General features: G+C 37.6%; 4 protein-coding genes across 7 annotated transcripts in view; 2 read left to right on the top strand and 2 right to left on the bottom strand.

Moving 5' to 3' along the window:
- Positions 1-6,188: 6,188 nt before the first annotated feature.
- mmp16b (matrix metallopeptidase 16b (membrane-inserted)) lies at positions 6,189-30,328 on the bottom strand. 2 transcript variants are annotated; one of them, XM_028021267.1, is made up of 11 exons: positions 29,844-30,326; positions 25,162-25,310; positions 24,822-24,836; positions 24,447-24,563; positions 23,065-23,369; positions 19,466-19,627; positions 18,830-19,047; positions 18,601-18,739; positions 17,019-17,169; positions 14,114-14,229; positions 6,189-11,453 (listed from the first exon to the last, which is right to left on the bottom strand). In XM_028021267.1, exons 1-11 carry the CDS (start codon positions 29,970-29,972, stop codon positions 11,095-11,097), a joined length of 1,860 nt encoding a protein of 619 aa, XP_027877068.1. In that variant the 5' UTR covers positions 29,973-30,326; the 3' UTR covers positions 6,189-11,094. The 2 variants fall into 2 exon arrangements, with proteins under 2 accessions (XP_027877068.1, XP_027877069.1); XM_028021268.1 differs by lacking the exon at positions 24,822-24,836 and having other exon boundaries at positions 29,844-30,328.
- Positions 30,329-41,489: 11,161 nt separating this feature from the next.
- Positions 41,490-84,505, top strand: egfra (epidermal growth factor receptor a (erythroblastic leukemia viral (v-erb-b) oncogene homolog, avian)). 2 transcript variants are annotated; one of them, XM_028020828.1, is made up of 29 exons: positions 41,490-41,623; positions 41,693-41,787; positions 60,240-60,391; positions 62,640-62,826; positions 62,928-63,059; positions 63,165-63,233; positions 63,485-63,603; positions 63,929-64,070; positions 65,764-65,880; positions 66,439-66,565; positions 66,649-66,722; positions 66,810-66,897; positions 67,169-67,368; positions 67,477-67,609; positions 68,041-68,131; positions 70,005-70,162; positions 70,884-70,922; positions 72,626-72,770; positions 72,862-72,984; positions 74,092-74,190; positions 75,341-75,526; positions 75,650-75,805; positions 77,019-77,094; positions 77,852-77,998; positions 78,428-78,525; positions 78,617-78,784; positions 81,942-81,989; positions 82,112-82,205; positions 82,978-84,505. In XM_028020828.1, exons 2-29 carry the CDS (start codon positions 41,709-41,711, stop codon positions 83,319-83,321), a joined length of 3,591 nt encoding a protein of 1,196 aa, XP_027876629.1. In that variant the 5' UTR covers positions 41,490-41,623; positions 41,693-41,708; the 3' UTR covers positions 83,322-84,505. The 2 variants fall into 2 exon arrangements, with proteins under 2 accessions (XP_027876629.1, XP_027876628.1); XM_028020827.1 differs by having other exon boundaries at positions 41,499-41,787.
- A 2,855-nt stretch (positions 84,506-87,360) lies between these two features.
- Positions 87,361-107,619, top strand: npc1 (Niemann-Pick disease, type C1). Its single transcript, XM_028020964.1, has 25 exons — positions 87,361-87,520; positions 89,760-89,888; positions 90,662-90,768; positions 91,611-91,756; positions 91,957-92,124; positions 92,219-92,468; positions 92,552-92,634; positions 92,934-93,304; positions 94,090-94,316; positions 95,759-95,859; positions 97,833-97,935; positions 98,070-98,259; positions 98,478-98,660; positions 98,794-98,908; positions 99,935-100,062; positions 100,681-100,815; positions 100,928-101,017; positions 101,588-101,778; positions 101,920-102,035; positions 102,417-102,546; positions 102,643-102,828; positions 103,378-103,609; positions 104,710-104,823; positions 104,950-105,112; positions 105,946-107,619. The coding sequence occupies exons 1-25, from the start codon at positions 87,428-87,430 to the stop codon at positions 106,026-106,028; spliced, it is 3,834 nt and encodes a 1,277-aa protein (XP_027876765.1). The 5' UTR covers positions 87,361-87,427; the 3' UTR covers positions 106,029-107,619.
- A 6,774-nt stretch (positions 107,620-114,393) lies between these two features.
- The window catches only part of cables1 (Cdk5 and Abl enzyme substrate 1), a 21,978-nt gene continuing 9,500 nt past the window's right edge, over positions 114,394-126,871 (bottom strand). Inside the window, exons 2-10 of one of the 2 annotated variants that reach the window (XM_028020887.1) lie at positions 125,799-125,870; positions 125,617-125,709; positions 123,736-123,813; positions 120,201-120,303; positions 118,367-118,523; positions 118,170-118,273; positions 116,696-116,802; positions 116,333-116,540; positions 114,394-114,789 (exon numbers count right to left, since the gene is read on the bottom strand). In XM_028020887.1, coding sequence (XP_027876688.1) covers positions 114,649-114,789; positions 116,333-116,540; positions 116,696-116,802; positions 118,170-118,273; positions 118,367-118,523; positions 120,201-120,303; positions 123,736-123,813; positions 125,617-125,709; positions 125,799-125,870 — 1,063 coding nt within the window. In that variant the 3' untranslated portion in view covers positions 114,394-114,648. The remainder of the gene's footprint in view (positions 114,790-116,332; positions 116,541-116,695; positions 116,803-118,169; positions 118,274-118,366; positions 118,524-120,200; positions 120,304-123,735; positions 123,814-125,616; positions 125,710-125,798; positions 125,871-126,871) is intronic. The other variant, XM_028020888.1, reaches the window with a different exon arrangement.

Here is a 126,871-nt window from a genome sequence, read left to right as displayed (position 1 = left end):
GGCTCTTTGCAACACCTTGTGCAAAAATCAGCACCACAATTGCACAGCAAATCCAAGCCTTCAGCCCTGAGTATATGGTAACAGAGCACAAGTTTTTTATTCTTCTTAAATAAATGAAAGGATCTGGTGTAATGTTCTGGGCTGCCTTGTTTTACAGCTCTCTTTGGCAACTCCTTTGAAAATCAAAGCAAACCACACTTCCCCTGATGGCATCACTGCTCAGAACATCACCTTCTCCTTCAGTCCCACCATCTTAACTGGAGGCTGCCGTGTTTCTGTGAGTAAAAGATTTGTGTTGGAGATGATTTATAGAAATGTTTGACATTTGTTTTGCAGTTTGATTTCAGTAGATTTTTGTTATACAATTATCTTCTTTTTTTATCTAAAAGAAGAACATCGAAATCTAATGATACATATATCTTAAATCAGCAAGCACAGAAACTCTTAAAACAGTTGTTCATTACCATTATTTTTAATTGACTACCTAATCTGGTCTGTAGGCTCAGTCCATCTCTCTTGGATTCACCAGTCTTCTTGATGATGGTCTTAATTACTGCAATTTGTACAAGCTGCTGTCAGGTAAGCAAACATACTGGAAGAAACCCTTATTCTGGACAGTATTACTTCAAAACATGTGCTTGTTATAACAGAGCTGCTTGTTTCCTCAATGTTCTACTTCTAGCGAGCGGACTCACCTCAGCTCCAGGCTTCATGGAGATGACAAATGAATGGGCCTGTCTGGGATACGGGATGGCCAAATGCAAAGCTTAAAGAAAGGCTTTAGAATACCAGTCACATAAAAAAATTCATTCAAATCGCCTTTTGAACCATAAAGAATAAAATTGATCTTTCTTTTACGTGGTGGAATTTACTTCTATGCGTATACTTAAAAAATAAATAATAAAAGCTGGAATTTAAATCTGCCCCTGTCTTTTTGCTGTCTTTTTATTCTTCACACTGTTGTATTTATATTATCAGGTAGGATCTCGGACATATGCTCAGAAATAAAATAAAAGGACATTAAATTTGTGTTGTTAAAAATTATTCTCAAATAATTTTTTTTTTTAGTATCTATACCAGTTTAATGATTCCTGTCTAGAGCAGTCACTGAGAGAGAGAGAGGGCTGTAGAACTTAGACAGGTTGTCAGTCCTTCACAGGACAAAACAGAGACCAGATCAGGGTAGTAATTAATTACAGTTACTTGGGTGATTTTAAAAAAAGTATTTCTCAAAGTAGTTTTAGTCTATAAATTACCTGAGTAATATTATTTTGAAGAAGGATACTCTTATTTGAGTAAAATATTTGTCAACTTAACACACCGCTGACAGTGAGGCCTGGGGTAGGCATCTGTGCATACATAAACTCATTCCTAGGGGCAATTAGAGTAACCAATTGACATGTTTTAGGCTGTTGGAGGAAACCACAATACTAGCAGTGACCCCATGCATACACAGATAATATGCAAACTTCATGCAGAAAGATTCCAGGCCAGAATTTGACCCTTCCTGTACAAAAAGGGTCAAATTCTGTAATATACTGTACTATACAGTGAATCGCAAAAAAGCCCCACTAGTCATGTTTTAAACATATAATTTTATAAATCTGTGCTGCCGAATCTATGTTGTTTGTTTTATAGTTTCAGTTCAATCTCTGAAGCCTCATGTCTCATTTGATATAATTTCCCTTCAGATTTTATGTTCAGGCTACAGAATGCATAAAGACACCACTGTGTTAAACTAATAGCATCATTCTTACGCCATGTTGTTGTTAATGCAGACAAGATAGTCACGTCCTGAATCATCTGACAGCCACAAGTTAGCCATCACATTGAACTTTATTGCTTCAATATACATTTTACATGATCAAAAACAAATGCAAAATAATATGTCTGTCCTGGTCATGCGTTAGAAAATTTCTAATTGTTTACTTTGGCTTTAAACAAGTAAAAAGAAAACAATGTTATTGCCAAAATCAATTGTTAAACTCAAACAATAAAGATGAAAGCATATAAGTACACAAAATGCAAAACAAACCCAAAACATATTTCTGCTGAATTTGTCACATCAAGAAATAATTTGTTCTAGAGCTAAGAATCATTTCTCTGAATTCTTTCAAACAATTCTTCTATTGACTTTTCTGCCCAACTCCTGAAATATATTTATGTGGTCTAAGCCATTGTAACACATAAAATAATAACCATGCAATTATTCTCCAGGCTGTAGAACAGTCAGCAGGCTGTGGGTGCTGCAAATGCAACAATTTTCTTTAGTAATGGAAAACAATCTCAAATCCACATGCATAATTGTTTGAGAACACAACAATCTTGTGGTGAGCATGACTGTAGTGCAGGATTTTGTTGTCATTCTTTGGAAAATAAAAAGAATACAAGAAAATAATCTTGTAGATTTTTCAGACAAAGACAACAGTATTTTCATCAAGTAAATATTTATTCACACTTTTTAATCATTAATCTTAGTTCATATGGAGAGATTTGAGTTTTAACAATGACAGCTTTGTCATGGTCGCTCCAACAAATGTGCATTTAGTCATGCACAAGACAAGACAATCCTCCAGCAAAACAAAGCTTTTGCAAAAGAATAAACATGTTTTCTTCTTTTTGCTTCGTTGTTTTTAATAGGACACAATCACACATTTTTTTTGTTTTCCTTCTCATTTGCAGACAGAAGCGCCAAAGCCAAGACAGAGCCACTCATTGGTGAATTCAACGAAGCCTGGGGTTTTGTTGAGTCCACTTCCTGAACAAAGAAAAGACAAAACAAGTAAAAATGACAAGTGAGCAAATGTTGAAAAATTTTGTGACTGGAATGATTCTTTAACTGAAAATTTGTCATGCTGATTATTATTTATCCAAGTGCAAAACCCAACCTTTTATAATTGTGTTGAGGTTGCAGTAATTTGTTCCATTATCAAATGGGCTGAACCAAAATGGAGACACTGAGGAACCCTGAACAGATATGAACCCATACATAAAGGAAAAACATTTAGCTTAGACTTTTTTTTGCTCTTGTTTTAACAAGAGTTTAAAAGTATATAATCGAGTTAAAAATGGCTTGAACTCAAGAGACATTTGCCTCACCTGTACATGACAGCCCATGCTCAGGGTTGTAGAGCCTATCGTGAAATTAAGGTTTGCAATTTCACCATCTTTGGCAGTGTGATTGGCTAGAATTTGATCTGGTGTTACCGGGCCAAGCTGGGGTAGAAGACAGAAATGTTTTTAGCCTCTATGAATCCATACAACTCTGAAAGCAGTACTGTACATTTTTTTATACCTTGTATGACTTCTTGTCGTCTTTTATGCCAGTCACAATGGCCATGTTAACCTGATCACATGGAACTCCAAATAACCTGGATCAGATCACAGTTAGAAGACTGACTCCATGCACAACACTTTGCTAAACACTATACACACAGACAAACACTCCCTTACCAGATAATTCTGCAGAAAGCGTTTGAAGATGGAGCTGGTCTTCCGCTTGTAATGATGATGCACATTCCTAAAAAGAGAAGGAATGACACAAAAACAGTCCTCACAGCCATGATGAGGGACTTTCTTCTGGCTCCGAAGGCAGGACTGACTAATTATTTCTTCCTTTGGGGTTTATATGGAGCATTGCCCTCAACGGCAGCACCTGACAGGCGCTTGAATTGTCATGTGGAGGCATGGAAATGCAATTTGGATGATGGTGAGCATGACCCAGGCAGCATGTTTGTCATCTTTCAAGGCTAATTAAGATATTTTAGTGAATCAAAAGGCTGGGAGGACAGCCATTATGACTTCTGTCTTAAAATAATCTGCGCTATCCCAACTGACCTAAGCGTGAAAGCTTAGACTAATGTCAAAGTGAGAAAAACATTAGCATATATTTTAAATTTGCATCCCTTTATATAGGGGTGTTAATATTTGGTCTAAACTGTAAGACAGAAAATAAAATTCTGTTATAATTGTATTGTTATATAACGTGTTGTTTCATACATTTAGTTACATTATATTTCTTTGACCTTTTAGTAGAAATATAAGAAAAAAACTTAAATTGACACACAGTTCAGTTGTAAGATAATTTAAAAATATTAAGCAGCCACATTTATTCCGGAGCTGTAGTGCAAATACATGTTTCTTTTATTTCATTTTTAGATTAAGAGGGAGATTGTTTTCCTTCATTGAGACAAATGGTTATGTTTTTCTGACAAACTTTGACATATACAAGGAAACTATCAAGATATATTTTGATGTGCAGGTCAGATTTTATGTGCTCTTCCTGGTTGTATACATGTGCATGTCTTAAGAGTGATTTAAAATGTATTTGTAAGAAAATTGAGCATCTGTGTAAATAATCAGTTTTCCAGAAGATGAAAAATAAAAGTCACCAAAAAGTCACCATCCATCATAAGGACATTTGCTTTATTGCTTGGCTTGTTTTGCTTTGTGTCTGTCTCATTAACGTTACATGTATTAGAGGCATATTATGTCATCACAGAAGATATAAATGACTCCTCACACTGTGAATTTCTTTTCACAACACAGCTCTCCAGCTGCTGCCACCATGACTCTCAGATCTCTGTTGGTCTTTGCTTTATTCCTGCAGTTTGTTTACCTGTCTCATCAGCTATAGATTCATCTAAATGCATAGCAATATGATAGGAAATGAAAATATTCACAATTGTTGAGATGTCTCTTTTTTTTGTACTGGTTGTTACTTTCATTGTCTGTCTGACTGTGTGTCCTTCTGTCTGCCTGTCTGTTCTAAGAAATGAGAGGAATCTTTCTTGCAGGACTTTTAGGCTGGCCTGCTCTGAACCTGTGAGTGATCTGGTGAACCAGCTGAAGGCTTGGAGCACAAAGAAGTGTGGAGACGGTCCGGAGAAGTGCATGTATAAGGTGATGAAATACTGAGCAAAAACTGAGCAATGCAATCCTTGCACTGTAATATATATATATATATATTATTTTTTTTTATTTTCAGATTTATTTATTGATATTAAACTATAGTATGTTTGTTCTTGTTTTTGTTCCTTAGATAATGAGCGCGTTCCCAGAAGAGCTTGAAGTAGAGCACACCTCCCCTAAGTCAGGCAAAATTACAGAAATTAACTTTGTTTTTGGCCCACTCGCTGCAAAATCCTTCTGCAAAATTAAAGTTAGTTTGCGATACCACATTGCAAATTAAAAAAAATAAAAAATTACAGGATGTTTATTTTAAAACATATACGGTGTTCAACCACAGGCTATTTCTACCACAAAATCAAAGAACGGAACCGATCCCAATGACTATTGCCTCCTCTACAATCTAATTGATGGTAAACTATTTACTCATATTTACTTAGTAAATATTTCCGGCTTCATAAATAACTGATTTCATTTGTTTTTGTTGTTGCTGTTTTTACCTAAAAAAGCAGGCAGGCTGACCCAGGCAGAAGGCTACAAAGAAATCTGCAATAAGGAGAAGCGTCCCTCGATGTCAACAGCAGACTGTGACAAAGATAAAGACTTTTATGTGTGAATGATTTCCCTAAAGGCTAATTTTTTTACTTGCTTATAAAATTTTGTGCCTCTATTGCATCAAGGTTCACAATCAGTTCACAATTAGTCTTTCTGTACTGTTTCGCTCTTCTTGTTGAAAAATTATTGTAGAGATTTAATTTTATGGTGATTACTGTTAATTTGTTTTTCCTTTTTCTTCATCTCAGTTTGTGCAAATAAACTATGCATTAAAGAATAGTTCAACATTTTTGAAACGGGGCTCGATCAGTCGAACTTCATTCGTAGAGAGTTTTCAAACAGATTAAATGAAAAGTTGAATAAGATTATTTTATAAGATTAAGGTAGGAAAAAGTTCTAAACACAAAAGGAGAAAATATAAGATCCAAATATTTGATATTTGATCAAATCTAAAGTAAACACACAAAAGTTGTTTAGATCCAGTTTGAGAACGAAATGTCCAATTGAACTTAAATTTGAAGTTATCTGGAGACCTATGTGGCAGTAATTTTGTTTTTAATCTTATAGCAAGTTTTCTTTTCAATTCACCATGTGTGCACAAAACTCAGAGATGTTTCTCTGCTTTATAAATAAAATGCTTTGTTACATTTTAATTTACTCCACACTGTGGAGAGGGTTTGTTCAGCCCAACTAAAAACGAGTGTTGAACCTCACATCCAGTCAGATTTATTTTGCACCTCTTTTATTTACAACACAAATAATCTTCTTTATCCATGGAGTTGATCATAAAAAGAAAGAAAATGTCCAAAACAGACAGCAAATAGCCTGGCTTGTACACTATATACATATAATGCAATAATGTTAACATCTTATACAGTTTGTCTGTGAGAATAAACTTCACATATCTGCATAAAGCATCTAGAGTGCAGAGATTGCTCCTTGTCTTTTCTTCTTTACCCTCTGTGGTGTACTGACTGCTGTCCGATCAGTCCCCTCTGCTTCCTTTAATGTCACTCCAAATTAGCCCTAATGCTTAGCAGCAAGTGTCAAGACAGACTTGAAAAAAAGAAAGAGCACTAAAGAGTCAGCCAAGATTGATACATCAAGACAGGAATTAGTCAGACTTCAAAATAAAGCAAGAAAACTGTGTCTAACCTCTAAGTGAGTTAGAGCTACAAAGAAATAAAAAGAATCGTAGACTATGGTATAACTTTATGGACAATTACTTAGAGTCTGTCGAACTAAAATAAAATGTTTTAAACTGAATTCTATTGTCAGCTTCTTGCCCTTAATGCAATGCAAGACTTGAGGAATGATAATGGCAAAGATATACAGTACAAAGTCTCCTTATTGGTCATGTGTAACTCACACGCTCATGAGCCCTCACCATTAGTAAACAAACTCACACGACATCAAGCACAACACCTAGTAAAGGCTTTGCCCCATCTCCAAGTTACACTGGTCAATGTGGGTAGATCTAAACTGTAGATCTAAAACACTGTTTCTACTGGTTTCACGTATTGTTTATAGATTTAATGATGAAAACTGGAATAGCAATGAAAAGAACTTTCACAAAAGTCAAATAATGACTATTTCAAATCCTTTCAAACACCCAAGAGAAACCTACTAATACAGTGCTGTCATTTAACCCCTCAGATAAAGACAGGTAGAAGAGCAATTCAAGGTTGACAAATGTTATCTCAATTCAAATCTGCATGCATTAGCTTTTGCTGTATGTAAATTGTATCTGTTACAAATGATAAATGTCAAAGTCGTCAGCCACAGTTCACCCAGAGCTCCTCTAGATAACTGATATAGGAGGACATCTTCAGTTTTTGATCTGCTTCAATACATCTTCGCCTTAACATCAGTGAAAGATGTAATCTTTCACTGAATACTTTGCAGCTCAAGGCTGTTTTAATAGAACAAAAATCAATGAACACAAATATTGAAGAAATCACAAATCATTTACCAAAAACATCATACAACTGTAATAAATGGAGAACCTCAGGGCTTCAAACAAAAACAAAGAAAGCACTAAGAAATTCTAAGAAATTCTCTCCAAGGATTTGCAATCAATGTCCTTACTGTAGTAAATTCTGTGCATGTTGAAAAGGAGATTTTGTAGAACGTGAATTCCTGTTACATCCATTTTGAATGGTGCAGATGTCTTCGAGTCGAGTATTCTGCTGCATCAGGAAACGGTACATCACTACTTCACTACAGTGTTCCCTTTATATTGCACAAGACATCTTAATACATTTTTTAGTCCATTCCTGCTTCAAACACATGAATGAACACACATGTTTGTGAATCCAGTTTTTTTAAACCGAGGGAGCAAATTTCTAACACTTCTATTTTTGCTTTGCCAAGTGGCTCTTTGCAACCTCCACAATACTTTTGGATTTATGGCATTCCAAAGACAATTCCAAAATAAGACATTAAACTAGCATTCATGAGTGCTATCATTTGCACCTGTACATATAATACGTAAAAAAATGGTTTAAAAACTCTCATTCCTGATCATTTTAACTCCATTTTACAACAGAGAGTTTATCTTTCATTACAGCGATTAGTTTGACTGATTAAGTTAGCTGAAACAATATAAGATTTACATATACAGTAGAGTTGTATATACGTGTGTACAGAATATATGAAATGTCATGGTTCATAGTATATATTTAGAATTGCGTTCATCAGATTTAACTTCACTTGTTTTGACTTTCCAATACGCAATTGGTATCCAACAATATTTAAATAGTTCTAAACATTCATTAGTAATGTGTTAATTTGTTAATCTAACCAACCATATGTATTTGTTTGTATAATGTCTAATTGAGGTTACAGTGTAGAAAACAGAAGACATAGGCAATATTGGTTTAAAATTTTCCCTAACACAAAAATTCAGCAAACTGTAAGTTTAAAACAACAAATTATGTCCTGGTAAAACTTGAAAAGGCTTTCTTCTCAAAAGCAGTTGAATTCAGCCAAAAAATAAAAAAATAAACAAATGTTTCAAAGTTTTATAAGAAGATAGATATCTAACAAAGTTTAAGTGCTTCTGGTATTAATAGAAGCAGATTTTTGTTCCCTTCTCTTGTTCCATCTTGCTCGTTATTTCCTCTGTTGAGCATGGGCCGGGATGAGACTCTGGCTGTATTGCACTCTGTAAAACACCACGTTTTCACCATAGTGACACATATACTTATAACAAATATGGCAAATCTGATCCAATTTATTTCATTTTGAACAAAAAGCAAACTTGTTTCTACGGATGTGACAATAATATAAAGCTCTATTACATTTATGACATTGTTTTCTGTATTTATGTCTATATCTTTACATCTATAAACAACTCTAGAGGAAAACGAGATCATTCCAAAATTTACATTGCTTAATTTTGAGTAAAATTGTTCAATGACAAAATAAAATGTATTATCTTGAATACATGTATTTGCATAAAAAATGGCAAATGAGATGGAATGGCTGCCTTACATAGAGATGCTAATTTAAAACTTTGCACTGGTCTCTTAAATGTTTTGCCGAGCTGCTTTTATCACATTGTTTTTATTTTAATACATAGAATTTAAAAAATATAAAATTAACATCTCCTAAATTTAATCAAAGTTTTTATTAGACATACTTTTGTGCAAAAGATTATACCTTTTTTTTCCCCATTCTGCCCTTTATAGAGTAGCACTGGAAGTGTAACAATACGAACAAACCAAATTTACGAACTGACTTTCCAGAGAAACAACGGAAACTGAGTTCCACAGATGCACAGAGATTTCTCATCGACGTTTTACTCCACTAAGTGAGATGGCGAGCAGGTGCAAGGGCAGGAGCGAAGCAGAGAACATGTGCAGTGTTTATTTGTTCTGCAGACCTCCCATGATGTCATCTTACTTGTCTTAAGTTATGTTGCCATCAACGCCAATGTAAAAATGGCACAAATTTAACACCACAGATGGACACTAGGCGGTGGGACTTCAGTTCTATTGTTGAGCAGTTAAATATAAGAAAGAAAATACTAAATTATTTTTAGTGTTTAATTAAAAACTAACTTTATACTTGACCATTTTGTCCAATGGGGTAAAAAGGTTTAGATACCAGTAATCTAAGTAGAATACGGGACATGTTTCAGTTGAAGCAAGTGGCTTAAAAAGACAAGGTAGGCTCTACAGGTGATTGCTTGCCATGCATGTTGCTCCAAGTTTTCCATTTGGATTTTCAGAATAGCATCAAACTGATAATAGTGAAGAGTGGCGCTATTTTAGTTTCCATGCCCTGGGTGCCAATGTTTGTTTTTTTGCAACTAGAAATATTTCAGAGCAGCCAAATTAATATATTTTCTAAGTGAGAAAATAATGTAGACTAAGTTAAAAAGTGAGTCTGGTCACTCGGGCATATTCTCAGGCGTCTCATTAAAAGGACTTTTAAAAGTAGAACTTGTTTGATGGAAAGTTTTAGGAGATTAAAACCTCAGTACACTTTGGAACCGGCCCATGCCTTCTTCTGACACATAAGCACCTGGCACACTTAAAAGGTTGCTAAACTTGTTTAAAGTATTTGAATCAACATAGATAATGATAAATTATAGCAGAGCTCAGTACTTACATAACAAGGGTGACTATTCATTCTTTCACACGTACACACAGACAAATTCACAACAAATCTTCTCTCTCTCTTGTGAGGCTGCAAACGAAAGCTGATCTTTGGCAGCTGACATTTTCAAGATCTCCTCTGTGGACCAAATGTCCTAAACTACTGGTTTAGCGTTGCATTTTGAGCAGTAGTAATGACTTCACACACATTTTCTGTCTTCCCGCTGTGTCACTCAGTATCCATCCTCCACACCAGTGGAACAGAAGGAGAAAGGATTGAAGCAATCTGTGATTAAGGCAGTCTCATTAGTATTGCAGAGTGTTTTTTTTTTGTTTTTTTATTATTTTGGCCCCTGTTGTGCAGACAGACTGCCACAACAGTCATGAGTTTCTTTTGCTCCTTCTTTTTTGTCCTTACAGAGAAGATGAGTAGGTGTGAACAGTAGCGGTGAAAGAAAATCAGAGTGTGATCCAAAACGTCAGATCCATGGAGGAAGAATATCCGATCGAAAACAACATCAAGCTGTAATCCTCTTTGGAAGAAAACGTCATATTTGGTTTATGTATGATATTCGTATATCCTCACGGTGAATTATGTTTTACAGGGGTCCTAGACTAAAAAAAAGCACAACCCAGGGCGATTGAATTAAGTGAAGTAGAAGCCTAGATCTAATTTGTCCTCTGAAGTTAGTGCTAGGGGCTTTTTCAGCGGCGTGCAGAGATGGGGATAGACAAAGATCCCGCTTACAGTAGATTATTTCTGTCTCACTTAACTGAGTTCATTTCGAGATCCAAAGACAAATCAAAGCAGATACATACACATTAGTAGGACAAAGAAGATGAAGCTCTGCCACTGTCATCTACTGAGGTCAGCTGATAGTTTCCCTTCCTTGTAGCGCACATGTTCCAGCTGTCCTGAGATCTGCTCAAATGGCAAACCTCATGTACTGTACTTCTTTACAGTCCTTGAAGTTATAGGGCTTTAAGTAACAACTTTCTCAGAGCTCTCTATACTGTAACAATCCCTTTAGACCCACTCCTGCATGGAGCGCTTGCAGTACAGTATGTGCCGCTGCGTGCTCTTCCTCCTGAACTGGAAAACGGTGTAGAGGAGGACCATCATGCACAGCGCCAGGACGCAAGGAATGGCAATGGCCACAGCCTTCTCCGTACCCCCAACGCTGTCCAGTTTGATGACGACATCCACATCGTTGTTGTCACAGTGCCTTTCGTCTGCCGGGGGATTCCAGCCCCAGTCAGGGTCAGCGGGGAGGCCGTCGCAGCCCATGAAGTCCCTTAGAATAGACCTGGGGTAGCTGGGCTCCACGCGAAGCAGCTGGTTGTTAAACTTCCAGTACTCTTTTCCCTTGTAGAAGTAGGTAAAACCTGCAACAGAGATATGAAAATAAAGGGGGAAAAATTGTTTGTTTGTTAGGATTAAATATTAGTCTTGTTATGGTAGACTTAATAGTGCCCTGTTCAGTTATTTTGCTGTCAAGAAAAGCACTGCAAGTGGGATGTCATTATATTAAACTACAAAATTTTATCTGGCTTAATGACTGTCTTTTGTCTGATAATATGCTTTCATGCTGAGATTTTATGCATAAAATCATTCTGAAGATGGAAAACATACCTATTAAACTATTACTATAAAATCCATCATTGAAAAACGAACCGCAAATTTCCAAGCATAAAATTATCATATAAAATTAACTACAACAATCCAAATGTCATCTAAAAAAAGTCAGAAACAAATTAAACTTTTCAAATAAAAAGTTTGAAAAAATGAAAAAAAAATTACATTTCAGGGTCTAAAGTTTAGTTCTGTCATCACAGATTGAAATGACAGTGAAAACAATGAAAACAACTATATTAGTATATGACACAATTGTTTTTGGAGTAAAGGACAATACAGTGAGATTGAAAAACACATTTTTCAGTACAATGTGCTAATATATATTTAAGCCCCACTTAACTAAATCTCTTAAAAGATCAAAACATGTAAAAGGAGTATCAATTCAAATAAAAATAATGAATGAAATTTAATCTGAAATGGCATGTTAAAAACTATTTATATCCTTAATTAATACTTAATGTTGCTGTCCAACCTTTTCAATATTTCCTCTGATAGATAATTTTTGATTATCTATCTTTAGTTTGGAGCTCCAACTCTTATTGCTTCCAGAGAGAAGAAACACAAAGATAAAATGTTATTAAAATCAAGAGACTACTTAATGTCTACATTTATTTACACATCAAATGTGCAAGTATAAAATGACTATTATGATCGGTTGATGATAATCTGATGATAATGATCTGTGTGCTCAGCCCAGCTCTCTTCACCCTGTTTACACACGACTGCGTGGCCATCCACCCCACCAACACAGTCGTGAAGTACGCGGACGACACAACAGTAGTGGGTCTCATTTCAGACAACAACGAGACCCACTACAGAGAGGAGATTCTGCAGCTCACTCAGTGGTGTTCAGCCAACAACTTGGTGCTGAACACAGGGAAGACCAAGGAGGTCATTGTGGACTACAGAAGGTCCAGGAAGACGGATCACACTCCCCTTCTCATAGATGGAGAAGTGGTGGAACATGTGGACAACATCAAGTTCCTGGGCCTCCACATCACTTCTGACCTCTCCTGGAACACAAACACCTCCCACCTGGTGAAGAAAGCACAACAAAGGCTCTTCTTCCTCAGGAAACTGAGACGGGCTGGACTTTCCTCACGGCTGCTCGTGAACTTTTACAGGGCGATGATCGAGAGCATCCTCTGCCTCAACATGACTGTGTGGTATGGTAGCTGCACAGCATTGGAGAGGAAACAACTGACACGGGTGGTGAGAACAGCACAAGGCATTGTGGGATGCCCCCTCCCAGACCTGGACTCCATTTACACAGGCCGGGTCAAGAAGAGAGCTGGATCCATAGCCATGGATTCCAGCCACCCGGGCCACAGACTGTTTGTGCCGCTGCCATCAGGCAAGCGGTTCAGGAATATACGGACTACAACAAATAGACTGAGAAACAGTTTCTTCCCCACAGCCGTCAGAGCCATTACTCCCTGCCGCCCCCCCCTCCCACACATATCATAACCTCGCAGTCACACATACATATCCCCCACCCCCACACAGCCATATTGTTCTGCACTTTGCACTGTCACATCATCTGTACTTTGCCATAATTGGACCTGCTGCTACTTCTTTGGTGTGGTTGAGTGCCTTTAGTTAATTTAGTTGTATATATTGTTATTATTATTATTGTGTGTTTGCTTATTTATACTGTATATATTTGACCTTTTGCATGGGAGCTGCAATGGAAATTTCGTTGAATTCTGTTCAATGACAATAAATGCTATCTATCTATAATTTTAAAAAGGTTTAAGCTTTAATTTGAGTTTTCTTATTCATTTGTGAAAAAAATCCTACATGAGAAAACAATAACATCAACAAAGTCACTATTGACCCCCTACTGCCACCACTACTGTTTATACTTTGTCTATACAACCCTCTTTTGCATGTAGGACAGTATTTTGTCTTATAAGAGCCTACAGATAAGAAAACTCTACAGGATAAATGTCTGGGAACTGTGATGGCCCTGGAAGAAGGATGCTTTCATATCTGATCAACCAATGCTGTGTAGACTTTCTGCTCTTTTTGGAGTCGGTGATGGTAAATTTTCATTTTTCTGACAGAAACCACCAGATTTTAAAACAACATTTTCTGGCATTTTCAAAAAGGTACTCAAAGGTTAGCAAACACCACAAGCTTATACATGTGACATGAAGATAGAAAAGACATTTTTCCTCAATTTTCTCCCCCCAACAACCAGTTTGGATGTAGATTGGGTCTAATGGTTTTTATGGAGAATTTTCAAGACAACTTTGATGCAGTTCTTCAACAGTGAGCTCTGGAAGTTATTTAACATCCCTTAAAAACCTCCTCACCATCTGTGATGGAAAGATAAATATTGATTCCACTCCAGAATTTATTTTATGGGGATCTTTACATATTCCTATAATTTTTGCAATCCATATACCATTTGCCTTGTCCACAAAAGCGCCCTGTGGAGAGTCAGGGATGCCCTTCCAGATAGTGATGGGTTTAGGGTAACCTGGGTCCATCGTCCTCATGTCCTCGTTATACCTCCAGTATCTAAAAAAAAGAGAGACAGTGATAAATACCAACAGTTAAACAGAGGATTTGGAGTTTGCTACTTCATAATTGATCCAATATGGACAAAGACAGAGAACAGCTTTCTCTGCTACTATTTAAAACATATACTGTATAATTAGAACAAAAGAATAAAGTGTGTAGGAATTGCACTTTCTCTGTTCCTAAGATGCACACAAAGCAGAATATCCCCAAAAAAGAACAAGGTAAATTTGCTGAATCGTTTCTTTGTAGCCAGATAAAAATATGTAAGGCATTTATCTGCAGTCATAACCTTTTGCTTGCATTTTCATATTTTGTAGTTCATGTTGCTGTTTTTGGGGATTCTTTAGGGTTGCAGTGTATGTGAATGTGCAGAGCTAAACAAATAAAATTAAATTCAAGCATCTCTCCAGCTCTATGCCTACTAACTTATTAGATTTTCCAACACAACTTACTTTTATCAACCATATCCCCCTGTGTTTTAGTTTGCAAAGGCAATAAACTGAATGCTACAATTCCATAAGATGCGTTTTTAAAGGTTCGATTTGAATGCTTTGGCATGTTTTATTAAAGCTTCCTTTTATATTTCTAATGCACTCATGTTCAACTCTTGCTTAGTGAAGAGATGAGAGCTAATTTAAGCTCTAAGTTTGCAAAGTAAACATGAAAATTTGTGCTTATTTTAGTTATTAATGAGAGCTGAGTGGATGTTACTTCCTGTAAAATTTTAAATGTGTAAATATACAGGATTTAAGCAACCTGACTGTCAGTTTTCCTTATATAAACATTTAAACGGGTGGAGTCATTCTTTTTATCCCTCCCCCCCCCCAAAATAGTTTACTTTTTTTCTATTTGTAGTTAGACAGAATTATTCCAACTGTTATGATGGTACTTTTCAGAAAAAAAGACCATTAGCTGACTCATTTCACATGACAGGGAAATCCAATCAGTCAGACATCCATGGCGTGTCTATCTGCATTGCAGATTAGTCTCAGAAGCTTTTGTGAGTGACGAGCTTCTCACATGGTGCTGCGCAAACCCGTAAAACTATAGATAAAAAAGCCATTTGAATTAGAGCACCATCAGCCCCCCGTCACACATCCCCACTGAGAGATAAAATCAACTTTAAAATTATCTGCACAACGTCCCCCTTTTATTAAATGGAAGAATCTGTGGATGGAGATGACAAAGTGTTTTGTCAGCTCCATCCACAGGGTCCTGTGACCTTTCAGGATATGATTTATCTCAACAGCTGAACATGTGAGTCAGACGGGCATATTCTCATACTTACAACGGCTCTGACGCACGTAAATAAACAACAGATTTTCTGCTTTAGGCATTCTGGAGAGACAACAAAAATAATTTTGAAGTTCTTTTGAACTAAGCTAACACCTAGCCCCATAAAAAAAAAAAAAAAAACTTAATCAAAGTTGTTAAAGTTAAAGTTGAGTATCACTTTTGTGGCTACAAAAAAATGCACTCAAGTTTTGAGAAAGTGTCCCTCTTGGGTAGCGGAAATGTAAAAAAGCGAAGTAGTTTTTATGAAAAGATACCACACAATATTAAATATAAAATTAAATAACTCTTGAATTATTTGACTCTTTGATTTGATTTAGATAAAAATTTACAATTTATATTTAACTAATGGATATAAGAGGGCTGCACAGTGGCGCAGTTGGTAGCACTGTTGCCTTGCAGCAAGAAGGTCCTGGGTTCGATTCCCGGCCGGGGTCTTTCTGCATGGAGTTTGCATGTTCTCCCTGTGCATGCGTGGGTTCTCTCCGGGTACTCCGGCTTCCTCCCACAGTCCAAAAACATGACTGTCAGGTCAATTGGTTTCTCTAAATTCTCCCTAGGTGTGAGTGTGTGTGTGCATGGTTGTTTGTCCTGTATGTCTCTGTGTTGCCCTGCGACAGACTGGCGACCTGTCCGGGGTGTACCCCGCCTCTCGCCCGGAACGTAGCTGGAGATAGGCACCAGCAACCCTCCCGACCCCATTAGGGACAAGGGTGAACAGAAAATGGATGGATGGATGGATAATGGATATAAGTTAAATATAACTTATAAGACCCTTAAAAATTTTGCTTTTAAGGGACTTAACTTCAAGCCACCTTCCAGTGTGCATACAACACACATATTCAAAACTACAATAATGATTATGGATCTGTACATTTTGCCGTTCTAATTAGAATGATACTCAACTGAGCACCAAAAAAACAACAACAACAAGAAAACAGAATTTGCCCTACAGACTGGTGAAATCAGGAATAAAATATTCCACATAGAGATTATTTAAAACACAGTTTGGGCTTTATTTGCTTGTCTTGTCTTCAAAGTAAGTAAGTATAAGTCTCCTCATGTTCGTAATTCAGAAGTTGAATTACAAATATTTAAAGAAAGGTTTTTCTTTTACTTTTTTTATTAATTTATTTTGATATTATATTATATTGGCTAAAGCTGTTACAATTGGTTTTCAACAGCACCCCTATCGGATGACTGAAATATACAAGTTGTTAAAAAGACCAAAACCATCCTAGCCAGCAGAGACCACCCACGTTTAAAGGATTGTTTCCCTTCCCTTAAGTCAAAAGCAGACCAACCATAAGGTGCAATCAGTAGAAATACTTTTTGTCCCAAGCACAATAAAATATTTTACAACGTTTTATGATGTGTGGATTATGCCTCGACTGTCTTTGACTGCCGCTGTGCACCAAATTTTCCCTTGAGGGGACAAAGATGAACTGAAGTGAAGTGAAAAACTGGCACTGGAACTAATGATCCAAACAAACCTGTCTCCTTTGAAGAAGTAGGTCTTAGCGACATCTTCCCACCAGACGGCCGTCTCGATACTCTGTGTGGGCATGCCGCTACCGAACAGAGAAATGTCCTGAGGGTAGGAAGGCTGAAGATGCCTATCCTTGAACACCCAGAAACGGTTTCCTGAAACACAGAATCAAGGTTAGTATGTGCAACAACCTGGAATCACACCAAATAAAAAAAACTGCAATATTCCTGCTTGTTCATGCCCCTCTTTGTGGGTTATTTTTCTTCACGGGATTTCACAGACCAGATGTTTCATAAGCTCGTTTAAAGATTATCTTCGCAGCACAGAATGTAAGCTTGATGGTGCTCTGAAGGCAACTCTGCTGAGTCTTGTTGTTTTGAGTCTTATTGAAGTTATTGTTGCGTTTAATTCAATTTGATCATAAGTGCCTCGGGCAGAGGGAAGAAAGCTGTTGTGGTGCAGTGTTTGTGTGTGCTTGTGTGAGTGCTAGGTGGCTAGACGCTCACGTGCACACACCCATGAGTACGCACATGGTTAAGTCCTTCAGAGTGAATAAATAAAGCATGAGGCCCTCTGATCCCGCTGGGTGACAGATGTCATGTTAATCTGTCTGATGGACGGATGTCTCTCTGAGACCTACACCCATTCTCCAACCAGGCAGACGTCTACGAAAGCCCACAGTAAACCACTCTGGTTTCAAGTAGCAAAGAAGATATTGTGTGTTTAAGAGCTTTCAGTTCAAGTTATATCAGTCATGATGTTTTCAGATTGATATTTTATTAATGCACCAATACCACAACTGTCACATTACAACTACACACTTTAATGTTTCTTTTTTAAATGTATTTCTCTGGGATTTCATGTGATGCACAATTGGGAAAAGAATTATACATGGTGCTCAATTAAAAAAAAAAATCTGCAAAGTATTTAGTATATATTTGCAAACCAGAATTTTCAAACTTTGTAGAACCAATTTTTGCTGAAAGTACGGCTACAAATCATTTGGGTTGTCTGTAGCAGCTGAAAAGCTGGAATATTCTGACCTCTGTATCTCTGCAGCTGGAGTTTGCTGTGACCGCTACATATATTGTGACAGACGAGACGTCTTGTGGGCTTCATCTGAAAAGTTGGTAAGGACTGATGGAGGTTATAACTATTAATGTCCTGTCAAAAAATTCTCCCATCTGACTTTTGCATCTCTACAGCTCCTCCAGAGTAACCATGGGCCACTTGGCTGCTTCTCTGATCAATTCTCGATACTCCTTGCTTAGCCTGTTAGTTTAGGTGAACAGTAATATCTAGAAGGGTTCCAGACTATTTACACTTTATTTTGTGGATTGAGCAGTGTTCTGTGAGAAGTGCATAGCTTATAGTAAGCCTGAGGCCTTTACAGAACAGCTCCATATATGCTGAGATTAAACTATGCTGTTGTGGATTTTATGAATTAGTTGACATTGACATTTGAATTGAAGGGCTTATTACAAATCCACAGCAAAGTGTTTAGACTTTTGTTTGCAACAAAAAAAAGTCAATAATCTTGCTTCAATTCCCTGCAATTCAATTTACAAATATATACTTTATATTACCTTTAAAAAAGACAAATTTCCCTTCACTGTTTTCATACACTGCATCAATTTTGGGAGGCAAGCCTTGCCAGAAGTGGTTGATCGGCATGGGGTAGCCCGGGACCACTGAATTGTCCCGTACCCTCCAGAACCATTGGTCCTGCAGAAACAGACCATGCCAAATTGTTATTACCTGACATGGCTGAAACATCAGCAGGAATGCTTTCCTCATGGTGATAATTCGCTTTACCTTGAAGACAAACAGCTCCTGGCGTAGGATGGCCAGAGTGTTGAAGCCTCCGTCGCAAATGTTTGGTTTGGAGTTGGGGTTAGACGGCTTTGACCCCTGCGGAGGGCGATGGGGTCTTGCATGGCGGTCGTGTTTCCGGGGATCTGAGGGTGGATGGAAACGAGGAGGTGGAACTGTAGGCGGCGGACTGGTGGGCTGTGGAGCTTTATCTGGTGGTCCTATAAATACAAACTGCAGTTTTACAATCTGTTCTTGTGAATCAGAACTTCACTGCTGTGCTTTTATGATATTTAGCAATTTCAAAGACTGTCCCCACTGACAGATATTTTAACCAATGCAACCACTTCTTTTGGCACTGATTATTTCTTCTCTTTTGCAATCTGTTAGTTGACTCATGTTGCTTTGAAAAACACAGATTGGCTGACCTCTTTAGCAGCTGACAAATGCTGTTTACTGGCATTCAACCCAGCATGACTGACGCAGCAGCATTTGAAATGTTGACGAAGTTTCAGAGCTTTGCAATTTGATGTTTAGTGATGTGGTGCATCTTTAATAAGGTGTTGGAACAGTTTAACTCATACAAACTGTTACTTAATGATTTATCATTTAAAAGGAGATTGTATTGTGGTACATTACCATAGATTTTCTGGATTCCCTGCAAGTCATCTTGAGGTAGTTTGAAATTCTCTGTGTCCATGTACTGGTAGAAAGGAGCCATGATAGCAGTGGGGTCATTTGAGTGCTCAAGGCCGAGGGCATGCCCCAGCTCATGAACTGCAACCAAGAACAGATCATTTCCTAGAAAAGGGAAGAGAAGATCTGCAGTGAGAATCTAAATCCTTGATTATATCCAGGACAACATAAACAGATTTTACAAAAGTCTAAATGTTAGAAATTGACTCTTGTGCATTCCCCACATCAAATAATTGAAATATATAGCAAGAGGCTGTCTAAGTAGATTTTAGAACATACCAAATGTAAAAAACATGGCCCTCCATCTAAGAGAAAAAAAATGATGCAATATCCATAAATAATGATTAAGCTCAAAAAATTAGATAAAAACAATTTTCAACATTCAAAAGGTTGATTCTTGTCTCCAAAACCATTTCCCGATTGCACGTGTTGTTTACTTTACCCACCATATGTTCCTAGAGTGAGTCCAAAAGTTTTTATTTTCTTCCAGGATTGCACTTTATGCAGCTCCATGATTTTTCTCATCAAGTCTGACCAGTTTCCCTGTCCTGTGTGTTTATGTTCCTTCATACGAAGCTACCATGTATCTTGATTTCTTCTCTAATTATTGAACTCCTTTTTCTTTTTAGCATAGATAAATGGCCAGGTCTTAAATGTCTGTATGATGTAAAAAGGAAAAGGGTTTAACTGAATATTATTTAGGGGTATCAGTATAAAGGAGGTGGAAGAAAGTACAAGTTACATTTTTCTGATTGTATATGTTAAAATATTTTAAAACAGTGGTTCACTTTCTTTCCAATTCCACACTTATATGATCATTTGCAATGGTGCATCAAAAATAGCTCTCATAAAATGCAAAGAAGTTTGTTGCTGTAAGGTCATGTATTCAGGAAAAGCTCAAGGGACATGAATAGTTTTATAAGGCACTATATCTCTTAGCTTCAGGCAATGAGACACTGCGTTTGCATTTGGATTTATTTTTATACTTTGTATTTTTTATTACTGATGTCTGCCAGAGCTGGTTACTTCTACATCTAATTTTTAATATTAATTTTAACAATTAATATTGCATTCATATTATAAAATTCATATTATTTTGCACATATGCTGTGAAGAGTATTTCCATTTGGGAACTAAGTATTCACCGACAGACAACAAATCAACCATTTTAATGCAAATGCATGACTCAATCAATATTTGTTATCAATGCTTTTAACTTTTTTTGAAAATGTTGTAGATTTTACCTGCTTGTTTAAACTGAGCGTTTTAGCAATCCTGCACAGATGTGTGCATTTAATTTTGCTGTATTTTTATGGTTTTTCACACAAATAATTAAAATACATAAGCCACAAAATGAAAATAATTACTTGCTTTCCCTCCTCCACAGTTATAATAAAAATTGCACAGAACATTATGAGTTAAGAATACTGGAAGTGAATCATGAAGCAGCAAGACTTTCTCCTCAGCTCGAATAAAGCAGAAGGACACACATTCACGTTTTTGCCAAGGACATGTACATAATGCACCTGAGCATTAAAAAATGTCGACCAAGAACCGCTGTGTGTTACCAAAACACACACACGAAGACAGATGCAAAAGTAAAAATGTCACAACCAGTGGATGTAGTCAGCTCAGAGTGTCAGTCTGACTTAGGAGGAATTACAACTCTTATGTACAAACAGTGACTGAACCTGTCCCGAAGAGATGGTTGCCCTTTGCAAGGATGATATGCACTCATGCCAGGAGCGCTGCATAAAACCACCACTGACCCTCAGCCAGCAGCAAAAAGCTTACACTTTCCCCTCTCCCACTTTCACCTCATCCAACCAACCTCTGCCACCGATATGCGAAAATGCCCCACAAGGATTCCCTGGAGACAGACTGGAGCTACCATTAGCACACATGTCAACATGCAGCATTTACAGATCCACTGCTGTGAAAACCCATTTAAAATGGTGCAGCTTCCTTGGCACACATGCTGAGAGAGGAGCTTTTTTTCCCCTCCTTTAGCATCCAAATGGATGACATTGGCATGCCTCTCAGGGGCGAGCATGCATCTGACTTGGGAGTCTAAGACTATTATCATTAGAGAACAAAAAGAGAGCGAGGGAGAGGAACTGATGGGTGGCAAGCAGTATCCCTGCACAAACACAATGCAAGCCACAGCCCTCCGCCCTCTCTAATGGAAGGGGAGAAAGTTTGTGCACAGCAGTTGGATAATAGCGAAACCGCCTTGTGGTGCTTTCACAAGCCTTCTACCCCGTAGGTAGAGTAATTAGGGAGTGCTTGGTTGAATGCCTCAAAAAGATATCCTATTCTCCTCTCTGAGCTGTGCCACTGCAACCACTCAGCTACATCAAATTCAATAAATGTGGATAACCATAATCATGTGCCAGCAAAAGCAAAAGTCCTAAAATAGCAGCGCTTTCTATCCTGTCATCTGAAGAGCTTATTATACAGACAGAAACCAAAGTCCTGACAGATGGGGGGATGCATCTTTATAGAGCGGCGCTGCATCAAACACATCTTAGGGCTCTTTGTTTTTGGCTGAGCGTCCCTCACACTCTGCCCTGCGATACCGTCGTTCTCATAACACCCTCCAGCCAGGCCATCTGTACTTCCCTGATCTGGCATCCATCACTTCTTATCCATCTCTCCACAAGACTGCACTTTTTACTGTTTGCTTTCCTCACCTCTTCCTCTCAGAGTTATTTATTTCTCCATCATCTTTGTCATCTGTCTCTCTGCTGTTGCTTCTTCTCTCCTTTTCTATTATATCTAGTATTGATGCATATACTTTTTTTGCTAATTTAGTCATGTTGCAACCACAAACCTTATTATAGTTTATTATGCTTTTATGTCATAGATACATTCAACATATTTTTACAAACAAAATCTGAAAAGTGTGCCATGCATTGGTATTCAGCCCTCCCCGAGCCAAATCAATTATATAACCACCTGCAAGTCCTTTGGTCTGTGTCTATATCGGATTTTCACAGATAGATATTTTTCCTCATTCTTCTTTATGCACTAGCTCAATCAAATTTGATATAGATAAAAGTGTCAGATTCTCAATTAGATTTGGACCATTACTTTAACTTGGCCATTCTGACCCAGGAACACCTTGGGGTTCTTTTAAAGCTTCTAACAAATGTTCTTTCAGGATTTTTCTATATTTAGCTCCATCCAGCTACCTTGCTGCGGGGACACATCCCATCAGCTTGTTCCACTATAGAGATGGTGCTTTTATTATGCAGTTAGTTTTGTGCAACATATCATTTTACAGATTATTCATTCAATTTCCAGATGATGCACTGAACAGTGATCCGTGAGGCAATTATCTCCATGATGCAACATTTGTTTTGATTAAATTAACATTTAACAATATGCTGACTTCTGAAGGGTATTGCACTGGGTTTTATTTAGGTGTATCAAAGTAAAGAGTGCTGGGAACATATACCACAGTTTTCAGATTTTTGTTTGCAAATTACTTTAATAATTTACAAACAAAATAATAATTTTGGTTTACATTCCCTTCTCACCATCATGGTTGGGGTTTCCAAGGGTCCAGGGCTCATCTGAATCAAAGTGAGTGTCCCCTCCTATGCCAGGCCCTGGGAAATAGGCATGGGCGAGAAATCCACCCTCCCCATCGAAGGGCGAGCTGTCACCGTGAAAGCCAGAAGCGAAGATGATGGTGATGTCCACGTCACGCCTGCCAGTCTCCAGGGCACTGTATGGAACGGCCTCGAAGCGCAGGGGAGTCACACCCTGCCACACATCAAACGCCCTCCGGATGGCATCATGAGTCTCCCGGGCACCCACCTTTGGTGTGATATTTTTTATGCTGCAGGAAGATAAACAAGAAACTGCTTGAGAGGCTTCAGAGGGGTGGAGGCTGGCAAAATATGGAAGTAAAATCCTCCACACTTCTCCCCCTTGAGTTTTTAGCTCATTAATTTGGAGTGAATTTTTTCAGTTTTTAGAATGAAGCAACACTGGGTAAAAACGTAACACTTGACACAACTATTTAAAGACCAACAGCTTTCACTAGCTTTCACTGAACTTTTAACACAGCAGTCGTTATCAGTCCCTGGCAGGCAGAGAGGAAGGGGGAAATCATCTTCTCCTCTCTCTCTCTATCCACTCATTTTCGTGAATAAAGCTCGGGCAGCGGCGGCGGTAGCACCAGCTCAGCACTGATTGACATTCCATTAGACGAGGTGGCTCATCAATTCAAATTCAGTGAGCAAGCAAGGAAGGATTTAAATAAATTGGCAGTGTTATCATCTATTACTGCTGTAACCTGTCAATTTGCGGTTGTGCTGCAGACCCGTTTATCAGTCCTCCTCAGGCCCATTAAAACCCAAAGCTTAATTATAGCAGATAAGATGAGTTTCACTATTTCTGCTGAGATTGTGGATAGTTTATTCTCCCAGTTTCATATATCAGGGTGAGGGCAGTTTGTTTAGCTTAATGAACGGGAAAGAGATTGTGTAATGGTTCAAAACACATCCTAATTCGTTTTTAACTGTGCTACATACTATTTATACAATGAACAGCACACACGCAATACACAATTTAGGTGTTAATCTGTTGGTATGTGCATGTGTGAATACCCCCCACACAAGCAACATATTTGTTCAGTCTCTATGACAACATGTAGCATACAACCCCAGGTGGTTAAAGGCAGTAAAAATATAAGAAGTAATGATGCAAAAGTAAATAAAATGAAAAGAACAAACTTTTGAAAATGTATTAAAATAAAATAAGAAATATGTATTTTTAAATACACAAGTTAATAAAAATAAAATAAATTACAAAATAAACAACAAAAAAATTATGCTAGATTGAAACACTATTGAAATAAAATGTTATATAGGGAAAGTAATAGATCTGAAGAAACTTGTCGGCCATCTCTCACCTGTAGGTTATGTGCGTACGCTGCCACTTCTGCCCTGTCAACGCGTATCTCCTCCTTCTTGACCTTGTGGCACTTTTAATTTTATCTGGAACTCCACAGCGTGGCCTCTGCATCCATCTAAAAAGTAAGGAAAAAAATAAAAGCTAATGTTTCATTCAGCATTTTTGCATCGCAGTTTACACTCTATGATGACACAAAGCGCAGAAGTGAACTCGTCAGTTCTCTTCTCGGGCACTGAACCACAACGGCTAAAGAAAAAAATGGATGCAAAAACACTGCTAAACTACTTCTAAGACTACAGTTCTCATTCGTACAACATAATTTATCACAACTACTGAACAAACACAATATAATGGCAAAAACATTAGTTCTCACCTTAGAGTGATATCACTGCATGATCATGCAAAACGAGAAGAGGGAAAAGTGTTAAAACCTTCACCCGGTGTTGTTTCAGGTGAGGTGAAGGGGGGCAGGAGGAGGAAAAAAAATCTGTATCTGTCCTTCAGCAGCCCATTAAGATAAACATAGTTCCTACTGGTATTTCTAAAAAAAAAAAAAAGTTTTTTCAGACTCAAATTTTCAGAGTTCTCAATAAAATTTTGACCTACTGTTCAAGTATACATGGATGACAAGCGGCATCATATGTCTTATTAAAGTGTTTGTGTTGCACGGGTTGTGTTTGTGCATCTGCAACACATGTCATGTGTCCACTTACTCCTTGGTTGTCTCATCCAGCGTCCCTGTGACATTGAGACCGTAGATGCGCTGCATAGCAGCAATGGCTGACTGCATGGTTTTGGCTGAGCGCAGGACAGACATTCCCGGTTCTGTGTGGGGAAGGTATCCATACCTCTGTAGCCATCCCTGCAAGGGGTAAGATAAAAAAAAAAACAAAAAAAAACATAATCCTAACCCATCCCATCCCAGAACATTGCAATTTACACAGGTTTAATCAGACATGAAATTAAAAAAGGCAGAGATAAAAAGCTACTTTAAATATAAAAGTGAAATAAATCTTTGTTAGAGGAATGCATATTTCAGACACTCTATTCATGTTGTCTATGCAGCATGAATACAGACCTCAAATATTCCTCCACTGCAATATTGCTTTGCTTAAAGCTTCAAATACCACTGCAATCAAATGAGAAAAAATTAACTTTGTTGAAATAACTTTAAGTAAATAAATGTCCATTCTAATGCCCTATAAGGTCGTTCCCAAAGGATTTTTTAAAAATGATGTCCCATGGAAGCCTATATGGGTATAATACAATAAGGTGGGTCTTGTTACCTTGCGGTATTAGGACAGATTTGCATAACAAAAGGTATTATTTCTGATTTTGCAGGGTTGACTTTAATGATTTAAGCCACAAAACACTGCATCTGGTTTAGGCAACAAAGTGGAGAGGCTGCAGCCTCAGCTGAAACAAGACAACCATTTCCCAAACTTGGGTCACAAACCGACAGAGGACTTAGGCTTCACTTTAGAAAACGATTACTAACCGTTTTTAAATCCGCTATTTAAAAAGCAGATTTTGCTATAATTCCCTTCGAGAAATAAAGACATTATTTGCAAACAGATTAATTTAATATTTGGATTTATGATGGTTTTTCTTTTACCGGCAAGTAAATTCTTGTAATCTGGGTCATAAGTCTCTTCCAGTGATATGTTGGTGATAAGCTGAGGAGTTTTGGAAACAATGCCCTAATGCAAAAGTTGCCTCATACAAAAGTGTTAACTTTTCTGAAAAATTCAACTTTACTTTGAAAAAAATTTAAGTAAACTTATATACTTTAAGTTCCACTCTAATCTTCCTGTCTCTTGGAAGATTAGTAGAGCACTTAGAGATGGAGCGAGAGAAGTCCAATGACAAAGTCTTACAAGTGTAAGTGATCTGGATCTGCTCCAAAGTATGATGGATACATTCTTTGTCTGCACTTCAGCTCTCTACCAATACTGATTAAATCCATGTTGACAGAATTGCCATAAACCTGCTAACAGACAAACATTAATAAAGATAGATCTCTGCCAAGGTGGCGATCAAAACACTATATATGAAAATGTGTGTCTTGAAGCAGTGACCACCTTCTTCCAAAGGTCGATGGGTTGATTTTTATATGTGTTTCAGACTGGGGAGTCTTCATTATTTAACCCAGAAAAACACTCTAAAATTAGACAGTTTAGCCCATATGTTTATCCAAATGCATGAACCCCATACATAGTTTTTCTTTCTTAGTGAGTACAAGGTTGGAATCACAATGAGCTTCTTAGAACCCACTTTGGTTCACCAAATGAAACTCATATTAGTAAGAAAAGTTGTGCAAGTTTTATGCAGGTCTTAAATGGATTTTAGAGAAAATCTATTAAATTGAGTAACGTAATCAGACTCCATCTTTTTAAAAGACTTCTCTTGCATCAACTGTATACAGGCAAGTTACATGGGGACATTATGTAACCCATGAACAATCTCTTATGTGGTCCAGTTTCCCACCCACATCCAGCCCATCTGAGTACCACGTGTAAATGTTGACTGAGTTCCCAAGCTGATTTCCTACCATTGTTTGTACCTGTTTATCTGTTTGGAGTTGCAAGGGGGAGAGCACATACTTCCAGCTATCATTAAGCAAGAGGCAGAGTTCAACCTGGACAGGTTCCCAAGACACCACAGAAACAAACAACCATGCACACACTTCTACGGGTAATTTAATAAGACCAATCAACATAACGTGCATATTTTGAACCATGGATGCTGCAGTACTTAAGAGAGTTTATGCATGCATTAGAATGACATGCAAACTCCATGCAGAGAGACTGCAGGCATGAAATGAAACCCAGGACCTTCTTGTTGCAAGGCAACAGCACTAACAACCACTAAACCATGCAGCCCCCAACCAGGTAGCCCAACCAGGTGAAATCAGCTTGTTTATATAGTTGACTGACACTATTTTTTGCCCTAAGCTCTACAGTAACTAACATCTTAGGGGATACTTTCTCTCATTCTTCTCAGCATATCTACTCATTCATGTCCATCCAAGTCCATTTTATTTCTCCCCAAACATGTTGAACTAGTCTCCCAAACATTTATAAACTGCCCCTGAAGCCACTCCTTTGTTTCCCTGAGTGTGTGCTTCAGTCTATTGACATGTTGGAAGATAATCTGTCACATTAATCTGAGGTCCAGAGAATTCTGGTATTCTTGAAAGATTTTAGTACAGGGCTTAGTCATCTAACCATATTTGCAGAATTGTTGCACATCTTCTGCTGCAACATCACCAGATCATAATGCTGCCACCATTATGCTTCAATGGCCAGTGAGATATTTTTGTCATGGTTTGACAGCCTCTAAGGGGCTTTTAGGGCAGAACTTAAATAACTGTCATGAGCCTTTCAGTGAGTGTTGGCTTCCGTCAGGTTACTCTACCACAAAGTCTGATAAATGGAGCGTGTTAGCAGTAATTGAACTTCTAGATGGTTCTTCCATTTCCACAAAGAAACACTGAATCTTCACTTTAGTGACTTTTGAGTTCTTTGTACCCTCTGGAAAAGGGTCTTGTTCCTTAATAACTCAGTTTAATCTAGAGGGGGTGCTGGAGGTTTTGCATTTCTTGTAAATAATAGACTACGCTGTTATTTTCAGAATGTTCTGATCTTGGAGGCCTAGAAAAAAATTCCCTTGAAACTTCATTGCTTGGTTTGCACTGTAATATGCACCATTAAGTGTAAGACTTTATATTGTCCACTGTTTTCCATTCCAATTCAAGTTCAGTCAACTAAGCATATTGGATCAGGTTACAGAAGCATGTCAATGGAAATCAGGGGCACTTGAGCTTAATTTAAGCCCTATATACCAAAGTCAGCATATTTACCTTGGTTAAATGCATTTTTTATATAAACTTACAAATCAGAATCTCAGAACACAGTTTTACATTATATGGACTACCGTACAAAATAAACAAAATTTTAACTGAATTGTATTATAACTGGGATTGAATTGGAATGTAAGAATTATAATCTGTTTATGTTTGGGATTTTCATAAAACATTTCTGAATGTAAACACAGTGTACCCTTTTACAAGTGTATGTCTTGTAAAAGGGTCTTCAGATGACAGTTGTCATGAATTAATGGAATAAATATAAACTGTGATTAAAATAATTTGAAATTCACTCAAACTGGTTTTAGAATAAGACTGTGGAGTAAGAAAAAAAGTGCAAAAACTGACAGGGAGTGAATACTTTTGGCACTTTGTGTTATTTGAACAGCAAAAGGAATGCTTTTTGCTCTTTTTGGGATATGTTAGATATTCTTAATTTTACATTTTTGTACAAATATTTTTATTCAGGGTTATTATGCAGTGACAATCTCATACCACCCAATGCCCTGCACTGACTGTTATTTATCATCTTACTCTTTTATGGTCAAGCCTCTACAGTGAGTCTGGAATGCTTATAGGAGCTAGTCAGCAGAACTGAAAATGTGCATCGTTAGAAACGGTCCACTCGGCAGGACTTTAGATTTAAATGTATTCACGAGAAGCTGAGAAAGCACTGATGGCGACAGCAGTCAAGTGTTTGTGTCTTTGCAGCTTCCGGTTGGTGTGTGTGCATGTGAAAGACTGCGGCCCAGTCCTCTTTTTTATTCTCTACTAAACCAGACTGGGAATTAATGCATACAAAAAGCATCACCAGACTCAGACCTAAAGACATCAGATCCAGGTGTGTCCACAACATCTGCAGCTGATCTGCTTCCTCTGTTCATCCCTCCCCATTGCTCCCCAATCTCTCCTTCTCTACTCATCTAAATCTCTTGTTTATCCTCGTCTTGTCTCTGTGGCTTGTGTTTTGTCTATAGACAGTGAATTTTAGACAGATCCCGGACGGACTGAAGCGAGCCATTAAATTGAATAATGGTGCGTGTGTGTTACTGTCAGTTTCAGCGTTTAATTTCTCCAGAGTGGAAAGAGGAGGGAGCTGAGGGTGGAAGGGGGGTGGGAGGGTTGCAGCCTGTGGTGAGGATGGAAATGACATCAATTAATCAGGTACAAACTAGCAAATCTTATTATGCAACTTGTAAATGTTTAATCTTCTTTAACACTATGTGATGCTGTCAAAACATCTCCCAGCCTCACCTCATGATGACCTGCCATGAATGGGAAAACAAGCATCATATCTAGTTCAAGCACTGCAATGTAACATCCTCATATGAGCTGTTTCACTATAAATGAAGGATCCAAGGAGGAAAATATTTTTATTTGCATCTCATAATGTCTCCATCATGATCATACAGAGCCACAGCGCGCAGATTCAGCCTGCATATATGTTGTTTTTCACGCAGAGGCAGATGATGTGGAGGAGAGGAGGAGGGAAGGCCGTGCAATGAGAGGGGAAAAAAAAAATCTTACCTCAACGCTGAACTGATGCTGCTCCTCTCCGGACACGGATCGCGAAATCCAAAGCAAGAGATGCAAGCAGAGCGCTGCCGCGTAAAAGCAATCCGGTGGTTTTCTTTTACTGACGGATACTAAGGTCATAATGACCCGCTTTTCTTCCTGACTGTTTATTAGGAGAAGCCGCCTGTCTGCTTTGTGTCAAATGAAAACCATCGGTGCGGGCTGTCAAGGCGAGATTCGGCTGAATTCAAGAAGCGTCTTTTAATTTAAAAATAAAAATAAAAGACCCGATGATGGTTGAAGAAACGTGCTCTGGTGTCAAGCAGAGATAACTCGGCGCGTTATATTTGCTGTCCTCGCCATTCTGATTTACAACAGCAGCTACATCCATCCACAGCGGTATCAATGGCCATGTACAGTAAAGCTACCCAGTCTGCGCAAGATAGGCTCGACGCCTGCGCTTTGATTCCTCACACAGCGCAGCATCACAAGAGCTGCCCTATAGGCTGCAGACTGCATGAGAGAAAACCCTTCAGGACGCTCTGTACAGCTGCAGCTCAATCGGACATCACAATATCATCGACAAGTTCTTTTATCCAACACCGTCACTGTGTGAAACTTGTGTAAATAGAGTCAGACTCTGAGCAAATTTGACCATTTCTGACTTTTCTGTGCTGGGAAGACTTTTTATTCATCATTTATGTGGAGTGATGACAAAGGACAAAATGTCATTTAAAAAGAAGCTGAAAGTTCACAATGTTGTGTGTTGATGGAAAATTAAGTGGAAGGAAAAAGTAGCTGAAATAAGTACATGATCAACAAGGATACTTGCAGTTTTGAGAGGATTGTGAGACAAAGCCAATTCAAGATATTGGAGGAAATTCACAAGTTGTGGACTGTAGCTAAAGTAAAACCTTAACCCTTTCCAGGACATGGACTAAAGCTGTCGCATTCGATGTACTGATCCTAAAAAATCATAATAAAATTGGAATACAACATAATAGGAACAAAGAACATATTTCTAAAACAAGAATGCTATTTTATAGCCTACACAATCATAGAAGACAGTTGACTGGTCCAGCAGACCATCAATGCAGACCATTTGCACCTTACACTTCACAAGAAGTGTAAAGTGCAAACGTCATTGGTAAAAAATTTGGGAGATCAGACTGCTGCATATAAATGGAAATTTCAGTGAAAGGGAAAAGGGAAAAGTGAAAGGGAAAAGAAGGTGGTTAAAAATGGTCCACAAGCAACAGGCACTCTTAAGAAGTCTGAAAGCAAGCAATTATAACAAAGAATTTGAAAGAAATTTTCAAGAATTATCACTAACAGGTGAACCCAGGAGATGGGCTACAACAGTCACATTCTTTGTATTATGATGTGAAATTAAAGGAATATGAGTTGTTTAAGGCTAACAGACTTATATGTTAATGCAGACATTTGGAGAAATGCAGAAGTTAAAAAAGGACTGTCGTGTTTCTACCTCTTTGAAACAGATAATTCTTTATAGATGTTAAACGGCCTGCTCTAAGCAACAGTAACCTCTAGGTGGCGGCGTTTCATCGTGGAATTTAAAAAACAGCTATTCTGTTTCTGTGGTGTCACATTTCAATGAAAAACACTACATAGATAGCATTACATACAATATATAGGAACATAATACACATGTAAATGAAAAAAAATTTTTTGTCAGTATGTTGATTCTTAGCCAATAAAACAATAATAATAATAATAATAATAAAACAACAAGGAGGAAATACATAAAATCTACATCAAATATGTAACTCAACAAACTTGTCTTGATTTAGCCAACAAATTAACAATTAATAAATATATTTAATAATTAGTTCATGGTCAAATGCTGCAGTTTTTTGTGACCTGTCGGATTCAGCCCTCACTGTATGGAGCTCTGAAGGTGACTTACTGTGGAAATTAACCAGTCAGATTTCCTTCGAAGCGTCACATTGACAGTATTTCACAGAGCACAACAGTTGTTCTGCATTGTGAACAACTGAACAGAACAGAATAATTCAAAATTTTATTTAAAATATATGCAAAAAAAAGATTGTCACATATGACTTTAAACTTTAAACTTTAACTACCAATGTAACATTCAGTTATATTGTATTTTAAATGAATCATTGAGATTTTTACAATAATTTACAAAAACAGTGATTTTTTGTTATATTTGCATTTTCAATTTTGTCACAAATAAATAAGTATTTAATTTAAAAAAAATAGATTTTACTTTTTAACCTTTTTGTTACTAGGTTACAGGAATAAATCACAGCCACAGTCCACCCCATGAACAAATAAGCTGAGAAAGTAGGACTATAACTTGATATGACAGCCATGGAGTAAAGTGAAAAGGAGGGAAGTTTGCTTTTTTAATCATTGCTAAAATGTAGTGAAACAAGTAAAGAAGTTAGTATGCTTGTGTGCGGCAAAAATCATGAACCATCATGAATGATCAATCTGAAAAACCTATCTGCATATCTTGAGCATATTCCTCAGTCATTCCTGCTGATGTGGAAAGCTTTTCAAAAACAGAAAGTAACTCAATTTGGGGTTTTTTATTTGTTTTTCTTTGTTTGTTTGTTTGTTGGATTGTCCATAACGAACACCATGTTCAAGCATAAGGGTGTCCATATGTGCACTTGGCACCAGGACACCCTAGGCCGCAGTTCGATGATCGACTTTGTCATCGTTTCATCGGATCTGCGGCCGTATGTCTTGGACACTCGGGTGAAGAGAGGTGCGGAGCTGTCCACTGACCACTACCTGGTGGTGAGTTGGCTCCGGTGGTGGGGGCGAAAGCCGGTCAGACCTGGCAGGCCCAAACGTGTTGTGAGGGTCTGCTGGGAACGTCTGGCGGAATCCCCTGTGAGACGGAGCTTTAACTCCCATCTCCGGCAAAACTTCGAACACGTCCCGGGGGAGGTGGGGGACATGGAGTCTGAGTGGACCGTGTTCCGTGCCTCCATTGTCGAGGCGGCCGATCGGAGCTGTGGCCGCAAGGTTGTCGGTGCCTGTCGCGGCGGCAACCCTCGAACCCGTTGGTGGACACCTTCGGTGAGGGATGCCGTCAGGCTGAAGAAGGAGTCCTATCGAGCCTTTTTGGCCTGTGGGACTCCGGAAGCAGCTGATGGGTACCGGCGGGCGAAGCGGCATGCGGCTCGGGCGGTTTGCGAGGCAAAAACTCGGGCGTGGGAGGAGTTTGGAGAGGCCATGGAGAAAGACTTCCGCACGGCTTCGAGGCGATTCTGGTCCGCCATCCGGCGTCTCAGGGGGGGGAAGCGGTGCAGCACCAACACTGTTTATAGTGGGGATGGTGTGCTGCTGACCTCTACTCGGGACGTTGTGGGCCGGTGGGCAGAGTACTTCGAAGACCTCCTCAATCCCACCAACATGCCTTCCACTGAGGAAGCAGAGCCTGGGGACTCTGGGTTGGGCTCTCCAATCTCTGGGGGCGAGGTCGCCGAGGTGGTTAAAAAGCTCCTCGGTGGCAAGGCCCCGGGGGTGGATGAGATCCGCCCGGAGTTCCTTAAGGCTCTGGATGTTGTAGGGTTGTGTTGGTTGACGCGACTCTGCAATATCGCATGGACATCGGGGGCAGTTCCCCTGGACTGGCAGACTGGGGTGGTGGTCCCCCTGTTCAAAAAGGGGGACCGGAGGGTGTGCTCCAATTATAGAGGGGTCACACTCTTAAGCCTCCCTGGCAAGGTCTATTCAGGGGTCCTGGAGAGGAGGGTCCGTCGGATAGTCGAACCTCGGATTCAGGAAGAGCAGTGTGGTTTTCGTCCTGGTCGTGGAACACTGGACCAGCTCTACACCCTCAGCAGGGTCCTGGAGGGTGCATGGGAGTTCGCCCAACCAGTCTACATGTGTTTTGTGGACTTGGAGAAGGCGTTCGACCGTGTCCCTCGGGGAGCCCTGTGGGGGGTTCTCCGGGAGTATGGGGTACCGGGCCCTTTGATACGGGCTGTCAGGTCCCTGTATGACCAGTGTCAGAGTCTGGTCCGCATTGCCGGCAGTAAGTCGGACTCGTTTCCGGTGAGAGTTGGACTCCGCCAGGGCTGCCCTTTGTCACCGATTCTGTTCATCACTTTCATGGACAGAATTTCTAGGCGCAGCCAAGGTGTTGAGAGGATCCGATTTGGTGGCCTTAGGATCTCATCTCTACTTTTTGCAGACGATGTGGTCCTTTTGGCTTCATCAGATCGTGATCTGCAGCTCTCGCTGGATCGGTTCGCAGCCGAGTGTGAAGCGGCCGGGATGGGGATCAGTGCCTCCAAATCCGAGGCCATGGTCTTGAGCCGGAAAAGGGTAGAGTGCCTTCTCCGGGTCAGGGGGGGTGTCCTGCCCCAAGTGGAGGAGTTTAAGTATCTCGGGATCTTGTTCACGAATGGGGGAAGAAGGGAGCGGGAGATCGACAGGCGGATTGGCGCAGCGTCTGCTGTCAAGCGGGCGCTGTACCGGTCCGTCGTGGTGAAGAGAGAGCTGAGCCAAAAAGCGAAGCTCTCGATTTACCGGTCGATCTACGTTCCCACCCTCATCTATGGTCATGAGCTTTGGGTCATGACCGAAAGAACGAGATCGCGGATACAAGCGGCCGAAATGGGTTTTCTCCGTAGGGTGGCTGGGCTCTCCCTTAGAGATAGGGTGAGAAGCTCAGTCATCCGGGAGGGACTCAGAGTAGAGCCGCTGCTCCTTCACATCGAGAGGAGCCAGTTGAGGTGGCTTGGGCATCTGGTCAGGATGCCTCCTGGACGCCTCCCTGGTGAGGTGTTCCGGGCACGTCCCACCGGGAGGAGGCCCCGGGGAAGACCCAGGACACGCTGGAGGGACTATGTCTCTCGGCTGGCCTGGGAACGCCTCGGGATTCCCCCGGAGGAGCTAGAAGAAGTGGCTGGGGAGAGGGAAGTCTGGGCCTCCCTTCTGAAGCTGCTACCCCCGCGACCCGACCTCGGATAAGCGGAAGAAGATGGATGGATGGATGGATGTTTGTTTGTTTTTATCTGGCAAACTGTTATATTCTTTGTCTTTCAGAGTCATGTGGGAAATATGAGCTTCTCCAGCCAGTTTAATCAATCTTTTGATTGCCTTCTTTCAACCATGTGAATGACTCAGATCTTCCAGTAGTGGCACCCACATCATCCAACAAAAACTTGAATGGATGTGGAAGAGAGAGAGGGCAGCTGCTTACTGAAAAAGAAAACAGTCTTCTCCAACAATCTTCAAATTCAAAACCCTCTACACTTACTTACACCTCTGGTTAAAATTAATAAAAAGCTTAAAAATAAATCTGTACTTCTTTTGCTGTACCACAATGCCATAGTAAAAACAAAATACAAACAAAACAATTTTTTTTACATTTTCGCTATTATTCAGTAAGAAAACAATCCTATTTTTACCAAAGAAACAACCAATCAAAGTCAGGAGGAGGTCAATCACTCTCATGCTCGCCCACTCCCGCTTGCTCTTTGCTAAGCTACAGCTGGTTCACCACAACATAGCCTGCCTCCAATCCTAAGGCTAATTAGCATGGTCACGATAATTGATAATGTTTTTCTGAAATGGTAAGTTGTTTCTCAACCATTAGCACATTAAACAGCATACAGGATCTGATTGGCTCCTCCTGGCTCTGATTGGTTGTTTCTGGGAGCGGTGTATTTTTGCAGGCAGCAATAGTAGCACTGGGAGGAAGTTAAGGAGCTCAATTTTTTCACAAATTACCTGTCTCATGCCAATGACATGATGGCAGTTTTAATAAATGTTGCAAAAACATATTTTTGTAAAAGTTACATTCTGCAGCTTTAATGAGGATTAGGCACTCTGCTGTGTTGTGGAAAGCATGAGCATGGTCCAAAAACATGCCAGTGTGCTATAACTTATCATGCAGCCTTTTATTGAATTTACAGCTATAGATTCATTGTTAAATTAGGAGGCAATCAATTTTCTATATCAAGAGTTTGCAAAGGGACCCATTCACTCAAGAACCACCAACTGGGATAAGATTGGTGTGCTTTTAGCTTCTTTTTTTCCCCCCCAAGGGCCTTAAGAACTTTGTTAAAGAGCTTGGCATAATTGTGTCTTTGAAATACCAGGACCTTTTAAATATGTATCTTCAGACTGAAAAACTAAAAGAAAAAATATAATCTTTGGATCTTTTAGCAGAATAATAATCCAAACATGCCAATATGTAAGCGTGGCCTTTATGTAACATATTATCATTGAAACAATATATTATAATCATTTTGTAATATAAACAATTCTACTGTAAATAAAGACTGGATAATCTTCAGTATGACTGCAATAAAGCAATTTATTTTAAGTTGTTTTATACATCTTCCCTATGAATGCGTAAAAGCATAGGGAGCATTGTGTGTATTGTGATTACATTCCCATCATGCCACTCTCAACCTGTAAATCCTGAACACACTGATCTGTTAGGATACCATTCACCTTGCTCAAACCTGAGAACAAGGTGTTCGGTTGTGAAACAGGATGTGACAGGTTGAGAAGTTGAGAAAGGGTTGCCGATTGGATTAAAGCGAGTTCATTCATTTACTTTTTAGGTGTTTACTGTGTAACCCATCGGGATGCCATGGAAACTGCATGCTTTGGCAAGTGGAGATGGCTCGGAGCCAAAGAGCAGAGGCCCTGGATGGTAAAGCTAAAAAAGAAAGAAAAAAGCAGAATGATCAAACCTGAGCACAAGTTATATTGTTCCTCATAAGAGATCAAAAACAATGGACATGTGTGGGATGGTGTAATCAGGGTCACTAATTAAAGGTTTACAGTTAAGATTTTGTTTAGGTTTAGCAGTTTTAGGTTTGCCTCTGGGCAGCCAGATGGTGAAGCGCAAGATAACGTCACTGACATCCGTAATTAAAACTAATTAATGGGTGCCAGACAGTTTCCAACAAATGCTTGAGGCTTTTCAACCATAGTGTTGGAAACAAGACCCAGAATGTTTTTATTAGACATGTGGTGGATTTTCTTAAATCTAATAGAAATATTCTCTGATTACCATGACAGTATAATTTCACTGTGTTTCCAATTCTGCCATCATAAGAGGTCAAAAACAATGGACGTGTGTGGGATGGTGTAGCTAATTTAATCTAATTTAGCTTTTTTATAATTATTTTTGGCTTGTTGAGAAAAAACATACATCCATTCATTTAGTTTTCTTCAGGTATTTTTTGACATTTACAGTCAAAAAAGTAGATATTTTATTACTCTCAGATTGGAAGAATGAAGAAGTAACATATACAGAACCTCTCTGACAGTGTGAAGTAGGCTAAAATATCTAAAATAAAAAACAGGGTTAAGAAATTAAGGAACAGGATGACATCTATTACTCTGGAAAGGTGTCACAGCCATTTATAAAGTTTTCTTAGGCTCCTGCAAACCACAGTGAGGGCTATCATTCACAAAACATGGAACAGTGTTGAACCTCCCCAGAGCTGCTGGCCTACCACAGTTATTCGAAGAGTACTCCAAAGAAGGTCACAAAAGAACCAAAGACAAAATCTAAGGATCTGCAGGCCTCAGTCACCTCATGTTTTTTCATTTTTATTTTAATTGCTTGGTGTGTAATATTTTGGTTGTTGTTTAAAACACATCTCGAGAGATGTTTATGAGCGGACATGAAGCAGCAATCAGAAATGAGCGGGGACAGTTACTACCTTATATGATCCTAGATTATTATTTTGTTGCTTCCCCAGCGTATTCTCATCCCGACCATCTACTGTATGTGAAAGAGCGTAAGAAAATACAAATGACTGTGTCATAGATGATGGCTGTTGCTAAATTTCTAAGTGTTTTCATATATTCCGGGATGTTGTCAGGTCTCTTTGGTTTTATCATAACCTTCTGACAGGATACCTTCAGGATAACCAGCCATCATCCCATATCCTTCAGCTGCACAGCTATTCTGTCATACTCAAGCATTTAATAGAAGTCCTTGTCTAAATATTATCCATCGAAGTGTTAACAGGGACGGGCACCATTTACAACTTGGCTCTAATGGTTATTCTTAGGAGAACATCATATATAATATGAGCTATTAACCTCATGCAGCTAATTTATAATGTTCCAGGATCATCCACATGGCACTTATAAAACATAAAAAGATGAGAAATATGTGAGTATTATGAGATGGGATATGTGTTTATTTTTGCAAAAGATGATATTTCTTATATTGGTTCCCAACATTTTCATCCTTCTTTAAATGTTTTCACTGTATTGTGTTTCTTGAAAAGTCTGGCCATTACTCTGGTTGTTTGATGTTTTTGCTCATGTCAGTAGTGCAGAAATCTCAGTTTCTTGCAGCAGGAACTGAAAAAACATTGAAATAATGGCAACTTCTTTCTTAATTGGTGTAAACCATTTCATAAGGAGGCCTTTGCCAGAGGTTTGGAAATTTTCCACTAGTGAGATGCCCATGTCATTCAATGTGTCCTTTCCTTCCTCATCCCCTTGCTGCTCTAATGAGTCTTCTCTGTGCCTTGAACATTTCTTACATTTTACCACACTACACACTTACATTTTACTACCACTGCATACTTCTACTTTAATTTTGATATATTATGCTAAAGTTCAAGAAAACTTCTAGTTTATTCACTCACACAATTTTAATACATTCCATGATGAGCTTACAACACACTGTTTTACAAAATAATGCAAATCACAGATCGTGCATAGCTCTAAGTTAGAGGAACATTTCACTGTTTTTAAGTCTTTTGACAAATAAAAAATGGAGAAGTGTGGCATGGTTTTGTATTCTATTCTAAATGAAATCTTCTACAATAAACTGTCTCCAGAAGCCACCCAATTTATAACTACAGTCCATCTGTGCGTAATATGATCTCAGTATGCTCCATAAAGTCCTCATACATTTGAATTAATAAACAAACAGCAACATGAAGATCAAGGAACACAGCAGACAGTTCAGGAACAGAGTTTTCATCAGAGAAACAGTGAAGGAGCTGCAGAGATCTACAGCACAGGTGAGCAAATCTGTGTGCATGGTGTTCTGACTATCTGTGCTACTTCATCAGATTTTCCTACCGTAGCATGGATAGATATTTATGTCAATACTGTATGTCAGTGCTCCCAGTCTAAAACTTCTACTGTCATGCTTACAAACCGAAAACTATAGCGGGTTATGTTAATGCTAAACATTATCATTGGATAACATTCTTTGAGTGACAAGACCGAAGCTTAGGGGTTGTGCTCTAGATCAAAGAATATTCATGTTAGAATGTCCCAGTCAAAATCTAGACATACATCCAATGGAAAATGAAAAATATATATTTTTAAATTATGTTCACTGTTCCCATCTTTCTAGCTTAACTGGTCTTCAGCTATTTTTGCAGATGGACAATATTCTAATTGTCCAAAAACATAAAAAATTGTGATGTATAGTTTTGCTTCTGCTTCACGATTATTACTTAATATTAAACTGCATCATATAGCCCACCAGAATTTGCACAAAACTTTGTATTGTGTATCTGTGTGAGATCATCATTTTGAATATTAAATCAGATATGCTAAAGTAGTGCTAGTCTTAATTGAGTACCTTTATTCCCAAAATACTTATACATTATGACTTTTAAATGACTAACAATAACAGCTGAAAGTGTTCTTATGGTATGAACACACGAGGCAGAGTATGTTACAAACTTTTTTCCCCAAGGTGTCTGAAAAACCAAAGAATGTGTTCAGAAAATCCTTTCTACAGATAGATACAACAACCTGATGTAGATTTCTGTGGAAAGTAATTCTAGTTGGTTCCCTCAGTAAATACTTCACTTCTCAGTTTCACTAATCACATCAGCATTTGTCTGTTTAGCAGTTAAGCCTTCAAACTGATGGTTGCATCACATCCAGTGTAGACACAAATCTTACGGTGCTGCCACATGTGAAACGTTAGCCTCACATTAGGCAATTTCGTCTGGAGCAGAATGGCCATAATTTCACTCAACACTATAACCTCTTCCTCCAGCAGCACAACCAAGGACAGTTTGCAGAAGCATTAGGCTTCAATAATGAAATAAACACCACAGTGAAAAATGATTTCCATCCCTGCTGTCCCCACAGAGCCCAATATGGTTATGACAAACAAACACATTTTAGGAGCTTGATGTCCAATTAGATTCAGATCCGGTAAGATTGAAGATTTGTCAGCAATTTAGACATTTTGTGTTCCACCCCTGTTCGCTGCTGCTATTTATGACTTTCATTCAGCTTACACACATGTTTAATATAGATATAAATACCAATAAAATTATGTTAGAACCTAAACATTGTCTCCTTTATTAGGTCCAACTTTCATAAAACCTTCAATGTGAAGTATGACATCCTGAGTGAATCATCACCATGGACACTTTTCATAGATGTACATTGAAAAAAAAGCTGCAGGGATGTCAGGGTTTATTTACTTAAAATGACTCAATACAACTGTAGTGACCATGCAGCCATAATAATGCCAATTTTTTAAACAAAAACGTACTATGATATTTATACTGAAATCAGCTCTAAATTGCATCTGTCAAATAAAATTAAATGTAAAATTACCAAGACACTGAAGAACATCAGTGAACTTTTTCAGATGTTATAAAATTACAACCACAAACGTCGGGTTATATTTTATTTGGATTTCAGTGATATAACAACACAATGCGAACAATAGATTGGATGGAAAACATTTTTGAACATTATTGAATCTTGATAAAGGGGCATGTTAAAGAAAATAATTTACCATTAAGTAAGTTACATCTTATGTTCTTACAGAAAAAATATTCTTTTTGAAGATTTACACAGATTACTACCTGAGTCCTGTTTTGCTTAGAAGCATGATGTATTATCCTCCTGAAAGAGGTCACAGCAATCATGAACATCTATATGGGGAATGAATGCTTATATATTTAGCAGATCAGGTCAGTTTTTACCAGCATTTCAAAGTGCTTTACGTCATAAAAACACAAAAATATAAAATCATAGTTGGACTGTCAACCCATGTGGAAGATAGTCTGACTTATCTTCTTTTAGTGTTTGAGCACAAAATTTTGCTATGCTCAACCAAAATAATAACATTTTTAACTGATAAATAAGTTACATTTTTATGTTTCAGACCAATATGTATGCAAACATAGTACGCTGCACAAAGACGTTAAAGCAATAGTTAATGCTGTTTTAACCCCTAAAGATACAGATACAAATTAACATTTATATTTTCCAAGATAAAACATGTTTTTTTAAGTTCTGTAGTAAAAAGGTTTTTTGTCTTTGCATCTGCTTTTAACAGCATTAGCTAAAATGAAGATTATAAAATTTGTTGAAAGACTGTTAAATGGGTTTGCTTCTCTTTGCTATGGCTTTTCCTTCATCCACCAGAGGAAATCGGTCATAAAAACGTACTGAGTGCAACTGCTAGGGTTTTATTGCAAGAAGTTGATTGAAATTGAAAAACCTTAAAGTTTTCACCTTAAATATGCATGTGCATCCGATCATCTGCGTCTTTGCGGTGTGCAATGCGTGCAGCGCCAGTGCAGTGAACAGATTTTTGTCCTGGATTTCTCCTCTGTGTGCGTGTATACCTGAGAGGCGCATCTGTCCTTCCTCCTGCTGCTGACGTCGCAGCAGTCGGAGGTTTTCCCTCGTAGGCTGAAGTCAGACTGCTGGAGATATCTGAAGAGGAGGAGGAGGAGCTGTCAAAGTTGGACTTTCTCGGAGAAGGAAAACTATTAGACACATCGACACGGGAATTAGATTAAATTAAGGTGTTTGTTTATATCCAGTCGGGATATCGTGTCCTGTTGACATGGAATGACACCGCACTTTCCATACAGGAGCTTCGAAAACACCATGGCAGCCCGTTTTCTGCGGTGGATCAGCCTCACCTCTCTGCTCTGCTTTGGCTCCTGTGTTCTGGCGGAAAAGAAAGGTATGCTTGGGCAGTGGGTCTCAAAAGGCAAAACGCCAGCGGGGCTTTCGTTTCCCTGTTTGCCTGTCCTGCTTTTTTCTTAAACGTGAGAGAGACGGAGACGGAGCTGCGCGGAAACTTGATCCTGCATGGGAGAAAAGTTTCTCACAGTCCCGCTGTTCGCCCTGTGACCTGTTGTAAAGCTAGATTTGAGCCTTCAGTGAAAGTACAACACAGTAACTGCCACGACAATTGAAAGTCTGATTAGCAGAGGTTATGATTAATTGGTTAATTGAATGATTGTGGAAGTGAACATCTGTCAGGATCCAAGTGTGAAATTTTGAACTAGACTGATGACGATGATGATGGGAAATGATGTTGGTTGAGCAATAGTTTGTTTTCTTTCCACTCTGTATGACACTGTTTTAAGGAAAATCATATTTTCTAGATACAAAGTTACAAATCTGAACAATTAGTTGCATAGAAAATAATTGTGAATAATTTTTTAAGTTCTGTAGTAAAAATAAATGTATATGTGTATAAATTTTAAAAATTGACTGCATTATATATATATACACTTATTCTTAAATACTTCATCCAGTTTTGAAACAAATAACAAAGCCATATCTCTTAAAGAGTGATATTCTCTTCTGCTACAGTACAAACCTCAACTAACTTACCTGGTGAAATAGAGGTTTCAAGGGAAACTTTGCAAATGTTAAAGTCAAACTTTTCATCCCGTTTAGTTTCTTTACTCTAACGCCTTCAGTTGAAGAGAACTACACAGGCTAGCTTTAGTTATTGGTTATGGTTTACATGACAACTTGCTTAGAATATATATATTTTTTATGTTTAGCTTCTCCTTCTTTTATGCCTTAATCACAAATGGCTTATAACTTTTTGTTTCTTCTTAACATTTAGGTCAAACCAGATGAGAAAAATCATTATAACTGTTAAACTTACATGACTTCTCTTCAGAAACATTCATTAGATAAAATGTATGCAAATAGCTACCTTTAGTTTTTTGCTTAAGTTAAATTTACATGTTTACTTAAAGTTCTGTTCTCTGGTGGCCCTGAAGCAGCAGGGCTTTGTCTATTACTTAGCTATTTCTTATGTTTTCTCTTTAAATATGTTTTATATAATTTTAGTTGGTCTAAGTGAATCAGACTTCATGAAGGCCAGATGTGAGGGGAGAAAGTGACCAGTAGTATCACTTTACTCCCTAATGACTGTAACTTCCTATTCTCATGAATCATAATGGTCCAACACTCATATCTTGTCTGTGCTGTTTGTCCCAATGAGTAGATGACCACATGTTTCAGTTCCAGCAGCCCACATGAGCATCTTTGTTCCAATCAATGTATGTTTTATATATTGATTTATGTACTTGTTAACCATAACCATTGTAAGCATATTTGTGAGCCAAAAAGACAGTCCTCTCTTACTTACTTGTGGGAAGTCAGCTTATATCTCAAGCAGCAACATGTCTCCCACCATAAATAATAAATTAGGAATTTTATTAAGACCAGATGAGGTGAATAATGAGCAGCTGTACTGACAGACATGTTGTACTATTTGGTTTATTGCTGTTCTGGGGCAGGACAGATGTTTCCATGTGGCAAATATCCTCAGTGTCCAGTTTGATTGTAAACCTCCTCCATGTTGCATGTTGTAAGTCTTGGTATGGTTACATAGCAGACAACCGAAGAAATATTGGTGTGCATTAAAAAATTGTAGCAGTTGAAATTAGCTCAGTGTATTTTTGGATTTGCACTTGACGGCAAACTGCCTATCTATAATTTACATTTTACCATAGATGAGAACTGAATTCTAATTGCATTGTATAACATATTTATATTTTGACTAAGTGAGTTCTGCTTTGCAAATAGGGTAGAGCTTGATTTTGAGTCTATTTCTTAATCTCAGATGGATTTTACAACTTGTGGCTTGCAGTCACGGCCAGTTTGAGTCTGCTTCTAGGAAAATCCAACATACTTTAACAGAAGTTCCCAAGCATTTAAAACAGAAGGACTCAAATTCAAAACATAATCATACACTTCTACTTGTTCTTGTCAAATCATATCTTCTTGTATATGTTTGCATTTATCTTGTGTGTTTAATAAACGGGGCAGTTTTTCAGCTCATTACAAGAAAATAAATATGGTAGGGTGTTTGAAGAAACAACACAATGGCTGGTGTGGCCCCCTTTTTGTCGTCTGCCACAACAGACAGAACCATGGTGAAGATTACACCTTTAAAATCTGGTGTAACTCATTCCACCCACCTTCAGTTAATGTGAGTTTGTTGTATATTTGCTCTTCATCTGTTAATTGGAGTAGGCGTTTTTCAATCAATATCATTTGAAGAGTTTGAAGCAGATTTCTTAGTTAGTAAAATACAAGCATCTAAGAAATTATTTTGATCCCTGGCAGCAAATTGTCAAAACATTTAACACTCCACAATACTTTCTTTCGTATTGCTGGTATTTTAGAGCTATTTGTTCCAACTCTGCTGTTGTAGTGATAATTTTCATGTGAACAAAACATCATTTTTCTATTTTGTCATGACTACAAACTTCTGTGCATTTCATTGGGGCTTTATTTAGTAGATTGACATAAAGTACTGCATATTGTGAAGTGGAAGGGAAATTGTATCTGCTAACAGAATCCTTTCACAAATGAAATCAGAAAAGTGAGATATGTACTTATGTCCCCATTTGCTCCATTTGTTGCTGTCAATCTTTACCACTTTTAACATCTATAGATGAAAATATTTACTTTTCTTTATGTCCTCCAAACTACATTTAGCTTTCTATGTTTTAGCACAGACAGTTTGATTTAGGTCTGAACTTTAACTAGGTCAATCTTGTAAGGTTGGAATGGGCCATTGGGTACATTCTGCTGTTTTGCTGAATGTGCATCCCTATCGTAAGTATTTTGCGGCCTCTAACTGTTTTTCTTCCTGGATTGCCCTGTATATCTCTCCATCCATCTTCTTCACCAGTGTTCCACTGTACATAAAAGTAAGTAAATCATAACGTTTAGTTTTGGTCACATAAATTTAGAGCCTCTACTGCCACATGCTTGCTGTGTCTCTTACATGGTGTGGACAGGAAACTGTGAACAGGGTCTTTTTATTTCTTTCTTTCAGCAATGGACTTCTTCTTGCCCCTTTTCCATACAGGCTAAATTTGAGGAAAACAATTAATTGTTCTGTAACACTCTTCAGTTCGCCTCATCTTAATTTTATTTTGTAAGCGACACATCAAGCCTTTACGTAAATTAGATCGACATTACATCTGAGCCCGACCAGACGTTTTCCCCAGTGAAGTCCCTCTTGTCATGTGTGTGTTGAGGGACAGCATTCCCCTGTTAGTGTCTTCAATTGAGTGTAAAAGCTCCTTTATGTAGAAACAATCCTTACCTTGGGTTCTGGTATATTAAATTTATAAAATGTGGAGAGGTCCATGGGGTTATTTGTCTATTTGTGACTGGAGTGGAACTGGAAGTGGTTGCTGCATTTTGTTCCTATGAGAAGTGTTTCACCAGTAGAAAGCTGCTAAAGTGGTGATTATCCTGCCTCTGCCAAAAAGTTTACCTGTGAAAGATCAGACTAATCATATGATCTTATCTAAAATAAATCAGTAATCCCTAATGCTTGAAGCATGATTTGGGTAAGAATAGCCTGCTGAAGCCAGTATGTTTTGTCTACATTAGTTAGTTCATTCCCGATTCTTGACACAATGAAATTAAAAGATGGTACAAGTTTTATTAAACTTTATGTATTCTCTTTTGTTAAATGTTGAGCTGATTCATGGCAACATTTTTCAGCTTGAAGCACAATTCAACATTTCAGCTAAGTGATTTTCCTGGTGTGTTCAGTTAGAGTCTTAAAAAACCCGCTTCTTTCATCGGTCCATCTGTTTTTTCCCAGCTTCCCTATAAACCATGCCTTTTTCCATTCATTAAAACCAATCTCCTAAGAGCGATAGTGAAGTGCAGCTTGTGATCCAGTGTAATCTTAGACCCACAAGAGGTCCTGCTGCTGCTGATGCTACTGCAACTTCAGCTTCCTGTCCCTCTGACGAACAAACCAGACTTACATCTGCTGCAGCCATTGTTGGGGAAGAAAGGATTTTTTTGTTAAAACTGTGGGGGATGGAGTGTAATTTCTGGTCATCCTCAGTGTAGCTTTGAGAACCTGCATCAAGTCTGAGAGGTAGTAATTTTATAGAACTGCTGGCAAGGTGCAGGATTTCAAGACAATAGTGGCTTTGTAGAGAGTAGGTCATCAGGCATCAGTGATACTTTGCAGAGCAGCACAGATCCGCAACCTGATGCAGACACACCTGAAAGCAGGTATGCAGGTCATCTGCATCAACAGTTTTATTATTTCGCTTCCTTTTCACTGTTAGGAGATTTTGAAAAACTGTGAATCTAGTGTAAATCACGTGACACTGCACTTATACACGTGGTAATTATGTGTCTGGTTACACTTCAGTAGTTTGTATACCTCCAGCATGGAATAAGTGAGTGAATATGTAGTTACTCATTGAACAGATTTGCTCCCTTTGTTTGTTCATGGTAACAAAGTCATCCGCAGCATTTATGGCCTTTCCATGATCGTCTGGTTGTGTCAAGTGGAAAGAGACCCAGCCGTCTAGGCTGGAAAAAGGCCCTGTGCTATCTTCTCATCAGCTTTAGTGTTGTGTTAACAGGAAAAACGTCCTACATCTAATTAAATTAATAACCCTCTGTGTGGGGGGATGTTTTTGCTTTAGAGAATGAGATTCTTTTACCCGTGAGCATATTTTAGTGCATGCCATTGTACTGTTAAGATAATTATATTTTTAAAACATAAGTTTCCTTTTTACTGTAGGAATAACTCCTGATGAAAAGCTCTGATACAAAATCTACTGCTTTTGATTTTAAGCAATGCATTACTAAATGCGGTAATTATATGATTGTTTATTTGCCACAGATTGAAAGATTAAAGAAGAAATATTTAGTATCAGGAAGAGATGAATGAAATCAAAAAGCTTGTCTAAAGCCTTTATCTATAAAATAACAATAGCAACAACAATATTTCATTGTCATATTAAATTGTCAGTATATCTTCTACACATTTTACTAATCATAGCTGTAAAATATCATTACTATTATAGTCATGACTGATGGCTATCTTTTTGTATCTACATCATTGCTCTCTGTCTGTTCCCAAAGTAACATTGTGTTCTTACATGAATGTTTAAAAGTGAAAGCTAAAAAGATTTCTGCATGCTTGTCATAGTTATGCAAATGTTTCTTATGTAGGTTACTTTGGTTGCTGATTTTTGTTTCCCACAAGTTAAAGCTTTCTTTCTGACAGCACAAACAGCACAAATAAAATGTTACAATCTAAAACTATACTTTTCACAGACACGTCTGAATGAAGCTCTGCAGTAACCATTGTAAAGTGAATAGGTAAATGGCGAACCCATTAATATCACAGAATTTAGAGGCTTAAAAAAGTGCCATTTTCACTTATTTAACTGTGGGATAAAAAGAGTAACACTTACAGCAGTGAAATAACCATTAAAAAAGCTCCACTAACCTACAAATGTGTCTTTTACTACTAAATGGAAATGCAAGCACATGATTTTCTCAAACTTGCACGAGAAATGGAAAAGTGTAGTACACCCCTTTGAGCCAGCTGACAAACAGTGAGTAGCAGTGGGTGGAGGAAGGGAGGGACTGCATTATTCTATACTTTATGGACTTGGTCACTCTGAACTTCACTTTCCTCTGTAGGAACGTTGTCATAGAAGCTGTAACTTTTAAAATTTCAGTATACTTTCTTACCAATAACTATCCCAGGCTGTTTTGTGGTATTCTGATTTCAAACTATGTTTTAAATATTATTAACTATGCAATTAACTACTACTTTGAGATTAATTCATAAAAAATGAAATGGCTTGTAGTTCTAAACAGAAAATAAAGACAAGTCTTGATTTTTAGAGCTGCACTGCTATAAATGTTGGAATATTTTAATTTAGAACAAAGCTTTGCAGTCGATTCATGCTAGTTCTTATGGGTTCTAATGTTTAATGTTAATCTGCAATCACTACACACATTTTTTATTATTTGTGGTAATTAGAGAATCATATTTCTTTCCCATGAATGAATATGTTTTATTTGCATTAAACCATAAACTATATGGATGGACAGTGATGGTGAGCTAATTAAAGTGAAGAAAACCCGGAAAATTGGGGCAAGGATGCAAAAACAAAACATCAGACAGAATGTTTCAGTTTTTTCATATTTGTGATTGTTTAAATGTCCATCAAAGAGAGCCTATATCCTGCTGCTTTTAGCTACCGCTGCTTCAATGGAAGCATCCAAACTGCAGGTGAGAGACGCTCCCCATTATCTCGCGGACCTCCTGTTGGTCTGTCATCTCCTCTCGTGACCCACAGGTCGCTCTGAGGAGCAGAGCTACAATGTGCACTCACCCGCAGAAGAAATCCCCTACAGAGAGGAGAACAATGGCTTCACAAACAAACCTCCATCCTAGAGTATTTAAGAAGAAACCATTGTTTAAAGGGTGGTGTCTGATTATTGAAAACGGCTTGCCTAGTGCGGATTAGCATGTTTTCTGATTACTTCTTATTAACAGCTTAATTTTTTTCCATGGATATTTTAAACTTAATTTTCTCAGTTGACTTTAAAAAAATGGGATTTGCATGCTCTTCTCGTTAGCCTGGAGGACTTTCCTACTTCAGATAAAGAAGCCCCGTTTAGCAGTTTTAGGAGGTTTTGACTCATGAGGGTGACAAAATTATAGACTGTTGTAAAGAAGTTTCAACACTTCTTCTCTTACGCCTAAGATCAAAGACAGACATGGAGATTTAACTGTTATTGCCACTGAGGTAAAATGGCTTGACTCAACTTGAAATTTCTTCAGGCAGTGCAGGATTTTGTAAACCTGAGTGCAGAGATCTGTTTGATTTAAAACAAAACAAAACAAAAAAAACCCTCAACTTTGTGTACCTTTTAAATGAATCCTGATCAGACTTGTCCACCTACCGCATTTAACACCCAGATGCCCATTAAAATAATGTTTTCTCCTCAACTGTTATTAAGGCATTACATGCTTCACTACAAAGGTGTGGTCAAATATCAATCAAGATCCTCTCTTTTTCAGTAATCACGGAAACTGAGGTTGTTCAGAGAGTTAATGAGCCCAAAAAAGAGAAATGTCTTGTTTCATTAGGTCTTGGAGGTTTTTGTTATCTACCAGGAGAACAGATTAAACAAGACTGCATTTTGTAATGAGCTTTTACAAATATGACAATTTTCAAATCCTGTACAAAAACCCAGATGTTAATCGGAAGCCTGTAGTACCTCACTGGATTTTAGATCAGACACCCTGTTCCATCTTTAAATGGTCCTAGTCAGAGTCCAAAACAAGTTCTCAGCTTACACTGCCTATTGTGTTGAGCTTCTACAATAGAAGTGTCTCTTTCATAAAACTCTAAGACTGAAAATTAATCAGCATAAATGCAGGCTTTCAAACTCACTTCCAGATTTGATAATGACATGCTAGCCTAAGATCAATATGTCAAAGAGAAAGAAAAGTAAAATTAAAACAACTTGTTTCACACATGACTGCAGAAGCCCAACTCTTTGGACAAAAGACTTTTTATTTAGGTCTTTGTTGTCTCCTTTGACACTGGCTTATCTGTCTTCCTTGACCTTAACTTGCCTTGTAGACATGACTTTACAGCCCTGTGCCAACAGAGAGAAGAAAGAAAATCCTGTTAGCTGAAAGTTACAATGGTTAGAAGGCAAAAAGACATTTAGATGGCATTAAGTGTGTATTTAAGTTGATTTATCACCAAAGAAACAAGACCAAGAATGGTTGACAAAACCCAGTGACAACTACTATATATACCTGCATGTAACAAAGAAATTAGTTTGGCTAATGAGCATAAATGCTTGGGTTTATATGGTTGCTGGATTAAACCAACCATATAATTTTCACCTGTTCGTGGGAATTTTTCTCAAATATTTAAAATCACACTCAGTTTGTGTGGAGATTTTGGTATTCCCCTATTTATTTTGTTCATGGCTGATATTAAAGTCAAGATCTTAAACTTTGTCGCATGTAATATAACTTTTGGAGTTGTAGCCATACTAAATTGTGTTTAGTCAACATTTATACCACAATTTCTGCCATTTTCAAAATTCAAGTTTAAAGTTCTTGGAACATCCCGGATTTATTAAAGTCATTAGGGTTCCTTTTGTAGACGTGTCAAGTTGGCATCAAAAAACTTTATCCAGTCTGTCTAGTAAATCCTAATGTGTAAACTGAATTTGCAACGGTCAGAGTTTTGTAGCCAATTTACCACGATGAAGCTTTAACCTGCCAAAACAAATTGTGTTACTGTATTTAGTTAAACTCACATAGTTTGCATATAAAAAGCTCCAGATCCCCATGGCTGAACATTTTTGAAATTGCTCTGTGAATTTCAACTACTCCACTGAGCTCTGAATTCATTTCCTAGTGGGACTTTGAGCAGAACATCTTTATTACACTATGTTTTTTCATAAGTGAAGCCAGACACACATAAAATAAACAAATAAAACTTTAATCATGATCAAAATAATAACACTAAAGAGAACTGTACTCTCCTTCTCTCATTTGCAGGGTCATAACCAATAAACCTGTTATTGCAACAGCCTGAGTTGTTAGTTGAGACCACACATTTTAAGTGTGTAACCAAGTACTTCATCGTATTACAGCTCTGTGCCACTTAAAGCATCATTAGATGGCCATTGTCTGCAACTGTACTTTAATTTCATAACAAATCACTTGAAGCTTAATGACTGTGTGACTAGTGGGAAAACTGGAAGGGTTGAAATGCTCTAGAGTGCATTCTTGGAGTTGAGCCAGGAAGTAAGGATTAGCCCTTTGGACCCACAATATATCCACTACATCAACAACCTCCCCCTGAGCTGATTAACTGGCAACCTGATGTTTTATTTTTTAATATGTATCCACTGGATTTATTTATATCTGAACATTATTGCAATGATCAGGTGCCAAGAAGATTTGCAAAAGATTAAAAACTCTGAAAACCGTATTGGATTTTCAGGTCAATGGAGACATCAACAGCTAAGTGAATTGGATTTATTTAACCGTTGAGGCTGGGCTTTTTAAGTTCAGGTACAGGTGGGACACAAATTAAATGAGAAAAAGTTGTAGGGGTTTTTTGTTTTGCCTAATGCCCCTTTTCAGGGTGAAAGGTCACTAGAAAGTAATTTACTCTGAAGTAAAGGCCCCAGTTGTTCTTAACGGTCAACCTAATCCTATGATTAAAAAAAAGGAAGCAATTTTACAATGACGAAGGTGGCCTCCTCTAGGGTGATGTTTAAGAAGATTATTAGTTATGTGGAATGACTGAAGGTCTCTACATCCTTTGGACCTCAATGACTTTCATTCCTCCTACATTGTACTCAGAAAAATAAATTTTTAGTGAAGAGGTGATACTGAACTGGTTTATAGCTCTGGCCAACTGTTTACTTAGAGGAGAATAAATAAATAAAAGGATTGAAGTGACCATCATATCAATGACGGTTTTATGTCCTTATTGTACTATAAAGATGAATTATAAGGGAAGCCACTTATCTCCCCACACAGTTGTCTTTCATGGGATATTTCTTACCAGACCTGAGAACATTTTAAAACTGCTTTCACTAAAAAATGATCTGCTATAAAGCAGGGTAACATTTACCTCAGTGATCTGCTATAAAAAGTGAGCTTCTCACCGGCAGAGCAAAGAGGCTGCTTGTATCCAAGATCTTGTTTATGGATAAGCCTGTAAATCAAGAGCTTTGCCTTTTGGCTTGCTCTTCATCTCAACAACAGACAGACACATTCCTGCAGACAATGCCAGGATTCATCAGGTTGAGGATTTAAATCCAACTTCAATAACCACATTACAGTGCCATTTGGCAAGGCTCTTGATGCAAAGTAGCTTACTGAGGTGCTAATCAATGTGTGAGCATTTTCACTGAAGGGAGCAGTCCACCTTTTTTTTTCTGGTGGAGTGATCTAATGATATAATATACGACTGGTTTTATCACACCATCATACATTATAGGTAAAGATTACCTGAAAATGATGAATGGGATCTGTTTACCCTGACATCTCCTTCCTCTTGATACAAAAGTAAGGGTAGTCTCACATAAGGGCTCCAGTTATATAAAAAACATCTTCTTTGGAAGCAGGCTTTGCATTTGAGACATTTTTTTTCTATTTTTAAATACTTTTGATGTGTTTTGCCTGAGGAACTGAATATGTAATTATACTCCTGACAATGGAAATAGTATTTGATGTGCCAGTCACACTGATAATCTAATCATTTTAATTTTGACAGTATTGTAACTGATGAGGGATTCAATCTCTTCACATTAAAATGGCAAAAGGCTGAAAGTTTTTCCTCAACAAAGACAGACTGGTGCAGTTGAACCTTTAACCGAAATTTAGTGTTGTAGAGGTTATGAATCCTTGCTTGTACTTTGACTGTCAAGGATTCACTGTGTATTTCATAGACACTTCATCCAAGCCAGGGTCCTTGTGTTCAGCAGTGTAGCTGATAGTGAGAAAAGGGTTTTGTCTGTCAAGTCTCTTGCCTTTGATGACTGACGGAAAGCAGCCCAGCCTTTGCCTGAGCTAAATGCCTGAGTGTGTTTCTAGTTAAGAGGGTGGCCTTGAAACAACAACCCTCCTCAGTCATAATTATCTTAAACAAGCATTAGACATCATTGTGAGGATGTGCTAAACATGCGTGATGTGCCCTTTTGTTTTCTGCTTTTGGTCAACAGCATATCAACTCGCACATTGACAATGGATGCAATTTGAGTCGTCGGGATGAGGTGCTAGCTGCAAAGCCAGTATAACCTTATGTCCTTCTGTTCTATTCACACTGCAGCCGAATGTGTGCATGTGGGTGTTTTTTTTTTGTTTTGTTTTAGAGGTACTTGTGAATTTTACTAGAACTCCACAGGGGCAGGCATGCTGGGCAGCGGTCCTATGTAGCATTTGAGACATTTTCGTTGTATTTGTCATCATTCTGTTTCCAAGCTTTTCCTGTTCATATTAAATTGGTCATGTTTTAGATGAGAACAACAGCACATCTAACACAAAACAGTTCTAAGACATTAGAAATTAAGTAATGTTCCCCTCTCCATATAATCCTTTCCCTTGAACTCTATCAGTTTCTGACTCTTGGCCTCTGCCAGGATCAAGGAGGAAGAATTTACTCCTTTTAAATACTTTTGATGTGTTTTGCCTGAGAAACTGAATATTTAATTATACTCCTGATAATGGAAATAATATTTGATGTGAAAGTCACACTGATAATCTAATCATTCTAATTTAACCATCATTGGGTGGATTTGCCACCGATGATGTGCAAAGTTTTTTATTTAAGTGGTGAGTAACGTCTGACCAACAGTGAGGTTTAATAGCCCAAACACCAGGGCGTTTGTGCTATATTCCTTTTATGGGATCACTCTGGGTTGCTTTAAACATGACGAAGGTATAAATTAACAGTTTGGTTCACAGGCAGCAATCTGAAACATTGGCTAGATCTACACAGAAAGGGACCAGTCACTTATCGGGCTAAAAATAAGAAGCTCTTGAGTAGAAAGGCTGCCTCAGAGAGTGTCTATCTCATAGTTGAAGTGAGAGTTATCTTTCCTTCTTGTTCGAGTGCTCCAACTTCACCTCATTGGTTCACGCTGGGAATGCTTGAACCAATAGGGAATTCCCAAATTACAGCTACATTCTCCTTCTAGAATAATGTGTGAAATGTGTGGGTCTGTGCACTTTTGTGGTTAGTGGGATTTTTTTTTCTGTTTCTTTCCTCTGCTCTTCTTTTCCAGGCATGGCTCACTGGTGGTTGCTGGAATGAAAGTTTTAAGGAGGGGGTGTATAGACTTAGTGTTGAGTTAGAGGCAGCACGCCCACTACATTTCTAGCCTTCCCTTCAGTCTTCCTGTGGGAGTAAAGAGGAGTAAAGTTTTAACAGAGGAAGGAGTAAAAGAAAAAAAATACAAGTGTTTGGTGAAGGGGCGTGGCATCTTGGCTAGGATGGACTTGAAATAGAAGAATGCTTGGATGTTGAAGAGGAAATGGTTGAATGTTGGTGGCTGCTTTATTGTACTTTCAATGTAAGTTAAGAGAACAGCAGGCAGATTGTATGGTGATTTTTATACAACAATAATGAACTTTCCAGCAAAGAATGAAGGAGAGTTGTTCGATTAAAAATCGATTATTTAGGCCAGGTATATGTTCACGTCACACTGAAAGATTATGTGTAACCCCCAAGCACAATTCAAGAATAATACAAATTTGGCACAGGCAAATCATGTAGAAGGACTCTCTGGACCCATGTCTTAAAATCTAAACTAAATCCTTCTGAAAACACTGTTTAATATATCATTTTCCAAAGTCTCTTTGGGTTTTAGTCATTCTTTCCTTAACTTTCTCAGAATGGTGTTGTTGAACATGTAAATTCCACATTAAGGTCAACCCCAGTGGTTGATCTTTGATCTGTGACACTTCTTACAACTGACCCCACATAAAAACCTTGTTGTGAAACTTAGTGTAGAAAACCATTTGCTATTGGTCCGTGTATTCCTTACTCCATTTGTAAAAAGTGGGATCAGTTGTGTTTTAACAATGTGTCACTTGTGGATTATTCTGAGAGCAAGTTAAACTTTGAAAAGTAGGTCCAGTCCACTTTTTTTCCTTGGGAAGAAAGTCTGTTCTGTTGTGTAAATCCCTTATAAATTCACTTCATATGGATGTCATAGAAACTGCTTAGACAATTAAAGGTCACTATTTTCCTTCGCTGACTTTCTAAGAAAATAGTAGCCCAAGAAAATGAGTATTCAGCACTTTGCGTTTCTCTCAAATCTGTGGCGACCCTGGATGCTGTCAGTGAAGTTACCCAATATTAACTTTTTCTTGTGTGTGCATTCTAAATGGCTCTGTTATTCATACACACAGTTTCCTGTGTTGGGTTTGTTTTATTCTCTCACTTTCATTTCATGAGTTTTACTTTACAAATCATTCTCTGAGCTTCATTTAGAACATCCTTTTGTCTTCCCCTTACAGAGAAAACGATCAACTATGGTACTGCTGCTCAAGTGTTGCAGGGTAACTTTCTCAACTGACCCCTGTGCAAAGACGAACTTGTCTTCTTGCAACTAAAAACTTCAATGTGCAGGTAGTTGTGAATGAACAACCTCATGAAGACCAAGAAAAAACACAAGACAATTAAACTTGTGAAGAAGTTTGGATCAGGATTAAAACATTATCTAAAGCTTTTGAAGATCTCATTGTTCAGTTCAGGATTAAAAAATTGAAGGGCATTGCAGAAACAATCAACCAGATCTACAATGGAATGTTTAACTCAGTGCTTGGCTGTGTAACTTAATCTTCCAGTCATAGTCCAAACCTAATTCCAATTTCTGTTCATAGGTAAAAATCTAAGGGGTATGAATCCACTTGAAAGCCACTCTAGTTACTGACTACTAACCAGCTCTATAACTATTGAAAAGAGTATCTCACCAGGTGTTTAAAAACTGCAGCAGGGAATATGGAGTTTGAGTGAGTATACATTCTGTTTTTTCCTGTGTTTGTGCTGAACCTAAATCCATGGTTTCCTCACTCTGAGGCTGAGAGTAAACATCATAAGGGCTGCAACTCCAGGTATCTGGAGTGTCTCACTGACTGTAAAGAGCACTGCTCGCAAGCGGAAAGTAAACACAAGCCTTTTTGGTCTTTATTTGGTCACTTTGCTGAGCTTTCCACAGACTAAACTTCACTGAACTCAAGCTGAGGCAGAGCCTGTAAATGTGATCTCAGAGGTTTTAAATGTTTAGAAGACACGTGACGTAATGACGCTTCATTTGCATCACTGCTGGCCTTAAAGGAAGGGTCATCCACGTCCATGCACCAAGTGTGATGCTTTACATCTCTTTCTCCACTGTTTGAACCCACAGCCACTGTCTGTTTCCCACATCTACAACTCTTAACCGAACCACATACCACAGTAGACTATTTTTTAAAATACCCTTTGAGGGGTTTTTTTTCTCTCGTTTCCTTTCCGTAAGTTTTGCTTCACGAGTCATCCTCTGAGCATGATTTAGATCATGCCTTTGCCTTGCCCCCACAGAGAAAACAATCAGCTACCTCTCCTCTAGTGTTGTAGGGTGACTTTCTCAATGGACCCCTGTGCAAAGACCAACTTCCCGAGATGCCAGAATGGCTAGTTTTGTTGCGTTCAGAGAATGGGGCGGAGAGGAGGTATCCTCAAGCCTTCAGGAAGGGATCTGTCTTTCTTTTCAAAGGCCACAGGACATTTTTCTCTAAGGGAATATTTCATCTCCCACACAAAGGAAGTCTGCAATTCCACTGGTCAGAGAGCAGGACATCAGGACATTTAAACTTCAAAACTTAGTGGGTTTTTTTTCCAGCTGGTTTTAGCTTTCTGTGACATAAGATCTCTCATGTCCTCTTTAATATATAAAAACATTTGAGCAGGAAGTTTGAGCTGAATGCACTGAGAATCAAGGAAATTGGCTTTGGAAGATTTACATGTCCATAAAGTCTGGAGATTTGGAAACAGGAGACAACCCACAGGAGCTGAAACTTTAAATCAATAAAAGCAGATTGCTCTTCTTATTTTCTCTGCTCATCTCCACGTCAGCCTACGCTTCCAAGATAGAGAAGGGAGTTACCCATAATTTAACATTAACACTGGAATTCATCTTGGCATCGATCTCTTAACAGCAGAAGATCGCTGCAGAGTGGGTTATGTAAGATTCTTTGGTGTAATGCTGTTGACTTGGGGAGAAAAATAAACAAGTCCTGTCAGCTAGCATAGTTACCTCTCTTTCTTCCTGTGTGAGCTTTCATGTAATGCAATCACCTGGTTCTGGAGATGGCCTAATTGAATTGGACTTGGTGAATCAGAGGAAGTGAACGTGGCAGGACGATTTCTCCTGTCTCTGGAATAGATTCCCAGTTGCCCAGGACAAGCCAATCCTAAGTTCTGGATATTGGCTCTCTCTTCTTGTTGGAAATGCTAGAGCTCATTTGAATTTGTTGGGTACCCACCACATATATGATTTTAAAGCATATGGACTTTAAATTCTTATAAAAGAGATCTTGCCCTTTTTGTGAGCTAGTATAGAGTACTTTGTTATTTAATAATTTTTATCATTCCCGCAGATGTGTCTATGTAAAACTTCTGAATGGTACATTACAAATCGTGATCAGGACTTGAGGTAGCATTTTAAATTACTCTTGGCTCTCTTATCTATCCCATGCACCAGAAGAGAACCACAACATATCCCCCCCCCAAAAAAACTGCAAAGTAACAAAATAGTTCCAACTCAAATATCTAAATTATTTTCAACTGTTTTCCGACATGTTTTCCTACACTACTGTGATTTTCCTGGATAATGTGCAACTTTAATTTACCCCAGAACTGCCCACTCACATTGTAAACTGTTTATAGATCCAGATACCTCTAGGTTGTTGCAAGTATTTCACAACCATTAGACAGTAGGGTAGAGTGGGAAAACAAAACACCTTTCTTTAATCACGATTTACTTCAAAACCGTGAGTCAGAAAATGCATTTCTTCACATGAATTCTTTATTTTGATCTGAACTACACATCTGACTGTTTTCATGACTTGATCTTTCCACGTTTTTAATTATGTCACCCTGAGCCAGAGGCCTTGCTCATACCTTGAACTTGAATATATGTTTGGCTAAAAGCACATGTGTGGGATCAGACTGACTTAAAAAGTAACTAATTATTCTAAGTGATAATCACAAGCAGTTTCTGTTTCTATAGCTGTCCAGACTTTATAGCCTCAAGAAACAAATATCTACCCACATCCTTGACTTCCAGCATTAGTCCCCAAGTAAACATCAAAAGCGTGATGTGCAGCCACACATTTCAGCAAGCTTAGATGACTAATGACAGGGTTTATTCAGTCTATTGTTGAGCTCTGACTGAGGGCTGATCAGTGTAGCTCAGTCCAGGAAGCGTTTTGTGTTGCACACGTTGCTGCACACACACCCCTGCACGCCAACACACCCTTGCACACACTCATGTATGAGGCACTGAGGTAGAGATACACCAGACCTGCCACTCCTTGCTTCGGTTTTTACCTTCTGGACATTTAGTGACGACAGTACAGCTGGAAGTGAGTGAAGCAATCTGTAATTAGTCGCTGTCACAGTATCTGTTGCGTCACTGAAAAAGCCCCCCTTCCCTGGATCGTACACCTTTTAGCTCACAAAATTGTATTACGGATGAGTCAGGTTATGTGACAAAATAGTTCTAAGAGAGTAAACATTGTTTTATTCATTCATCTTGGCTTTTATAAGGGTAGTTTGCATATTGTGCAAGCATTTGTTATCCATTCATCTCATAAAAATCAGAGTCATTTCCCTCTAGAGAAAAGTACAGGTTGTGTTGCTCAAGATGAAATTTCACAAAATATAAAAAAAATATCCTACTTCTTTCTAATGTGCTGTAGTCGAACAAGGAAGCGTGTTAATGGTTGTGGTACATCAGGTTATTCACCACCTGCAACTCGGTTATGAAATGAACAACTGGGCAAGCTGCATGTTTACTGTGGATATACGCCTGCAAGCTTAAGCAATAAACAGTTTTTCATTTTTCCTTCCTGGATTTGGGCTCAAAGTGTGAGCTTCAGTAAGAGGAAGTTTGCTGCACCTTAAGTCACCTGTTTCAGCTGGCCGTTAAAACTCATTGTAGCTGATACAAAGGCATCTATAGCTCTTGAAATAACTAGACCTGTCAGGTCATCAGAGACCTGCTTAGTCAGTGTCCCAAGACCAGAACTAAACAACGTGAGGCAGCGTTTAGTTTCTTTATGCTCCTCACTTCTGGAATAAACTCGCTGAAAACATGAGGCACAGAAAATCTGTTGGCTCCTTTAAGTCAACAATTAAAACCTAGAGATACAGTATGTTATGAAAAAATTCGGTCACAATAAAAGAAAACCATTGTTTAAGGAAGAAAGCCTATGAGTTTGTTAAACTGGTCCATTTTTTATGTGGCAATGTGAATACGTTTACAAGTAATTGTGATGAGCTGTATTTGCAAATTTGCATTTTGGGTGCTCAGATATTCACAGCTGAATAATCAGAAAAACCATGCGCTTATTAGTGTTTCTAGTTTGACTAATAATTATGGGGATAATTACATCTCACATGACTACCCTAATTAAAGCAGTCAGCTTGCCTTGGCACATCTGCTTTTGTTGCTAGGGTCTGAACTTCATGCCACCAAGATCCCTGGGGGATGAACTAATGAGGATTAAGAAAAGGGAGGGCAGTAGACAGATGTTTCAGCCTAATTCTTACTGATCTGGTCAGAACTGTTGTTTTTTTATTTGTGTGGGAAAAGAAAGGATATGATGATACAATGTACTATGAAATAATTTAACTGGAAGAAAGTGTATCTCTCTGTTTGTGGCTTGATCTCAGTACAATTGCTTGAGCTCCATGTTTGTATGTGAAGTGAGGTGTGTCCCAGTATTCAGATTGCATGCTTAGACTTTCTTAACTCTCAAGAGCAGACATGTTGAGGAATGTGTCTGGGACACTACAGTGGCCCCTGCATTTTTAATAAACAAGACATAGTCGTCTGTTTTTCTTTTTTAACCCATTTCTCTTTTCATCCTCCTTAGAACATGAACCCAAAAATGAGCTGCTTAGACACAACTTAAGCACAAGGAAGAATATTTGTTATGCTTATGGCTGTGCATGTTTTGCATGTCAGTATTTAGGATAGATAACTCCAACATCACAGACAGTCAGGACCTGTCTGTTCATGACTGATAAGATGACTGGATACAAGTTTCAGAAAATGATGTTGTTTGGAAGCTTTATTCAGAACAAAACTATTGTGCTTATCAATATTATTGCCTTCTTTTTAATATTGTAATGTTTATCAGCAAACAAGCCTACATTATCTGCCCATAGTTGTAATACTGCAATACTGTTAGTGATACTTAAGAAAGTGAAAGTTGATCAAAATGCCTGGAAACACTTGTTCTGTTTTTTCCCCAACTATTCTCGGGAAATATTCAGATCTGTGCCAGAGTGCACAAAGCCAGAGCTAGAACCTGCTGCATCACTGAGATTTGAGATCTGTTGTAGATTAACCCCCAATTAGCAGTTTCGAGTCAAATTCACCACAGTTGTGTCTGTGCAGACAGAATTTTACCAATAATGATATTGGGTCATAACTGAGCCAGATTGCTACATGATAAGAAGATGTTTGTAATTATGAAAACCACAGTGCTTTTGGGGTGTTCACAGAATCAAATAATTTTCTTTTTTAAAATTTTTTTTAATTTCTTTCCAGTTTGCCAGGGCTTCAGCAATCGCGTCAATCTTATGGACAATAAAGAGGACCACTACCTGAACATGGTGAAGACCTACAGCAATTGTACTATTGTCCTGGAAAACCTGGAGATTACTCACGTAGATGAGAACCGTGACCTGTCCTTCCTCAAGGTAAAAGCCTACACTATGTTACTATTACATTTGAAACAAGATGTAATCGTTTCTATATTTTATAAAATGGATAACTTAAATTTGAATAAAGGTTTCCAGCTTTAGGTCAGGTATTATTAATTTTGCAAACTGCCAAAATAATAACAAAGAATTTCTCCTCTGTTTTTGGTTATTCTTTCCCTTAAATACATGATAATTGTCCCCCGACCCTTAGGCAAAAAGTGTTTCCACCCTCAACATCGGCGTTTTCCTCGACAGGATGACATATTCCAGATAAAATGCACTTTTTTCTTCAAGAATATCATTTCAGCAGCATTAGAAAGTGATCAGCTATAAGTGGTTGCCAGTACAGATACAACTTCATAATCCATATATGTCAGTGTTTCCCCAGTTCAGTGGTTATGAACAATAGCTCTTTATGTTTAACAAAAGTACATTTTAAATTAACCTGTCCACTTTGGAAAGTAATACTCAGAGAGTGTCTATCTCTCTGAGTACTGCTCATTATTATATACGTTAAATGTATATAATAATGTCATATACAAATATTATTTAGATTATGTAACATTTTGTTTATGTGAGTAGTTAAATTCACTCAGTAAAACACATGATTGATCAAATATGGACTGATGTTTTCAAATCTTTATTTCTTAATTATGCCAATTTTTTCTTTGTTTTACACCTAATAAAAACACAACATATAACACTAAAATATTACTTCAGACCAATACAAAAGACATTTTGAAAACCAAAATGGGAGGTTAATGAAATTTGTTTATTACCTGATTTAGGGTTGCTTTCAAAAAGTACTTTGATTCTGTCAAATTACCTTCATCCAAACACATTTTCTCATTTATTGAATGTGAGTGCATATTTTACACTTTTTAGACTGATATCTGTAGACTCTTCACAATTGTAATTGGCTGAAGTCTGTTCAGAACAAGTGCTTATAATGATTTATTGTGTTTGTACAGCTCTGGTTAAAACTTCATTCATAGATCAGCTGTAACTGCAAGATTTTGAGCACTGGGGAGATGTGTTATAGGACCACACACGCTCCTGGGCTTCACGCTAGCCCACACAAGCACAGAGTAGTCAGCAGATACAATACAGCAGTTTTAAGGGGAATCTTTTTAATGTCCCATTTGTACCTTGTTCACCTTTCTCTGTGCAGATGTCAAAAACCAAATGTGTGCGAATCTGAGTTAAATGTATGAGTTAATGGATATCTCTCTTAGCGGTATTTTAACCCTGGATTAATATACTTGTTGGACTAACAATACTAACATTTAACTTTGTACCGACAGTGAGAAAGATCTGCCAATCATAACAGAGCCACAAAACAAATCATGTCTTTGAAAGGAATAGTTATTGGAACATATTATGTTAATTGGAATTTATTTTTAAAATGTTAAACAAAAGAAATGCTTTCCTTCTTTCCAAACAATATAAAACTTTGAACTCATATTTAACAGACTTCCTGTGTTTCTTTGCTTTGTTCTGGGAGCATGACAAAGGATGTGCATTTATGAGATGCTTAAATGGGACAAACAAAACATTTTCCTACTGAAATTTTTCTTGAAATGTTAAAATTGGCAAACAAAAAAAATACATTGACCCTTATATGTTGCTGTGAAAACCCCTTTCTTCTTCTTTTGCTCTTTTGTTATTCTTGAAAGGTTGAGGCCATCAAACAAACTGTCTTGCCAAGTAAAACCCCTTGATGGTTTTCTGGAAAACATTTAATGTGACAAAAAAATCAAAAACTGAAGAAATTTAAGTGAGGCAAATTCTGCTCAAAGGTCATAGTCTTGATGAATCATTTCTTGAAGTAATCGTCAACTAATTTAGCAATCGATTAATCAATAAAGGGTGTGTACAAATTCAAAAAATGCCATTTGCTGAAAGAACACTCAGAGCACAAAGGATTGTGCAAAAAATATATATACAACTTCTATTTACCATTAAAAAAACAAATATACCACTTGAGACAAAACTCAAATGGCATAATCTTAGTTTCACCAGGTTCAAATTCTGTAAAAAATTATTTTCTTATTTTCTTACTTTCTTACTTAATTATTTATTTATTTTCAGTTTTTCATATATTTCGAATATTGTATAAAATTGCAATTATATTATTACTCACCATGTCTTCAGTTTTATTGGCATAGCTGAAAAAAACCCTGAATTGTCAGATCCTGTATGAGGCTAACAACTAGGAGTATTTTTTTCTTTCCCCTCTCCACAGTCAATTGAAGAAGTGAGTGGCTACGTTCTGATTGCCCTCAACACAGTTTCTAGGATTCCCCTGGAGAATCTGCGCATCATTCGGGGTCACTCCCTCTATGAGGAAAAGTTTGCACTTTCTGTGCTTGCCAATATTGATAAAAATACAGGTCAGGGAACCACCGAGCTTCTTCTGACCAGCCTAACAGGTAGATGGAACCCTAAAAGGATCATGTATTTCATGACGTTATGTTTGACGCTGAACAGTTAAGCATCATAGTTTGGAACTGCCTTTCGTGTTTGTTTGCAGAAATTCTCAGAGGAGGTGTAAAGTTTTTGAACAACAAGCTTTGTAATGTAGAAACAATTCAGTGGTTTGATATTGTCAATGCTGATACTAAACCCAGCATGGAACTTCAAGTGGCCGGAAACAACCCATTCTGTAAGTGCTTCCATTCACAGCACAAGGAAAAACAAGCAAAACCTTTTTTCTGTTAATATGTGACATTTTTTTAAGGTGAGATGTGACTTACTTTTCTTCTTACAGGTAACAAATGCCACTCAAGTTGTTACAATGGTTCATGTTGGGCACCTGGTGCAGAAAACTGTCAGACCCGTAAGCTCTTGTTGATTTAAAAAAAAAATTATTGTCATGTCAGAATCCAAACTATTCTATCCACTAAATAGTAAAATTGTCTATTTATAGTTTTATTATACATGTTTACACACACTCCAACATAATTTTAGTATTTTAAATATCTTAAGCATTGTAGGATTTGGTATTTTAAAATTATTTCTTTATCAGAATAAGAAAAGGACCTCTTGTAAAGCATAAACCCACTGTGTTTTTACCTGTGTCATCTCCAGTGACCAAGCTGAACTGTGCACAGCAGTGCTCAAAGAGGTGCAAAGGACCTTCACCAAGCGACTGTTGCAATGAGCATTGTGCAGCAGGATGCACAGGACCCACAGCCGCTGACTGCCTGGTGAGATAAAGAACACAACTAATGAATACACTCAATATTTCATAATGTTCTATTCAATCTGGCTGAGAACTCTATTTAAAACTTAGTCCTGTCTTAGTAACCTCTGCTTTTATGATTGGAAATGTTTTTGTTTTAATACCAGAGAGACTCATAACTGCTGATTAAATCTTTTATTTGGCAGGACCTTGGGTACCAGTGTCTGCACACTCGCTCTGTACAGCTTTGAGAATTAAGCCAAGGCTATGATAGAGGAATGCAGTGTTATCATTAGGAAGGGGCTCTGTTTTGGTCCCGCTGCACTAGATGACTGTTGTTTGTGCTGCAGGCCTGTCGGGACTTCCAGGATGACGGGGTTTGTAAGGACTCCTGCCCTGGCCTTATGCGCTATGATCCCAACCTACACCAGCTGGTCCCTAACCCCCAAGGAAAGTACAACTTTGGTGCCACCTGCGTGAAAAACTGCCCACGTAAGAATATAGTTTTCATTTTGTTTTCTTGTTGTAAATCCATCCATCAATACATCCATCCATGTCTATAAAGTATAATTAAAATGTTTAATGGGGATAATTATCACTTAGCAACCCCAAATTAACTTTTTCAGAAAATGTGTATATTACTAGCCTGGCCACTGGCTTCCAGTGAAATTCTGCTCAATTCCCATCTACCTTCACTGCTCTGTCTGGGATTTCTCCCATTGAGCTTGATTCTCTGGTGGAATTTCAACTGTGCCAAAAGAAGGAGAAGTTGTGAACGATGACTGTGCTGTTTTAGAGTTGTAGTCTGTTCGCAATGGCAGCGGAGGAAGTGAACGAAGTCCATGTTGGCCATGTTTCCAAATATTGAATTAATATTAAGCGTTGCCTCGTTCAGCTCGGGATATCTCTCTTCGCAGTGGGGAATGGTTGTTTAGAGTGCACCCAATTTCCCGTAAACATTATAGTTGGTGCAGATGCAGATGCAGCACATCTCTTATGTCATGGCCAAGCATTAGCATTTGGTTACAATTTAAAAACTTCAACAGACTATCTGTATGAAGCAAATCATAGAACAAGGGCATGACTTTTACCAGGCTACTAAATTACACAAGTCCAACAAAAGTTATTGATTCCAGGACCAGTTCACGCTTGCTGTGGCTATCCCTGTTGCATTTTATTTTACCACACTGTTTCCTTCATCTTCACTTTACATACATTTTCTTAGACAAAACACTATGTAATCAAGCATCTTCTTTAACATCAACCTTTTCTGGCTTACTGTCCTTGTGGAGGGTGTCAGATACTGTCTGCTGGACAACTGGTGAAATCAGCAGTAAATCCCTATTATTGTGCAGGCCGTAACAAGGTCACAACATAGCATCTCTGTATTAAAATCAATTTCTGACGCCACTCCATTTTTGCTTACATTTTGTGAAGAATTAAGTTTATGTGTCTTTTCCTTCAGTAGTTTTCTGTGAAACGCCACCACAGGTGAGGGTGGCAACAGGTTTTTCAACTAAGTTGAGTCATTTGACACAGCGCAATGTGAAAGTGAACCACAGCAGCTGAAAATGTAACATGTTAGAATTTTGGTCCCTAATCGAACCGAATATACTGGACTATCAGATGTGAAAACAACCTATAACACAGAGGGTGATGCACCTTCAGGACCAGAGTTGGAAAACACTGTTGCAAACCACAGTCTTAAGAAATAACAGAAATAAAGTCTTGCACTCTGTTTACCCTAACAAAAAAGTTTGCATCTGCGCTGACATGGATACATACTGCAAATAGAATTAGCGGGTTACATGTGTAATACACATTATATATGATAAGAAATATTTTGCATGTTGTGCAATACTAAACATTTGCTCAGGTTGTCCTTGAGGTTTGTTAGACATTAAAAGGAGAGCTTGTTCAAGTTTAATAATAAACTATAGAAACAAGAAAGAAAACTATTGTGCTTCAGAGTGTGTTAATGCAACATCCCATCTTTTAGAAGTTTAACTTAATGCATGATTCAGTCCATGTGACCTACTAGATGTACTTCCAGCTATGTGGTTGCTGCTCCTGAAAATCATCTACAGAATATTTATGTTTTCTGTCTTTTTTTTCTAATAGTCTGACTGTGTTTGATAAATGTGATAGTGTTGGCCTGAATAGCTCTATTTTTCAATTGTTCCAGATAATTATGTTGTGACCGATCATGGTGCGTGTGTGCGGACATGCAGCGGTAACACATATGAAGTGGAAGAAGGAGGTATCAGGAAGTGTGCCAAGTGTAACGGACTGTGCCCAAAAGGTTCGAGGTTAAGCTTTTACTATCCAAATGAAGAAATGTTTCTGACAAAAATGCAGCAATGACTGTGGTATAGTGACTAATGCTTCTAAAAAACATGTATTTGCATGTATTACTAAACATTTTATAGTTTTAGTGATTTCATTTTTTCAGCTAAAGCTGACTTGTATAATAATGTAATTAGAAATAATTTATGACTAAATATAACTAAGTTTTATACTCTTATATTAGATATATGGCCAATATACTTTGAGTGTCCTTCAAAGCACTTCATACATTTAATCAATTATTATTGTTATTATTAAAACAGAAAATAATAACAAAAGTGACATGTTTAAATTTTTATATGTCTGGAGCATACATCAATGTTGTCGTTCTGACTGGATCTCCATCAACTGACATCTCAGTCTACCAGATTCATATCCAGTTATTATAACAAATGTTGGAAAATAATGTCTTATGTGATTTGTGTTTTAGGGCTTTTAAATATCTCTGCTAGTTTTTCTTTATGGAAATAATGGTAATTTCAACACATTATTTGCTTTTTTAATTGTTCCACAGTGTGTAATGGACTTGGGTATGGAGACCTGACTTACATACTATCTGTCAATGCCACCAACATCGGCTCCTTTAAAAACTGCACTAAAATCACTGGTGACATTACTATCCTTAGAACATCAATTCATGGGTAAGATCTGACCCTGCTCTGACATTTGACCTCAACATTTGTTATCCTGACCATTTTAATGTGTTATTGTTGTTGTTTTTAAGTGATCCCTATACCAAAACGCCAAAGATGGAGCCAGCTCAGCTGGATGTGTTTAAAACGGTTAAGGAAATTACAGGTAAGATTATATAAGATGTGGCTAATGCATGACATACTTGATGAACCTTGGACGCCTTCGTAATTAACAAATCATCTGTCCCTTCAGGACACCTGTGGATTCAAGATTGGCCGAAGAGCATGAACTCGCTCTCACCTTTTGAAAATCTAGAAATCATTCGAGGAAGAACAAAGCGGTATGTTTGTTGTAAAGACTACCCTCCTACTTTATCACGATGGTGAAATTTGTTTATTACAGCTGTTGTTTTAGATTATCAGTCCTTCAGAGAATTATGAGACCTTGCCTCCTTTCCTATGTGCTAAACCTGTTAAATTTCTTATCCCAGTGGACTCTTCATCTCTACAAAAACCTTAAAGGACTAGCACTTGGAATTTCATGTACTATAAGAAATTATCAGAGGATGTCATTTTTATTTCATCCTTTTTTTGCACTTATATTTTGGGTAGTGGTAGCCGCAGCTTGGTTGTGACACTGCTCGATATCGACTACCTTGGCTTTCGGTCACTAAAGGAGATCAGCGACGGAGACGTGGTCATTATCAAAAATCACAACCTTTGCTACATGGATGACAGCTACTGGAAAAGGTTCTTCAAATCAGGAGGCCAAACTGCAACAGTCAATGAAAATGCAAATGCTACCATTTGTGGTGAGATTTCCGTTGCTTTTCAGGCATTTAATTTTGCAATGACCCAACAAATTTCAAAACTGGGGCAATTATCAAGAACTCTGTTTAAAATTTTACATCTGGTTTTAGTCCTGAGGAATAAGACCTGTGACAGGAAGTGTACAGCAGACGGCTGCTGGGGCCTAGGCCCGGACATGTGTTTCGCCTGCCGTGACTACAGCCGCGGCGGGAGTTGTGTTGACTTCTGCAACATCCTGGAGGGGTAAGGGAAGAATCTGGGCTTGATTCCTTTTTAAGCATTGAAATCTGCTGTCCTCTATTTCAGACAAACAAACAGTCTGAAACATCAGATCTCAGTGTAAGATAGTTAATTTCTTCAAAGTCTGTTGTCATACCATGAGTATTTCCAGACTATGTCATTAGATAAATTAGAGGATTATTGAAAGAAAGCTGAAGATCCAGGGTATTTCTGAAGTTAAATCTCTAGAAGATGTAAGACAAACATTGTTGGAAAAATGGCACATAGCACTCACATCTGTTTATCTTTGGAGATATTTGTCAAACATTGAATCTTGACATGCTTACAGTTTAACTTGGCCCTGCAAAAAGCAGATCAAATGAAGCTGTTTAAATTGAAGCTGCCCTGCAGCAGCAGTCTGTCAGCTTTGTTAATTTTGTTAAATTGTTTTGCAGCGAGCCACGGGAGGCGGTCATGAATAAAACTTGCATGGAGTGTGACCCTGAGTGTCTACGCATGAACGGGACAGCAACTTGTCAGGCGCCGGTACGTATATTTTGTGCAGTTAAAGAAAAGACACTCACGCTTAGCACATTTGTGAACATAATTGATGAACATCTTAACATTAATGCTGCATGAAATCCCTTCCAGAAGTGTCAGCGATTTCTCCATCAGCGGCAGCTTTAGCAGATCATCCTGCAGGGCAGCCGCAAGACATGTTGTGTTTGAAGGAGGGGTGTGACTGTGAGATGAAGTTGGCTAACTGTTTGCTTTTTTATGCGCATAATCCTGTATTTTGATTAAAACAAGTTTAGGCCTCTACTTTTTTAAAAATATAACAGGGGAAATGTATGCCATCATTGTCAACAACAGAAATGCTGACTGAGTAAAGATGCTCACCTGTGGTATTAAAATGTTAAGATACTGCAATCCTGTGCAGAAGATAAACACAGCGCCTTGGAAAATTATCCACACCTCTGGAAGTTTTTCACGTTTTCTCATATTACAGCCACAGTCTTCAGTATGTTTTACTTGGATTTTATTTGACACGGCAAAGTAGCTTATAATTGTGAAGTGGAAGAAAAATTATACGTGGCACTGGCATCCATTTGAGGCGGTAGCTTGTGGAACGAAATTTTGCTGCAATTACAGCTGCAAGTCTTTTGGAGTACTGTAAGTCTCTAGCTTTGAACATCTAGAAACTTGATCTTTTGGCCAATTCTTTTTTCTTAAGTTCATTTCTTCTCTCAGACTCTCTGTCTGTATTGAGAGCATCAGTGAACATTGATTTTATTTTTTTGGTTTTGTTGGAGGGTGTTTCTCTACACCCTCCATTGTAGTACATTGACATCGAACTACAAAGAAAATAGTTGAATCAACTGAATTTTTTCAATTGGTAACAATTAATTAAATTAAGTTTATCCAACTTAATTGATTAAATTTGTTTAACTTGACAAATTTAAGTCAGTCATACTCAAATCATTTAGTATACATCAAATAAATAAGTAAACTAATCAAGGATCTTTTTTAAGGTATTTTGGCTTAGGTTGCCTTTATTTGGCAATAGTTAGACAGGAAAGTGGGTAATGACAGAGGGGGAAGACATGCAGCAAAGACCATCAGTACGGGAATCGAACCTGTGACACGTGTCGAGGATTAAGGTCTCCTTATGTGGGTTGTGCTCTGTTCTGCACCACCACAGCACTCTGGTACAGAATCTGTCCCTGGTGAAGCTTGCGTCATGATGTCAGACGTAGGATACAAACATGACATTGAACTTAATTGTTTCAAATAAAATCTAAGTAAAAACTTCCTTGAAGTTAAAAATCTGTAACTTCTAAGTTAATTCAACACAAAAAAAGCAATTTATCATCACCACTTAATACCAAAAGTATTAAGTGGGATTAATGTAAATAAATCCATTACATGAACTACAGCCCAAATGTATTTTTATTTGGCCATGCACTGCATTACTGGGCCATTCTAACATATGAATCTGTTTTGATCTAATCTATTCCTTTATAGCACTGCCTCGTCTGGTGTCTGCTTGCTACACCTGCAAGATTTTCCTCCAGGACTGCTCTGTGTTTAACTCGATCCTTCTTTGTATGAACTCAGGCCAATATACTGTATGCTAAAAAGCCTCCCTGCATCATGATCCTGCCAACACCATGTTGCTTGCTTAATTTTTTAGGGTTATCAGATATAAAAAAAAAAGTTTTTCTAAAAAAACTCTAAACCATTTTTTATTTTGTTTCAAGGGGAGTGGATTTTGCAAACATTTTCCACATTTATTAGGATGATAAATGCAGTTTCCTTTGAAGAATTATCATTGTAATATTTGACAGTATAATATTTGCAGCAATTGTCAATAGAGTTGTAAACATGAAAAGTGTGTTGTTGTATTTTTTTCTTCCAGGGTCCTGGAAACTGTACAAAGTGTGCCAACTTTCAGGATGGACTGTACTGCGTGCCCCGTTGTCCCCAAGGCGTGCCTGGAGAGGGTGACACCTTGGTGTGGAAATACGTAGATGAGAAACGAGTGTGCCAGCTGTGCCACAAGAACTGCACCAAGGGGTAAACACGGTTGATACCCGAGAGCTGAACATTACGTTTCTGAGTTGAAAATGTTTGTTTGGTGGAACAATGGCATGAATCTGAAAGGCTAGGTCAGCTAAGTTTACAGAAGTCAGGAGATTTTATTGGAGACAAAATGAAAAAAACAGACGAGTATGTTGGTATGTTTTTCCAGATATTGTTGCCCTCTTCATTTGAAGTCTCCATTGGTTTCCCTTTTTTATTGTATTTATTTATTCTCTAGCTGCAGTGTTTAATTTTAGTGGTCTGTAGTCCTTTGTGGAACAAAACCATACCGATACAAATCTGAAATGAAAGCGAGCCAAATGTTCCCTGTGATATACAATCAACACTGAGCCTTGGTGGTATATGGATGAGTGAGAAGGAAAATGGGTCTGACATACCTTCAGACCACTGAGAGCAGTCATGTTACTGGGTCTTTTGTGTGTGTCTTGTAAAGAAAGGAGAAACTGATATATTTCTAAAACATTTCAATAGCTTGGAAATGTGGAAATAAATAGTTCCCAGCTGAACTGAGTGATTTATGAATCCATTCAGAATATTTAGTCTATGTTAAATATTTTTGCTGGCAGAAGTAAAGAACACTAGGACGTGTAGCAACAGTCATATGTTTTTGATGGTTACCGCCTGCAAAGCCTGGTTTTACTTCATGTTGTTGTGTTTATGGACCATATTTTCATTAGACTTGTTGTGTCTTCAGGTGTGTGGGACCAGGTCCCGAAGGTTGCCAAGGTGAAAGGTGAGCTTACATTTGACTGAATGTGTTTGAGTCATTCACAGTTTGAATGTTACTGTGCAAGTGTGGCGTAGGACAAATGGAAACGCAATGAACTCATTTAAAAAAAAAACTAACTTGATTAATTTGAACTCTTTTAGTAAGAATTAGTTAGGTGTTTTCAATCAATAGGAAAGGTTCTTGAACAAAGTATGGAGAACTATGCAATCTGAATACTTTTTTTTTTCCAGTAGCAAAATGTTGTCCTTTATTCCATTTACCTTCCACATATATTTCTATACTTCCTCAACCCCTTTTTTTCTTCTTTGTTTTCATTTTCCCTCATGTTTCTTTGTTCCATTCTCATGTTTTTTCCTTATTTTCTTCCTTTCATCCTTATTTCCTTTTTTCTTTCATGTGTTCCTTTGTACCTTTCCTTCTTTCTGCCCTTTGTTTCTTCTTTCCTTTCCTCCTCCTTTCATTCCTTCCTTCCTATCTGCAATAATTAAGGAAACTTAAATATTTTATAATCTGAAATTAACTTAAAGGAGGTTAAACTCCAAAGAACTGAGTTTGTAAAGTGTATTGATTTTTTATATAACATTTGTTCAGGAACCTTGATAGAATGACAAAGATTTTTTTTATCCACCACATTTAATTTATCAAAGTTTTGACTTTCAAAAAGAAGTTGATTGATTTTGTACTATGACTCAAACAAAGCAGATCTCTGAAGACCACCAAAAAAGAAGTAGTCAATCCTCATCAGGCTGGAAAATGTTACTAATTTATCTCTGGGATCTGTTTGGACTCTAACAATCCGCAGTCAGACAGGTTGTGTACAAATGTGGGGAAACTCGAGATCATTGTTACTCTGACCAGAACTGGTTGACCAACGACTATCGGTCACGTCATAAAAAAACCCAGTATAACTTCTAAGAAACTGAGCAGTCCTTTCCCACATTGGCTAAGATTTAAGGGCGTCATCTTGTGAACACTGAGCAACAATGGTGTTCATGGAAAAGCTGCATGGAAAAAGCTGTTGTCTGCCAAAAATACAAGCCTTGCTACCTGTGTGCAGATTGTCACAGGAACTGTGCTCAAGGTGCTGGACACTAAACTGAACTACTTTGAGAAGCAGCAGGAAAACCATAAGCACACAATTCGTGCAATGCAAGACAAACTAAGCTTTTGTGGTGACTGAGTCAATGCTATAATTTCAAGCCAAAAGAAATACTGTAAAGAGACAAGAACAGACCAATTTTTGTAAGTACACGCAAACCCAATCCGGAGTCAAAAGAATAGGCATTGGAATGGTCTTCTCAGCTCACCACAAAGGTTTTCAATTAGACTCAGGCCTCTGGACTGAGATGGTCGTGGAAGAAGGGTGACTTTGTGTCTGGTGAATATTTTAATGTTGATTTAGTGTTTTCTTTTGGAGCATAAATCTGCTGAAGATAACGCATTTTCAGCTTAGCTTTAGTAATTATACGCCTGGAAAAAATTTTCAAACAAAGTCAATATGAAATTATTGTACTGTAATAAAAGAATAGTTAATTTTGATGTTGTTTTTTCAGCAGGCCAATAAATTCATTCCCATCTGTATAACACATATTTGTATCGGTTTTTCTGGTTCCGTTTATCTACTTTTTCTTCTCACTTGTGTCTTCAGGTATGTTAGTGTTCTTTATGTTTATATACTTACATATTTTTCTATATATTTCTGGAAGGCCTTCAGGTCTCTCCATAATTGCAGCTGGGGTTGTTGGTGGACTGCTGGCAGTTCTGATCGCAGGCCTCTCTGTCTTTGTGCTCCTACGCCGCCGCCACATCAAGAGAAAGAGGACAATGCGCAGACTGCTCCAGGAGAGAGCGGTAAGGAGAGACAGCTTAAGCTCAAAGCACAAATTCACAGCGTTTTTTTTTTTCTGGTCATGTTTTTATGAGTCCCTCTCCTTCCATGCAGCTAGTTGAACCTCTCACTCCAAGTGGACAGGCACCAAACCAAGCTCTGCTGCGGATACTGAAGGAGCCAGAGTTTAAGAAAATTAAAGTGCTGGGATCAGGAGCCTTCGGTACAGTTTACAAGGTAATTACAGGTTTGGCTTGCATAATGGCTTATTGTAAAATATAAACTCAAGTGCTGAGCAGTTTTGAAACTCTGTTGCTCCGTCATGCTGACTTTTCACAGATCTACATGTGTTTTCAATTTTTCAATTACAACACATTTTTAACTTGCTACATCATGCATGACTGGCTTCATTGCTTCTGTCAAAGCCGTTGCTCTAATCACATTTGGGGATTTGTATTTAGGACACAAAAATCTGCACTTTGGACTGTCTGTTTATTTCCATCCTTAATTAAGAGGTAAATCTTCTAATAGAGGACAGATAAGTCAAATACAGTGTGCAAGTGTGTATTTCGGTGTTTGTAGGACTGATTAGAACGTCAATGAAGAGTTAATTTATTTCAGTAATGCCTTTGTAAATGGGAAAATGGGAAAGAGTCTGGGTTTTATATCTACAAAGGGATATTTCAAGCTTTTATTTCAGATTGTTTTGATGATTATGGCTTACAGCTACTGAAGGTTCAAAATTCTAAATTTTAGAATATTTCTGAAGAGACCAATGAAGATATTTTAATAAAGAGAGTTGAGGAAAGCTTCAGGTGATGGCTGTGCTGTTTAATAAAACACATTGGATCTCCAACAGCAAGTGGCTCAGTTCCCCAAAACATCACAAAATGAGCACCTTCTTCCTGCCACACTTTATTTTTCCAGTCAACTTTCTAAATTCAACCCTATGTGTATAGTCTGATTCTTTGTCAATGAGCTTTTGTGGCCTCCTCTCCTAATAGTTGGTCAGTGAAGGTCTGCTGGACAACTATCAAAAGAGTCTACCCATAATTGTGTGGGGAATGACAAAATATTTCTGTTGGTTGTATATATCAGTTTGCGTGTTATGACTATAATATGAGCTTTGCTAAACAGTTTGAGGGTTGTTATGATTAAAAAGTAAATAAGTAAGTTAAAATTTCCAAAATATTGCAAACAAAACTGAAAACTGTTGATGAGGAAGCTATTAAATGTGCATGTACGCAAATCTTTATAATCACTTTGTACATTGTATAATATTCCTGTGTCTCTTGACATTTCAAGCATAGAAAATGATGCAACAGAAACTCTGTGTTCTTGCAGGGTCTTTGGGTCCCAGAAGGAGAGGATGTGAAGATCCCAGTGGCTATCAAGGTTCTGAGAGAGGCCACATCACCAAAAGCCAATCAAGAGATCTTGGATGTAGGTTCTCTCATTTTTTCTGCGGGGTTGGGGGACTGTGGTCTTCAAGTTGAAGGAGGTGCTTGGGATAAGAGACATTCATTAAATGTGGTATTTTCCTCATCTACTTTTCTACTTTGGTTGTGCCTGAGTTTTTAATTGAAAATGAAAGTGAAAGGAAATATCAAAATGTTTTTGTGTCATGTAAAAAAAAAAGGATAAGGTTAGGCTTTGATTTATTGCTGTGAGCCGCTGTCAGCTGATTGCCAGAAGAACTTCAATTTATCTGGGAGTTAATAGCAAACCCAGACGATCTTTTTAAGCTAACGAGGGCTTGTTTTCTTTGCAATAAAGTGTGTCAGATTACACACAGAGTCTCTTGTGGAGTTTTGCGAAATAGGATTCATTCATTGGAGGGCAACATATAGGCGTTGGTGTGTAATTAAGAAGATGAGGTGCTCGGAAATGAAATGCAGCTTCGAAGCCGCAGGCTGTTCTAGTTCACCTTTACAAACAGAAAAATCAGTGTCTCAAATCTTGTGTTATGTGGTCATGCTGCTGGGTTTTCCTTGTGCATAAATCCTGCCATGTACATGAATTCACATCAAAGCCTAACTCTGGGGCATGGAGAAAAAAAACGATTAAGATCTTTGAAGCCTCCTTTTATATCTTGCTGTCAAAATAACAAAGCTCCATGCAAGGGGTTTATTTACTGAACAGCACTGACACGCAGTAATAAGCATGAAGAAAATATTTGGCCTGCAATTATTTCAGCAGTGACAGGGAGCATACCAAGTAAAGCTTAGTTTAAAGTACTGTTTGCTCACGTCTCCATGCGAGAAGCAGAAGCCACTTTTTTTTTTTTTGTGCTGGCTATCCTTTTTTTTTTTTTCTAAAGCAGCTTTTCTGGTATGATGACTGAGAGTTTCCACTCTCAGGCAATAAAATAGAGCAGGCTGTGTGTGACCGCTGCTAAGAGACTTATCCCCCAACACTCTGTATCCCACAGATGTTTCTCAAGCTATCAGTTGCTTGGATAAACATGTACATTTCTACCAGGGGTTCTGCGAATTGGCCTTCAAGACACATAATTCTTTTTGCTGTGTTTTTACAGTGTTGTTTCAATCCTAAAAAACAGCTACAACATGCAATATGTTCATGTGCATTATAGGAAGCCTATGTGATGGCCAGTGTGGAACACCCCCATGTGTGCCGTCTGCTGGGTATCTGCCTCACCTCGACGGTTCAACTCATAACCCAGCTGATGCCGTACGGCTGCCTGCTGGACTACGTCAAAGAAAAAAAGGACAATATTGGCTCCCAGCACCTGCTCAACTGGTGTGTTCAGATAGCAAAGGTGAGCGAATCACTTTTTATTTTACTTTTTGCTACTTATATAAAACAATGCTTCACCCACCACATTGAACTTTTGTTAAAAGAGCTGCTCTCATGCCTTAGTTCACTCCTTGTTTGATTAAAGGGAATGAACTACCTAGAGGAGCGCCACCTAGTGCACCGTGACTTAGCAGCCAGAAACGTCCTGGTCAAGACTCCTCATCATGTCAAGATCACTGACTTTGGGCTGGCCAAACTCCTCAACGCAGATGAGAAAGAATACCATGCAGATGGAGGAAAGGTCGGTTAGGTCTTAAAGGCGCAGTCTGTTATTTTTGTTGTTGTTTTTTATTATGATGGGATTGGGCCATCGATGGCACCATGTTAATCATTTTAATTTTATCAAAGTTATTAAACCTTTTCATGTTCATGCTTTTGAGAAAATTTAAATGATAATGTAAAAAAAAAAGATATCTACACAATATCAGGAATGCAAGAATGCAAAGTACTTTCAAATACTCATACACTACAGACTAAAAGTTTTGAAACATGATTATATTTAATACAAAATTAGGATTGATTCATTGGTATATTTTGCAACAAGATAAACGTGATTATTCTATCAATCTAGAATGTGTATTCAGAACAATTTTTAACATTTTCACGGACTCTTTTTCTTGTCCGTTCTTTTTTAGTAACCTCCTCTGACTTGAAGGACATCATGGCATTCATATTAAAATGCAAACTGTAATTTTTTTGTGTACTTTTGCTCTTTAGTTGTGACTCAGAAAAATCTTCTTGGCACTTTTTTCTTTTGTAAAATTTATTTTTTGAAGATCTCATAGCATCCTTATACTTACAGATAAATTAAGAAAAACTGTAAATTATTGAAAGCAAAATCCGATTATCCAGTCAACATCTCCCAAAATCTGGGTTTTTTAAGAGAAGCATAAAGTTAAAGTTGCATTCAAATACTTGTCCTATGTTGAACTTCCTTTGAGACTTTTGACTTCTGGAGCAGAGTTAAGTTTACTGAAACTTACAAATAACCTCATTCACTTCATTCATTGTTAAATATCTGGCAAACTGGCTCTAAAAGCTTTCTTACAGTGGAAACTGTTTATAAATTATTCACTTTCTTTAATTTTTTATTTGCTAGATATGCTGCTATATCTAAAACAATCTTTTTATTTGGGTTTAGTTTTGAAAATAAGTCAAGGAATTTGGTGAAACATCCAGTCTTGTCACATCTTCAAAGTATGTGTCATTTCAAGTGCTCCCATTTTATAGTTCCTGTTTGTATTGGTTTGATAAGTGATTGAAGTGTATCCAGTAATCAACTGACCAGCTTTGATTGAAAGTTCAATGCTGTGCACAGTTTTGGGCTACACGACTGGTTAAGTAATTATTAGCTGGACGAAGCCCCATTTCATGGCATTCATGATTTAACTCATAAAACAGGTTCCAGAGCTTTTTAGATAATCTTATGCTTTTTACCCATTTTTGTTCTTTAGGTACCGATAAAATGGATGGCTCTTGAATCAATCCTGAACAGAACTTACACTCATCAGAGCGATGTCTGGAGCTACGGTAAGACTAATGCTCTGTATTTAAAGCAAACACTTCAAGTGCCCCAGATTGAGCTTTGAATAGCTTAAACAACTGAGCCTGTGTGCTTCTCCTGAGTATTAATGACAGGCTCACTGAAAAACATCGTTTGAATAAAGTGTTTTAGCAGCAAAGAAAGCATAGAGCAGATTCTATTTCACACTGGATGTTGACTCTTGAGCTTTTGAAGCTGTTAAACATTTTAGAACACAATAAAAAGGGAATATTTCTTTCCAGCATCTGAAACAGGTATTACACACACAGCAGCAGGTTCAGATGGATGATTTTACGTCAGAGAAAATCGTTATCTCATCCCACTCAGATCATACCTTCACTTCAGGACTGAACATACAGAGAAATGCCTCCATACACACACAGTGAAACCAAACACAGCAAGGCTTTTTTAGAGCAGGCCTTCTTCCAACATTTCCTTTCCTGAGGGTTTGATCGCACCTCCCGCTCAATCTGGCAAAAACATCAGCAGACTCTGGCAGAAGTGATCGACTTCCTTTCCTCCTTTCTTCCCCCTCTTTTGGTTCCTCCAGCCCTGCAATGCATCCTGTCAACTCCCACTCCTGCATGTGGAGCCAATTTGTCCATGTTTTGATAGCATTTGATATTTGAGGAGCATACATCCTGTCAACTTCTGTTTCTTCTCCTTTATTGGGGGCAAAAACAAAAGTGAATGACAGCTCATTGCCCTAACATTTACCAACTGCTTCTCGCGTCTGTGTCGTAGGTGTAACCGTCTGGGAACTGATGACGTTCGGGACCAAACCATATGATGGGATACCAGCCAGTGAAATAGCCGGAATCCTGGAGAAAGGAGAGCGCCTCCCTCAACCACCAATCTGTACTATAGATGTCTACATGATCATGGTGAAATGTAAGCACTTCCTCTTGAGGTTCTATTTACATAACTTTAAAAAAGTAATCCTTTTCATATTACAAGCAGAAGAATGCATGCATTTTATTTATATGATGGATAAACACCAAGTAGTGCATACATTTGAAGAGGATGAAAAATGACATTGTTTTCTAATAGTTTTACAAATAAAAATCAGAAACCAATGGCTTTCAGATTTCAGATTATTCCTAACGTTATACAATACTGTGTGTTAGTCTTTGACATAATGTGCTGTTAAAATATATCGATTCTTGTGTTTGTAACATGAAAAAGAAAGCATTACAACATTGCAGTTACATACTTGCGTTTTTGTTGACCCGGGTAATCAATAAGTTGGATTTTTTCCAACTTCAAACCGTTATGCTTAAAAGTATAACATTAATTATCTTTACGAATGTGTCTGCACAGGTTGGATGATTGATGCAGACAGCCGGCCTCATTTTCGAGAACTAATAGCCGAGTTCACGAAGATGGCTCGAGATCCACCCCGCTATCTTGTCATTCAGGTAAAATGTACCTTACCTCTCAGATTTGCTGTAAGTCCGCTGAAGGATTTTACTGGTGTCTTAGAGCAACTAAGTCATATTTCTTTTTCAGGGCGATGACCGCATGCATCTGCCGAGTCCAACGGACACCAAATTTTACCGCAGCCTGATCAGTGGGGGGGACCTGGATTATGGTGTAGATGCAGAAGAATACTTGGTGCCACAGCACAGCTTCTTCAGCAGCCCAAGCACCTCCTACACCCCGTTGCTTCACTCCACGGTATGTTCATCCATGTACAAAATCCTGTGACAAGTAGTGAAGCCATTTCTCTTTCATAAAAGTAACATTCATATTACTAAAAGGATATATATTCTCAAAAGCAAATCCAATTGAAATATTTCTCCCACATTCGCTCTGATATTTGAGAAATATGTGGCCACATTACTGCTTACTTTTGCGATTATTTTTTACTTTGAAAAGAACATGCTGTTGCACATCTGTTCTTATATGAAGTAAAGCAATTACTGACATGGATGAAAGGTTTAGTAGTGCCATAAATGATGTATTGTAGCTCCAAGTTCTTTGAAAACAGACAACTGATTCCCAGTACCATTAAGAACTGGGGCCTTTCTGTTCTCAGGTTCAAAATATCAAAGTTCTTATCTTCAAACAAGTTCTTTCCACGCTTTTGCCTTATGAATTTTGCTCCATTGTGCTGGAAAATACCCTGATAACTGTTGCATTGTTTTAGGTTTCTTAGAAGACATCGTAATCTGATTTATTTGTGGCAGAGCTCTTAAACAGAAATATGAATAAGCCCAGTGTATTGGATGAGAATCAGCTGCACACATGGATTTTTTACTGTTGGCACCAAACAAACAATCATGGTAGTTTTATCTACAAATGGTTTTCCAAGTGTCAAAAATAATCAGAAGTGGGATCCATCAAATGGACAAACTCCCTGCCAATTCTCAAATGTCCATACATATAATTCCTGCAGTTTCAGGCTGTGCTTGATATTTTTTTTGGACAGAAGTGTTTTCTTTGCAGCCTCACTTTGGTCCAAAAGTCTTTTCCAGATTGTACAGGCAGATTCACCAAACCGCTCCAAATGTTGCGCAAGCTCTGCGCTGGTGGCAGATCTTTCAGAAATAATTTAGGTCAGCTCCTTTGAAGATCTCACCTTCAACTTTATGATAGTGAATAATATTGAAGGTGTTCCTTAACGTGTACTTTTCTTTGCAACATTTTTGGATTATTTTTTATTTATTTATTTATTTATTTTGTACATGGGTCCTCTTGATGCATAGTAAAGTTGGCAACATGCTTTTTTGGACACATCTGTTAACATAAAAGGGTAATAAAGTTAAACACATTTAAGTATTGTTTATATAAATTGGTCTCCTAATAAAATTGATGGACTCTTTAATAGTTCCAATGCTGTGCTTTAAATGTGGCTTTAATAAATATAAAAAATGTAAATTGGGATATTTATTTGGTTTGAGAGCAAAAATACAATAAAAAAATCTTTTTGTACAAAGTGAATTTTTTGCCTATTTAAGCTAACTGCTAACTATGAATAGACATCAAGTCATATGAAAATTGTTTTTAAAGAAATGTAAGTGATCCTGAACAAAAACACTGCACATCAATTTAATATTCTTTGCCTTCCACAAGATGGCACTGTTTACAAAATCTGACCCTAATCTACTGCATATTCATGTGCATTTGATTCATAATTATGTACCCGATATTCATTAATACTGCTCTTCCTTTAAATACATTTAAATAAAAGAAGTGTAATGAGCTGGTTCATCATAATTACCTGCTCAAATGAACACTGGGGCCTGGAATAATTGTAATTTTTTTCCCTCATTTCTTTTTTGATTCAAAACTGCAATGTCTTAAGTCATAAGTAGCACACATTTCCTTTCTTATATTTTAAAATCTTGAAAGAAAGCATAACATAGAAGCAGAAATCTGAATGGGCGGGTCAAAGAAAGAAAACTAGAATTCAGTACCAGCCATGAAAAACATGAAGGAGATGTTTTCCATCGCCAGCATGATTGGTGCATCTCATTCAGCATATTTGCTTTGAATTCGTGATCATTTATTTGGATGTTAGTAATTCAAATGAGCTATTTATTGATTTGATCTGCATGATTAATCAAAATAAGAATAAATAAGACATGAGCAAATCAATCAATCAATTATTTAACATCTCAGTTTGGCGATCAACAGTTCCAACACTAAGAAATCTCATTTTTACTCTTTCTGTCCTGTCCAGTTTATGCTTCAAAAGTAAAAAAAAAAAAAAATACCTTTTTTGATCTATAAACATATCAATTAACAATATCTGCTTTGATCTTCTTTTGTTAAGTTTAATGAAGAGTAGATGAACGTTTGAGACACGTTTGATTAGGATGGTCTTGTAGTAGCTTGATGCGGTCAAGTGTTTAAAATTGAAAAGTTAACAGTTATTTTCACCGTGTTTTTGTAAAAATCGGATTTCTGCAGAAATCATTACTCTGTAAGTCAGAATGAAAAAGTCATCTTTCATCTCAAGGGGATAAAAATATCTTCTGCTTACCGTAAGTCAGCAATTAAAAAAAAAAAAACATGAGCATCTAAACTAATCATGGAACTGGAGCCAGTAAAACTGGAAAAGTGGCCAACATTACCTGGATTGACCCAAATTGGCAGCAGCCGCCCTCACTCTGACAGCTGTCCTGGCCTGATCTCACCCACACGGCGTCCTCCAGCTGCCTCACACCCACGTTTCCTCCCAGATGGCTTTTTGATTGATAAGGACCTTCTGTGTAGGCCATCAGTGGGCCAGACTCTTCTACCCGGAACTGTTGTCAGCCACCAGTCAGTTCATGTGAGCTTTCAAGCTCGATTACCTTTGCAGACAGTCAGGAGGACTGTAGTAAAACCTCAGTGTGAGCCTTCTTTTGTTATGTCACTCACTGTTAGGCAGAAATGTTTTTCTGCTTCACTGTGTTTAATTTCCTTTTCTTGTTGAAAGTAATTGCATTGTCACACCTGTCATTCCCGTCTTCATTCTTGCTTCCTTTTAAGCGTTTACAGTCCAGACAGATACAACAAGGCTTGGCGGATGAATTTATGTAAATCTGCTTTGTGGATTTTTAGTTTGATCTTTGTGTTTTCCTGAAAATGCTAGTTTGCCTTTTTAGAATTTAAGTAAAAACACATAATTGTCATGAACCTTTCTGCCCCTGAGAGACTTTAAAATAATTCACAGCAAATGATGGTTTACAGTGGAGACATAAAATACAAAATGAAATTGTTGGGATCAAACAATTTTTGATCCCAGCAACAGGTAGTCCATTCAGACTACTAACAGGATTTCACTCCCACTTTCTTATACATTATATGAGACATTAATTGGATGTTTCATTATTTTCTGTTTCAGAGCATTAATAGCAGCATAGGGACCAGCAAAACCAGAAATGGCTTAATGGTAAGCAAAAACTGAACTTAAAATTCCTTAATAATTGTGCTTACTTCCTTGTGTTATCTGTTTGCATTGTTTTTCAATTAGAATTGTGTCAGATTACTGAAAATCTATCTCTTTTGTTTCAGAATGGAGTCCCAAGCAGAGACGGAAGTACGGTTCTCCGATATATGCCTGACCCCACAGACAAATTCTTGGACCAGGCCTTCCTGCCGGCTCCAGGCGAGTATTTGCCTTTTAAATGTGAACCTCCTCAATGTCTGTAGATTCTCTGCAGAGTTTTCTCCATGTCCTTTAGTTTGACACAGCAAAAACTGAGACATCTAGTGGTGAGGAAAAAGAACTGAAAATTACTTTTATGATATGCCTTTTATGTTACTCTCTTTTGTTTTTTGCATTTACTTTAATTAAAGAGAAATTGACAAATACAAAGCAATGTGCAAATCATTTTTCAATAAATCTAGCAGTTTTATTTTTATGAATAGAAAGGAACATCTTTGAGTGACTCAAAGTTCAAACCTAAATCCAATGGAGAATCTCTTGCAAGGCTTAAAAACTGCTGTTCACAGTTACTCTTCATCCAATCTGAGTGAACTCGATATATTATGGAATGAAGTATAGGCAAAAAAATAAATCTTTTGTGCATGATTTGTATGTGATATGTACTAATAGAGGTGTACTCTAAAAGATGTGTGCTTGTAATAAAAGAAAAAGGGTCCATAGTTGCACACAACTATGGACTACTTTGTGTTAATCTATCACATTATAGTTCAAGAAAATACTTTACTTTAAAGTTTGTTGTTTTAACAAGACAAAAGTGGAATAGCATGCTTGTGCAGTACCCTGACAACAAGCCACATCATCTTAATGCTTTATCTAATAAGATCCCTTTGTTTCTCACTGAAAATATATTTCCACTGATTGTCATTTCAGCTAAAAAAAGGAAAAACTATAAAATGTATCATAAACGCTATCAATTGTTTTTTTTCTGCAGAATACATGAACCAGAACGGAATCTCCAATGTGATAAATTACGTCTACCAACATTCAGGTCCACCTCGCACCCTTCTTCCAACCATCTCTTCAGATGATACAGAGTCAGAGTACCTGAACTACTTTAAGAACGGAGCCAACGGACCTGAATACCTCAATGAGCTCCCATCCTCCACCGCCCTACCCCTCAACTCTAACAACACGGCCATCGGCGGTCAAAACTACAGGCCTCAAAACAGCATGGACAATCCAGACTACCAACAGGATTTCACTCCCACTTTCAAGACACACACAAATGGACACATACCAGCAGCAGAGAACGTAGAGTACCTTGGTCCAGACTGAGGGCGAAAATTGAATAAATCTGTGAATAAGAGTCTGTTTTTTTTCCTTTGGGGAAGTTATTCTATGTGGCTGGAAACTCAATATGTTGTACCATCAGTGAAAACATATGCAAGAGTTTTTTTTCTCAGCAACAAACTTAAATGACTTTTCTCAACCGAAAACAGGATAGCAAATGGATTAAATGTGTCTCAGTCAACCTTTGAACTGCTGCTTCTAACTGTGAAGGACAGCTGCAGAATGGATTGGAACCTTTGTTGCTTGAAACTGAACAGCTCGACCTGAAATGACGAGTGGTACACGTAGTGCTGTAGACCTGTGTTGGACTCAAAAATTTCTCAGTGAGGAATTCAACCAGGTGAGAGCGAGTTTTCTTTGAAGCAAGCACTATTTTTAGGCTTATGGAAGGCCAATTCAGTGAGAAATAAAACCTTACGTGTAAAATGTAGAATCAGTGTCAAGCTTCTGTTCTGAAACAGTTTAGTGTCCATTAAACACTGAATATGTGAGCAAATACAACTGATGGGACTGTGGTGGTTTTCACACTGATGTTTTGTGGCTCATAATTTGCAGCACTTTGTAACATAAAAGTATATATATATATATATATATATGTATTTTTTTTCAGATTTGACAGGGGGTTTCCCTACAACAATTATCTAAAATCAGATCCTGTCTTTATTTTTATGCTTGCCAAACACAAGCACAAAAATATCCCAGATGCATTTGGTTTTCTGTCTGAATAATGTTTATAAAAAGCTGGGTGAACTGTCTGAGGCCAATGCGCGTGTAATCTTTAGCTGTAGCATTTCATTGTGCGGTATTTTAAATAATGAGACTGTGTAAAAAGAGATTACAAAAGTCTGTTTTTTATTTGTTTTATAAGATAGATGTTTCACATGGTGTTGACGCCATATGTGAGAGACCGCCTCTTTGCTTTATAGTCAGTCCTCTGCAAATGTTGTTCCTAGTTTTAAAGGAATAAACTAATGTAGCATCTTTTTAAAAATAATTTACACAGGTACATGTACAGCCAATGTTCAATGTCCTTAAATATATTCAAAATTAGCTGTCATGAATACTCAATATACTTTTGTCATACATCTATGTGAATATGCACTTGTTTCTGATTGTGACCGTATAATTCAACAAAGTATGTGAATAAATTTTCTTTCTATAGAAAGGTATGTTTTTGGTTTTGAAGCTTTGCATGTAAATGTTGAAATGCAAGAACACAGAGCCTGATTTACTCATCCACTGAGCCTGTTATTTATGGTAATGTCAGAACTTCAGTCAACTATTTAAGTATGGTCAGCTTCAAAATCCTTATTCACTTTCTTGCTGTCTTAAATTTAGGCTACAAGGCAACTAAGAATATCCATAAAATAAAAGTAGTTATCTAGCAATATCAAAGGTAATGATGATTTTTAATTTATGCTTAGCTAAGAAATTGTGAATGGTTTGTATTTATGTTGAAAATGCTGACTAGGCTTGTTGCAGCAACTAGATGCTAACAAAATGTGTTTGTTTTTTGTTTTTTTTACATTTAGATTTTTTGACTTGGTGGTGGCCAGAAATACTGCTAGCCCTTAGTTAATAAAAACAATATTAATTGAAACATAGGAGCTTTTACAAAGTAAAATATGAATTCTTATCATCACACGTATAAGTATGTATTTGAATTTCTAAAACTAGAATCAAAACATGTAATAATGCGACTGAATGAAGCTGTTCCAGTGAGTTCACAAGGCTTCTTAGTACTGCATTTTTCCTGTTTATTTTTGTTTAAAAGTATTACTGTGTTTAACAATCTAGAAAAACTATCATTAAGATAGCCAAACATAACATTTCTATAAATGCCAGAACATACCAGCTCATGTACTGCTCATCCTACAAAAGCAATGAATTTTCTGGATGGCTGATTGCATTCTGTAATATTGCAACAATCTTTGGCAGTTACAAAAGCAGAGTTAATCATTATTGTTAGGAATAAGATAATTGTGTTTCCCATTGAGAGTATTCACCCACCCAGGCCTCACCACTTCTTATCTTTGCACACTTCCTGAAACTTCCTTAGTAATAGTTTTATAGTCATATGACGCATGTTGTAGATTTAGATAGAGTATAAAACACTCCTTTATAAAGGGAAATTTATTTTTACTTCCCTTTATAATAAAACTTAAATAAATGTTATGGTATATCATAAGGGGATGTACACTAGAAAACAGAATAACATGTTGTGAGGCATAACAACACACCAACTTATTCAAAACAAACATCAGCTTTTTTCCAAGAAGATTAATGTCACAACATCAACCCCTTGTCTATCTCATAATGCAGGGCTGGAAGGGATTTTCTGTTTTCTGGGATTTTGTGTTTTCTACTTGTCTACAATTTAGACAAGTAGAAAATATTAGTAAATGGTTTAATTGGGTGGTTTCACCCTTACTTGAAAGAGAATCAAGGTCAAGGTTTTCTTGTTGAACAAAAACTGAACAGAAATTAGCATGTCTCTGTCTTCCTGAAGGTAATTAAGATAAATTTATTACAAAAATGAATAAGTCGCATAAGACATGCTACTTACCTAAAAATAATCCTAATCTTTTATTTTGTTGAACAGATTTGTAGGACTACTTAAATACATAACTCCATAAACATACGGAGATAGAAACCACCAGTCCACATTATTTAGTCCTGATAAGCAAATACTTCAAACAAACTACTAATAACTATCATACTATAAAAGAGTTATTAGTGCAAAAACACTATTTGTACCCCTCTTTAAGTGGCAGTTGCACATGCTGCAGTGAAGTCTAACGGAAAGGGTGAATTTCAGTGCAATTTCAAAATATTGATAGTCATTACCTTAATATTTCTAAAATGTTTTAATTTCTTTTTAAAAAGTCGCAATGCTGAAAATTAAATATCTTACCAAATATTTACTGAATAGGAACTAGTCAATATATGACATTATATGGGTAACTATATTTAATTTATTTTACTGCATAGCACCATATTGTATTATCATCTTGAGGCATAGCAAGGTTTGTATGATGCACTCAAAATATCAGTAAAGACCTCTGTGACCCTTTTTCTCAATGAGAAACTGATAACAACAGGGAATGTTTCACAGGTTGATAGAATCTAAAGTCGGACTCTGGTCCTGATTGACTTAACATCTCCTATCTAAGGACAAGTCTTATTTGAATACAGTGAATGCAATTGACTATATGACCAAACTGATCTGTGTTTGTGGAACAATAAATTAACCAGTAATCAGTCAGTTAATATTGTTTTTAAAATGCAGAATTGAACAGTAGCTTGAAAAGGACAGACTATATATAGGTGGGGTTCGAAGTTGATTATACATTTACTCCTTTTATGATGTTTACAGTGAAGTTATGTAAAGTGAGTTTCAGAGTTTTTACTGTTAAATAGACATAAAATCTTTAAAAATTCCATAATATGGAATTTGCAGTACTGCCTATTTCAGCTCAAACACACTTAAAAATATTTTGTAAATGGAAATTAAAGGTTAACATTTAAATCTAATTAAATTAATTATATAATTAATTATTACAATGAAAGAAATGTTGAATGTTAATCCTATGGATTATCCTCAGATTACTGCTTAAATCTAAAGTTTGAACATCTTTTTGTATTATTTCTTTAAATTGTCTTGGGTTCTAATTTGCAGATTGATTCTATGCTGCAAATTTTTGTTTGAATAAATAAAATGGGCTTGTTGGTGTGTTGTTGTTTTTTTACAAAAGTTTTTAAAGAGACAAATATTGCCTATACAACCAAAACAAAGGCAGATGTCGCTTTATACTTCCCTGTGTTGCGTCCTGATCCACACTCCATACCAGTAGGTGGCGGTAATGCACACCATTAAGTTGCTTGCCAACCGCCATTAAAACCAAAAAGAAGAAGAAGAAGTACTTCCCTGTGCAGAATCCCATGCTTCGCATCAAACATTGATTGTGAGCGCTGAACATTCTCTGCCGCTTGGTGGCAGCACTTGCCTCCGCCCCTAAAGAAAACGTCAGAGGAAGAAGAACCCATCAACAAGATAAGCAAAAGTTTAGCCGGACCGTCAGTTCAATTCGATGATTTCAGAGAGAGGGATGGGGCTCACAGCAGGGAGGCTGAGTTTCACTGTTGTCTTCTTCATTATTCTGCTGTCAGGATGCTATCGATGGGTGAGTGTGACTGAACGTTCCCGGACTCGTGACTGTTCCGTGACAGCCTTGGCTACAGCTGTTGTGATGTTTATTCGAGGCGGAGAACGAAACTGGATAAAGATCGTATAACCTAATGTAGACTGGAGATAGCTTTGTCAACTTACTGGATTTATGCTAGTTTGGAAATATTATTTTTAATGGTATAAGACAAGCCGCGTTTTCGTTATTGAAAGCTGATTGAAATTAAGCGTTTCAGGGAGACGGGCTTTACTTTTTAAAAGACTGGTTCTACTGGTCGTCCGCGGCTGTCGAAACCTATAAACATCAGAAAAGCAAAACTGCTTTTTAGGAAGAAGAAATTAGTTATTAAAACCTCAAAACTCGAGTTTAATTGCTAGCTGAGTGAAACACAACAGCGCTCAAGTTCACTGCTAAATATAAAATAACCAGGCGAATATTAAAACATCATGTTGTATAACCTGTATTTCTGGAGATTGAGCACTTTTTTGATAACAAAAAGCAAATGAAATGCTTACCGCTTGTCTTTGTTGGAAGCCGAATTAACAAATTATTTCAGTGAATTTAAAATGCACCGATTGGCCATCCAGGGATCGGAATTGACCAGATATTCCATTAATCACATTTGATATATTCATTAAATCCATTGTGAAAAGCAACACATATCACTTTTTTTTAAACATCATGTTCTGTGATTCTTACCGTATGCCCCTTCTAATTTTCCCGTAACTACAGACAGAAAAGACATCTAGCAAGTTCTTAAATTGAGATAGTTTTGAAATTCACCAGAAAATTAAGAGATTAGAACAATACTGTAACCTTTATTTATGCTTTATGAATATTACCCTAACCTTTGTATTATATAATGAACTAAAAATAGGTGCATCAAAGTATACAATGATTTATAGACTAAAGATGTTGGGAGTTCTTTGTTTTTATACATTTTGGCATCAGATGTTTTTTCTTTTTTTTTTTTCAGTATTTAAAATGAAGAGTTATGTTCATCTCTAATATAAACTACATCAAAGATGGCCATCCTTGTAGTTTAAATTATTCAGACGGACAGCTACACCTAAGAGTTACACAAAAGAATAAATTAAAATTAAACTAAATGCAAAAGCCAGATTTTGCACAGCTTTGTTGTCTGGCGGTCATGTTTCATTAACTTTAATATGTCTGTCCAGTTCAGGGGTATTGCTAAACAGAAAGCAACTCTACCCCTTTGCTTTAATTTAATCAATTGTAGGTCATACTCATTTGTTCTCAGTGACCTCTTTGTTCCTCTCACTACGTTATTTGCACTTCTTTACATGATGCAGTTAGTTAAATCCTCTGCAACACACATACCTGCTTTGAAATTGAGCTAAAACATCTGAAATGTCATTAATCATTACTGTTTTAAGATAAGGTAAAAAAAAAATCTGAAAAGAATGCTAGAATCAGTGCAAATATTGACTACCTGAAAGCTGCTGTGGGTAAGCAGAAAAGCTGAAGAAAACGCATGAGTATTTAGGCAGAAATTCCATTTCTGTCCAAAGATCACTATGGAGACCTGTTTGGTAACCTAGATAAACATGACTTAGCAAATGGTTCCACAATCCAGGAAACAGGAGCAATCTATAGCTTCATACAGGTTGTTTTCCAGAAATAATGTCACCTAAATATCATCTGCTTGTGAATTAAACCCACAAAAATAGGACAAAGTTCAACTCCAAGTTTTGTTCTAAAATAGTTTGTGGAGTAAGTGAATTAACTTCCCCAAGATGACCTTCGCAACAAAATGCACGTGATGGCTCTGATGCTGAACAGGCAGATTAAAGAACATGTTTAGTTCTATTCTAACTCCTGTTGTAGACAGTAGGTTATCACATGTCACATTTTAAATTGATGTCTAACATGTTCTGTGGTGGGTGTCACCAGTTCTTTTCTAACTCCTGTATTGCAAATATATTTTGCAGAAGTGAAAATGTTATTTTTAAGTATATAGAGCATATGATATTTGAAAGACAGGAAATAAATTGTTAAAAATAAGAACGATAAAGGGCTTCTTCACCTATATCTCTGAAGAAGTTTTAAAGCGTAATAAACTAAGGCACATGACTCATTTTAGCCTTGGTAAAAATAGCATTGGTAAAAATAGATGAAGTTTTACATAAATTAAAAGTTATTTCTCATCCACCAGCCAACATCCTGTTCAACATTGCTCATAATTCTGTTTGTTTTGTTGTCTCGCTGTCAGGTTGAGGCCCAGCACTGTGTTTGGTATGGTGAGTGTGACGAGTCTGAAAAGGTTCCTGGCAAAAAATACAACTGTAACTACACCGGTCCCGCTATTCCACTAAACCCTGAGGGCTATGAGCTTCTAACGGTACGTTCACTACTGTAATGCTTTGCCTTTGTTGGTGATGGTCTGTGGAGTAAGTGTTCATACATCTTCAACTTTTCACATTTTGTTACATTACAACCACAATTTATTGGGATTTTATGAGAAGCTTTAGTTTTTAAAGTTTCACTCTACCAGCTTTGTACATCTAGCAAGATGTTTACCCATTCTTCTTTGCAAAATTGCTCAGCCTCATTTAGTCTGGAGAGAGAGCATCTGTGATTATCACTTTTCTTAGTCTTGCTACAGATTCTTTGTTGGATTTAGGTCTGGACTTTGACTGGGCCGTTCTGACACATGAAGAGGTTTTGATCTAAACCTTGCTGCTGTAGCTCTGACTCTATGTTTAGGGTCAACAACATCCCGCTGGAGCATAAACCTTCACTTGCACCTCAAGTCTTTTGCCGACTCCAATAAATTTCCTTCCATTGCCCTGTATTTAGCTCCATCCATCTTCCAATCAACTTTGCTCAACTCCCCTGTCCAGGCTCAAGAAAGAACATTCCCATATTATGCAGAAAGGTTGAAGAAAACACATGAGTATTTATGCGGCCACCACCAAGTTTCAGTTTTACATGTATCCATATTGTGTATCATTTTTCTTCCCCTGTACAATCATGCAGTACCTTGTGTTGGTTCATCACATAAAATCCCAATGGCTGTAATGTGACAAAACATAAAAAGGCTCAAGTGTTACAAATATTTTTGAAAGGCGTTGTATAAAAATGTTTTTCACAGCCCATGTTTTATATGTGCAGGAGCTCTGTCCTGGGTATAACTATGGAAACCGAAGTCTCTGCTGCAATGAGACCCAGCTGCACACGCTCAAAGGGAGTCTCCAGCTGCCCCTTCAGTTCTTGTCTCGGTATGTTATAAGATTAGCTGATGAAGCACATGACATTCTTACAGCATTATCTTTGCCCTCCTGAAATGCTGTAGATAAATCCATCAATGTACTGTATTTGCTGGTAAAAATACAATAAGTTGTTTTTTTTAAGCTCCACAGATAGGGTTGTGGTTATCTGCTAACGTTAGCATGTTCTATTGTTTGCCGCTTGTCTCGCTACACCTCAGATTTTCATTTTTTTTACATTTTAGTACTTTTATATGTACAAAGTTATGAAAAAGTGTTTACTACTTTAGAGATTTATTCAATCGTTGCTTTTTTTTTAATCACACTTAATTGTTTCAGATCATCAAACTAATTTTAATATCAGGTAAAAAAAGACAAGCTGAAACCAAACAAACCAGAATAACATGGCCTTGTGTAAAACAATTTTCCCACTTTGTTGCATCATGAATTAATCATAAATAATTCCTATTTTCAATTAGTTTCACCTCCCATACTCGGGCAAGGTTACACTCAAACTCATAGAATTAAAAAATAATTTAAATCAATCAGTTTGACAACATGATGTGGATAAAAGACCCTAAAAAGCAACACATCATGGCGCAATCTAAAGAAATTCAACAAAAGATCAGCCATTAACATCCAGTCTGGAATGGATTACAAAACTATTTTTACGCCTTTGGGAGCCACTAAGAACCATTACTCACAAATGAAGAAAACATGGAACAATGGCAAATCCTCCAAGGAGTGGCTAGCCTCCCCAAATTGCACCAGGAGCTCATGAGCAATGACTCATTCAGGTGGTCACGAAAGAACCTGGTAACTCTGGTTACTCTGATTTCTCCATCTGCATGCAGGTGTCCTTCATGTTTCTACAATCTGATGAACCTGTTCTGTGAGCTGACATGCAGTCCACATCAGAGTCAGTTTATGAATGCCACCAAGTTTAAGGGGAAGAATGTAGTAGAAGTGGAGTACTATATCGGAAAGACATTTGCTAATGGTGAGTTGTTCAACTGTTGGCATGAAGCATTTGGCTTGCATAAGAAATCTGCTGAGTTAACATGATTATTTCCTGAAGTTGAGCTCTTAGTCATGCCATTGGAAACTTCCTGCCATAACTTTCTGCTTTGTGGCAAACTAGAGAAGACAGAAGGGAACTTATGAATCATATACTATTTTTCTGTATATGATTTCTTCCAGCTATGTACAATGCTTGTCAGGATGTGCAGGCACCTTCTAGCAATGTGAAAGCCTTATCACTTCTATGTGGCAAGGATGCTCAAGAATGCAATGCAACCAACTGGATCCAATACATGTTCAGTATTGACAATGGCCAGGCTCCATTTCCTATCATCCCTGTGTTTTCTGGTAAGCACCTCTTCATACCACTGATCGTCTCTACATCATTCAAAACCATAACATGGGTTTGATTCCTAAGGGAAATCTTCTGTTACTATTCCAGATGTGGAAGTTTCCGGTTACACGCCCATGAACAACAAAACGTATGCCTGTACAGAAGGCTTAGAAGATGGTTCAGGTCCATGCTCCTGTCAGGACTGCGCAGCAGCCTGCGGCCCCAAACCCGTCCCCCCTCCATTGCCCCCTCCCTGGACCATCCTCGGCATTGATGCCATGTCGGTCATCATGTGGATCGCCTACATGGCCTTCCTGCTCATCTTTGCAGGAGTTTTAGTCGGGGCTTGGTGTTTCAGGTAACGTGCTTTGGAGCGTTATGTGTGATGAATATTATTTGATGCATATGTTTGTTCTGAACTGGTTGCTAACTGATGTGCAGGAAAAGGGCCATCACATCAGAGTACGGCCCCATTTTGGACAGCAACAACCCGCTTTCCCTCAATAGTGATAATCATAACCAAGGTAAGGTCAAGTTAATAATAATAATTATTCATTTTATTTATAGGTATCTTTAAAGACTCTCAAAGTCTCCTTACATTATGAACAATACATAGAAGCAACATGATTAGCAAATTATCAAGTTATCTATACTGTTTGAACCTTTCTACATTTTCCCACGTTACAGCCACAGACCTGAATGCTTTATTGTGGTTTTATGGAATGAACCAAATTAGAGGCCCTGCACCCATAATGTTCTTGTTCTTTAAATGCTATACATATAACAAGATTTATTCTTCTTACTTTTGTTTTTCTCCTCTCAGAAAATGCATCGTGCTGTGAAACGCTGGGCGAACGCTTTGAGAATCTCTTGCGAACTTTCTTCAGCTGCTGGGGTTCTTTCTGTGTCCGTCATCCATCTGTGGTCCTGCTGGGCAGCTTCGTATTAGTGACCGCTTGCAGTGGAGGCTTGGTCTACATGCGCATCACCACCGACCCCGTTGAGCTTTGGTCGTCGCCCGCCAGCCAGGCTCACCAAGAGAAGAGCTATTTCGATGAGCACTTTGGACCGTTCTTCAGAACAACGCAGCTCATTATAACTACTCCCATCAACGATACTTATATCTACTCCCCGTATTTTGGAGGGTCAGATGTCCCATTTAAAGCCATCCTGTTCAAAGACATCCTGCACCAGGTTGGTGGTTTAGGAAACAGTGAGCAACACTAATTCATTGAAACATCTTTCTGATCTTTGGAGAAAACATCTTTTTTTTTTTTCTGTAAATGAAACTAAACTGCAAGACTCTCTGCTACCTTTCCGACAAAATGAAGCAGAGAACTTCCAAAGAAAAAACTAAGCAAAACCTAAAATCTTTAGATAAACTTAAACTATGGATTTAGTCTTAAAATTTGAACAACCACAGCTTAATCCTTGTCTCCTTTGCTCTGCTGTTTACACAAAGCGTGACTGAAACTAACACCTCCCTGTTCTGATTAGTTGTTTTTGACTGGGAGTGGTGTATTTCTGCAGATAGCAATAGGACCACTGGGAAGAGGAAGAAAATCTTGCTTTTTTTTCTCCCTCAAATTATTTGTCTCATATTAGACTGTCTGGACGTAGTGACAGTTTTAAAAACTATATATATATATATATATATATATATATATTTATATATATATAAAAATCAGTTTTTATAAAAAGCTACCTAAGGCAGCTTCAATAAACTTTTTAAAATCAGGTTTAGAGTCAAATTGCAAATTCTAAGCATTAAAGCACCTACATGCTCTATAGTTATTCCTACAGCTCAAATCAGCTCTTGCAAAGAGGTAGTTTTAATATTTGGCACCTTGAACAGCTAAAATTGCATTTCTATTTTCTTTTTAGGTGAAGTGCAACTAAGGTTTTGGAACTGTGGTTTCAAGTTTATCTTTTCTTTCTATTTCTGCACTCATGTTTCTTTTCTAACCTCACTTTTCCAGGTGCTAGACCTGCAACTCGAAATCGAAAACCTGGTAGCTGAACACGACGGCAAAAACATCACGTTGAAGGACATCTGCTTGGCTCCTCTGGCGCCGTACAACAACAACTGCACCATCCTGAGTGTTCTCAACTACTTTCAGAACAGCCACGCAGTGCTGGACCACAGCAAAGGAGATGAGTTTTTTGTATACGCTGACTATCACAGCCACTTCCTCTACTGCGTCAGGTATTTCTTCTTGCAATTTGTCTTAGAATAGAATAGAATAGAATAGAAGTACTTTATTCATCCCAGCAGGGAAATTACTTCGCAGTTACAGCATAGAGACAAGACAAGAGACAAGACATTAGGTTTAATCTTTCATTGTGATCATATTTACTGTCCTTATTTTGGAGAAGCGCTCTTTTAAAAACACCTGTTCCTCATTGCGTTTTCATAGAATTGTAGAGGAACACTTCGAACATAAAAGAAAATCTGCAGACTGCCGCTGATCCAGTTTGGTTTCCCAATTTTTCAGTTCACCTTTTGCTGTTTTGCAAGTAGAGAACACAGAAGTATGTTTTCAAGTTACAGCAATAGAATTCTATTTCATTGGATTTTTATTTTTTTAAATGAACCGATAAATATTACTACATTTTCAAAAGAAATTACAAATAAAAATCAGAAAAGTGTGGCATGCATTTGGAACAGTTATCCATGAGATGTTTACAATCTAGACATTGTTAACTTAACTGCGTTTTTATCCTTGATTTTCTGCTGTGTTCTTGTTTCTTTTATTTTTATGATTAAAGAATATTTCACTATTCCTTTACCAGCAGAATTGTTTAAAAGGCCATCCTGGCCAAGACTGGTATTGATGCAGAGTTAGAAAACAGACTATAACAACTTAATCAAAGTCTACATCTTAGTTCATTTGAGCATCAGAGCGGTTAAAAATTAAATCTTATCTTTGACTGATCATCAGTATATTGATCATGCAAAATTCTTCCTCTCAATATCAGACATTAATCAGACTGGCTCCTTCAGTTTCAGATCAGTTTCACATGATTCTAAAACCAGAGAGCAGCAAACTGAGAGGACTCCTCGTCTGTCTAGGCGTTTGGTGCTGAGAATAAGAAAAAAAAAGTTCTGGGTGGAAAGTGAAAATTTGATTTAAAAAAAAAATATCCTTGTTTCTTATGTGCCAGTGCTTCATGATGTTGTTTCTTCTCTAATGCGCTCTAGAGCTTGCTCTTCAACAAGCTTTTGAAGAGGATTTTATTTAGGGGTATACGAGTAGAGCTGACGGTATACAAACGTCCTCCCTTTCTCACATAAAACCCTAAAAAATACACTGACGTTTTTGATGGCCAGGCACTATGTATACTTTTTTTGCTTTTCTTGCAAGCTTGGTGTCTTATTTAGTTGAATCATTTTTTTTTTCTTTTTGTTGATAAAGTTTATGAACCACCTGCTCCTTCAAGGGTATTGCCCTGTGTTACATTTTCAAATAATGTATTCTAAACACTATTCCTGTTTAGAATAGTGTTTGCAGACTTCCTCCTTACCAGTCATGTAGGTTTATTTTTTCAGTTCTGCAATTAGGGCTTCAGTGACTTTGTTGTTGTTGTTGTTTTTGTGTTTAGGTTTTTTGTACTAAACCCTTAACTACATATGTTTCCCTCTTGCAGTGCTCCAGCATCACTCAACGACACCACTGTCCTTCATGATCCATGCTTAGGAACCTTTGGTGGCCCAGTCTTCCCTTGGCTGGCACTCGGAGGTTATGACGGTAAGTTGTTCTATTTTTTTAAGTCTGTTTTGCACAGTTATGTGTTATTCATCTGAGGCGATAGGACTCGCTGGATCCTATGGAAATCAGACATTTGTAGGTGGTTTTCAGAACAACTGTATACAGGAGAGGGTGACTAACTCCAGTAAAAGTATTCTTTGTCATATTTTGTCACACTGCAACCACAATCAAGGGTGTATTGGAGGAAAATTATCACTTCACCCAGCACATACCTCCTATGCAGTGTAGATGATATCATGACTTAGAGAAGCTGTTTATGGGAAAGAAAATGAAGGTTTAATTTCTGCTTGTGAACATTTCCTTCTACTTCACAACTATGAATATGCATTTTTTGGCTCAGTGACACGAAATCCCAATAACACACACTGCAGTGTGTGGCTGAGGTGTGACAGAGTGTGAAAAGTTCAGGCGTAACTTTGCAAGGCACTGTGACAAACTGTAGTTGGTACTTGTTTGGAAAGAGCAAACAAAGGAAACTTCAGCACCCCTCTGGTCATTCACCTCCAGCACATTTTCCATAACTTTGTGTTTGTCCATAGTTGTGTCACTATAAACCAGATCGTACCTCTTTCCCAGATTAAAAAGTATGGAACTGTCAAGCAGCTGTTGCCTGCTATGCTACCGCTCAATGTGTCACACCTTTTCCAATAAAAACAAAGGTGAGGGAGGCTCCACCCTCCTCCACGTAAAAGCCTCATCTGCTCTGATTGGCCAGCTTTCTGTGGGCTGATCACCAGGCACCGCCCATAACTTTATAGAAAGCATTTCATTGGATACAAATAGAATCAATGGCCTGAGTAAGATACTCAAAAATGTGAAACATTTGGCAGGAAATGGAAAAAAAAAAACATTGATTTCGACAAATGACTCACAAACCTTATGTCTTGCATAACTGTAACAAACAGACCATGCCATCCTCTGAACCAGTTCTTCACTTTACTCAACACTTTATGCAACAATTTAGGCGTGGTGAAAAAAAGCCCATTGTAAGTAAAGTTTTGTCCCCTCAACTATCAATGAACAAACTCCAGAGACAATCGTCCATTTCCTTTTTTGTTTCTTGTGATGTGTAAAGGGAGCAAGCAATGTGTTATATCTGTGAAGGTGTGTATGTGTTGAATATGGTTTATGTTGTAATTTATATTTGTGATGTCACACTTTTGGTGAGAAGCCCAAGTTATATGTATCTGCAGCTTGGAATATGTAATGAGAGTAAAATAGATTATCTCTATGAGACAACAAAGACTATCTCTATCTACCTTTCAAAAGACAAATCATAGATCTTTGAAATACCAATAAGTAGTGAAAACCTTACTGGATCCTTCAACAGAAATAAGAAGTACAAAATAAATTCTGTTTTTGAACATATATCAAAGTATTAAATAAAGGAATAAATAAGTCAACTTGAAATTTATTTGGTAAATCTAGATATGTTAATCATATTTATAAATGTAACTATTTATTTTATTATTTTGGAGTTCTTGTGGCATCTGCCCAACAGGAAGCAATGTAAACTGTTACTGTGGCTCATCAGCTGATTGGTTGACCTGAACAAGTTTATTTTTTAATATGTCTTGATTTGTTGCATTTGTCCTTTGAATTGTTTTTTTTTTTTTTTTTTTTTTTGCATTATTTATCGGTTTTACATATTTGTGGTCTACAGTTTAATGGTCAGTTTTAAACCAATTATCGACGTAATTAAAACCACAAAGAGAAATGTATGTATTATGTAAATAAATGTATGTTTCAGTCTGTGTTTGTTTCATAAAATGTTTATTTGTTTAAAACATTTTTATCGTGATTTTTAAATGTTTTTTTATGTAACACTTTAGGAGCTCTATAATTATTTTTTTTTAATTAAAGACTTCAAAGAGGCTTATTTGAATGGATGGTAAAGAAGTCAAAAAATTCAATTTGACTGTAAATATAGGCTGTATTTCTCCAAATTACAGAGACAAACTACAACAATGCCACAGCTCTCGTGATCACCTTCCCGCTTAACAACTACCTGAACGACTCGGTCAAGATGGGCCAAGCTCTTGCCTGGGAAAAAGAGTAAGATGACAATCCATCCAACAAACCCTTTTGCCTTTAGGAGCAAATACAGTGTTGCAATATAAACAACACTATATTTATCCATATAGTGTTGTTTATACAATCTGTTTATTCTGTGTGTGTGTGCCTTTCAGGTTCATCAAGTTTATGAAGAACTTCAACAATCCCAATCTGACCATAGCCTTCAGTGCAGAGAGGAGCGTTGAAGACGAGATCGACAGAGAGAGCAACAGTGACATCAGCACCATCGTGATCAGCTACGCCATCATGTTCATCTACATCTCCTTGGCTTTGGGCCACATCCACAGTTTCAGAAGGCTGCTGGTAATAGGAGAAACCCTGACATGATGTCAGCATTTTTATCAGAGCTTTTGGTGCCACTTGCTGCCACACATAGCTAAAATTGTTTCAGACATTCTTAGCTTGTCCTTCCTGTTTACTACGAAACAGCACAAGTCACGGTCGTGTCTCTTGTTACTCATGCATGAAACTGATGTAGTAAAAGGATGGAGATGATTCATCTTTTTTTTTAATCGGTGCAGGTGGACTCGAAGATATCTCTAGGTATAGCTGGCATCCTGATTGTGCTCAGCTCTGTGTCTTCATCTCTGGGGATCTTCAGCTATGCGGGTGTCCCACTTACACTCATCGTGATCGAGGTCATTCCCTTCCTTGTTCTGGCCGTTGGGGTCGACAACATCTTCATTGTTGTGCAGACTTTCCAGGTAAACGTTATCTTTTGTGCTAATATTTTACGAGCATTGATCTGTAACTTTTATTTACAAGAAATAATGTTTGTGTGTCGCTTCCTCTAAAAGAAGAGATGCTAAATTTGAAAATGTTTGCGTTTGTGAACAGAGAGATGAGCGGATGCCTCAGGAAGAGCTTCACCATCAAATTGGCCGTATTCTTGGAGAAATAGCTCCCAGCATGTTTCTCTCTTCCTTCTCAGAGACTGTGGCCTTTTTCCTGGGTAAGATGAATCTGCTGCTTAATGAGTGCAACATATTCATTAAACTGTTGGGGCTTTCACTGGAGAAGCAAGCCCATAGTATTACAGATCCTTCACCATATTTAACATTCAGCATGCACTGCTATTCCACTTATCTATTCTGTGTTTCAAGCAAAGCCCAATTTCAGTTTTTTTTATGCAAAAAGGTCAGTCATTGTCCCATGTGACCAAAGCAAATGGTTTCATTTTAAACTTCCAGTAGAGTTGACTAATCTCCATGTTATGGTTTGCATAGGAACCACTCCCAACCTGTTGGCATTTAGATAGTATGTTCTGGTTGTTATGGAGATTTTATGATTTTCTCTCTTTGCTGCAGCTCTCTGATGAAATTGGGCCTTTATGTTTATGGATCAGGGATCACAAAGAGCCAAGAGTTACTAATTGGAAATACCTAGAAATTTTTATTAGCGTAAAAAATAAAGCATAAATAAAACAAAACATTTTTATTTTAAATGAGTTGTTAACAAGTGATGTCAAGAACTTACCCTTGTCATGTCTGGGTTTTTTAACAACCTTAATTATGCTTACAAAAATTTAAATGTGAATTATCTCTAAAATTTTCACTGTGAAAATCAGCTTTTTACACATTTTTGCCAGATGTGTCAAAGATTGTGGCTGTATGATCTTGCAGGCAGAAATTGATGTGAATCAGTGTCTATATCATATTACAATGTTATATCTCTGCATTTGGTGACATTGCAGACATTGCAGATTGATGGATCCAATAATCGGATTATGATGTGTCTATTAAAACATAAACATAAAAACCTATTTATGGTGAACCTGTCCATGCATTTTTGACAAAACATGTCCTAATTATTTGACTAAGCAAAAATCCTTAAAGACTAAACTGTAAATGTTTAAGCTTAAACTAACAAAGTTTTATTTTAAGAACCAGAATGACATGTTTAACAAATGGATTGCTTCATTTTTCTGCTGAGCCTCAAACTGACCTATTGTTTTTTTTTTTCTTGGATTATCTTCCAGGTGGCTTGTCCAACATGCCGGCTGTTAGGACTTTCTCTCTGTTTGCTGGCTTGGCTGTTTTTATTGATTTCCTGTTGCAGATCAGTTGCTTTGTCAGCTTGCTTGGCTTGGATGCCAAAAGACAGGAGGTAAGAGTAAAGGAAACTTTTTTTGTTGTTGTTGTCCTTTTAATCTAGATGCAAAAAAGACATTAATTTGTGTTAAAAACTAGATTTCTAGAAGAAAAATAACTTAACTGCCAAATGATTTACACAAATTTTTTGGGTTGTAAATACTTTTTTAATTGTTTTTGAGTGTGACCGTATTATTTCTGAGCATAACATGTTGTTTTTTTTTCATTTGCCTTTTGCAGTTAGATTTGAGTAAGACTTAGAAAACCGTGTAAGCACAAACTCTGATGGTTTTAGTGGTATTTTTTCTACTTCCTCATTTCCATGTCAGCTGTGTTTCTTGTCAGATCAAGTAATCGTTCTCCATAACCAAACTGTTGAGTCATGTTTCTCTTTTCCTTTTAGACATTTTAGCAGTAAACAATGATGGTATATTACTATGCACCATAAAGTTAGAAACCATCCCAGGCTTTATGAGTAATTTAATAGTTTTATTTTTTTTAATCACATTTGGAACAAATTTTGTACAAGGAGGGAATTTCATTTTTTATTCTACATTTGGAAAGTACTTTTTAGTGATTCCTTCATTACACTACACTTTTTAAACACTGCGGTGTGTCTGTCATGTTTAAAAAGGGGAATCGACTTGACATCTGCTGCTGCGTGAAACTGCCAGAACGTCAGGAAACAAAGACAGAAGGCTTCCTCTTCCGCTTTTTCAAGAAAGTCTATGCTCCATTCATTCTTAAAGAGTGGGTTCGACCGATCATTGTGAGTCACACCTCAGTAACCACGCCAGGTTTCCTGTTTTAAATCCACCAATGAGTTCAAGTGGAATTTTGTTGTTTTTGAGTGGAGGTGACCGTCTTGTTTCTGTCAACAGGTGGCGGTGTTTGTGGGTATGCTGTCCTTCAGTATTGCGGTTGTCAATAAAGTGGAAATTGGACTAGACCAGAAGTTATCTATGCCTGATGTAAGTTTTTAGTTTTTGTCATATTTTTCTTTCTGACCATTTCTGATTGCAGACTTTTAGTTTATGCAATTAAGCCAAAGATATATTGCCTTACTCTTTTTTTAACATATTCACAACCATGGAACTTAATATCCTGTCATGTTGCAAACTAAATTTTCAACTGAAAGAAGCTCATAATTGTAAAGTGGATCGAAAATGAAATGTACCTTTCAAAATGAAAATCAAATTAAAATCTTCATCCATTTGCATTCTGCCTTGCTGAGATAATTTTTGCAGAACGTTTACAGTTGCAAGTCTTTTGTAGTGTACCTCTAGAGACCAAACATTTTGCCCTGTCTTCTTTACAAAAGACCTTAGCCTAAGCCATGGATCTGCAGCTCCTTCAAACTGTCATTTATCTATCACTATAGTTTTTACTGAACTCTGTGAGATGTTTAAAGCTTGGGATATTGTTTTAAAGCTGCATTGATTTTACAGTGTCCTCAAGTCTAAATCCATTTCCTCTCATCTGCTGTTAATTATTAAACCCATCATAAGCAGTTTATTCTGACAGCTCATCTCTTCATTTAGGACTCGTATGTTCTGGATTACTTCAAGAACCTGAGCGAGTACCTCCACACCGGAGCTCCGGTATACTTTGTAGTGGAGGATGGACTCAACTACAGTAGCCCAGAGGGCCAAAATTCTGTGTGTGGAGGAGTGGGATGTAACAACAACTCTTTGGTGCAGCAGATCTATTCAGCCTCAATTATCAGCAATTAGTAAGTCAAGATTGTAAAAACTTTAAATACTGTATGTAAGACTAATTAGGTCAACTGTTGATCTTTAAAGAACTTCACAAGCTGCTTATCTCCTCCTGTTGTTGCGTAGTCTAATCAGTTTCACTTTTAATTTACTCCCAGCACAACCATTGCCTACACACCATCGTCTTGGCTGGATGATTACTTTGATTGGGTGAAGCCTCAATCAACCTGCTGTCGCTTCTACAACAACACTGGAGCTTTCTGCAATGCCTCAGGTACATTTTTATCCAGCGTCCATGCACCAAACTAATGTCTAGTGGATTCGGAGATCAGAATGTAAAAACCATGCAAGTTTTTTTGTGTGGAAAAATTATTTTTGTCAAATATCTTAAAGCACTAAAATACATTCCGAAGGCAATCATAAACTTTTCTGTCTTTTCTTTGACTCTTTGTTTTCTTAATTTTTTTCTGTTCTTCTTCTATTGTTATTTTCTTTTTATGTCTTCTTCCTTCCCTCCTTTCTTGTCTATGTTTTTTCCAGGTTCCACATTTAAGTATAAATAGAAATATTTGGTCTTGAGTTCATCTTAGGCTATTTTCATATTTTCTCAAATCCTTTGAATACAGATTAACGTGTTTCTAAATCTATTCACTAGTTGTGAACTCGTCCTGTGTATCCTGTCGGCCCATGACTCAGAGTGGAAAGCAGAGACCCGAAGGCGAAGACTTCATGCGCTTTCTGCCCATGTTCTTGTCCGACAATCCTAACCCCAAATGTGGAAAAGGGTAATTGATCACATGTATTTGTAAAAAAACACTTCTTGTGTCCTTAAATCCTTTCACTTTAACTTTTTCTTTACCCTCTCCATTAATCTTCTCCAGCGGACATGCAGCTTATGCCACAGCGGTCGATCTGTATCCCAACAACATGGGCGTCGGAGCAACTTACTTCATGACATACCACACCATCCTAAAGGAGTCTCCAGACTTCATAGATGCTTTGAAAATGGCCCGAATCCTGGCCAACAATATCAGTCAGTCCATGGATCACAAAGTCTTTGCCTACAGGTACATTCTGCTGACGAGCTGCTCTGTTTTTGGATAATACGGTTTTGTCTGTCATACTTAACAGTAGGCATGACTTGTTTTTCTACATGTTCATCTTTGTTTTTTTTTGTTTTTGTCTTTGTAACAGAAATAAAATACAAGGTTATTTACCGAGGGTGTCAATAATTCTGGCTTGTATGTTTCAGAAGTATCTTTTGGAAATGTTTTTTTCTTGCAGTGAAATTAGATATTGACAGAGTTTTTGCTGGTTTATGGTGACAGCAAAAACTCTGACAGTCAGTGAGAACATATAGGTTACAGATAAACCTGGGAGCCAATATCTGACCAGGACTTCTGCATTTTAGTTCATTTACACTTCCACTGCCCTTTCTACTTTATTTGAGGGCTGAAGTTTAGTTAAAAAACTGGTGTGGAGACAATCTTTTAGTTGTGTGGTAAAATATAACTAACTTTCTACTGAATTGTGCCTTGACCGGTGTGAATCCTACAATATGTCTTTTTTGTTTTATTCACTATGTGCTCACTTATTAATGTTTTCCTTCTCTACAGCGTCTTCTACGTGTTTTACGAGCAGTACCTCACCATTGCCTACGACACGGCTCTGAATTTGTGCGTGTCGCTGGGGGCCATATTTGTGGTCACTACAGTGCTGCTGGGCTTCGAGCTGTTTTCGGCGCTGATGGTCAGCATCACCATCGCCATGATTCTGGTCAACATGTTTGGAGTCATGTGGCTGTGGGACATCAGCCTCAACGCGGTGTCTCTAGTGAACCTGGTTATGGTGAGAGAAAACAAAAATTCAGCAATTTTTCTAAGGGGCCTCAATAGGAGAACAAAAGTTGTTTTTTTTTCCAGACAGGGGAATTACTTTGGGAAAACAAAATTCTGTATTTTATTTTAAGTAATACCTGATTATTTTTAGGTTGCACATAAAATCCCTTAGCAATAACTGACTAAATTAATAAAATAATTTTGCCTTGTTGATGCTTGCCTGTTGATGCTTGAATTCAGCTCTGTCAGTCATTGCTATTTTAGGTGTATAAAATCTAGCACTTCCAGCATAAGGAGCTCATTGACTTGAGGCATTATGTTATGGTGGCGTGGTAAGCATTATTGTTAAGAAATGGAAGCATTTAGGAACAGCTGCAATGCCACAAAAATTATCTTGTGTGCTTGTCTATAATGCTCTGCTAATTCCATAGCATTGGAGTTTTGCACTTTCACTGGCAATGAAGTCAGTAAGAAGCATGGTCAAACATGTTGGTATTGTTATGGCCTGCATCTGCTTTGCTTCTTTAGTACTTGGACAGCTTGATGTATTTGATATAAAAAAATGCTGAAGGAGAATAGACTGGGTAAATTGTGATTTTTAAGGTTAGTTTGTGACTTTAAGTTAAAGTATGCTTGGGTTATGCAGCAGGGCAATACTCTGTAGAACACCAGGAAGTCCACCTCTAAAGAAAAATATGGTTTTGGAATGACTTAATCAAATTCTGGACTGGCTGCTTATGCTTGAATACGCTCCAATGTGTTGAAATAATTCTACAAAGAACAGTAGTCCAAAACTACTCTTCTTTCTTCAGTTAATCTTTCTTATATGAAGATTTGTTTCATCTGAAACCCTTTATGTGACAAAAAAACAGAGAAAATCTGTGAAAGGTACAGTACAGTAAATTTGTATAAAGTGAAACCCTCTCATTTGATGCACTTTGTTCTGAAAATGTCACATGAACTATTATGATGCCAAGTCGTGTCAGAATGACCGAAAGGAAACTAGAGTTTACAGATGACCTACTGACACCTCCAATAATCATTTTGAAAGGGGAAGAAAAAGCAGATGTGTAACTTTCTTCTGTTCTAAATTGTATGTTTCTTTTCCAGAGCTGTGGAATCTCTGTGGAGTTCTGCAGTCACATTGTGCGAGCGTTTTCCGTCAGCATGAAGACGAACAGAGTGGAACGGGCGGAGGAAGCCTTGGCTCATATGGGCAGCTCCGTAAGTTGAACCCTCCGCCATTTTAAATGCACAACAGGAGGTTAATTCTGTCAAAATGTCTTTGTCTTGTGTTTTAGTGTTTTCTTAAATTTATTCTATTTTGGTATTTTTATTAAATCTCAACAGGTGTTCAGTGGGATCACATTAACAAAGTTTGGAGGGATTTTAATCCTGGCGTTGTCCAAGTCGCAGATCTTCCAGGTCTTCTACTTCAGGATGTACTTGGCCATCGTGTTGCTCGGGGCAACGCACGGCCTCATCTTCCTCCCAGTTCTTCTAAGCTATATAGGTTAGTAATGTTACACAACAAGCAATATATAATATACTTCACAACAAAAACACAAGATTATATCAAGTATTTTTAGTGTAGTTTATAGTGCAAATATCTTAGTATACTTGAAATAAGTCCATAATTAACTTAAAAGTAACTTTTCAGCAAGATGTAGCAGTTTATTTTAAATAAACAAATCCTTAATACTGATAAAGTGCTAGTTCTAAAAGCAAGACATTTTCCCCATGTTATAAGTGAAATAATTTGCCAGTGGAACTAATACTTTTTATCAATATTAAGGAATTATTAACCTATAACAAGCTCTTATATTTTACTGAAAAGTTAAGTGTGAGTTAGCTTTGTCTTTTTCGATGTTTACACTAGTAGAAACTAGACAAAAGATACTTGCTAAGATTTTGTGTTTTTGTATTGTGTTCATACACTTATCACCAGTGTGAATGCTATGTAGATTTTTGAAATTTGTAAGTTTTTAACTCTGCTGATTGGGATCTAGAAAATGTCATATAATATGCAGACAAAAGTGTTTCAGAAGCTTGTTAATTAAAAAACGCATTTGGTCAAGGAGCAATCCCAAAAAACAGTGTTGGGGTTGATGTATAATTTTGACCACCTGCGTGAATTGGAGTAAATCCCTGTTATATAGAAACATAAGCACCAAACTCATTGAATTTGTATATCAAGTGATCATTCCACCCTCTAAAAAGAGCAGCTTAAAACGATCGAAAGCTCTAATTTAATAACTCATTAATGATCATGAATGGTGTACGTACATTTCCTACCTGGGCAGTATTGACCTGGGTAATTTACTTACATTTTGAACCTCTCTAAAGGTCCGTCGGCGAACAAAGCGAAGGTGTTTGCTGCGAGCCAGCGCCTTGCCGGCACAGAAAGGGAGCCCCTCATCAAACATTAGCCGGCTTGTTAAGACGGCGAACAACGAACTAATTAACTAACTACCTGTAAGGGATTTCTTCGAGGGTGTGAGCTCGAGCTGCTTCTGCAACCACTGACACACTCTTCATCATCCCAGCTACTATGCGTGGATCTAACTCAGGAATGATATCAGAAATGAGGAACGCTGAAAGCCAAGTCCACAAGTACAAGTAGATTTCTTCTCTTCTTAGAGGACATAAGACATAAAAACAGCTGCCCTCCTCTTCTGCTTTGTCGCCATAATCATCATCATCATCATCTTCGACCTTCTCACACTACAGGCCATGGCTTTAGCATCTGCAGATGGAACAAAACACCAAGGAACAGACACTTTGATGGAGAGGAGCAGGTAGACCCTCCACCTGCTGACATTGAGATGAGCGATTTGTTTTGAGAAGGTACAAAAGGGGAAAAACTGGTCAGTTTTTATAAAGATGTGCAGACCAGATCAATCATATGTGAAATGTTTCTTTTCTGCCATGAAAATGTTCAGTATTTGTACAACTGATTGATATTATAAGACATTTATCAAATGGACTAGTAACAGTAGTGACTCTCCCTGCAATACCTGGAAAACTCGTCTCCTTGCTTTGTCATGATGCAGGTCAGCTTTTTCCTCAGCATCTAGTAGCAATCAAACAGTGACGCTTTTAGACACATCGACATCTATGTCAGATTGGTGATGCACAAAATATCTCCACTGATGAGGATAAATTCTTTTAAATGCATACTTGTTTGTTTTTTTTTAATTTAAAAATCAGATAATCGGGACGACAAAAAACCAAAAACAATTTCCAGGTACATGCAGCCGGTCCCGTACATGCTGCTTCACATCTTCCTTCCCACGTGTTTCTCGATTTTTATTTATTTCAAACATGGTGTGGCGTTTACAATATCCAACAACAAATTTCACTTTAAATTGTACTGACATTGTCTTTTTTTCTGACGACTATGTAGGACTGAATGGTTCTGATTGGTGTGTATCTGATTTGCTTTGTGGTTACCGAACAAAACATTTGTAGCATTATAAATGATAGAGGATAAAAATATACATATGTAATTGGAGAAAGCTAACAGGACTAACTAAAATTTGTTCTATGGTCATTGCAGTTACTGCAGTTTTGAGATTTGCTTTTAAACTATTGTTTTAACTATTAGCGTTGCTTTTCTGTATATTATTTTGAACCTATTCTAGCATACAGTTAGAGGTCTTAAACAAACCAGTGTTTTCAGATAATTTAAGCATAATGTAACCAATCAGAGCTTTACATTTATATTTCCCACCTTTACCTCAACATGTCTTGACATTGTAGCTGTTTGTGTTCTGCTAGAACAGTAAATCATTCCTTGTTTTTATTACTTAGTATAGATATAGTAATAATTTGCATAATAAGAGAAAAAGCTGCACCTGAATGTGCAAAGGACAAAAAAAAATAAATACATTTTGGTATGGTTGTTGTGTGTTGTTGAATCCTGACATTGGAAAAAAAAAAACAGATGAAGTGAAACATGGGATACTTTAGTTTTTAACCATTTTTAACATTTATTAAACTACTCAACAACAATGCAAAGCTTGTTTTGTGTTTTTTATGGACTCTTTTGTTCTGATATCTTTATATGTTTGTATTACTTTGGGTTTTTAAAAAGTTCACATGTGTAGACCCACTAAGACATTTTAGTTTGGTAAACGTTGACCTGTTGGGAGCTTATTTTCCCTGCTGCATGCAGAACACATTGACTGACATAGTTGAGTCTAACCACAGCGTGGCGCCTGACCCCATTCACTGAGCAGAGCCTGCATGAGCTCCAAGTAACGCTAGTGGGAGTGACTCATTTTTCTCACTGTAAGAGAGGCTGGCAGTGCTTTTACTTTAATTTTCTGCAGGGCAGCAAGTGTTTTTAGATCACTCATCTGCAGAAATATGTTTCTATAAACCAGTTACCACAATTCCATTGTTCTCCATGATAACTGGTCACCCCCTGGTATTGCTTCCCCAAATCTTGAGAGGCTGTTGAGTTGCTCACATCCCATCTGAAAGCTGCTGCCAAGTTGAGACCTGTCCACTTCCTCTCAGCATTTGTTGTTGTGACTGTCCGCTCAGCCCTGTTGTCACACAACCCCGCAAGCTCATGACTTATTTATCCTCCTCCCCCATGGGAGCGGGACTGTCCTTTCAGTGTGACTGAGAGATTAAAATATTAATTTCCTCTGCAGGTCTGCGGCGCTGTCTACAGGAGAAAATGTGCAGGTTGCCAGAGTGCTATTATGTAAGAAGGGAGAGGCTCCCCACACTCTCTTGACTCTGACCTGTTCCCTGTCTTCCATCAAGGCTCAGACACACTGAACAGAGGGTATTCTAGTTCAGTGAGGCATGAAAAACACTATGAATAGAGGAGGAGAGAAACGCACAGCATGGGGAGTGCAGTCTTTGCCGACGTGAGAAATGAAAGTATTTGAAAGGGCCACTTTTGCTTAAACTTATGTACTTGCATGAATACAAAGAGGATTTTTGAACAATAAGTAACAAAAATAAATTTCAAGGCTTGAAGGCAAGAAAAGAATAGCAGCACAGTGTAATATGGGTTATTAAAGTGATCAGGGTTCTCAGAAGACAATCTCAAAGACTGTTTTGATGTATGAGTTCAGTTATTGTCGTGTTGGAGCAACCACATTTTAACCAGCTATGATAATCTGTCCAAATTGGTTTAGAAATTCAGGAAGACACCGGTAGCAACCGAAGTTTGCAGAGAAATGGGAGACACTGAAACATCAGTGTGCTGCTTGGACACAAACAACAGCACTGTTGCATTCTTGTAAGAAGGCTGTGGGTTAGAACCTGGGGGCGTCCCTGTATGGAGTTGGCATGTTGTGCATATGTGAGCTCTTAAGGTGCTCCGTCTTCCTCTGTATATATTCAATATTTGTATTTGAATGATCTTTGTCTGATCTTCTGAAACGTTTGTGTGACTAGAAAACAAAAACAGAAGACAAATGCAGAACATAGCGCCCCCCAGAGGAAATATGCATAAAGTTCCTAAAGTCAGATCTCAAGGGATGAGGTTTATTCTATCACAATAATTCACTTTCAGTTCCGGTTTCCTCTTAAACCTCAAAGTTAACTGCAGTCTACTGATTAAAGGATCTGATTTCAAAACAAACATGTTTTTTATGCATGTTTTTTCAAGTTTTTAACAATATATAAAAACTAAAATTATTTGTTTTTTTAATCAAAAAGCTTTGTGTTTATTTTAGTGTCTGACTTTGATACTGTGTGGTTATGGTTATGGTCCCAGCAGTTCTGGTGGAGGACTGTGTTAAAAAGCTGGGCCTTTCCAGGAGACCGACCGATTTAAGTTAGTTGTACTAATACTAGTGGTCAATTAACCAAACAGAATAATGTTAAGCTTGTTGATGGCTGCTAAAAGTATGCGAATGACATCTAATGGACCTTTATAGTAACCTTAACTAATAAGGCTTGACTGATAAAACTAACATCTGCTTAATATACAGGAAGCACTGAACAAATATTAGTTTTATCACAACAATTACATCCCAGACACAGTGAAAACAAGCAAACAAGGTTTTATGATTTTATGGGGGGTTTTTCCCCCGGTTTTATATTTTACCCTCTAATACATTATAGAACATCTGCTCTAGGCTCACATATGGGTTGTTTTTACTCCCACCTTCATAGGAGGCCGACATATTTTTGTTATTTCATTCCAAGATCCATCAATAAATAAGTATTCGAAGTGTTTAATGTCTGCTTTGCGTCAGTGGTTTTCAGTTACACTGGGCTCAGTTGAACCTTGGTTTGGAACAAAAGGGATTAGGTAGCCGTCTTGTGAGTGGATCAGATTTTCAGGTCCACCTGCAGTGCTTTACCCCATGCTGAACTCAGACCAGCGTTTTTTGTTTTTTTAATGAACAGCAGCTAAATAGACACAGCAGCAATGTTTACAAACTGTGCAAGATAAAAATAAAAACCCCTCTTGAGTCACTGTATTGTGACAAGAACGGTTCAAAAATGCCATTTCAGCTGTGTGTTGTTAATTTAACATGAAAAGCGATGGACTTCTCGCAACCCTGGAGCAAATATTTTCACAATGAGGGTCACTTATGTGTGAGCTGGACTCAGGAAGGGCTGTCAATAGCCTCCTTTATGAGACAGTGAGGGGGAATTAGGCCCTCAATAGAGTGGGACTAAGCCATGTATGGTGTTGGTCCAACATCGGGCCCGGCTTGTTTGTTTTGAAGGCAGCACGGGACTGGTGTGACTACAGTGTTTACGTTGGATGTGTGTGAGGTTGAGGACAGCTCCCACCTGGTGAGAAACTGACCTCTCAGATTGCGTCAGAACAACAGGTGCAATCATTTCCAGTAAAATCCAAACGAATATGTCTGATGAAACCAATTCATGTCTAAAGTTTTTCTAAATAGTGAATGGTACAACACCCGCAAACTCTGAAGATGTATCAATAAAAATAAAAAATTGGCTAGTTGACCGTGAAGTACAAAAAATAATTTTCTGATTTGATATATTTAATCAAATTTGATCTGATTTAATATTTGTTTTAATAAGAAAAATAATGAAAACTTATACTAATATTTGTAGTCCTTGCAGTGTTTTCTTTTTCTACAATTTGTTACATTACAGCCACAAACTTCAATGTACTATATTGGAAAATTAATTGATAGACCAATGCATAATAGTGCATAAAGTGGAAGGAACATGAGGCATGGTTTTTACTGAGCGATTCTGTGTATTTAAACTCTCTAATCCTGGCACAGATTAGTCTAGACTTTGACTTTGCCAGTCTAACACATGAGAACATTTTGATCTGGACCACTCCAGTGTACTTCAGGCTATATATTTAATCCTGTATTGAGCTCCATGCATCTTCTCACCAAATCTGACCACCTTTTCTGTCGCTGCTGAAGAAAAGCATCTGCACATCATGATGCTACCACCACCACCATATTTTACCTAAAGGATGGAGATTCAGGGTGATTCATGCTGTTTCAAACACAGTTCACAAGACTTTTAATAAGTAATAGGAGCTCATGTCAAAAAAAAAAAATGCCACTGTCATGGGATTGATAAGCATTCATTCAGAGCCACATTGCAACAGGTATGATTAAGAAAGATGTGGGAAAAAAAACATTTCCTAAACAGACTTTTAGGACCGGTTCTGCCTGACGTTAGGCAGCATTGTATCTGAAAACTGACCTGATCAGGAGCTGGTTTGACAGGGTTACTTAGTCTCCTTGGGAAAAAAATCCAGTCAGATGTTACACTGATGTGGTAAACATGAAGGTATATGTCTATTTTAGAATATTTGAGACATATGATAAACTCCTTTAATTCTTCACCTCTCAAGGCTTTAAATGAACAAAGTTCAGGTTGTGTGTCTCAGTGGCCCCTGGGTGTGAAAGGCCCTGACTGGGTTCCTGGATGCAACTACAAGTAAAGATGTGGTTTTGCCTTCACAAGTTATCTTACATGTAGTTTTACAACAATAGTTAGTCCATATTTTGGCACATATAATATTTTTGTACTAAAAAATATTTTTTGTTTAGTTTTGATTTCTTTGTCTTTGGCTGCAGGAGATTTGTTAAGTTCTGTGGTCAAATCATTTTCCCCAATGCTTTCTCTCCTTGGAGAATGCATTTTTCTTTTGTTTTCATTTCCAGGTAATGTTCTTTTTTTCTTACTTGTCCACTGCTATCTTTTCTCTCCTTGTATTTATGCAAAACCTTTGTCTTTCACCTTCAAAGAACCTCTTGACAAACACATGTAAGTGAGTCCCCTCTACTGTCTTACCCACTAATTTCAGATAAAATTATATAATCTTTCAGGGTTTTTTTGATTCACTAAATGGATTAGCACATTCCTAACTCCCTGACATTTGTACTTTTCACACTATTAAAAAGTCACTGAGGGTGGGAGAGCAGATGCTCCTGGATGTTGGAAGGAAAAGATTAAACTGTAAAGAAGGAATTGAGCATTTGCTGAAGCTTTACCTAAACTTTAAATGGGCTCGCCTTCAACATGGAAGAGTTTCTTATGTCCAACACCTTCCAACACTTTTTGAAATCCTGACTCATCTCTCTGCAATCTTTTCAAACTTTATTTTGAAAAGATACTATGAACCCTCATGGAGTAATGTATATTTGTGAAGAGGGAGGCAAATTATACATCTATGCTCTGTACCTGTAGAGAGCAACACATAGAAAGGTTTCCATGCATGTGCACATTAAGATTACAGGGCCATTTAGAATGAGAGATAAGCTAACATGTTTATTTTGGGACTATGGGAGGAAGTCAGAGTACCCAGGGAGAACCCACACATGTACAGTGACAACATGCAAACTCCATGCAGAAAGATTCATACAGTTCAAAATGATATATGACTTTCAAACATTTTTCAAAACCTCCTTTTATTGTGGTTAAGAACACAGCAAGTGTTTTGATATAAGTTTCTGTAACCTATACACATTTACAGGCTGAAATTGTTTATAACAATATACATTGTTTATGTACAGTATATAGTCATCATATACATCATGTTTATATAAATATGTAAGATGAACTTCCACCTGTATTCAGCAAGATTCATCATAGCATGGCTTCATATTTACCTGCCTAATAATGATAATCTTCAGTCCCCACTGAAGAGAGGCATTCTTGCAGTGTGATGGCACCGCCACTGTGCTTCACAGCTTGGGTTGTTGCACTTAGGAAGTTTTGTTAGTTTTCTGCCACATAAAATTTTATAAGTAGACCAAAGTGTATATTTTATTTATTCATATGGGGGACTAATGAAGATAACTAGTGTGGATGCTGTTCCTCCACTTTTTTCACAACTTATCTATTTCTGTATACTTTGTGCTATTTCAAGCATTCAACTTTTCCCGTATTCTGTTCATTCAGGACATTATGACTATGGTCTTTTGGTAAAGTTCATGAAATATCAAGCTTTTTGTGATCATCTTGGGCCATATTGAAATTAATGGAACATCCCATAATTTCTAAAATAGTTTGACAACTTGCCAGTGATGGTCAACTTGCTTCTGACAGCATTTCATTGTTTCAATGATATATAATTCTTGACAAAAAAATAAATAAAAAAAATAAAACTTATTCAGTTTTATTTCAGTGAAATGAGCACAAAAAAGAGTCTAGTTCAGATTGAACAAGCAAAGAAGTTTTTTATTTACAAACATAAACAGGCTAACCCATGAGTCCTTACTCACAGAGTACTCTGAGTGCATCATACAACAGTCTCTTTGGGCTTGCAGACAGAAAGAAGCATTTTTCTTTTACTTTGAAATCAACACAATCAGTCTTTCTCTTATGAAAATCACTTTTATGATCATTACACCTTAAAACACCATCTATCTGTATAGCAGCACCAAATAGCAGATTTTAGTTTACACTTCTAATGCAGTGACCTCTCTGGTAGTGCGTGAGACATTTTAAAGACTTATTAAGAACATACCAGTAAAAGTAATTGTTTCACTGCTGGAGTTGATTAAAAAATTATTAAGAAATTGCACGTTTTAAAGCAACACATTCAAGTTAAAGCAAATGTTTGATCCGACTTTTCCGCGCTCCCTGCCTGGGCCCTCGTTTTAAACGGATTCCTCACAGAGGTCATCAGTGGGCTAAAAACAAACAGCTCTTTTTGCCTGTAGGAACCCTGGTGTCTTGTTCAAGGACACTTCAGCAGAGAAGATATATTTGCATCGTAACGCTTCCCCGTCGACGTCCGAGCACACCACCGCCAGCCCTGTCTGCTGGTTAATGGCATTTTTAGCACGCGTTAACAGCTCCCGCAACAAAGCACCATAAATGTGCCAGCAATACACTCTAACATAGAGCACAGGAAATCTGACACTGATAAAAGCGTGTCTGGCCTCAGGGAGTCCGTAGCAAACATTTAAGTGGTAGAAAACGATCTGAACGAAAAAGAGGCTGCATCTTCTTTGCCCGTGTACAAATACTAAGAAATGTCCATGCAGATTTCTCTGGCTAGAAAGGGTTCTGACAGGATCAAAGGTCCAATTATATTACACATGTTTAGCTTATTGTTCTTCTGGGTTAGTTCCAGAGATGGGTAAAAAATCTTGTGATATGCTAAGAAGTGCACTTTCATTACAAACACTTGCAAAAAGATGAGTCACTCCCGAGGAATAACAGTCCTGCTAGAAACAGCAGCTTTAAAAAAGGCTTTTGTTTGAAATTGTAATGCTGCTGAAGAGGTAAGACAAGATTTATGAAGAAGCAAAACAATATATATATATATATATATATATATATATATATATATATATATATATATAAAAAAGTTCTCCTAATCAACAAGAGAAAATTTACTTGAAGTAAAGCAGATGGGATACAAACTGGTAAGAAGTCCATGTAGTGATAGTATATATGAAAAAATAAAAATAAGAGTCTTTTTGGCGAATCATAGTGAAATGAGAGAATAGAAGGGTTTCATCTGTAGTGGTCACAAGGAGGAGGGGGATGAATCCTAGAAGGTTGGGGGGCAGATCAGGAGAACCCAGCTGCTGTCCTCCTGATGGTTTACCAATGCTAAGAGGTCTGCAGCAGGCGTCTGTAGTGAGGCATGATCTCGTGTTCAGGCAGGTGCAGGTTGAACTCCAGTGCCACCAAGACAGGAAACTCGAACGCTATCAGCTCTCTGCGGTTCACCCGGAATCGCTCCTCCAGTTTCTGCAGAGAGAATTCAGATGAGAGGACACTCAAGTTGTGGATCTCTGCAGCTCCTCCAGAGTTACCATGGCCTTTATGGCAGCTTCTCTCATTATTGTTGTCCTTGTCAGTCTGTCAGTTTAGTTGGGGGGTTGCAGCTGTGCGCTTTCCAATTTTATTATGGACCTATCTACTGTCTTAGATTAAATCTAGATTAAAATCCTACCTGTTTAGAGTTGCTTTTGAAACACAATCAATGAAACATTAATCAAAGAATGTATGGTGTGTAATGGCGGCAAAATGTAATGTTTCAATTGTTGACTGTGTGTTCTATAACTTTGTATTTTTGTGTTTTTATGATGTAAAGCATTTTGAAATGCATTGCTGCTGAAATGTGCTATCTGAATAAAATTTGATTTGTCTTCATGAAGACCATCATGAATCACGAATTTACAAACCTCTGAGAACTTAACACAACAGCTGGATTCACACAGGTTATAATGCACACAAGAAGGACTCCACACACTAATTAGGCAATTCTAAAATCAAAGACAAGCTTAATTTTTGTATTTTAATACCAGAAAGCTGTTAATAACCATTTTTAACAACCATTAAAAGGTTGTATTGAATCAAAATGCAACAACATTGAAAGTTCAGACCCTGGATATGTATAACACATTCTATTAATAGTCTATCCAGTTTCAGCCAACTAACAGAAAAAATATCAAATGTATTGTAAAGATGTTATTTGTAAGAATTTTGAAAGCCATGAATTCATTCAACTCCACAATTATGTACTACTTTGTGATGGCATGTAGCATTGGTTTCTAATCAAAACCCCCAGGGGTTTGGTCCTGCAACTTTAAAGTGTGCCTGAATCCACCAAGTTTACTCAGAGTCCTGCTGATGGCCTAATTATTGGATTCAGTTCTAGGACACCTGCCCTCGATGACTGAAGTTCGGCACCCGTAATCTAGTTAATAAAATAACAAATGTGATAAAGTTCAACAGGGACTTGCATATTAAAAAAATTTCACATGCCAAACTCATCCTTAAAACCTCTACTTTTAATTCTGGCTGTTTGTGCACTACTTTGCTAGATTTAAATCGCAATTTTAAGGCTTGCAGAAAACAGGTCACTTCTGCTAAGCTGGAGAACGTTCAGAAACACCTTGGCTGACATACAGTACATCCGTCAGTAGTTTTCCTTAAAATTTTTAAAACCAGATTATGTTTCCGTTCCTTTTCTGCTTGAGCTCTATGAGCAAACATAAGAAAATCCTTACACTTACCCCTTTAGACTTATTTCACCAAATAAACCAGTGAGTAATTTTTGCTCTTCCCTCAGCCTCAGCTGTATCTGCCCGTACACGTTAGCTCCTGCTTTAGCTTGCTTTCTCTCATTAACAAGCCTGCAACTGGTGATGCAACTGAATGCACTAAAAAGCCACCTCAGCGGACTTTATGATTATTATGAGAAGACTGAACCTGTCCCTTATTGAAGGACCTCTACATGAGAAACATCAAACATTTGTTTTCTGGTTGTGTGGACGAGAAGACCTACATCGATAAGAAGCTTGACCTCGTGCTTCTTAAGATCACCGCCAATCTTGGCTGCCAGGAGGACGCAGGCTCCAGCGCAGAGTTTGCGGTTCTGTTTGTTCAGCTTGCCTTGAAGAACGAGTTTTTCAAAGTAGACAAAAGCCATGGCCACAGTCGGCTCCTCATACCCGCATTCATCCTGGGCCAGTTTTTTTATCTCTCTTTTCAAGCTGTGAAAAAGTTTAATTTTGAAGTAGAGAAGGGGATAAAAAAGCCAATACTGACTAAGATAAACTAGAAGTAACACATCCTATGCTAAGGCTAATTTAACTTCAAATGCAAAAAGAAAAGAAAACTTCAATTCTTGACATTCTCATTGGTTTACCTCCGTATCTTGCTTAGAGTGAGACGAATGTGGGGGAATTTCTCCTTGAAGGTCTCGTTCATGTCCTTCTTCAGGTCAAAGGGCTTGACGTATTCGATGACCGTGGTCTGGAAGGCCAAAGAAAAGAAACAGAGACGGTGTCACCCAGCGATCTTTGTGGATAACTTAATATGCTCACGTGTGGGTGTTGGATTTCAAGGTCTGATGAAGAATCTCTCTGGACACTGGCTTTATCCAGGACACTTAAAGGACAATCTGGGACACTGATGTTTTAGTAATGTGAGAGAACCAATGAGCAGTTGATTGTTTCAGTTTGTTGATAAGAACCTTGTTTTATTTCCAGGATTTTTCTAAGTCTTGTCAATGAAACAACAGGTCACAATGGCTGCTAAATCTTTGTTATAATGAACAGTGCTGTGCAAAAGTATCAATACCTCCATCCTTTTTTTTATTTTTACTTTTTGTCACATTACAGTCACAAACTTAGGTATTGGGAATTTTTGTTGTAGACAAACACAATTAAATGCAGAATTAGATAGTTAAAGGAAAATATGCATTTTATATATATATATATATATATATATATATATATATATATATATATATATATATATATATATATATATATATATATATTTACAAATAAGGATTTTGGGTTCATATAACTTGTGTTGCCTAAAATTGATAAATCACTAGAAATTCTTCAGCAACCATACTTTACACATAACCATAATTTACATATAATTCAGTCTTCCTCTAATCTCTTCTGTTCTTTTTTTTTAAGAAAATCGTACGTCTATTAAGAACCACAACCATGCGTTCCGCTGTCTACCAAGTATCCTATGCTCTTGAAACACAGAGATCACTCTTGTTCCATTCCAGTAATAAACACAATAGCCATTGTTGTTGGACGCTGGCTTTTGCTATCGAAGGAAGAGAGAGTGGCCTTGACTAACATTATAATTATATCAGTCCTTGTTGTTCATTCAGCAAGTCAGAGGAAAAAATTAAGCAAAGCAGGAAAATATAAGGAGGGAGTTTAGTCCTGTAATCCCTTTTCCACAATAAAACATCCGCACTTTTATGAGAAAAACGGAGATGGTCTAGTTTTTAAAGTCGCTAAACAACAGCAGAGATAAAATGTTCTATTTACTGCATTCCATTGGGTGAGAAACAGAATCACTGGCCTTGATGATTAGAAATTGTCTGAAAATATTCCAAAAAAAGCTGATACTTTAAATTGTTTTTTAGGAATAAATCGCAGACAAATCTTTCCGGTGTTATTCTTCCTGGTGAAGACGGAGGATGCTGAGCACAAAAGGTCAAAAAATAACTGCAGTGGAATACTGAGGCTACGTGTCGAAGCGGAGACGAGCCTCTTCCTATTTGTTTTGAATGAAAACAACCTTCCCAACCCGCTCAGAGGCTGTTGTTGCTGCTGCTTGTAGTGCCGTTAGACTCAGTATCGTCTCACCATGTAAGAGGGAAAGATGAGCACTCTCTTGTGCTTTCCACAGGGCCACTGTGGGTCATCCAGCAGGTTGGGGTCATACTCGCGAAAGTCTCCGAAGTCGTTCCCTGCAGCGAGGACCAACAAACAAAACAACATGAGCTTAAACCTGGAGTTTGCGTGTGAACGGCTTCCTTTAAGAAGAGTCCAAGTTCACTCGCCTGTGTCCAAGCTGCTCTGGTTGCTGTTGGCTCTGCCCAGACTGAGGCTGCGGTGGCTCGCGTTTCGAGACTGAGAGAAGGACGAGGTAGAGTCAATGGTGTTCCTTCGACCGCCCAGAACGTTGGTGGGATACAAGAACTGGGTGTACGAAACAGTCTGCAAACAAAAGAGTGTTTATTTGAATAATAAAATACCAAAAGGGTTCTGAGGTGGAATGCTAAACTCCAGACATCCCAGCCTATTTCTATACCAGAGAAATTTGTTTTCAATGCTGTAGAGAAAATAAACATAAAAATGATTAAAATAGATAGGCACAGCAGAGCAAGCTCCCATATTGATACTTTAAGCATGATGTTTTGGGCCCACAAACCTTCTTCAGACTAACAGAAGTGTGCCTGAAATGCCACACATGATAAAATCTTATTTTATGATTTCTACAGTAGATATTTATGATCCACAATCCAATCCAGTGAATTTTTGAATGTGCATATCGCTTAAATAATATGCAAAATATTTACGCAATATTTTGCACATCACCTTTTGATATACAGTACATACATTCGATATTATGTACATTCATATGCACATGATGCAACATAATACGGTATCAAAAAGAATAACAGGTTTATTTAGTTTGTCCTGAAATGTATTCATCCCATTTACAACTGCTTTTACATCAGTTTGTCTGGGTAGCTAGTTTATTTATTTAAAATATCTATATGAAACATCCCACAAGCGCATCCATACCATCTAAACTTTTTCACATTTTGTTTATTTACAACCACAAACAGAAATAACTTTTTTTTTTATTTTGTACTTGTGATAGACCAAAGAGAAGGATACGTGATTTTTTTTAACCAAGTAAAATATACATCTGAAGAAGTATTTCAATAATTTATGATAAGCTTCCTTGAGACAATACTTCAAATTAACTTGAGCAGCAATTACAGCTCTAAGTGCTCTGGGCTTTTGCTCATCTAGAGAAAGAAGATTTCTGCTCATTTTTCTGTGCAAAATAGCACAAGCTCTTGTGCAATGGAAATCGTCTTAAATGCATTTTTTTAAGTGGTGCCATAGATTCTGAGTTGGATCTAATGCCTGCAGGACATCAAGCTCCTTGAGGACCAGTGTCTCTTTGAAGTCCTTGATCTAAACCTCAGCTGTCGAAGTTTCCCTAAAAGTTTAACTTTTGTCTCAGTCTCAAGTCTTTTACAGCCTCCGACATGTATTCTTCCACTCATCATCCCAAAAACTCAGAGAAGCTTCCCTCACCCTTCTGAAGAAAAGGTAGTTTCACACCATGATGCAGCCAACGTGGTGATGAGTAGTTTTAGGTTTCCCAACAAATAGTTTATGGAATGAATCTTAAAAAATTAAACTCTGCTCAAACCAAAGACCAAAGCACTTTCTTCCTCATGTTTGTTGTGTCTTCTGTATGGCTTGTGCCAGACTACAAACAGTTCCTGCCAATAAGTCTATATTTCAACAACGGCTTTGTGTTGAAAGTCATGTTTGTGGAGTGAGCGCCTAATGTTGTCCTGTCAGGTAGATTTTATTAAGAGCAGGCTGAATACAGATGCAAGCTAGAGTGAACATTTTTTAAAAACTATGAATCATTTTCCTTCCACTTCACAATTTTAAAATACTTTGTGTTGGTCTATAACCCATGATTCCACTAAAATTATTAAGGTTTATGGTTGTAAGGTGACAAAATGTAAAAATAAAAAATGTAAGGTGTATGAAAGCTTTTGTACAAATTCAAAATATTGCATACCTTCTAATCCAAGTCAACAAGACAAGTTTGATCTTTACAGATCTTTGCCGGTTTCTCACCTTTCCATCTGCTCCCAACTCCACTCCCTCCAGTCCAATCACCATTTCCTTGGCACTTACGCCTCCTGACGGGTGACGCTGACGCCCTTCCGCCCTTATGTCCCTAGTGAGCACAAGAGTTTTAGAGCTCCCACCAAACAAATCGTGCTGCAGCTTCGTCCAACCCCCACACTCCCTCCCTCTTGTTTTAGCCCTGCTTCATCCCATCTGCCTCACACACTCATGTTCTGCTTTACACATACAGACCCGGTATCGATCTGAGCTCATCGGCTGGCCTAGTTTCTGTTAACGGCTCGTGTTTTCAGGAGCTTCTCGGAGCACTCTTAAATAAATTGTGCCCTCGGGAGGCAGGATGGAGGAGAAAACTGAGCCAAACTCTGTCAGCTGCTGCCTCACCCAAGCCTGAGATGCCATACTGATGTGGGAGTGTGTCCCAAAACAGATGGCTGCAGAGCCAAATGTGTGTCAGTGGGGCAACGTGTGGGCAGGTTGAGACTATTCACATGCTGAATAAGCTAAATATTTCTGTGAAAAGATTGTGCACAACACACAATACCCGTACTGATGTCTGTAAATACTTGTTTTACAGCCACACGCCAATGGAACAAACATATTTTTTGCTGGGCTTAAAACAATTAACTATTTATAGAAAATCAACTGCAGTTTTTTCGATAAATATATTTTTTGTCATTTCCAAGTAAGTTGTTCGATTGCAAACTAATAATAAATAGCTTTGTAATTAGGCAATGAATCATTCTTACTTTTAGTATCCAAAGCAAACAAACAACCCATGCCTACAGCCAAATTATTTTTTCTCTAATGTTAAGCACAAATGCACTCTGACAGCCAAAGACACGTGCTAACACCGTCCTGTTTGTCTTCTGACCCCTTATCGTCCCTGGTTCAGTCTTGCTTTCTGTTTAACTCTGTATCCATATGCACACACATAAATCCTGTGTTTTGGCGACACATGGCATCTAGTCAGTCGCAATAAAAACTGTGTTATCAGACAGACAAGCAGGGCAAGGCACAATGCTGACACGTCGCAGGAAAGGAGATCCCAATGCAGCATGGCAGCTTTAACCAAATAATTTAAAAAATGTGGAAAAAAAGATGAATGGATACAAGCAAGAACATTTAAAGGACAAAGACGAAAAATAGAAAAGTTTCTCCTTTGTTATCCTGAGAATGAACGATGAATTAATGAGAAGGAAAAGTTACTCAGCAACATGCATGAATCTCAGGCTTTATGTAATCTGTTTGTTAGTGTTTCAGTTTTTATGTCAAAGCAAGCTTTAAAATAAGTGAAATCACAAGAAAGGTAATAAAAATCTCAAGCTATTAGATATTTCAATAAACACTTTACAAACTATCATATAGAGCGGTCACAACCCCAAGTATAGGAGATTTGAGCTTCTTCAACTTTACCTGTAAGAGCATTTATTGCCAACACCTGAATAAGTTTAAAGCTTTTACATAAGATTACATTTCCACCACAGCCCACAACCAACAGTACAGCCCAGCGACCCAGAGCATAAAAACATGATGCAGAATATGTGGTTTCATACTCCTGTTAAACATAAATATTTGATTCCCCTCAGCTCAACCTAAAACTTGATGTTTATTTACTCGTCATTTTCTTATAAGAACAGATGGACTCTTGCTCTAAGGCGCTCAGTTCAGTTTTGTATGTTGTTCTGCCATCATTTCCCCCAAATGCAGACCGTTACAAGCAATCTATCTCATCTAAGCAGGGGCTTGTAAATTCTGCCAGTACGGGGATGTGGCCAAGTCAATGACTTGGTGAAATGGTCTGGACTTCCTTAGATAGAAAGAAAATTTAAAAAACTACCTTTCGTAGCATTGACATAAAAATGTTTAAATCAAAATGTGTAACATGATCTACTAGCAGAAAGGAAATACTAAAATTATATAGCAAAGTAGTCTTACTGCTGTAATTTTATCAATAATTTAATTGACTGTTCATGTAAACAGTTGATTTTGAAATGGTTTTGTTGCTGTAAGAGAAGGAGAAGTTTAGAAGCTCTTTTTCAGCCAACTGATCAACAGTGTGCAGCAAAGTGTTGGGGAGGGGCAGTTCATGTTACCATGCACATACAGCCAGAGACAGCTCTTGTTCTTCCAGCACCGTCTGTCTTTCGACCACAAGAACAGTAGATTTTTGCAACCAGAACTTCAGAACTCTAGTGTATCATGATGAAGTTTACCTGCGACAGCCTAAATAACTATATTTAAATATATGCTTTTAAGAGGCAATAATTTCAACTGTTTAATAGCTAAAATATTTTTTTTTGACTCAGGCAGGGAGGAAGATACAAGTCCAGTTAGCATAAATATTTTTCTAAACTAGCAAAAATGATGTCAGTACAACAGACTTTTCAAACCCCTAAACTTAATGGATAAATCAATTATTTCAAAATGGCTTTTCTAAGATACATAGATGCAAGCTTAAACAGAAAGGGTGAATAAAATAATCCAATTTATGGTAAAAACTTAATTACAAAATGTGAGAAGGACATGCTGATCTTCAGTAGAGCTCTTTTTGGAGTTCATTTGTACCACAACATGAAAGCAAATATTCAGAGAAGATGGGTTAGTGTTAAATGTCAATCAACAGTTTCAATTGAGTTGTCTGATTCAATTCTGTTCAGGACAAAACAAGCAGCAGACATCTAACTGAAAACTGCCAACATGCCTCAAAAAGCAGGCAAATGTGCACACTGACAGAGCATAGGGGGCTTATTAACCTTTGACCCTGCACTGACTGGTTGGCTTAGGGCATTCCACAAATACTCTGAGCCTGTTGTGCTCTGCACTAAACCTCAACATGGAGCTTTTCTTTCTGTGCATTGTATTCTCGGTTGTTTACCTGGCCTGTTTCCCTTTCCACTTCCTCTAAACCGTGTCACAACATGGGGGTCAGAACCAGTTTTGCAATACAGCTGATCTCTATGCAAACCAGGCAGAACCCCTTTATATTGAATTCTAGAAACAGAAATGTGTTAGCTAGAAATCAGCTCTTCTATACAGCGGAGATCTGTAAAATTGGTAGAGAAGAAACAAAAAAGCATGGCTTAGAATTAAGCCAAATAATAATGCAGTATTATTGTTTCAGGCTTAAAAAGACTACATCTAAGAGGAGCAATTACCCCGGGAATGGTAAACAGGATGGACAGCAAAGCCAGCTATGGTAAAAAATTATGTGTGAGGGGGGGGAAGGATGAGTGTCCACAAGCCACCAGAGCAATTATGACAAAAAGCAACAGAGGCAACAAGCAGAAAAGCTATCTAGTCTATTAATACTTACACATGTATGCACACAATTAAGCCCTTGAAGCCATTTTTCAGCCCACTTTGTATTTATGACACCATCATAATAAAAAAATGCATCGGCCAAAATCAAGCTTTGAAGGGAGAGCATGTTGACAAAGGAGAAATATGGGCGGAATAAAGGAAAGAGGGAGCACAGGGTGGGCGGAGTCATAAAAAGTACGGCATGCCGTCTGATACATACCCTGCTTGGCTACAATCTTGATAGGGCAGGACAGAAAATACACTATAGAAGGATCTTCTGCCACTGATAAGGACTATCCTATGAAAAAGAAAATGGTGAACAAGCTAATGAGCATCTATCTGGTGAAGATCCACTGGTTGAAGTTGGAGAGAGATGACAGGTAAAACATCAGAGTAAAGAGAAGATTGGAAACCTTCATTGTGAAACTTTGGTATGTGGCATGTGCAAAAGCTTTGCATCACTACTAGTTCTCAATATTTCACTTCTAATGAGAAATAATACCGAATACATTACTGTTTGACAGTAATCAAGAAATCTTGAGCCAGATGAAAAAAAATGGTTTCTTGAAAGCAAGTCCCCATACCTGACATAGTCAGAGAAATGCTGTTAAGTTTCTTGAAACATAATTCAAAAACAAAAGGTTAACAAAATCAAAACGTTAGCTACTGCTGAGTGTATGCAATACAGAAAATGTCAAAGACATTTTAACCAAGCTGTTTTATAACTATACCTGAAAATGCTAGACTCAAAAACAGAGATTATGCTATTTTGGAAAAAATAACACTACAGTATTCCTACCCCAACACTGGGCTTTTAACAGCATGTGGCATATTCTGAAATCTCTTCCAAAATATACTTTATACAATGGGTGTCTTTAAGCGCTGTCATGAAGAATTTGATGCCTATTGGTTCTAGTGCGTCTCATTCCAATCCCAAGTATTGAAACAGTGTCCCATCTGAATGATCCAAGCTGAATTGGACAACTTTTTTCCTCCATAATAAATAAAATCAATGTTTTAAAACAGCTTTACGTTTACTCAAGTTATCTTCTTCTGATATTAAAAGCTGAAACATATAAATGAGAAAAACGTAAAAACAAAAAACTGTAAATGGAAGAAAATGCTTTTTAACTACATTGTATGCAAGTAATAGATGGTTTAAACAAACAGCATTTCCCTGAAAATTGTCAGACATGAGGACTGTAACAAAAATAAATGAGAAAAAAAAGAGAAAACATCTTTAGAGAAGCTAAATTGTTGCTTAAAGACTTTATATCGTAAGTCAGTAATTAGAAAGAAACATGATGCATTTTTCCAATGACTTATTGTTCCCATTAAAGCTGACCAAGATTTTAAAAACATGTTAAATGCTTACTTCAAGAATTTCTTCTCATAGACATAAGGTCAGTCTATCAAATATAATCCAGTCCGTAAACAACACCAGTTCCAAGTTGCCAACTTCTTTAGCACATTAATTAATACTATGCATATGAGGGCAAGAATGGGTTCATCTTTAAAAATACAATCTAAGTCACCATCTTTTCTAACAAGCTGTGGACAAAATTGCTCCCTTTGTATAAGCCAAATGTTCAATAATGCTCTAAAATAGAACATAAACTTATACCTATTTGGATGAAAGACCAGCATTCAACTAGATCTCACATCTTCATGAGACGACCTGACCAGCAATAAAATACTGAAAGTCTCTGAAATAGTACGACTGAGTGTGTATTCAGTAATCGTTTGAAGATCAGCAGAATTTGTTTGACGTGAAGGATTTCTATGCTGCAAACATGCTTAAGAGAACTGTGATACCAATATGAGATTCGGCATTCAGCAGTGAGACAGATTGCGTGATTTAAAAGAAAACTCAACAGTGATCAAATAAAGATTTTTAAAAAAAGTTCATTGGATTACATAAATGAACAACCGGATGGGATTTCCAGTTTTGTTTGATTAAGAGTTAGAGCACCATGCTGTGAATGGACCGGGCCTGTAATGTGAGAAAAAAATCAAGCTGCACTTCATTGACTGGGGCAGCCTGCCATCATTCAGTGAGAACTCTGCATTGACTGGAGGACGCCTCTGTTTGACTTCATACCTTCCATTGTGTATATCGTGTTGCCGCATGTTCTTTATGAAGTGGATCTTCTTAAAGCTCTTTGGTCGGGGTGAACCCGATAGGGTTCGACATCTAAAATGCAAAACAAACATAACAGTCGAACAGGAAAAGAAAAAGTGGAAGGCATTTCTCGAATTAATGTGGGGGACTTTTGCTTGTACCTGCGTAAAGGAGCATTTTCCTCAATGTCTTCTAGAGTTTCTAACGAAGAGCGCTGAGAGATGAGTCTTCTCCTGTGAAAACAGGCAGAAGAACGCAACCTTTAACTTAAGAGGATGTGAATTAAATTCCCCCCATCGTATTAACACAAAACAAGTTTGATTTTCTGGAATAGCTCCAGCAAAATGACTACAAATATGACACAATTGACACAGCAAAGAAACTTAACTGAAGGTCAAACAATGTCGAATGCACCATAACATATTTTAGAAGCTAAAGAAGCAATAAGGAGCTAACTCATTAAGAAACCAAAACATTCTCAAAACATCAGTTGTCGGCAAGAAGCAACCTTTTCAAGAAAACCTTGTTGAGCTAGAAATAATACTTTTATTTTTCAGTAGCTAGATTTTCAACTTACAATCTGGGACCTATGTCTGCCCTGAAACCAAAGAAGAAAAACTGTCACAATGTTCAAATATTAGCTTATTTATTAATGTTGTTAACATAACATTCACCAAATAATTACAAATTATAAATCATGCATCTCAAACTCAGATATGAGTTTTTACATTTCTTTTCATTTTTCCAACAAAAACCAAAACACGGGGACATTTAAAAACATACATTTAATAAATTAGAATATGTTCCAAAGAATCTAATTAAAAGATTAAAGCTAACTCTTAAAAAGAACAAAGGGAAATGAGTTGCTGAAAAAAAAATTTTTCTAATAACAATCTAATATGTTGAACATGATTGTACATAACACTTGGCACTAATAAATGCATATTGACATGTGATGATAGTTTTATGTTCAAATAAGGCTCCACAATATAAAGAAAACAAATGATTGTTAAAAACACAACACAATATTAATTATGATTATCAAATGTTCTTCCTCCTTCTTGTTTTCCCAACATCACATTTTCTCCATCACTCTTTATGAGCAGAAGTATTTTTGTTGACAGAATCTAAGCATCAAACAAGCCAATTATTACCAAATGATCGTAAATATGAAATGACAGCAAAATGGATGTTTTGATAAAAGTGACATTTAGAAATATTGTAAAAATTAAAC

The sequence above is a fragment of the Xiphophorus couchianus genome, chromosome 6 (genome assembly GCF_001444195.1).
Source record: "Xiphophorus couchianus chromosome 6, X_couchianus-1.0, whole genome shotgun sequence".
Lineage (NCBI taxonomy): Eukaryota > Metazoa > Chordata > Actinopteri > Cyprinodontiformes > Poeciliidae > Xiphophorus > Xiphophorus couchianus.
This window is presented reverse-complemented; position numbering and strand designations above follow the sequence as displayed.

Excerpts from the sequence above, each read along its gene's own strand:
- mmp16b (XM_028021267.1), bottom strand. The coding sequence starts at position 29,972 with ATGACCTTAGTATCCGTCAGTAAAAGAAAACCACCGGATTGCTTTTAC. Across the intron at positions 18,740-18,829 it reads AGGAGCTGTTTGTCTTCAAG|GACCAATGGTTCTGGAGGGT; the intron begins GTAAAGCGAATT and ends CTGTTTCTGCAG. Across the intron at positions 17,170-18,600 it reads GAAATTTGTCTTTTTTAAAG|GAAACCGTTTCTGGGTGTTC; the intron begins GTAATATAAAGT and ends TCTGTGTTTCAG.
- egfra (XM_028020827.1), top strand. The coding sequence starts at position 41,670 with ATGACACCGCACTTTCCATACAGGAGCTTCGAAAACACCATGGCAGCC. Across the intron at positions 63,060-63,164 it reads GGCCGGAAACAACCCATTCT|GTAACAAATGCCACTCAAGT; the intron begins GTAAGTGCTTCC and ends TTCTTCTTACAG. Across the intron at positions 77,095-77,851 it reads GAGCGATGTCTGGAGCTACG|GTGTAACCGTCTGGGAACTG; the intron begins GTAAGACTAATG and ends TCTGTGTCGTAG.
- npc1 (XM_028020964.1), top strand. The coding sequence starts at position 87,428 with ATGATTTCAGAGAGAGGGATGGGGCTCACAGCAGGGAGGCTGAGTTTC. Across the intron at positions 87,521-89,759 it reads TGTCAGGATGCTATCGATGG|GTTGAGGCCCAGCACTGTGT; the intron begins GTGAGTGTGACT and ends TCTCGCTGTCAG. Across the intron at positions 92,635-92,933 it reads TAGTGATAATCATAACCAAG|AAAATGCATCGTGCTGTGAA; the intron begins GTAAGGTCAAGT and ends TTCTCCTCTCAG.